The 144,179-nt window shown below is 44.2% G+C and overlaps 1 protein-coding gene and 2 pseudogenes across 1 annotated transcript; 1 reads left to right on the top strand and 2 right to left on the bottom strand.

The window, feature by feature from the left end:
• Positions 1–51,207: 51,207 nt before the first annotated feature.
• LOC144256047 (ruvB-like 1) lies at positions 51,208–73,289 on the bottom strand (annotated as a pseudogene).
• An 8,509-nt stretch (positions 73,290–81,798) lies between these two features.
• On the top strand, positions 81,799–101,940 carry LOC144256046 (mitochondrial enolase superfamily member 1-like; annotated as a pseudogene).
• Positions 101,941–103,236: 1,296 nt separating this feature from the next.
• Positions 103,237–112,964, bottom strand: LOC144256045 (thymidylate synthase-like). The gene is made up of 7 exons (XM_077801211.1): positions 112,931–112,964; positions 110,219–110,292; positions 108,787–108,961; positions 106,075–106,176; positions 105,160–105,335; positions 104,710–104,781; positions 103,237–103,371 (listed from the first exon to the last, which is right to left on the bottom strand). Exons 1-7 carry the CDS (start codon positions 112,962–112,964, stop codon positions 103,237–103,239), a joined length of 768 nt encoding a protein of 255 aa, XP_077657337.1.
• Between the last annotated feature and the right edge of the window lie 31,215 nt (positions 112,965–144,179).

The following is a 144,179-nucleotide window of genomic DNA, read 5'->3' as shown; positions in this document are numbered from 1 at the left end:
ACCGCCAGTCCTCCGCCATACGGGCTCCCCCGGGAGGCCTAGCTCTCGCCCTGGGAAAAGCGGCCCCACCCGCCCGGTTCCTAACCAGGCAGCCACAGCTACTAGGCAATAAAGGTGCCCACGTGGCGGGTGCAGAAGTTAAGTCCTGCAGACGCCAGCCGCCTTTGCAACCCGCGGGAACCCTGAGCGGCTTGGCCCGCCCCGCCCGAACCGGCGGCGGGTGCAGAAGTTAAGTCCTGCAGACGCCAACCACCTTTGCAACCCGCGGGATCCCTGAGGGGCTTGGCCCGCCCCGCCCGAACCGGCAGTCCTCCACCATACGGGCTCCCCCGGGAAGCCTAGCTCTCACCCTGGGAAAAGCGGCCACACCCGCCCGGTTCCTAACCAGGCAGCCACAGCTACTCGGCAATAAAGGTGCCCACGTGGCGGGTGCAGAAGTTAAGTCCTGCAGACGCCAACCGCCTTTGCAACCCGCGGGATCCCTGAGCTGCTTGACCCGCCCCGCCCGAACCGGCAGTCCTCCGCCATACGGGCTCCCCCGGGAGGCCTAGCTCTCGCCCTGGGAGAAGCGGCCCCACCCGCCCGGTTTCTAACCAGGTGGCCTCAGCTACTTGGGGATAAAGGTGCCCTCGTGGCGGGTGCAGAAGTTAAGTCCTGCAGACGCCAGCCACCTTTGCAACCCGAGGAATCCCTGAGTGGCTTGGCTCGCCCCGCCGGAACCGCCAGTCCTCCGCCATAAAGGCTCCACCGGGAGGACTAGCTCTCGCCCTGGGAAAAGCGGCCCCACCCGCCCGGTTCCTAACCAGGCAGCCACAGCTACTCGGCAATAAAGGTGCCCACGTGGCGGGTGCAGAAGTTAAGTCCTGCAGACGCCAGCCGCCTTTGCATCCCGCGGGAACCCTGAGCGGCTTGGCCCGCCCCGCCTGAACCGGCAGCGGTGCAGAAGTTAAGTCCTGCAGACGCCAGCCGCCTTTGCAACCCACGGGAACCCTGAGTGGCTTGGCCCGCCCCGCCCGAACCGGGGCGGGTGCAGAAGTTAAGTCCTGCAGACGCCAACCACCTTTGCAACCCGCGGGATCCCTGGGCGGCTTGGCCCGCCCCGCCCGAACCGGCAGTCCTCCACCATACGGGCTCCCCCGGGAGGCCTAGCTCTCGCCCTGGGAAAAGCGGCCCCACCCGCCCGGTTCCTAACCAGGCAGCCACAGCTACTCGGCAATAAAGGTGCCCACGTGGCGGGTGCAGAAGTTAAGTCCTGCAGACGCCAACCGCCTTTGCAACCCGCGGGATCCCTGAGCTGCTTGGCCCGCCCTGCCCGAACCGGCAGTCCTCCGCCATACGGGCTCCCCCGGGAGGCCTAGCTCTCGCCCTGGGAGAAGCGGCCCCACCCGCCCGGTTTCTAACCAGGTGGCCTCAGCTACTTGGGGATAAAGGTGCCCTCGTGGCGGGTGCAGAAGTTAAGTCCTGCAGACGCCAGCCGCCTTTGCATCCCGCGGGATCCCTGAGCGGCTTGGCTCGCCCCGCCGGAACCGCCAGTCCTCCGCCATAAAGGCTCCACCGGGAGGCCTAGCTCTCGCCCTGGGAAAAGCGGCCCCACCCGCCCGGTTCCTAACCAGGCAGCCACAGCTACTCGGCAATAAAGGTGCCCACGTGGCGGGTGCAGAAGTTAAGTCCTGCAGACGCCAGCCGCCTTTGCATCCCGCGGGATCCCTGAGCGGCTTGGCCCGCCCCACCCGAACCGGCAGTCCTCCACCATACAGGCTCCCCCGGGATGCCTAGCTCTCGCCCTGGGAAAAGCGGCCCCACCCGCCCTGTTCCTAACCAGGCAGCCACAGCTACTCGGCAATAAAGGTGCCCACGTTGTGGGTGCAGAAGTTAAATCCTGCAGACGCCAACCACCTTTGCAACCCGCGGGATCCCTGGGCGGCATGGCCCGCCCCGCCCGAACCGGCAGTCCTCCACCATACGGGCTCCCCCGGGAGGCCTAGCTCTCGCCCTGGGAAAAGCGGCCCCACCCGCCCGGTTCCTAACCAGGCAGCCACAGCTACTCGGCAATAAAGGTGCCCACGTGGCGGGTGCAGAAGTTAAGTCCTGCAGACGCCAACCGCCTTTGCAACCCGCGGGATCCCTGAGCTGCTTGGCCCGCCCCGCCCGAACCGGCAGTCCTCCGCCATACGGGCTCCCCCGGGAGGCCTAGCTCTCGCCCTGGGAGAAGCGGCCCCACCCGCCCGGTTTCTAACCAGGTGGCCTCAGCTACTTGGAGATAAAGGTGCCCTCGTGGCGGGTGCAGAAGTTAAGTCCTGCAGACGCCAGCCATCTTTGCAACCCGCGGGATCCCTGAGCGGCTTGGCCCGCCCCGCCGGAACCGCCAGTCCTCCGCCATACAGGCTCCCCCGGGAGGCCTAGCTCTCGCCCTGGGAAAAGCGGCCCCACCCGCCCGGTTCCTAACCAGGCAGCCACAGCTACTAGGCAATAAAGGTGCCCACGTGGCGGGTGCAGAAGTTAAGTCCTGCAGACGCCAGCTACCTTTGCAACCCGCAGGAACCCTGAGCGGCTTGACCCGCCCCGCCCGAACCGGCGGCAGGTGCAGAAGTTAAGTCCTGCAGACGCCAACCGCCTTTGCAACCCGCGGGATCCCTGAGGGGCTTGGCCCGCCCCGCCCGAACCGGCAGTCCTCCACCATACGGGCTCCCCCGGGAGGCCTAGCTCTCACCCTGGGAAAAGCGGCCACACCCGCCCGGTTCCTAACCAGGCAGCCACAGCTACTCGGCAATAAAGGTGCCCACGTGGCGGGTGCAGAAGTTAAGTCCTGCAGACGCCAACCGCCTTTGCAACCCGCGGGATCCCTGAGCTGCTTGACCCGCCCCGCCCGAACAGGCAGTCCTCCGCCATACGGGCTCCCCCGGGAGGCCTAGCTCTCGCCCTGGGAGAAGCGGCCCCACCCGCCCGGTTTCTAACCAGGTGGCCTCAGCTACTTGGGGATAAAGGTGCCCTCGTGGCGGGTGCAGAAGTTAAGTCCTGCAGACGCCAGCCACCTTTGCAACCCGAGGGATCCCTGAATGGCTTGGCTCGCCCCGCCGGAACCGCCAGTCCTCCGCCATAAAGGCTCCACCGGGAGGCCTAGCTCTCGCCCTGGGAAAAGCGGCCCCACCCGCCCGGATCCTAACCAGGCAGCCACAGCTACTCGGCAATAAAGGTGCCCACGTGGCGGGTGCAGAAGTTAAGTCCTGCAGACGCCAGCCGCCTTTGCATCCCGCGGGAACCCTGAGCGGCTTGGCCCGCCCCGCCTGAACCGGCAGCGGTGCAGAAGTTAAGTCCTGCAGACGCCAGCCGCCTTTGCATCCCGCGGGATCCCTGAGCGGCTTGGCCCGCCCCACCCGAACCGGCAGTCCTCCACCATACAGGCTCCCCCGGGATGCCTAGCTCTCGCCCTGGGAAAAGCGGCCCCACCCGCCCGGTTCCTAACCAGGCAGCCACAGCTTCTCGGCAATAAAGGTGCCCACGTGGTGGGTGCAGAAGTTAAATCCTGCAGACGCCAGCGGCCTTTGCAACCCGCGGGAACCCTGAGTGGCTTGGCCCGCCCCGCCCGAACCGGCGGCGGGTGCAGAAGTTAAGTCCTGCAGACGCCAACCACCTTTGCAACCCGCGGGATCCCTGGGCGGCTTGGCCCGCCCCGCCCGAACCGGCAGTCCTCCACCATACGGGCTCCCCCGGGAGGCCTAGCTCTCACCCTGGGAAAAGCGGCCACACCCGCCCGGTTCCTAACCAGGCAGCCACAGCTACTCGGCAATAAAGGTGCCCACGTGGCGGGTGCAGAAGTTAAGTCCTGCAGACGCCAACTGCCTTTGCAACCCGCGGGATCCCTGAGCTGCTTGACCCGCCCCGCCCGAACCGGCAGTCCTCCGCCATACGGGCTCCCCCGGGAGGCCTAGCTCTCGCCCTGGGAGAAGCGGCCCCACCCGCCCGGTTTCTAACCAGGTGGCCTCAGCTACTTGGGGATAAAGGTGCCCACGTGGCGGGTGCAGAAGTTAAATCCTGCAGACGCCAGCCGCCTTTGCAACCCGCGGGATCCCTGAGCGGCTTGGCCCGCCCCGCCGGAACCGCCAGTCCTCCGCCATACAGGCTCCCCCGGGAGGCCTAGCTCTCGCCCTGGGAAAAGCGGCCCCACCCGCCCGGTTCCTAACCAGGCAGCCACAGCTACTAGGCAATAAAGGTGCCCACGTGGCGGGTGCAGAAGTTAAGTCCTGCAGACGCCAGCTACCTTTGCAACCCGCAGGAACCCTGAGCGGCTTGACCCGCCCCGCCCGAACCGGCGGCAGGTGCAGAAGTTAAGTCCTGCAGACGCCAACCGCCTTTGCAACCCGCGGGATCCCTGAGGGGCTTGGCCCGCCCCGCCCGAACCGGCAGTCCTCCACCATACGGGCTCCCCCGGGAGGCCTAGCTCTCACCCTGGGAAAAGCGGCCACACCCGCCCGGTTCCTAACCAGGCAGCCACAGCTACTCGGCAATAAAGGTGCCCACGTGGCGGGTGCAGAAGTTAAGTCCTGCAGACGCCAACCGCCTTTGCAACCCGCGGGATCCCTGAGCTGCTTGACCCGCCCCGCCCGAACAGGCAGTCCTCCGCCATACGGGCTCCCCCGGGAGGCCTAGCTCTCGCCCTGGGAGAAGCGGCCCCACCCGCCCGGTTTCTAACCAGGTGGCCTCAGCTACTTGGGGATAAAGGTGCCCTCGTGGCGGGTGCAGAAGTTAAGTCCTGCAGACGCCAGCCACCTTTGCAACCCGAGGGATCCCTGAATGGCTTGGCTCGCCCCGCCGGAACCGCCAGTCCTCCGCCATAAAGGCTCCACCGGGAGGCCTAGCTCTCGCCCTGGGAAAAGCGGCCCCACCCGCCCGGATCCTAACCAGGCAGCCACAGCTACTCGGCAATAAAGGTGCCCACGTGGCGGGTGCAGAAGTTAAGTCCTGCAGACGCCAGCCGCCTTTGCATCCCGCGGGAACCCTGAGCGGCTTGGCCCGCCCCGCCTGAACCGGCAGCGGTGCAGAAGTTAAGTCCTGCAGACGCCAGCCGCCTTTGCATCCCGCGGGATCCCTGAGCGGCTTGGCCCGCCCCACCCGAACCGGCAGTCCTCCACCATACAGGCTCCCCCGGGATGCCTAGCTCTCGCCCTGGGAAAAGCGGCCCCACCCGCCCGGTTCCTAACCAGGCAGCCACAGCTTCTCGGCAATAAAGGTGCCCACGTGGTGGGTGCAGAAGTTAAATCCTGCAGACGCCAGCGGCCTTTGCAACCCGCGGGAACCCTGAGTGGCTTGGCCCGCCCCGCCCGAACCGGCGGCGGGTGCAGAAGTTAAGTCCTGCAGACGCCAACCACCTTTGCAACCCGCGGGATCCCTGGGCGGCTTGGCCCGCCCCGCCCGAACCGGCAGTCCTCCACCATACGGGCTCCCCCGGGAGGCCTAGCTCTCACCCTGGGAAAAGCGGCCACACCCGCCCGGTTCCTAACCAGGCAGCCACAGCTACTCGGCAATAAAGGTGCCCACGTGGCGGGTGCAGAAGTTAAGTCCTGCAGACGCCAACTGCCTTTGCAACCCGCGGGATCCCTGAGCTGCTTGACCCGCCCCGCCCGAACCGGCAGTCCTCCGCCATACGGGCTCCCCCGGGAGGCCTAGCTCTCGCCCTGGGAGAAGCGGCCCCACCCGCCCGGTTTCTAACCAGGTGGCCTCAGCTACTTGGGGATAAAGGTGCCCACGTGGCGGGTGCAGAAGTTAAATCCTGCAGACGCCAGCCGCCTTTGCAACCCGCGGGATCCCTGAGCTGCTTGGCCCGCCCCGCCGGAACCGCCAGTCCTCCGCCATACGGGCTCCCCCGGGAGGCCTAGCTTTCGCCCTGGGAAAAGCGGCCCCACCCGCCCGGTTCCTAACCAGGCAGCCACAGCTACTCGGCAATAAAGGTGCCCACGTGGCGGGTGCAGAAGTTAAGTCCTGCAGACGCCAACCGCCTTTGCAACCCGCGGGATCCCTGAGCTGCTTGACCCGCCCCGCCCGAACAGGCAGTCCTCCGCCATACGGGCTCCCCCGGGAGGCCTAGCTCTCGCCCTGGGAGAAGCGGCCCCACCCGCCCGGTTTCTAACCAGGTGGCCTCAGCTACTTGGGGATAAAGGTGCCCTCGTGGCGGGTGCAGAAGTTAAGTCCTGCAGACGCCAGCCACCTTTGCAACCCGAGGGATCCCTGAATGGCTTGGCTCGCCCCGCCGGAACCGCCAGTCCTCCGCCATAAAGGCTCCACCGGGAGGCCTAGCTCTCGCCCTGGGAAAAGCGGCCCCACCCGCCCGGATCCTAACCAGGCAGCCACAGCTACTCGGCAATAAAGGTGCCCACGTGGCGGGTGCAGAAGTTAAGTCCTGCAGACGCCAGCCGCCTTTGCATCCCGCGGGAACCCTGAGCGGCTTGGCCCGCCCCGCCTGAACCGGCAGCGGTGCAGAAGTTAAGTCCTGCAGACGCCAGCCGCCTTTGCATCCCGCGGGATCCCTGAGCGGCTTGGCCCGCCCCACCCGAACCGGCAGTCCTCCACCATACAGGCTCCCCCGGGATGCCTAGCTCTCGCCCTGGGAAAAGCGGCCCCACCCGCCCGGTTCCTAACCAGGCAGCCACAGCTTCTCGGCAATAAAGGTGCCCACGTGGTGGGTGCAGAAGTTAAATCCTGCAGACGCCAGCGGCCTTTGCAACCCGCGGGAACCCTGAGTGGCTTGGCCCGCCCCGCCCGAACCGGCGGCGGGTGCAGAAGTTAAGTCCTGCAGACGCCAACCACCTTTGCAACCCGCGGGATCCCTGGGCGGCTTGGCCCGCCCCGCCCGAACCGGCAGTCCTCCACCATACGGGCTCCCCCGGGAGGCCTAGCTCTCACCCTGGGAAAAGCGGCCACACCCGCCCGGTTCCTAACCAGGCAGCCACAGCTACTCGGCAATAAAGGTGCCCACGTGGCGGGTGCAGAAGTTAAGTCCTGCAGACGCCAACTGCCTTTGCAACCCGCGGGATCCCTGAGCTGCTTGACCCGCCCCGCCCGAACCGGCAGTCCTCCGCCATACGGGCTCCCCCGGGAGGCCTAGCTCTCGCCCTGGGAGAAGCGGCCCCACCCGCCCGGTTTCTAACCAGGTGGCCTCAGCTACTTGGGGATAAAGGTGCCCACGTGGCGGGTGCAGAAGTTAAATCCTGCAGACGCCAGCCGCCTTTGCAACCCGCGGGATCCCTGAGCTGCTTGGCCCGCCCCGCCGGAACCGCCAGTCCTCCGCCATACGGGCTCCCCCGGGAGGCCTAGCTTTCGCCCTGGGAAAAGCGGCCCCACCCGCCCGGTTCCTAACCAGGCAGCCACAGCTACTAGGCAATAAAGGTGCCCACGTGGCGGGTGCAGAAGTTAAGTCCTGCAGACGCCAGCCGCCTTTGCAACCCGCGGGAACCCTGAGCGGCTTGGCCCGCCCCGCCCGAACCGGCGGCGGGTGCAGAAGTTAAGTCCTGCAGACGCCAACCACCTTTGCAACCCGCGGGATCCCTGAGGGGCTTGGCCCGCCCCGCCCGAACCGGCAGTCCTCCACCATACGGGCTCCCCCGGGAAGCCTAGCTCTCACCCTGGGAAAAGCGGCCACACCCGCCCGGTTCCTAACCAGGCAGCCACAGCTACTCGGCAATAAAGGTGCCCACGTGGCGGGTGCAGAAGTTAAGTCCTGCAGACGCCAACCGCCTTTGCAACCCGCGGGATCCCTGAGCTGCTTGACCCGCCCCGCCCGAACCGGCAGTCCTCCGCCATACGGGCTCCCCCGGGAGGCCTAGCTCTCGCCCTGGGAGAAGCGGCCCCACCCGCCCGGTTTCTAACCAGGTGGCCTCAGCTACTTGGGGATAAAGGTGCCCTCGTGGCGGGTGCAGAAGTTAAGTCCTGCAGACGCCAGCCACCTTTGCAACCCGAGGGATCCCTGAGTGGCTTGGCTCGCCCCGCCGGAACCGCCAGTCCTCCGCCATAAAGGCTCCACCGGGAGGACTAGCTCTCGCCCTGGGAAAAGCGGCCCCACCCGCCCGGTTCCTAACCAGGCAGCCACAGCTACTCGGCAATAAAGGTGCCCACGTGGCGGGTGCAGAAGTTAAGTCCTGCAGACGCCAGCCGCCTTTGCATCCCGCGGGAACCCTGAGCGGCTTGGCCCGCTCCGCCTGAACCGGCAGCGGTGCAGAAGTTAAGTCCTGCAGACGCCAGCCGCCTTTGCAACCCACGGGAACCCTGAGCGGCTTGGCCCGCCCCGCCCGAACCGGCAGTCCTCCACCATACGGGCTCCCCCGGGAGGCCTAGCTCTCGCCCTGGGAAAAGCGGCCCCACCCGCCCGGTTCCTAACCAGGCAGCCACAGCTACTCGGCAATAAAGGTGCCCACGTGGCGGGTGCAGAAGTTAAGTCCTGCAGACGCCAACCGCCTTTGCAACCCGCGGGATCCCTGAGCTGCTTGGCCCGCCCCGCCCGAACCGGCAGTCCTCCACCATACAGGCTCCCCCGGGATGCCTAGCTCTCGCCCTGGGAAAAGCGGCCCCACCCGCCCGGTTCCTAACCAGGCAGCCACAGCTACTCGGCAATAAAGTTGCCCACGTGGCGGGTGCAGAAGTTAAATCCTGCAGACGCCAGCCGCCTTTGCAACCCGCGGGAACCCTGAGCGGCTTGGCCCGCCCCGCCCGAACGGGGGCGAGTGCAGAAGTTAAGTCCTGCAGACGCCAACCACCTTTGCAACCCGCGGGATCCCTGGGCGGCTTGGCCCGCCCCGCCCGAACCGGCAGTCCTCCACCATACGGGCTCCCCCGGGAGGCCTAGCTCTCGCCCTGGGAAAAGCGGCCCCACCCGCCCGGTTCCTAACCAGGCAGCCACAGCTACTCGGCAATAAAGGTGCCCACGTGGCGGGTGCAGAAGTTAAGTCCTGCAGACGCCAACCGCCTTTGCAACCCGCGGGATCCCTGAGCTGCTTGGCCCGCCCCGCCGGAACCGCCAGTCCTCCGCCATACAGGCTCCCCCGGGAGGCCTAGCTCTCGCCCTGGGAAAAGCGGCCCCACCCGCCCGGTTCCTAACCAGGCAGCCACAGCTACTAGGCAATAAAGGTGCCCACGTGGCGGGTGCAGAAGTTAAGTCCTACAGACGCCAGCCGCCTTTGCAACCCGCGGGAACCCTGAGCGGCTTGGCCCGCCCCGCCCGAACCGGCGGCGGGTGCAGAAGTTAAGTCCTGCAGACGCCAACCACCTTTGCAACCCGCGGGATCCCTGAGGGGCTTGGCCCGCCCCGCCCGAACCGGCAGTCCTCCACCATACGGGCTCCCCCGGGAAGCCTAGCTCTCACCCTGGGAAAGGCGGCCACACCCGCCCGGTTCCTAACCAGGCAGCCACAGCTACTCGGCAATAAAGGTGCCCACGTGGCGGGTGCAGAAGTTAAGTCCTGCAGACGCCAACCGCCTTTGCAACCCGCGGGATCCCTGAGCTGCTTGACCCGCCCAGCCCGAACCGGCAGTCCTCCGCCATACGGGCTCCCCCGGGAGGCCTAGCTCTCGCCCTGGGAGAAGCGGCCCCACCCGCCCGGTTTCTAACCAGGTGGCCTCAGCTACTTGGGGATAAAGGTGCCCTCGTGGCGGGTGCAGAAGTTAAGTCCTGCAGACGCCAGCCACCTTTGCAACCCGAGGGATCCCTGAGTGGCTTGGCTCGCCCCACCGGAACCGCCAGTCCTCCGCCATAAAGGCTCCACCGGGAGGACTAGCTCTCGCCCTGGGAAAAGCGGCCCCACCCGCCCGGTTCCTAACCAGGCAACCACAGCTACTCGGCAATAAAAGTGCCCACGTGGCGGGTGCAGAAGTTAAGTCCGGCAGACGCCAGCCGCCTTTGCATCCCGCGGGAACCCTGAGCGGCTTGGCCCGCCCCGCCTGAACCGGCAGCGGTGCAGAAGTTAAGTCCTGCAGACGCCAGCCGCCTTTGCAACCCACGGGAACCCTGTGCGGCTTGGCCCGCCCCGCCCGAACCGGCAGTCCTCCACCATACGGGCTCCCCCGGGAGGCCTAGCTCTCGCCCTGGGAAAAGCGGCCCCACCCGCCCGGTTCCTAACCAGGCAGCCACAGCTACTCGGCAATAAAGGTGCCCACGTGGCGGGTGCAGAAGTTAAGTCCTGCAGACGCCAACCGCCTTTGCAACCCGCGGGATCCCTGAGCTGCTTGGCCCGCCCCGCCCGAACCAGCAGTCCTCCGCCATACGGGCTCCCCCGGGAGGCCTAGCTCTCGCCCTGGGAGAAGCGGCCCCACCCGCCCGGTTTCTAACCAGGTGGCCTCAGCTACTTGGGGATAAAGGTGCCCTCGTGGCGGGTGCAGAAGTTAAGTCCTGCAGACGCCAGCCACCTTTGCAACCCGCGGGATCCCTGAGTGGCTTGGCTCGCCCCGCCGGAACCGCCAGTCCTCCGCCATAAAGGCTCCACCGGGAGGCCTAGCTCTCGCCCTGGGAAAAGCGGCCCCACCCGCCCGGTTCCTAACCAGGCAGCCACAGCTACTCGGCAATAAAGGTGCCCACGTGGCGGGTGCAGAAGTTAAGTCCTGCAGACGCCAGCCGCCTTTGCATCCCGCGGGATCCCTGAGCGGCTTGGCCCGCCCCACCCGAACCGGCAGTCCTCCACCATACAGGCTCCCCCGGGATGCCTAGCTCTCGCCCTGGGAAAAGCGGCCCCACCCGCCCGGTTCCTAACCAGGCAGCCACAGCTACTCGGCAATAAAGTTGCCCACGTGGCGGGTGCAGAAGTTAAATCCTGCAGACGCCAGCCGCCTTTGCAACCCGCGGGAACCCTGAGCGGCTTGGCCCGCCCCGCCCGAACCGGGGCGGGTGCAGAAGTTAAGTCCTGCAGACGCCAACCACCTTTGCAACCCGCGGGATCCCTGGGCGGCTTGGCCCGCCCCGCCCGAACCGGCAGTCCTCCACCATAAGGGCTCCCCCGGGAGGCCTAGCTCTCGCCCTGGGAGAAGCGGCCCCACCCGCCCAGTTCCTAACCAGGCAGCCACAGCTACTCGGCAATAAAGGTGCCCACGTGGCGGGTGCAGAAGTTAAGTCCTGCAGACGCCAACCGCCTTTGCAACCCGCGGGATCCCTGAGCTGCTTGGCCCGCCCCGCCCGAACCGGCAGTCCTCCGCCATACGGGCTCCCCCGGGAGGCCTAGCTCTCGCCCTGGGAGAAGCGGCCCCACCCGCCCGGTTTCTAACCAGGTGGCCTCAGCTACTTGGAGATAAAGGTGCCCTCGTGGCGGGTTAAGAAGTTAAGTCCTGCAGACGCCAGCCACCTTTGCAACCCGCGGGATCCCTGAGCGGCTTGGCCTGCCCCGCCGGAACCGCAAGTCCTCCGCCATACAGGCTCCCCCGGGAGGCCTAGCTCTCGCCCTGGGAAAAGCGGCCCCACCCGCCCGGTTCCTAACCAGGCAGCCACAGCTACTAGGCAATAAAGGTGCCCACGTGGCGGGTGCAGAAGTTAAGTCCTGCAGACGCCAGCCGCCTTTGCAACCCGCGGGAACCCTGAGCAGCGTGGCCCGCCCCGCCCGAACCGGCGGCAGGTGCAGAAGTTAAGTCCTGGAGACGCCAACCACCTTTGCAACCCGCGGCATCCCTGAGCTGAGTGGCCCGCCCCACCCGAACCGGCAGTCCTCCGCCATACGGGCTCCCCCGGGAGGCCTAGCTCTCGCCCTGGGAGAACTGGCCCCACCCGCCCGGTTTCTAACCAGGTGACCTCAGCTACTTGGAGATAAAGGTGCCCTCGTGGCGGGTGCAGAAGTTAAGTCCTGCAGACGCCAGCCATCTTTGCAACCCGCGGGATCCCTGAGCGGCTTGGCCCGCCCCGCCGGAACCGCCAGTCCTCCGCCATACAGGCTCCCCCGGGAGGCCTAGCTCTCGCCCTGGGAAAAGCGGCCCCACCCGCCCGGTTCCTAACCAGGCAGCCACAGCTACTAGGCAATAAAGGTGCCCACGTGGCGGGTGCAGAAGTTAAGTCCTGCAGACGCCAGCCGCCTTTGCAACCCGCAGGAACCCTGAGCGGCTTGGCCCGCCCCGCCTGAACCGGCGGCGGGTGCAGAAGTTAAGTCCTGCAGACGCCAACCGCCTTTGCAACCCGCTGGATCCCTGAGCGGCTTGGCCCGCCCCACCCGAACCGGCAGTCCTCCACCATATGGGCTCCCCCGGGAGGCCTAGCTCTCGCCCTGGGAAAAGCGGCCCCACCCGCCCGGTTCCTAACAAGGCAGCCACAGCTACTCGGCAATAAAGGTGCCCACGTGGCGGGTGCAGAAGTTAAATCCTGCAGACGCCAGCCGCCTTTGCAACCCGCGGGAACCCTGAGCGGCTTGGCCCGCCCCGCCCGAACCGGCGGCGGGTGCAGAAGTTAAGTCCTGCAGACGCCAACCGCCTTTGCAACCCGCGGGATCCCTGAGGGGCTTGGCCCGCCCCGCCCGAACCGGCAGTCCTCCACCATACGGGCTCCCCCGGGAGGCCTAGCTCTCGCCCAGGGAAAAGCGGCCCCACCCGCCCGGTTCCTAACCAGGATGCCACAGCTACTCGACAATAAAGGTGCCCACGTGGCGGGTGCAGAAGTTAAGTCCTGCAGACGCCAACCGCCTTTGCAACCAGCGGGATCCCTGAGCGGCTTGGCCCGCCCCGCCCGAACCGGCAGCGGGTGCAGAAGTTAAGTCCTGCAGACGCCAGCCACCTTTGCATCCCGCGGGATCCCTGAGCGGCTTGGCCCGCCCCGCCCGAACCGGCAGCGGGTGCAGAAGTTAAGTCCTGCAGACGCCAGCCACCTTTGCAACCCGCGGGATCCCGGAGCGGCTTGGCCCGCCCCGCCGGAACCGCCAGTCCTACGCCATCCGGGCTCTCCCGGGAGGCCCAGCTCTCGCCCTGGGAGAAGCGGCCCCACCCGCCCGGTTCCCAACCACGCGACCGCAGCTACTCGGCAATAAAGGTGCCCACGTGGCGGGTGTAGGATTTAAGTCCTGCTGATACCAGCCGCGTTTGCAAGCCGCCGGCACCCAGTGCGGCTTGGCCCGCCCCGCCTGAACCGGCAGTCGGCCTCCATCATCCGGGCTCCCCCGGGAGGCCTAGCTCTCGCTCCGGGAGCAGCCCCCTGCAAGCTAGGCGAACCTTCGACCCATCGGGAGGTTAGGCCCAGCAACCTGCGGAGTGATAGAGGTGCCCCTCGTGCCTGCTGGGTAGGCGGACCTTTGACCGACCAGCAGAGCAGACCTAGGGCCTGCCAGCGTGGTAGACGGATCACACCAATTGGAGGAGGATCACAGCCACTACATGCCCTGCAAGGGTGATTATTCAACTATACAAGAGCAATATAAATAAATAGAGGGAAAATTTCAAAACACAACAGTTTCACCAAGCAGAAAGAAACGCCAGCAGTATGAAAAGACAAGGAAAGAAAGGACCACAGGCAATGCAGGTCAACTCAACTTTAGAAGAGGTAATAGGTGCAACAGATGGAATGTCAGATAGAGAGATCAGGATATACATGCTTCAGATGATCTGGAGTCTCAAGGAAGACACGAGACAGCAAAATCAGATAATGAAAGATCACATTGACAAACAAATCCAGGAAGTAAAAGATCAATTTCACAGGGAGATAGAGGAAATAAAAAACAAACAAATAGAAATACTAGAAATGCAGGAAAAAATAAACCAACTTAAAAACTCAATTGAGAATACTACCAGCAGAGTAGATCACTTAGAAGAGAGAACATCAGACAATGACGACAAAGTATTTCAACTGGAAAAGAACATAGACAGCTCAGCAAGTCTGCTAAGAAACCATGAACAGAACATCCAAGAAATATGGGACAATATCAAAAGACCAAATTTAAGAGTCATGGGGATACAGGAAGGCACAGAGCTCCACACCAGAGGAATACACAGCCTATTCAATGAAATAATACGAGAAAACTTCCCAGACTTGAAGAATGAGACAGAATCCCAAATCCTAGAAGCCTACAGGACGCCGAATGTACAAAACCATAAGAGATCCACACCTAGACACATTATAGTGAAGATGTCCAACATACAGGATAAGGAAAGAATTTTAAAAGCTACAAGGGAAAGGAAGCAGATTACATTTAGGGGTAAACCAATCAGGATAACAGCTGATCTCTCAACACAGACTCTGAAAGCTAGAAGATCCTGGAATAACATATTTCAAACACTGAAAGTAAATGGGTTCCAACCAAGAATCGTGTATCCGGCAAAATTAAGCTTCAGGTTAGAAGATGAAATTAAAACCTTCCATGATAAACAAAAGTTAAAAGAATTCGCAGCTAGAAAACCATCTCTTCAAAAAATCCTTGGCAAAACATTGCAGGAAGAGGAAATGGAAAATAACATTGAAAACCAACAATGGGAGGTAGGACAGTAAAGGCGGGAAAGTAGTCAAAGAGGATAACAAATCAGGTTTAGTAACATCAACAAACAAATATGGATAGAAGTACAAACCATATCTCAATAATAACCCTAAATGTCAATAGCTTAAACTCACCAATTAAGAGACACAGGCTAGTAGAATGGATCACAAAACAAGACCCAACAATATGCTGTCTACAGGAGACGCATCTGATAGAAAAAGATATCCATAGACTGAAGGTGAAAGGTTGGGAAAAATCATACCACTCATATGGACAGCGGAAACAAGCAGGCGTGTCCATACTCATATCTAATAAAATAGATTTCAAGCCAAAGCTAATCAAAAGGGATAAAGAAGGACACTTCATACTGCTCAAGGGAACCATAAACCAACAAGACATAACAATCATAAATATATATGCCCCAAATAATGGTGCAGCGGTGTTCATCAAGCAAACTCTTCTCAAGTTCAAGAGTCTGATAGACCACCATACAATCATCATGGGAGACTTCAACACACCTCTCTCACCACTGGACAGATCTTCCAAACAAAAGTTAAACAAGGAAACTATAGAACTCAACAACACAATTAATAACCTAGACTTAATTGACATATATAGACTTTACCACCCAACATCAAGTAGTTACACTTTTTTTTCAGCAGCACATGGAACCTTCTCAAAAATAGACCATATATTATGTCACAGGGCAACTCTTAGACAATATAAAGGGGTAGAGATAATACCATGCATCTTATCTGATCATAATGGAATGAAACTGAAAATCAATGATAAAAGAAGAAAGGAAAAATCAAGCATCACTTGGAGAATGAACAACAGGTTGCTGAATGACATATGGGTTATTGAAGACATCAAGGAGGAAATTAAAAAATTCCTAGAGTTAAATGAAAACACGGACACAACATATCGGAATCTATGGGACACATTGAAAGCAGTCCTAAGAGGAAAATTCATTGCTTGGAGTTCATTCCTCAAAAAAAGAAAAAACCAACAAATAAATGATCTCATACTTCATCTCAAAATCCTAGAAAAAGAGGAGCAAAACAACAGCAAAAGAAGTAGAAGGCAAGAAATAATCAAAATCAGAGCTGAAATTAATGAAATTGAAACAAAAGAAACAATTGAAAAAATTGACAAAACTAAAAGCTGGTTCTTTGAAAAAATAAATAAAATTGACAGACCCTTAGCCATGCTAACGAAGAGAAGAAGAGAGAGAACCCAGATTACTAGCATACGGGATGAAAAAGGCAATATCACAACAGACACTTCAGAAATACAGAAGATAATCAGAGACTATTTTGAAGCCTTATACTCCAATAAAATAGAAGATAGTGAAGGCATAGATAAATTCCTTAAGTCTTACGATCTGCCCAGATTGAACCAGGAGGATATAGGCAACCTAAACAGACCAATAACAATAGAAGAAATAGAAGAAACCATCAAAAGACTACCAACTAAGAAAAGCCCAGGACCGGATGGGTATACAGCAGAGTTTTACAAAACCTTTAAAGAGGAACTAACACCAATACTTTTCAAGCTATTTCAGGAAATAGAAAAAGAGGGAGAACTTCCAAATTCATTCTACGAGGCCAACATCACCCTGATTCCGAAACCAGACAAAGACACTTCAAAGAAAGAAAACTACAGACCAATATCTCTAATGAACCTTGACGCAAAAATCCTCAATAAAATTCTGGCGAACCGGATTCAAGTACATATCAAAAAAATTATACACCATGATCAAGTAGGATTCATCCATGGGATGCAAGGCAGGTTCAATATACGGAAATCAATAAATGTTATCCACCATATCAATAGACTAAAAAATAAGAACCATATGATAGTCTCGATAGACGCAGAAAAAGCATTCGACAAAGTACAGCATCCCTTTATGTTTAAAACTCTAGAAAAATTAGGGATAACAGGATCATACCTCAACATTGTAAAAGCAATATATGATAAGCCACAGGCCAGCATCATTCTGAATGGAGAAAAATTGAAGGCATTCCCTCTAAGATCTGGTACAAGACAGGGATGCCCTCTCTCACCACTTCTGTTCAACATAGTCCTCGAAACACTGGCCAGAGCAATTAGACAGATGAAAGAAATTAAAGGGATAAAAATTGGAAAAGAAGAACTTAAATTATCACTATTTGCAGATGATATGATTCTATACCTAGCAGACCCAAAAGGGTCTACAGAGAAGCTATTAGAGCTAATAAATGAATTCAGCAAAGTGGCAGGATATAAGATCAACACGCATAAATCAAAGGCATTCCTGTATATCAGCGACAAATCCTCTGAAATGGAAATGAGGACAACTACTCCATTCACAATATCCCCCAAAAAAATAAAATACTTGGGAATCAACCTAACAAAAGAGGTGAAAGATTTATACAATGAAAATTACAAAACCCTAAAGAAAGACATAGAAGAAGACCTTAGAAGATGGAAAAATATACCCTGCTCATGGATAGGCAGATCCAACATCATCAAAATGGCGATATTACCAAAAGTTCTCTATAAGTTCAATGCAATGCCAATCAAAATCCCAGCTGCATTTCTTGTAGAAATAGATAAAAGAATCATGAAATTCATATGGAATAATAAAAGACCCAGAATAGCAAAAACAATACTAAGCAGGAAGTGTGAATCAGGCGGTATAGCGATACCAGACTTCAAACTATACTACAGAGCAATAGTAACGAAAACAGCATGGTACTGGTACCAAAATAGGCGGGTGGACCAATGGTACAGAATAGAGGACACAGTAACCAATCCACAAAACTACAACTATCTTATATTTGATAAAGGGGCTAAAAGCATGCAATGGAGGAAGGATAGCATCTTCAACAAATGGTGCTGGGAAAACTGGAAATCCATTTGCATCAAAATGAATCTGAATCCCTATCTCTCGCCTTGCACAAAAGTTAACTCAAAATGGATCAAGGAGCTTGATATTAAATCAGAGACACGGCATCTGATAGAAGAAAAAGTTGGTTATGATCTACATACTGTGGGAGCAGGCTCCAAATTCCTCAATAGGACACCCATAGCGCTAGAGTTAACAAATAGAATCAACAAATGGGACTTACTCAAACTAAAAAGTTTTTTCTCAGCAAAAGAAACAATAAGAGAGATAAACAGGGAGCCTACATCCTGGGAACAAATCTTTACTCCACACACTTCAGATAGAGCCCTAATAACCAGAATATATAAAGAACTCAAAAAATTAGACAATAAGACAACAAGTAACCCAATCAATAAATGGGCAAAGGACCTGAACAGACACTTCTCAGAAGAGGACATACAATCAATCAATAAGTACATGAAAAAATGCTCACCATCGCTAGCAGTCAGAGAAATGCAAATCAAAACTACCCTAAGATACCATCTCACTCCAGTAAGATTGGCAGCCATTAGGAAGTCAAACAACAATAAGTGCTGGAGAGGATGTGGGGAAAAGGGCACTCTTGTTCATTGCTGGTGGGACTGCAAATTGGTGCAGCCAATTTGGAAAGCAGTATGGAGATTTCTTGGAAAGCTGGGAATGGAACCACCATTTGACCCAGCTATTCCCCTTCTCGGTCTATTCCCTAAAGACCTAATAAGAGCATGCTACAGGGACACTGCTACATCGATGTTCATAGCAGCACAATTCACGATAGCAAGATTGTGGAATCAGCCTAGATGCCCTTCAATAGATGAATGGATTAAAAAAATGTGGCATTTATACACAATGGAGTATTACTCTGCATTTAAAAATGACAAAATCATAGAATTTGGAGGGAAATGGATGGCATTAGAGCAGATTATGCTAAGTGAAGCTAGTCAATCTTTAAAAAACAAATACCAAATGACTCCTCTGATATAAGGGGAGGAAACAAGGACAGGGTAGGGATGAAGAGCTTGAGACGAAGATTTTCATTAACAGGGTTGAGAGGTGGGAGGGAAAGGAAACGAGAAGGGGAATCGCATGGAAATGGAAGGCGATCCTCAGGGTTATACAAAATGACATATAAGAGGAAAGGAGGGGTAAGACAAGATAATTCAAATGGAAGAAGTGATTTACAGTAGAAGGGGTAGAGAGAGAAAAGGGGAGGGGAGGGGAGGGGAGGGGGGATAGTAGAGAATAATACAGACAGCAGAATACATCAGACACTAGAAAGGCAATATGTCAATCAATGGAAGGGTAACTGATGTGATACAGCAATCTGTATACGGGATAAAATTGGGAGTTCATAACTCATTTGAATCAAACTGTGAAATATGATGTATGAGGAACTATGTAATGTTTTGAACGACCAACAATAAAAAAAAAAGAATAAAAGGCAATAAAATAGCTTCAAAATTCAACTTAAAATCTTTCTGCTTTGCCCCAACACAATTTACTTAACACACTGTTATTTTTTTTATCTCTTAATCCCCCATTTGATCTGCATGCAATAAAGAAAGTAACGAGGTTAAGATTTCTATCAGTTTAAGCCAATAATGGTGCAATATCAACTGGGAGGAAACATGTAGTTGTAATAAATATTATTAGAGATAACAGCCTGAAGGGAAGGAGTGATATGTGTTTGAGATAGCATCCATCTGACCTGTTTGCTTTTTGAGTCTTTCAACCACAAAGAAATGTTCATTTCCCAAGGAGACTTACAAATCAAGATGGATTGACGGCTTTCTTTTTCAAAGTGGCAAATGTTCAAAGGTGCTCCTGTGTGGGCACAGTAAACAAGCAACATTATTAGAACATGATTCAATTTGACTTTGTCCTGTTATGTAGAAAAAGTTGCACAAAGCATATGTAGTTCCAACTTGCTCATTAAAATCCTTCATAATATAATTTTCGTATACCCAAACATTTGAATCTAACTCACTTAATGGTATCTACCTAATGTCAATCAACAAAAAATTTCAAGAATATAATATTCTCCTGAGCATTCAATCCTTACTTGAAATAAGATTTAATACCAAATACTTTTTTGACATTACATTTTATTTTAAATTTTTTAAGTTAACCCCAAATGTTTCCTTTACTTGACAATGAGAGACACACCAAACTATGTCTTATAAACAAAGTCCAATTGATAAGGTAGATTAGAAACTCACACAATACATACTAACATGTCTTTTAAAATTTTGTACTGCATATATCCAATGTAGTAACATTTTGGGGGAGAGAAAGAATTCTATGCATGTAAAACAATAAGGATACCATAAAAAATAAATGATAACAGGTAGGTTAATTGCAGTGTGTTGGGTAAGGTTTTCTATTCTATTCAACAATCTCATTATAAAAAGAGAAAAGGGGAGAAATTAAATTCTACAAGAATAGACAATTTTGCTTCAAACAGAAATAAAAATGTACTATATTGAGTTAGTGAAATTGGAAAGAAATATCATTTTTCTCTGAATATGATATATGCCATTTCTGATCTTTATTATTAATCCAAAGGACTTCTACTTTCTCACTATAGTTTTAATAATAAATTATAAAAAATGATGATAAACATTTTGAGGGAAATGTTCCTGCAGACCAATCTTGGTTAAGTCTACTCTTTGTTTACCTCTGAAGCAAAATTATAGCTTCTAAGCATCATGGAATTGTCTCCAAAGCATAGTGAGGTTAGTCACCAAAATTTTTGTTGAACACAGTTGAAGATATGCAGAAATAGCAGACAAGGGAAGACTGGAATGTGTAACAAGGCTCTCTTTACAGTGGCATGGCACTGGAGTGGAAGCTACCAGCATCTGTGTATGGCTTCCAAGCCTCTTTCTCTTCTTGGGGAAAATGTACCAGTTCTGGAGGGTGAAACAAACATAAGTCTGTCTTTTTCCTTCTAATGTAAAGTCCACCGATGACAGTCGTTTTCATTGCCAGCAAGGGTATACCCACATTTTTAGAGCCTGAAACATACAGAATTGGGGGGCCCTTTTCAGAGAACAATATTAGCAATATAAATTTAGATACAGTGGGCTTGTGTAAGTAAACTGGAAGTTTAAGCATCATTAAAATCTCAATAAATCTTTTTTTGGATAGCTAGGTCCTGAATTCTATAAATGTGTAGAATTATCAGGAGACTAGGATACCCAGAAGTGTAATAGTGTACTGGAAAACCTGAATGGGTCCCTGCTAAGCCACTGCCACATTTAGTACAAGATGGCAAGTCCGTGTTATGATAGATTAGTGGCAAATGCCATGTGATACCAGGGATACCTGGCATTTGTCCCAAAACATTCGGGTGTGTGGAACTAAAACATACATCTTCTCTATGCTCACACCTGTGTTTTATGCTTTTGTTCCCTGTCATAGCAAGAAGGAGGGGGGGCTATCCATTCCATCTGATCCACAAGCACTTAACACCAACCAGAAATCTGAGGAATCATCCAGTCACCCACACACTCACCTACTCCCATGATCTTCTGACACCTTCACCTCAAATAAAATAGCCATAGCAAGGAATATTGGCCCAGAAATTCAATGTGACATTATAACAGTGTAAAAGAAGTATATGGCTCTATTCCATTAGGTCTTGTTAACCAGCCTGGAATTAAGATTGCTCCCTGGTTCTCATCAACCCATCCCTGAAAGCAGAGGCAGATGGCCAAGCACTTCCTGCTTCACACCTGCCAGAGGAATGCTACAAAGGAAATCATGAAAATAAGAATTGAATCACCTAATGTCCATGCTGCTTTCTTCCAGTTGCCTTTTAGCATACTACAGATGAATAACTCTAGGCATGGGTTTTGTGCTGCACGGCTTTTTGGCAATATAACTAGAAACACACCAATCCAACCTCTTGTGAGGGTAAGTCCAAAAATGTAAACAAAATATAACATCTCAGAAATTGCCAACTTAGTGTTCAGTGAAAAGGAGTCACTATCCCCCCATGCAAAATCTTCAGAGGATCTGGGCTCATGCCTTGCAGTTACAAATGCATTACATTATAAGATACCATTGGGATTTTCTGCACCAGCCTTCATGGTTAGGGAAAGATGTGCCTTTCTCCAGGCATGATTAAGGGGCAAACTTCAGGCTTTACAGTTGGTTATTATTGCCTGCTGTAAACACTTCTCCACAGCTAGTTTATGGGAGCATTGCACAAGACCACCAGTCTTCAGAGGATCAGTCTTTAGACAGGTTAACATTTATCTTTCACTTTCACAGTTAATATGACAATATCACTCCAGTTTTCAAATAATTTAAATATTTTGTTTTTCAGATTTGAATTACATCTTAGTAACAAGGCACAATCTAATTTTAAAAATTTTATATGTGCACAAAAGAATTTGACTCAATTTCATGTAATTACGATGCTAGTTAGAATACATTAACCTTAATATATTAAGGTCTCATATACAATATATTTAATAGCAGTTTACATTTTATCTCCCTTTCAAACCAAAAGTGATAATCACAATGGTTGGTAGCTAAATCTGGAATTCCAGGATCTGAGGCCAAGAATGTAATGGGTACAACTAGTTGACAGTGATAATTCATAGGGATTAGAAGATCTGAAATTTTAATTACAGGGAAAAAGGTGAAGAATCAATAAGAAATCTGAAATTTAAGTCTTTAGGCTAACAAACAGGCTAAATCCTAAAGAAGTGCTTACAATACAGTATATAACCATTACATAAACATTAAACAAAACTCTGTATACTATGTTGTCAATGTGCTTACAGAGTTTCCTCAAGCATTGTCCCAAGAGTGGAGGGTAACAATCGCATGCTGAAATAAAGGGTCTGGTGTAAAATAGCATGAGGAAATCAATGTTTCATGGTGGCTGTTGTCTTTGGATAACTCTAATAGGAAAAAGAGTTCAGATGCTGTCACATGAAAAACTGGACTAAAGCATAAGCAAATCAGAGATCGCTGTGGTTTATATATGAGATGTCTCCCCAAAAGGTCAAGTGTATAACAATTCAGGAAATGTTAGAGGTGAAATAATTGGAGTATGAAAACTTTAACCTAATCAGCACATTGATCCATTCATATGGATTAATCAGGCAGTAATAGGGTGTAGACGAGGAAGGCTGGAGGAGTTGGGTGACTGGAAGTGTGTCTTTGGCATCATATTTTCTCTTGGAATGCCCAGCTCTCTTTGCATCCTGTGGTCATGTCCTGAACTGTTTTCCTCCAACATTTCATTCTTCCATGATGTTCTGTCTCATCTTGGGCCCAAAGCAATAATGTTGTTGTTCTAAGAACTGACGCCTCTGATACCATGACTCCAAATGAACCTTTTCTCTTCCCATTATTTTTGTAAGATCTTTTGGTCACAGAAATGGAAAATCTGACTAATCCAAAGAAAGATAAATTTTTTACACTTTATAAAAAACCTTTTTGGTTATCCATAGCCTCAAGGGAAGAGGGGAAGATATTTTGGGGAGGATTGGGCATATATGCCTAGATATTAGCCCTGAAAATTAAAACTATACAGTCCTTTCCCACTGAACAATTTATTTTTCTGATTTGATGTGGCAGAAGTTCATCTCCCTCCAATTTGAGATAATGTTTATTTCATATTTTAGAGAATTCCAAGTTCAACAGCCCCAACTCACTAGGATGCCCCAGCCATCAGAGTCTTAGTTCAGATGATTGTGTAAATATTACATAAGTGTGGTTAAAGGGAAGAAACAAAGCAAAAAATAAAAAAAAAAAACACAAAAAAACTCATGCACCTTTGATTCTTCATGCCTGGATTATTATTGACCTGTAATTTCTCAGATAATTTTGTGATTGTTATTTTCAAGGAGATAACCAATGAATCTAAAACCTAACATTAGCAAGGGAATACCCAAGGATAAAAAGAAAAGGGAGTACAGAATAGCAGTGTTGTAGTTCAATGACTTTAATCCCAGGGATCTAAAATTTTCATGGAACATGGTTAAAGACTTGAATTTTGGGGGGCATTTGATGTGAATCAAAAATATGGTTTTATCCACTGTCTTATTTTCTTTTGTCCTAAACAATATTTTGGAAACATCTGATTTATCAAGATGCTTTGTTGTCTTGTTTTTTAAACTGCCACAGGGTAAGGGACGGGTTGACCTTAGTGGCAGACTTCCCACCTACCATGCATGAGTCCTGGGGTTCAATGCTCACCACCACCACAAAGAACAAAAGCTACCATATACTAAATGCATACTCATAAGACCATAGTCAAATCAAGGTAAAACACAACTTCTTGCTGTCTGATGACTTTCTTAGGGAACTTAATCCCACCCTCCTTTGTTACCCATTTCTAATTGCTTGTATATTTACAACACTTGAGTTTCTCTGGATTTAGCTTTGAACCCTTAGATCTATAACACTGACCTCTATCCTACCCCTGCCTTTCTGATATTGGCAGAGTTTTTGGTGTTCCCATTTTTTCAACTTGGATTGAAAAAATGTGACTCATCCCTGCTTTTTAAAATGATTCATACATGTAGGAATAGCATTGGTTCTTCAATTTCAGAGAATGGTGTGAAAAGTGGTAAAATAAATAGTGATTTTTTAGAGGCTTAGTCTTCAAACAACCCAATGTGTTTCTATTTTATGTACTTCAAAGAGATATTAGTTTGGAAAGCATAGGTCACTTATGGGATGGAATGTTTTCTCATCTTTTAAGAAACACTCTAGTGGCTTTCAATGTCAACTTCATCATATGTCTTTGAATTCATGGCAACTTTAGCCATCCTCTTTGGTGGCAAGATATAAACATATAAACAAAATGGAAGGTCAATGACCAGCAAAGGACTTGGGAGAAGGATTACTCACTTTGGAGGCTTATAAAATAATGTCAATAAGAAAAATAGCACCATTATTTAAAATTAAATTTGCACTATTCTTCAAAGTTATTGCCCTCAAGCCTGTAGTCTTGTTTTCTTTGTATTTCCCTAGAATGAATGATTATATTCTTGTACAAATATAGAAATATATTATAAAAATTTAAGTATATGTAAATCACTTCACATAGATAAAAGAAACAAGTACTTCCACACTTTAGTTCTGTGCAATAGAATAGAAATAGATACATTTTCACAAACATCTTTTATTGCTTTGTCTCTTAATTTTTATAGATATGTTAATTATTATTTGCAAGTCTAAAATACTCTTTGAGGATAAGTACCTTGATTACTATTGTTCATATTCTTTCCATTTGTGTTTTTTTTCTTGATAGAATAAGTTGACATTTCAAATTAGATCCTCCTAACTGTGTTATATTCATTATAAAAGAAAATTCCTGGAAATAATTGTTGACCCAAATAAACCTATAAATTGCTTATAAGAAAATACTTTTCTTACAACACAGTTTTATTTGCTTTTGGAAGAAATCTGAAAAAAAATATCTTGCATGGACTTTTTGCATTTTTGTTTAAAATGGCTGAAATTAAAATTTTGTCATAAGCAAAGAACAGGTTTTTTCGTTCTGAGATATCATTCTAAGGTAATAAGGCACAGCTTGATTCATTCCCTTTAAACTGATAACATGATATAGTGGGAGTATAAGGCTTTGGTACTAGGTATAAAGACAAAAGTAGATTAATCCTACCTTACTACTCATTCTGTGACCTAGAAATCTACTCTATGGTCCTTGGTTTTCTAATCTATAAAATATGCACAATAACACCCAATACATAGAATTGTGATGCAGTGAGACACAACCACATCTTAATTTCTGTATAGTTTGTGAACTGTCCTGATTTCTATCTTACGGCAACACAAAGAAATCAACTTTTTCACTCTACAGAATTCTCATGTAAAGACTTTTGTTAATCTGTCAATTTTCCCTGCAAAACAGGTGAAGAATCTTAGGAATCAGTAGGATTTTTTTTTCTGGAAACCATCAAAGAATTAAGAAATGATTTATCTTAGTAAGTAATGATAATTCACTGGCCTCCAAAAATGAATTAACAAACTTAAAAATGCATTAAAATGCAGTGATGGCACTGATTTCCAAAACCTAAAACCTTTAACACTGAGGCCTGTATATAATTAACTTAAAAAATACCACTGATGTCAATATCTGCTCATTATCTTATGTTTTATAAAACCAATTCTGAAATTACTTATCTTTCATGCTGGTGGTAGTATTATTGCTACTCTTGATTGCATTTTTATAACTTTGTCAGAAACTGGTGCCAATTCTGTCTTTGATTGGGTATTTTTAGATTGGCTATCAAGGCATTTCAAGATATCTTCATACAAGGAAATAGACTACTCTTAAGTTTGTTACCAAATTAAGAGCTGATGGATTGAATATCTCAATTTTGGCCCCCTGCCATTTATATGAATGGAAACTATCTAAAATAATCCCACTGGGATTATTCCCTGCAAAAGCTGGAGAAAGAAGATTCATTAGAATTTACATAAAGCCTAAGGAAAATATGCAGAAGCACTTGTTTAAACAAACTGTCCAAATCCAAAGCTTTACTGGAGTTTAATACTTCAACAAACATTTACTGAGTGTTCGCCTCATACTACGCAAGATGTTAGTCAATGGAAGCTTAAAATTGGAAAGTACACATTTTTGCTATCTAAGCTCTTACTGTTTTGTGGAAAAGGCAATAAATAAATAAATAAATAAATAAACAAACAAACTCTTTTGGGCAGTGTGGTAGTTTATGTAACCATGTAGGCTTGGTGATCCACTGAAGCCAGGGAAGGCCTCCAGTTCATGGAGGACAGCAAATCAGAAAGAGTGAAGGAGTAGGAATTCACCACTGGACCACAAGGGGATAAGGGTGCATTGCAATTGGGGAAATGATTTGTAGCCTGTAGGTATGAGATAGATATGCTAAGAATGTCCTGATGCACTTTTTGGTAGAGAACAGCATCTGGAGACAGGTGTGGCTGGATGTGAGGATGATAAGGCTTGTCAAGGGTCTTTCATGATCTAATGCCATCCAAGCCAATGGCTATCCTCTCCTGTAGACAAAGCCCTACTCTTCAACATCAAGAGACTGAGCCAATCTTCCCAGCAGTTGTTAAGCTATTTTTCCCAGCAGTTCTTAAGCTAATTTTTTTTAAGATAGGGTCTTACTAAGTCGCTGAGGCTGGCTTTGAATTTATGATTCTCTTGCCTAAGCCTCCTGAGCTGCTAGGGTTACAGGCATGCACCATCAAATGTAGCTAGAAATAACTTCTTGATTTGCTATTCCAGTTAGAGTCTGAGCTGGCTTTAATAGTCACATGGATATTATTTCAGTCTCCTTTCCAGGAACAACTATTGTCCCTATCTACATATCTTGTTTTTGTTTTTTTTAATCCAGTGGAAGTGTGGGTAAAAGAGTAAAGAAAAGACTGGAAATGTCTTTTTGTTACTACTCTAGATTTGGGTTCTTTATTCTTAAACAATGAATACCCACTGAGCCTAGTTCATTTTCAAGACAGGAATAATAGTCATTTTTAGCATCTGTACAAAGCAGTACTCAGTAAAAGTCAATGCCTTCACTGTGGAACACTGGTAAATGATTGATTTACAACTGGCTCTCAGTAGGGAAAAACAAAGTGCTAGACTGAGATTTGTTATGATATCCACCATGATGTCACTAAATTTGTAACTGGAAAGAGAGTTGATGAGTAAATGGAATAATGAACATGTGAATGATTTGAATCAATAAATATATCCACAGCTCACTGGGATGGGGGAATTGAAGAACTAAAATTAAAAAGTTTAATTTAACCATTTTGCAAAAAATTCCAAATGCTACATAAATCAAAATGTTCAAAAGAAAGTTTTCATTTTGAAACTGAAAAGGTGGAATCCTTTCCCCCCAGTGTTATGGATCAGTCTCAGAGACTCTTGCTTCCCAGGCAAAAACTCTACTACTGAACTGCATCCCCACTTCCCACATCCTACCTGAAAGGTGTACACCACAGCAGACAAGTATAATTTGATGTTCTGTGACTATGGAGATGTAGGTATCTATGTGCATCCTGAGTTTTTCCTATTTTATTTCCTACTTGATTCATATATTGTTGTTCCTTAATTACCTCAATGAAAGCTAGAAAATATTATCTATCCAACACTCAACTAACATAGAACACTTAGGAATCTTTAAAGGAATTGGAGCTAATGGTACATGCCTGTATTCCTCACAGCTCAGGAGGCTCAGGCAGGAGGATAGCTAGATCAAAGCCAGCCTCAGCAATGGCAAGGCACTAAGTAATTCAGTGAGATCCTGTCTCTAAATAAAATAGGTCTAGGTATATGGTTCAGTGAGTGACTGTCCCCGAGTTCAATCCCTAGGAGCCCTCTCCTGTAAAAAAAAAAAAAAAGAGGTGAAGTTAGTTTTAGTAATATATTTATATCTCAATGAAATATTTATATTTTAACATGTAATCAATATAATTTCATCAATATTTTACATTTTTAAATTCAAATTTCAAAGTCTGATGTTAATTTTCCACTTATATCACATTCCATTATGATGCTATTTCCTTTTTAAAGGTACTTTATATATATATATTTAGATTTGTTCAAATTTGCATTTGAAAAGTTAGAGTGAGTGTTTCCAATAATGCTTAAAAATTTTCCCATAATCAAATTAAAACAAAGTTTTTCTTTATTATTTGTATAACCATTGACACACTTGGTTCATTTGGTTTAAAATAATTGATTTGACTTTGAAAATATCTTGTACTCTAAAATTCTAGTAGGCCTTGATCTTGGATGTCACAGAGATGGAGCAGCATTCATCATGAAAGAATTATTTTCTTTTCCAGCTGAAATTATTCCTTAACAAGTGTAAAGAATTCACAGCACCTATGCCAAGCGCTTGATTATTTAGTCTATAAAATGACAACATTTCTTTGTAAATTCAAAAGAACTTGGAGACAAACCACATTAATATGCAAATTTGGCATTGCCTCTTGCCTGACTCATCTAAAATTAAGTATTTTTAAATTTTTAACTTTCGAATCAATCTTTGATATGGTTAGATAGGTTTCTTATGCCATGGACAGTTGTTTGATGGCTTAATTGAAGATGCTTCAATTTTTGTAAAATATCTTTTTTAGTCTTTTCATCATAATTTCTTGAAATTTCACAAAAAATATATAGTACTTGATAACCATATTTCCACTTAAAATTGGTTTTTCTTCTTTGTGCAAGAACCCTAGTCATATTTTTCAGGGCAGAGTATAAGCTAGTGTTGTATTTTTTTTAATCTTTAAATTTGTTCACTTCTGATTTTAGAAAAGTAGTTTTAGTGATAATTTTTTAAGAAAATTATATCATTATCTATTTGCTGAAAATATCTCTTAATATTTTCTCTTTTTCAACTTTCTCCTCTTTTACTAATACTACTAGTTGCTGCATCTGCATTTTACTTTTGGCTGAGGATTATTCCCCTTCAAATGTAAATAGCTTCTTATGTTTAACCATGTGAGCAAAATTATAGGTTTACCTGAGTATACTGCTAAAAATGGCACATGCCCCAAACATGCTCTACAATGTACCAACAATACGGTGTATGATGCAACATTTGAAATGAGATGAAGTCCATGAAAAAAATAAAGTTATGTTTAACAGCAAATTTACATTGCTTTAGTACAAACACTTAAGCAAATTTAAAATTGAGTTATTGCTCAGGTGCACTAGATTCCTTCCTAGACCTCAGTTGGCTGGAGATGGCTATAATTGGGAAGCATAAATTTTAAGATGAATCACTCTATAGCACAGAGTAGATTCTAGTGGAAGAAGAAACATAAAACAGATTAACTATCCTAATTTCAAAGTGTGTTTTTAAATTTTAAAGCAATATTTTTCTGCATTTTTAAAAATGCTGGTTTACTAAAGACAGAGTTAAACAACAAAACTTGAAATGTCTGTCTATGTCTTGCCTTGGGAGAGACATTATCCTACCTCCATGGATGTGTACAGGTGCTCAAAATCCTACCAGATAAACTAAAATAATTCTTTCTAAAGAACATACCAGTCAAATGATATTTGCTGTGGCAAAGTCTGGCTTGTGCCCATTTCAAAAAGATTTAACTTGTGTCTGCAACTATTTTCCAGGATTCACAAGTTCTTTACTGTAATTTAATTTTTCTACATATTATGTTAATAAAACAATCCATTAAAAGTAATATGATATATTGAAATATCCTATCGATTATTTTTATGATTATATATATATATATATATATATATACACACACACACAACTGTTTAGAATATCTGAATAATCAGTATATAGTTTTAGTTTAATGATTTTATTTGTGTTTAGAATCATGTGGTTGACAAGTGATCTCTTGAAATAATAACCAATAACCAATTTGTCCTGACAGTTACGCCTGATGGTAGTACTTTTTTAATTCAGAGCTTTGTACAGTTTGCACAGTAATCTTCTTCTTAGCAACTCTAAGCATTATGCACATTTACTTCACTCATAGTCATAAAACCTTCTGAAACAAGAGAGCAGGGCCATGACTTATTTAAAAGATAAACTAAGGATCAATGGTGAGAGCAAGTATGTGAACAGATGTTCTTTATTCTGTTTAATGCTTATCCTCTGGACTACTTTACCCTTTGGGGAAAATAACCACTGTGACTGTTCATAACCTGAACTAGATCATAAAGCTTTGCAGAAAAGGTTCTCTCCTTTCATCTTTCATGCCTTCATCAAATTCTTCAATCCATGCTATAGCAAATAAAAAAAAATATTTCAAATGTATCACTGACTGGCAAGTATACTTCCCAGTGACCTAAGGCTGCTGTGCAGATGTAGCTTACTGTGCCATAAATTGGATCATCACGATTTTATTCACATCAATTCCCAATGGGACCAAAATCCACATGAAGATTGTCAAACATTTCAATTTGTCATCCCATCATCCAAGATCCCTTTTCCCTTAGGCTCTAAATAGCTGTGTGCAATGGGATATCAAACAAGATAAAATGGTGAAGGGGAATCTTGATACACATCAAAACACTTTGCTACATGTAACAAAATGTTATTGCCCTGAAGTAGGTAAGCTTATTAAAAGAGAAATATATAATACCAAGGAGTGAAAAATGGATTTTTATAATAAGAGAGCATCCTTCATCTGCAAATATCCCAAGGTGTTTTGTCAAGATATGCAATTTGAATTTTTTTCTCTATACTGAAATACAGGGACAGGGTTATTAATATCCTAGTAGATGGAAATATATTTATTTTAGAATGTGCAATCTTTTAAAATATTCCTGCTCTTTAAACCTCATTTTATCCTCAATATCAGTCTCTATCCCAGAGTCCATAGTTCCTCCTGTATCATTGCCTATAGGAAGTTTATTTGGGTTATTGATAACATATTTATCAATCTAACACCTGTTTCAAGATCCTTTGTTTACTGAGAGCAGAAACAGTCTCAGGTTGCAGAATGGGTAGATTTCTTTAGAGGCACATGGGAAACAACATAGGAGATGGATGTGATACTTGAAGTCAAGTAGAGAAATCATGGTAGACATGGAGCTCCTGGGAGTTGAAGCAAGAACTAAGGCTGATGAAGGAAAGTATACAGAGCAGGTGTGTGAATTTCCACTCTAATGCTCCACACTTGATATGAATCCCTCATCTTCATTGAGCCATGACTAGTTTCTCCCCATCTGAAAGATGTCTATTTTTCTACAGTCCTTGTTGAGATCTGTTGCCGGTTCAGTTATAATCACCATCTCACATCATCTGCTTGAATTGAGGAGTTTCCTTTAACTTCCCAACTTCATAAGAAAGAAAGTAACCTTGCTCCAGCTCATCTTTTTAATACAAAGCCACTGTTGCTAAATCTTTGTCACTCATTTTATCATTCATTCATTTTATCACCCTCACCATTTCCATCTCTCCTCTCTGAACCCATATATTGCAACTTCCATATCACAAGTTTGGTCTTGTATCATTGAATTGCTTTTTACAATGCTTTTCTATCTTGTAATAAAGCTCAATCTGCTCATGGAGCACATCAGTGCCCGGGGATCCCACCTTACTGCTTCTCCACGCTCATCCTCACCACTCACTACATTGAGTCCAGCTCACTGACCATATTCTTGCATCCCCTTTCCCAAGCTCCCCCTGGATTCTTGCCTTCATGCATGTGCAAGGTATTTCCTCTACCTAACCTGCCTGTCTTGCTCTTTGTACTTGAATAAATATTAACCAATTCTTGAGATTTTTATTTTTTACTTTTTGATTTTTTTGTGATTTTCTGTCTTTGCAACAATCACATTATATTTTGATTGTTTATTAAATTATCCTGTTGTCTCTCTTTTAATGACCCATTATACTCCTGAGGGCAGGGCTTTTCTGTACTGCAATGCCTAGAAATTACTTAGCAATATAAAAACCTGATAAGTGCTTATTGATATTGCTTTGAGTAACAAACCATCCTTTTATCTCTGATCCATTAGTCTGTGTCTTCTTCCAGATTCCATGGAATTGTAGAGGCTACCTGTCAATTAGAGTGACCTCTTAGACATTACATAGTTCTTGTCAACATTTACGAAGAACTAATCCTGAACTTCATTCAGGTCAGGATCAGTATCATGATTGCCAACAGCAATAGGAAATCCTCTGCAGGTAACAAGAATGCAACTTCTAGTTACAAATACTTTAAAAAGAATGTGAGAAAGGAAAGGAAAAAAGAAAGATCCTATGATAGAAGTCATTTTAAAAAAATGTATCTCAATGATAGGCTAACATTTTAGAGTACATTATTATAACATTCCTAATTGGAATGCTTTAGGGGTTCTGTATTTGGGATTGGGGTCCCTGATGACTTAATGGCTGTGGTATGCTTTCCCAGGCTGTGGTGCAAAGGCATAGGATGCCCGGTTGCTATGGTAATGCCCTACATGCTAGAGTCTTATCAGCTTCGACCTTAATCTTAGGCACATAAATCCTGGGAATAAAGAAACTTGCTTGCTTGGTAACTACAATGTTTGACCAAGCTCTAGTACTCCCAGAGCTACCCACTTAACAGTAACTTCAAACCATGGACTTTCTTGAGAACTGCACAAAACTCCTAACATTGCATATTGTAACTGTGAATTGTAACTACAAAATAAGCAACCTTACTGATACTCTAAACAATAATGCAGTTATGGTACTAATGACCTAATGGAACCTATTGGTATAAATAACTGTGGCTGCTTGGATAATGAGCCACTCTGCCACATTCCCTGTCTCTGCACCTTGTATGTCTCTCTTTATTATTATTCCTTACAGAATACTATTTAAGAAATCTTTTCATGCACTTTTATAGTCACTGGAAGATTTCAAAAACAGAGAGTCCTATGTGTCTTTTGAACATGATTTGCCCTATTTTCCAACAAAGAGAAAATCATTGTCAAAATCTGACTATGAGAAATAACAAGTTGAATCACCAGATGAAAATTCAGAGGACTCTGATAACTACAGTTTCATTTTAAAATAAAAGACATCAGCTCATTCCATCACGAAAATCCCAACATACAAGGAAGACAACATGGTTAGCTTCGAAATTTCCTATTTTGGTTTATTAAGGTCTGTAATTGAATAAATACATTCTTTCCATTCTGCAGTCATTCATACCTTTTATGTGCTGGGTAAAACAATTTACCCCTTCTTTGTTGCAGACTATATTTTTCCAAGTTTATAGCCCTGCCTTTTGTCCAAGGAGTCTGTATTGTCAAATTGTATTTCCTAATTTTTTCAAACCTGAGCTCCACTACCGCTGAGCCACTTGAAATGAGACTCCTGATCATTTCCCTGATTATAAAATTTTGTGTCCTGTGCCCTTACAACCATAGGTAAAATCAGTTAAGCAGGACTACCTTGAAAATCAATGGTTTTGGTGGTAGCTAAAAATTCACATTATTTGGATTATAACTGTGAGTGAACATGGGTATGTATTCATGGGTATTTGTTTGATGTAATTTGTGTGTGTGTGTGTGTGTGTGTGTGTGTGTGTGTGTGTGTGTGCTTGAAATTGAGATGTTAACCAGCATGGCACAGATGTTTCTTTTGTTCTTATTATAAAAAAATTAACATTTTTTCTATCAGTTAAAATTTTGTTCTTGAATCATCAGTGATGGTAATGAAATATATTAAGCAGATTTAGTGTTAGCACCACAACACCAAGACAATTTTTAAGGCCGTCCAGCAGCCAAAATGCTTTGTATTAAAATTCATTAACTTAAACCCCAGAAGATGATAATGAATAGCCAAGATTCATGTAAAACTGACACTTTCTTTTTTTCTTTAATCAATTTTAAAAAACAAATTAAAATGTGCTATTAAATATTCTGCACACAAAATGCTGTTGACTTCCTTTTTATGCAAAGCCCTTGGCTAACATTCCCCACTTTTCAATGGAAGGACATGAATATGAATACACTAGTGGCCTAATCCATGACTTGGTTTTTTATCCCAATGCCAGTTATTTTTTCCAGACTTTCAAAAACATAAATGGGAGAGAGATCATCATTCTATTAGATATTAGATACTATGAGTCATGAGTAAAACCCCTTGATTAGTAAAATTATTCATAATATGAATTAATGGTCGTATCATGGGTATGAGGATGGGAACAGTGTATTTCCTGGTCCTCTCTGATGTCACAAAATCTGTACTTATTTTACATAATACTAGCCTACAATCTCCTTATTTCCCCTAACCTATATTAGCTATGTAGTCTTTCAAAACAAAGCTACTGCTTTGTGTTGTGGTTAATTTAAAAATTCAGGGATAGGCCTGCTTTCTTAGACATATTATTTTTTAAATAATTTACATTTGTCCTCGGATTTTGCTTGTGTAACCATTTCTTGCTATCAATATTCATTATATCATATTGTCAGAAAAAAAGAGAAAAAATGTTAATAAGCAGCAGGTCAACTTTTGTTGCATATGATTTAAAGGAAATTAGACATTAGGTCTTTATAATCTCTAAGTCTCACCATGTGCTTGTTGCTGTATATCAAATTTTTCTGAAATCATAGGGAAAAAATGGCCACATAAAATACACAAGATCTGATAATTTAAAGCAATTAGGCCATTCAATCCCAAATTTTACCCAACCCCATCACATTAAGTAGGCAGAGATTGAATTAAAAATACTATATTGAACTATGTACATAAACACAAAGTTGATAATATATATGTAACAAAATTTATATAAAGCAGAGGGCAAGGGAAACTATAAAACTACTTGGCTTGCTGAAATATTCTAGTTCTAAAAGAAAGTAGCACAGGTTAAGAAAAGATGAAACAGATTAAAAATAAATCAAATAATTAAAATTAAATTTGATGAATTGGAATATGCTACTACAGGAACAAATTTTGTTTTTATCAGGAAATGTTTTTGACGTGTCACCATTAACCAACAAATATTTACTAGAAATTATGTGTATGCTCATATCTGGTGAATCTGAGCCCAGGACTGCAATGCTTAAAAAGATACAAATGATAATCTCCATGATGGGTCTTCTAATCTTCCTATGGTGCTTTCTACTATGAATCCTTGTACATTTGTGAAGAAGCCCTAAGACTTTTGCAGACTAATGAATTCTCTTTTGTTGTGTTAGAAAATATGGAAGATATAGAAAATTAGCTATTTTTAAAGACTCTTTTTTATTAATAAAAATAGGAAATACTTGAAATGTTTCACAGAGTACTTAGCATTGATATTGTACGAACTGATGTAAAATACACAAAATGTTTAATAATGCTTTTCCATTTATCAAGACTCAGTCTTTTACTATTGTTTCCCTATCTCCCTGTGTCTTCTCATTTTTCTTTCTATTTCTCTCTCCCTTTATGATTTTTTTGTAGTAAAAGACGCATTAGTAAAGAACTTTTGTGTCTCATTTTCATAAAAATGTCTTTATCTTGCCTTCAATAATGAAGGTTAACTTTGCAGAATATTCTGCCTTGATTTTTTTTTCTTTTTTAGCACTTTAAATGTATCAGTCATTGTGCTCATGCTACAATTGTTTCTGATGACAACATAGTTATTATTCCTGTCCTCTTAGTGGAATGTACAGTATTTGTTTAAACATTCATTAGACTTCTTGGATCTGTAAATTCTGTAGTTCACTAACTTTTGGAAATATTTATCACTGCTAATTTAAACATTTTTTTTATCATCTTCTTCTCTTTCTCCTCTTCGACAAACTTTATTATTAAAAGCAGCTTTAGATTCACAACAATATTGAGCAGAAGGCACAGATTTTTCTCAAGTAACTTTAGTCTCCACTCATGTATAGCTCTATTATCAATATCACCCTTCAGACTCGTATATTTTTTGAAAATGGATCAAACTATATTGCCACTTGTTATCACCCAAAGTTTGTAGTTGACACTGAGATTCACTTGTGATGTAAGTTTTATGGGTTTTAGTCAAATATATATTGCAATATTTCCATTATAATATACTGTAAATTATTTTCCCCTGCCCCAAAAAACCCTCTATGTTCACTTATTCATCCCATGCTATCTCCAATTCTGGAAACCAATATTCTTTTTACTGTATCCATTGTACTTCATTTTCCAGAATATTTTATACATGTAATTTTAAAGTATGTAGCTTTTCTTAGTAGCTTTGCATTTTTTTTCACTTAGTAATATGTGTTTAAATTCCTCCACATCTCTTTATGAATCGGGAGCTCTTTTTTTCCTTCTTTTTTTTTTTAACCAAATAATACTCCATTTTCTGGTACTACCATTTATTTATTTATTCTGTTGGCTGTATCTGTCAGGTATTTTCTTTGAAAAGACACATTCACTTTGTTCATTATTGAGAATATGTCCTCAAAATACCTAAATTTGAATAACCACACTTTTGTTAGTCATGATTTCAGATAGAATTGTTATTCTGTCAAAAATGTGGATAAGTTGTTTCATCTCAATCATATAAGTGGCTTCCCTCTTTTCTTCTTCTACTTATTTTTTTGTTTCTTGTGTGTGTGTGTGTGTGTGTGTTTGTGTGTGGTTCTAGGGATGTCACCAGGTACACAGTACCAGTGAACTACATACACCATCCATTTGTTTTTTTTTATTTAAGGCAGGCTTTCACTAAGTTGTTCATTCTCTCCTCCAACTTGTGAAACTCTTGAATCAGTGTCCCCAGTAGCTGGTAGGACAGCTATCATGTGATAGGCATGCACTATCATACCCAGTTAAGTGATTTCTCTTGAGTCAACCATTTGACTTCATTTTGCAGAATTTTATGAATCCTTGTTATTTTATTATGTGGATTATACAAAATCTTACAAAAGTATTGAGGATAATGCAATTATTCTATTTTAGTATATTCTAAAATATATATTCTAAATATATATTCTAATATTCTAAAATTAATCTTATTTATTTATTTATTTACTTACTTACTTATTGGCTTACTTACTATTTACTTACATACTGAATTGGTGCTGGAGGTTGAAACAGGGTCCTGTACATGCCAGGCAAGTAATCTACCACTAAGCTCTATCCTCAACCCTATTAATCTTATTTTGTACCCCAGTTTTCTAGCAGCAAAGGGAATAAAAAGACAACAGCCGTCATTTGGGGTGCAACCCCAGAATATATTTTTTACTATGCTTTGGCATCATCACTGAAAACGTTAACACATTGAAAATGCATACACATTGTAATAATACGATTTTGTTGTTGAATATAATTTTTAATTGAAAATACCATTTTTAAATTGAAATTTCCCTTATTTTGAAATGTTTTCAAAAGTTGTTGTTCGATTTTTGATCTCATTGATACCCTAGAAAGTCTTGGAGATCTCTAGGAGTTCATGGCTGGTATTGTGAGAATAGGGTTAACGTGCAAAATCAGTCCTCATTCCAAAGTCAGCCTCATCTGGAGGGCCTACTGTGCACAGAAATAGCCTACAGTTACAAAAGAGCTCAGTGCTCTTACTTATAACTTTACCAGCATTTTGCAACCTCCAGAACCTTCATTCATTTAACTGCTTCATAGAAGCCATATCTCATCCTGAATTTATGCATCTTTTCATTTTGGCCAAAAATGTGAGACTAATGCCCATGTCTCTTTTGGGTCTCATTCCTTGGCTGATATAAATAAAAGGAAAAGATAAAAGGTTTTTAACGGTACTTTGGGGAATAATGTGTTACGTTGGATCATGTTCTTTCCTGTGTTTCAAGGGTCACTATTTCTTCTATATCCTTATTTTGCAACTACTGCAAAATATTGAGTCATATTTCTCATTCCACAAGAAAATAACGTTTTTTCTCATCAGTTTAAGAGAAAATATATTTTCAAGTGTTCATTGAAAGTATACATTTTTAAAGTATTTTTTTAGTTGTAGATGGACACAATCCCTTTATTTATTTATTTATTTATTTATTTATTTATTTATTTATTATGTGGTGCTGATGATTGAACCCAGTGCCTCACACATGCGAGGCAAGTGCTCTACCACTGAGCCAGCAACCCCAGGCCAAAAAGTATATTTTTATTCCCAATTTTGTGTGAATACTTTTTATTTGCACCAAACTAAATATTAGATCCAAATCTGAAGAGAAAAAAAAGATACAATTTGAAACATTAACCATGCAAGAATTTAACTTCTATATTTCAACAATTATTCAAATAATGCAGTCAAGTAATGTGTTTTTTATGCATGTATTTTCCTGAAACACTGTACATCAGCTTACAACTGAATGCAAATTCTATTCTATTAATATGGCAAAGCAGAATCAATCCTGAATTACTACAGGCAGTTTACTATAAGAAATAAGCAAGGAAATATCAAGGAGCAATATCCTTCAAATAAATGAATAAAACAAAGATACTGGTACAGTGTTCATTTGCTTTTTAAAACAACAAGTGATTCCCACTGGCTCTTGAGATATTTCAAGAGAGAATTATGCCTGAATAGACATACAATATCTGAGCTAATCCAAGGCCCATGATAACCTCATGAATGAAGCAGAGCTGCTCATTAGCCCATTGCAAACCCTTCCTATAATTTTAACTTCTGTGGTACATCACTTCCTTATGAAGCAAACATGGATAATACAAGCTGGATTTTTTTTCAGACTAGCAGATTGATAGCACAAATTATTCAGTGAAAGAGAAGACTCCAGTAGCTTGAAAGTGTTTGCTGCATAAGAATGATTAAGTGCTTCTGTACAACACCACAAATCACAATAATGAATCAGATGAAAATCTCCAATAAGAAACTTAAATGCAGCAGCTGGCCTTCATCACAGAGTGATGTTACAGTGTAAAATGATGACATTCTAAATAGCCTGTGTTGGCAGCTTGTGCATACTCAGTCCCATCGTAGTGCCTTGTTTTGGCAAGCACATCAGAAAGAAAAACTGACAAATCAAAAGACATCACCCACTTTTTTAAACATTCACAAATTAAAACAAAAAATAATAAAAAGGTGATTTTTCACATTGATAATTCATAAGATGATAAAAGTACTAAAATGAAAACTTCTATAATCCTATGTAAAAATTGTTATAAACTGTTGTACTCATGTTAAATTTTACCCAGTTATATTTTTATTTGCTTTGAGGGTGCTCATTTTGAGATAAGTACATGTGAACTTTTATTTTATTTTAAAATTTTAAACTATGGAACCAATTACACTAGTTTTAGCAACATAGAAAACTATATAATACTTCAAATATATAATAGTGTGTAGAATATTTTGAAGAAAATATAAAATAATCAAGTGTATGATAAATTACAGTAAGTGTAATTAATTAAGTAGTTTGATGAAACTCTGTCTAAAAGTATATTCTTTTAACTATAGGCATTGATTTAGGTATCTGTAGAAATACATATCATTATTTCCATGATCAATACCCATGATTATTAATTATTATATCCAAAATATACTTAACATCACCACAGAACAGTTGTTAATTAGTGTATGTGGGGGGGCATCTCTTAGCTAAGCAGAAAGTAATGATTTGTTTTATTATAGGATGTTGTCATTGGAACAACATATGGTTTCTCAATGGATTCTTTTTTAATATTTATTTATTTATGCATCTTTAGTTTTAGTTTTAGGTGGACACATTATTTTGTTTTTATGTGGTGCTGAGAATTGAATCCAGTGCCTCTTGCATGCTAGGCAGGCTCTACCACTGAGTCACAACCCCCAACCCCCTCAATGGATTCTTAAAAATGATTAAATAGGGGGAGCAGAATGGCAGATTAGAGGAAGATTTTATTGGCAATTGTTCTGTGGCTTGGGATCCAAGAAGCGGCAGCACTGCCTCCCAAGGAGGTGGTTGACATAGAGAATTCACTTAAATTCTATGTGGCACAGTAAGAGAGTCATAGAGACACAGAATGTAGGACAAGAAAGAGTACACTGGTGGCATCAGTAGCTCCTGTTTGCAGCAGAGGGGACGGATGACTCAGGCAGAAAGAGAAACACAATGAACAATTGACAAAGGATAACCTATACAAATAAGAGGTAAACTGATTTTAACTGAATCTGATCTTTTAAGGCACAGTGAGCTGGTGCCTTAAAAATGCCCAGGTTTCTCAGCTGGTGAGCAGAGAGCTGAGACAGGGTCCTATTCTGAAGTGGTCACACTCTAACTTGCTGCTGTGGGAACCTGAGGGATAAGAGCAAATGTTGCCAGTCTGTCTCAGCAATTTCTTACCCTGGTGCCTAAGTTGTGTATGGCAGGACACAATTGAAATGGGCACAAAGAGAGCTGTGTGTGGTAGTGCACACCTGTAATTCCAGCAATTTTCTGGTGAAGGGAAGGCAGGAGGATCACAAGTTCAAGGCCAGCCTCAGCAACTTAGCAATACCCTGTTTCAAAATGAAAAAAAAAAATAGAAAAAAACTGGGGATATGACTCATTGGCTAAGAACTTCTGGGTTAAATCCCCAGTATAAAAATCAAAATAGAAGGAGAGAGAGAGAGAGAGAGAGAGAGAGAGAGAGAGAGAGAGAGAAGAAGGAGGCAGAGAAAGTATTGTGCTCAGGGGGATATGAATGGGAATCTGTCTTTCCCCTCCTCTGTGTCTGCAGCATGCAGGACCAGTGAGTGAGAATCCAGAAGCTAGACAGGTGGTAGTGATTGGACTGGGGTTCTGATCCTGGGAAGATCATATTTGTGGGTGATGCAGTGCATGAGACCAAAGAAGGACTAGTTATACCACCCTACAAGTGGAGTTCTCAGGAGGCCCCTGATCCCAGCAGAAATCAGCATCTAGCCAGCTCCAGGTTGTATTGATTTACTATGTCAGAAGCAGATACCAACCAACCAAATTCCAAATGGCCAATTAGAGCTCACCTGCTGGAATAACCCATTTAGACCTCTGCATTAGAGTAAAGAAACTCAAAGACAGGAAACACAGAGACAAGGTATAGAGGCAGGAAAGGTGGCTCTTTGTCTAAGCGGCCACATTTATTTATACCAATAGGTTACATTAGGTCATTAGTACCATAACCACATTATTGTTTAGAGTATCAGTAAAGTTGCTTATTCTGCAGTTACAGTTTACAGTTACAATATGCAATGTTAGGAGCTTTGTGCAGTTCTCAAGAAGGTCCACTGTCTGAAGTTACTCTTAGGTGGGCAGCTCCAGGAGTACCAGAGCTTGGTGAAACATTGTAGTTATCAAGCAAGCAAGTTCATTTATTCCCAGGAGTTATGTGCCTAAGATTAAGGTCGAAGCTGATAAGACTCTAGCATGGAGGGCATTACCATAGCAACTGGGCATCCTATGCCTTTGCACAGAAACTTTCCCAGGCACTAAGCATGCCACAGCCATGAAGTCATCAGAGACCCCAATGCCAAACACAGAACCCCTACACATTAGCTGCACCTGGAAGTACATCAATTTAGTCTATGTGAACAAAACTCCAGTAATTAGTACTTCCCATGAGGATCCTACTTGATACCATTTGGAAAAGAAACAGAGCTGTTACAAGGAGCTTTGATTCCAGGCCACCCAGCCAGCAGATTGGGGAGTATCACCAAGTGAATGGGTTTAACAACTTCTAGGCCTTATTATTTCGAAGGCATAAATAACCCAAGAAGAAACATAAAGAAGGGCAGTCTTGCACAGGTAGTGAACATCCATCCATATTGACAGTTTAATGATATAACAGAGAAAAATCCCTTCATTATCAAGAAATTGTTTCATTTTTCCCCCATTCATACATGTGTTTCATTTTCCTCTTCTATTTTCTTTACTTTTCAAAAATTTTATCACCTTTGCACTCATTTGTAAATTCACTTTGTTTTGTTTTGAGAGGAATAGGGATTTTGGTTTTGATTTTTTTGTTCTTATTGTTTTGTTTTTGCTTCTCTTGTTGTATTTTCCTTTCTTCTGCCTGTCTAGCCAAATTATCATGTTCCTCCTCTCTATTTATTAAGACTCAGTTATTTTCTCCTCCATCTTTATAGCTGTCATTTACTACCTCTCTTCTGCTTTCCCTCGGCTAATTTTTGAATGTTTTACATTTTCCTTTGCATCCTACCCCCCCTTCTTTGCTCTTAATGAACTTCAACTTTATTATTTTTAGAATTGTTTAGTTTATATAATTTATGCCTACACCATTCACGTTGTTGTAGTTATTCATCCTGTTCATGATGTAGTTTATACCTGAAGTTTACTTTAATGTTAGATCTGGTTCAGGGCTATTTATGGTTGTTGCTGTCACTGATTGCTGACCTACCATTCCTCTTTTTGTGGTAACTAGTGTTTAGATGTCATGGTATGCACTGGGCATTTATTTTCAGTTTTTTTATATTGTTTTCCCATTTTTTGAGAGGGGAAGCAAATGGGATATTATGGGTTAGCAGGATAGAGACTATGATGCTGAGCTACTCCCATAATCCAGCCAAGAAAGAGTGTACCTTGCTCCAAACAAAAAACAACACCCCTCAAACTTCAACAATATTTTAATGCATAGAGTAGGCAAGACAAAATCCCCAAACTGAAGACCAGGCCCCAAATAGAAATGTCTGGGGAGACCCTCAGGATCTACTCCAAGACATCTGCTAGAGTAAATATAAGAAAGCTTCCAATACAGAGGAATTAACAGTGTTGCAGCAGTTCTGTAAGAGTGACTTAAATCCACAGTTCTAAAACAGCAAACTGAAAGGCTCTGACAGTTAAAATTAATACTGGGGGCTGGGGTGCTGGCTCAGGGGTAGAGATCTCACCTAGCATGCATGAGGCACTGGGTTTGATCCTCGACACCACATAAAAACAAACTAACTAATGTATCCACCTAAAACTAAAGATAGAGAAATAAATAAATATTAAAAAAATAAATTAATACTGAGCCTACATGTCAAAGCTAAGAAATACCAATGACACAAGTCTTATAACAAAAGAGATAACTACACAAACAAGGATCCCCTCATAAAAGAGGGAGAAGAATCTATTATCAACAATAAGTCCAAGTCCTCTGAAAATATTAGGAAACAGATAAGCCTTCCTCTCAAATTTATAATCCCTTAACTAAGAAACCCACAGATATTTAAGAAAAGTAAATTCTATAGAAAGACTACAAAAATTGATTGTTAAAATAATTCCAGAGCTAAAAGAAGATAGAAGAGTTGAATTAAGAGAATAAAGGAGATGAAAGTCTATTTCAATGAAGTGATCAAGATTCTAAAAAGAAACTAATCACAACTCCTGGAAATGAAAGAAAAATTAATTAAAGAGAAATTTAGTTAAAAGTATCACCAACTGATCAAGTTATGTCAAAAACAGAACTTCAGCCTCTAAGACAGGGATATGAACTTGAACTCTCACTGTGTGAAAAAAAAAAAAAGACCATGATTAGGATATACAAGAACTTTGGGACAATATTGAGAGAACAGGATTGAAGTCTTCTAGGCATGGAGACATGTGCTAATACAAATTAGAATCTTTTCAATAAAATGATAGCAGAAAAATGAGATAAACAGCCACATATAGCAATCATATAGAACACCAAATAGAAGAAAGATCAAATAATATATTTTCCATGACTCATCATAATCAATATCCCAAATAAAAATATAATATAAATAAACATAAAAAATCGATAATGATAGAGAATTAAAAGACTCAAGAGAAAAATTCTAGGTAATAACATTCTGAATTAAACATATAAGGCTAATTTTGGATTTCTCAATGTAGAATCTAAAATCCAAAAAGACTTATTTTCTGCCTTGTGCATGACCACTTTGTGATCCCCTCCATGAAAACATCAATAGTCCAAAGTGATCAGATTTTGGGCTAAAATATGCAGAATATTAGGGATCAGTTACACAACAAGAAAGCTATAAAAATTGGGCTTCATTTAAGGGTGAAAAGAAAATCTATAGATTTCACTAGTTAAAATAAAGGATCCAAAATTTATGAGTGTCAATGATTTGAATTATACCTGTGAGTCACTTTTTTGGGGAGAAAGGATATGGGGACATTGCTAATGAGTTTAAAGCTCATACTGTTTTTTATGAGACAGAGAACAGAGAAGTTGAAAAAAATTAAAGAAATTGTGATATCATTTTTATAAATATAAATATAGACATATTTATTCACAAATTGCTTTAACCTTATAAACAGTTATGAATGTCAATGCATTTCCTTCTGGGATAGGTCCTAGTATTGGAAGAAAACTTTGCCTTAAAATAACGGCATTCACAGACCCTCAAATAATAATAATAATAATAATAATAATAATAATAATAATAGAAGTGGGGGTGATTTCAGGGTTGTGAAGCATACCTGTAATATAAGTTACTTGAAAAGCCATCACGGGGAATTTTATACACTGTCTGAATACATATATGTATAAATTATATCTAAAAAGTGTTTGAGTTCTGTAGTGAGGGTTCACAAGTCCAATACACAGTCTTTATTTTTTCTTGAATATTTTTTGTTGTAGATGTACACAATACCATTAGTAGTTTGTTTGTTGGTTGGCTTTTTAATGTGGTGCTGGGTGTTCAACCCAGTACCTCACGCATGCTTGGGAAGCACTCTGCCACTGATCTATACCCCTAGTCCCCAAAGTCCTTTACTTTATTTTTTGGCAGGAGTGTATGTGTGTAGTGCAGGGGGATTGAATCCATGGTCTTATATAAGCAAAACAAGCACTCTACTGGCTAAGCTATATTCTGAAGCCTGATCTGTAGTCTTTTAAAAATGACAATGGAGCAGCCTGCCATTTAGACTTTGATTCTGCATCCACTTTACTCAGGTTGGAGGCAGGACCTGAAGCCTTGACTAATCAGTATCTTAGGTGAGAATTGTCCAATCCTCACACAGCTGGTGATGAGGGGGAGGGCTTCCACAATCTTCACTTCCCTTCCTGTCTGGAGCCTGCCATTTTTTCAATCTTTTGTAGGCTTTCTGTCCTGGATCTGGAGCCCAGGTGTCTGTGCTATGCAGAATCTGTAAACAAATCACAGAGAGAATGCTGAGAACCCTGAAAACCAGAAAATGGTAAGTGTGCCTTGCTATCTTGAGATGGGGTAGGAAGGTGGCTTAAAGCTGACAGGAGTGGCAATGGTGGAAACTGGCAGTCATGGCTATGGTCCTCTCCAGAATCTTGTGGCCAGAGGATCTCTGTTGGGCAGCTTAGCCTTCACTTGCCTCTGACTTCTTTACTGAGGCTTAGATCGGCAGTTGAAAACCTGGGCATTTTTTCCATAATTGTATGGTGTTTTCAGCTTCTTTCTAAAGCCCTTTGTGGGCTTCCATGTGCCATGAGTCCAACATGTCTCCAGATTGCATAGTGAAGACTGAGATAATTATCAGGAGAGAACCACAAATCCATTTGTTGTACTCATGCATGAGATAGGCTGTTGATTTTAGGTCTTGTTACTCATGAGTGTTTGTTTGTTTGTTTTATTGTGTGTGTGTGTGTGTGTGTGTGTGTGTGTGTGTGTTGTTTTCTTTTTTGGTACCAGAAATTCAACCCAGAGGCATTAATCCACTGATTCACATTCCCACCCCTTTTTTTATATTTATATTTAGATACAGGGTCTCTTTGAATTTCTAACAAATTTGATGATGCTGGCTTTTAACTCATTCTCTTCATGAGTCCTGAGATTTTTGAATGTAGCAGAAGCAGTATCTCAATTCCAGAACAAAAAATCTGAAATCCAGAACTTCAGTTTAGCTCTCCATAGGTCTCAGAATAAACCCCTAGTTTTCTAGCTCTCTGTTCACATATCCAAAACTAGGGTTTTCTTTTCACAGTGAATAAGTATAAAATAGAATAGATAGTATAATGACCATGTAATCAGGATAATGGGCCTCACTCAACCACACCTGGCAACTAACTGAAAGATATGTTAATGAGCACCATTAAAGCCTATTTCAAATGTAAAAGACCTTGAAGCCCATTTGTGGGAACACCTTTAACAAAGTCCTTTGTCCAGGGGTGATTCCTGATTGAATTTGAAGAAAAAAGGATTGGTCACCAAAAGAATAAAAGTGAACCCATATGGTAGTCAGGATTTCTTTTCCAAAGCCTATTCTAAATGCATTATGCTCCCTGTTCTGACCAACAACGTTAGTAAACTTCTAAGATGGCACACAAAAAAATGAGTTGTTGGTTTTCTTTTTCTGGTATCATTCCTCATACCACATGGTGGGAGTTCTATTTCTTAAATACAACTGCCACTATCCTAAAAATTCACATTGATTTGACACACAGTCCCTTCTTACACAGCATGAGGACTTCTTGGTGCTGGCTGTCTTCAAGAGCTCAACAACGGAAGGGGTCAGATTCCAAATTTTCTGTCTCCCACCTTAAGCAGTTTTTCACCTGCCCCTAGGGTCCTAACAAAACTGTCTGACCCCAGGGTGGTCAGGGAAGCAGTGGGTCTCACTTGATCGGCACCAATGCTCCATGGTTCATAGTTCACTCTCAGAGGTCCTGACAGGTGTGCAAAGCTGACTCTCTAGTGAGCATTTGGTCCAAACAGCACAGCCTTGTTCAGAGAAGGCCATCTCTCCTGCTTCCTGCTCCTATTTTCTTGGAATCTGTACCTGGCAGAGGAGCAGAACCTCACACCACTCACTTCTTCTTGCCCTGGCCAACTGCCCCATCCAGCCAACATGTCACCTGTGTGTGCAGCAGTAGGAGTCACAGTTCTGTCCTGCCCAGCAGATGCCTTGTTCCACTGCCCCTCCAGTGCAGCCACCCACTGCACAGTGACCAAGGCCTAGCTGTCTGCAAGGTGAATCCAGGCCAGGCACCTGTGGCCATGTTCTCCTAATGGGCAGATTCACCTGGAACTCTTTTTGGTGGCCCTGGTTGGTCACATACCCCTACCTAGTTTTGCTCCTTGTGTGGAGGGGGTGTGGAACTCACAGCTCTGCAGAAACACCCTTGGGATTTCCCCACCATCCCCAAAGTACTCAAGTGTCTGATTCATGAATATCCCCAGTGGGAGTGTCTTGGGAAAAAAACAGCTTCTGGTATAAAGAGAGAGGGACCTTGATAGTGAAGAAACAAATAAAAAGGAAAGCCACAAATTAATTTCTTACCCCTCTTTATGAAAAATAATAAGGCCAGAGACTCATGAGGCTGAGGTTGGAGGATCACAATTATAAAGCCAGCCTCAGCAACTTGGCAAGAGCTTGAGTAACTTAGTGAGACCCTGTCTCAAAATTCAAAAAAAAATTAAAAAGGCTGGGATGTGTCTAAGGGTTTAGGCACCTCTGGGTTCAATTCTCAGTAGCCACTCCCCCCTCAAAAAAAAAGAAAGAAAATCTGAAGGATTTGTAACTAATCTACTTACCATAAAAAGAAGTTGAAAAGAGGAAGCAGAGGGGAAGAGGAAGGGAGGCAGCCAGCCTCTGGACCTTTCTTGCATCTTATAGAGGGGCCTGGGGAGCAGGGCGGGGCTGCATTCCCAGCCCTTGCCCATGTGCACCTGTGCTTCACATCTCCCACAACTACAGTCACTGTGTATGGGGTGGCCAGGTAAAAAGGCTCCAGCCTGAGCAGCTGCATCCACTTCAGAACTCAGGCCAAATTGATTCCTCCTGGCCCAGGGAGAAGCCACCTGCACTGACACATCATGACCCCTGCCCTGTGGTTCCAACTCCCTCCAATGTGCAGTAGAGACTCTTGAACACAGAGCCTTTCCTCCTAGTTGGGAGGCACAGATGAAACAGAAACAATTACTCATATCTGATGGCACAGCTCAGTGAGCTGGACAAATGCATACCTCTGGAATACCCTAGTGAGAAACAGGTCTCCTGCCTTTCTCTTACACCCCTGTGTGCTTTGCTTCATTTTGTAAGAATACTTAACCTGAGAGCTAAAGGGCAAAATGCCACATTTACCACATTCTGAACTATGGGCAGTTCAGATGCAGGAGATCTCTAGGTCTCACTCACATGGCACACATGTGAGCATGTAGCTTTGACCAACACCTATTCCTCACCACTCCCCACCTGGTGACCATCATTTCTCAGCCTCTGTAAGTTCACATTTTTGGATTTTCTATGTAAGTGAGGTCATGCCGGATTTCTCTGTGTCAGGCTTATGGAATTCAGCACAACATCCTCTAGGTCCATCCAAGTTTTTGCAAGTGTCAGCATCGCCTTCCTTTTCAGGTTAAATAATATTTCAGTATAAAACCACCGATTTGCTTATCCATCCATCCAGAGGACATTAAAATGGATTCTGTCCCTAGCTATTTTGAAGGGTATTCAGCAAACCCATGAGGACACATATCTCATCCACATGCTGATTTTATTTCTTTTGAATATATGCAGAAGAGGGCTTGCTGGGCCATATGGTCATTCTATTTTTATTCTTCCAAGGAACCTCCACACTGCTCTCCATGGTGTCTCCACTTGCACATTTGCAAATCCTCAGTGAGTAATGCTTCATGGAAATTGAGGAGAGGGCAGGCTGGGGAGTCAGTCACAGCTGCCAACCAGAGGAGTTGTTAGGGGAATGGGCGTGTCACCTTGAAACCCAATGAAAATAAGCTCAGTGGCCTTGGAAAATGGCATTGACATGCACAAATCTTTTGGAAGGTGAAGCTTATGGCAGAACACACAGCACGTGTGCTTTGTGAGACCTCAGGCTAGAGGTCTGATGCTGGCTCTGCCCATCCACCTGATGGTCTCTTAGTGGTAAGTGATGTTTCACTACCCTCCTGTTCTCCCTAGTGGTATCAGTCTACAGCCCTGAAATGGTTTTTCTGGTGACATCTGAAAAACCTGATGTCAGCTGGAAACAGTGCCTCATCCTCTTACCCACTGCTTCCCACACTGGCAGTGCCAGCCTCCCCATGTCCACTGGACCTGCCAGCTGCCTTGCAGCCCATTTATGCAGATCAATGCTTAAGAGGGACTGAATCCAGAAGACCCAGGCAGGCTGCTCCACTTCCATCCAGGATGCAGTTAGAACACATCCAGGGCTTGATTACTCCCTGAGAAAAAATTCTTTTTTTTTTTTTTTAGATTTAAACCCAGAGTGAACTGCCTGCCTCTGTGAGAGAAGAGCCTGTCTGACAATGGGGAATGCACAGCAGAAGGCAAGAAATTAAATGTAAGGTAAACTATATCCTGATGAACCCCTGGATGCTACTGGACCTGCATTCCACTTTTCCCCTGAGTACTTTAGGTACACAATGTTGCTCTTTGTTTTTCATTTAAACCTATTTTAATTGGATTTTCTGTGATTTGCAAAAGGAAGATAACAATCTGATATATTTCATAGACTCAGGAAAATTTATCTTGCAATTTTTGGTTTTTCAACTATGTAGAACAGCATCTGTTTCCGTGAAAATAAGAAGGAAGGAAGGGAAGGAGGGAGGGAAGAAGAAAGAAAGGGAGGAAGAAAAAGAGAGAGTGAGTATTGGGTGGAACGCTTGGCTGAGCACTCAGCCTAAAAATAGAAGGGCAGACACGGTTGTACTCACTGTCTCCACAAAGAATGGCTGCTAGTGCTCCAGGTGGGATCACTCATGAAATAAAGTTGGCTATTAGGCTTATCTGTCTCTCCCACAACACTTTCATTAAATAATCACATTTAAAAATGTTACTATCTTGAAAGAAATTTCTTTAAGTAATTTTAGTTAAATGGGAAATTAGAAGGACCAGTGGTCTTTGATAAAAAAAAAGGCTGTTACAAACTGACTCCCCAGAAAGCCCTTTCTAAAATGATTTACAGTGCCTGAGATTCCACGACTCAGGCCTCAACTGTGGTTCAGGATGGGGGTGCTGCCACCTAAGCAAGGAGAAGTCCCTAGCCATTAGGAGACTAAACCTGAAGGCAAGGGCTATGGTTACAACTTACCCTGAAAACTGGGCTTTCTGAGGGTTTGGACACAGAAAAAATCCAAATTAGGTCCACTGCCAGATCTTGCTTCTTCTGGGAAATGTACAATAGTTGCAGATGCAGAGACAACCCCCCAAATTAGAAGCAAAGTAGCACAGTTCAAAGCTCAAGCCCCTCAGGTTCACAGAGGAAGCCCTGGTGGCCTGTAGGACCTCATCTGTCTACCACAGAGGAGAAAGCAGAGAGCGCACAGAACGGGAGGGTGGAACTCTTTTATTTATTTATTTTTAATCTGAATTGTTTAAGCATCCTTTGCTTTTGAAAAGGTCAATATTTAGAATCACAGATCTGGAAATGTGATGAAGAAAGCAATTTCTAAATATGAACATATGCAGCTTCCTATTAAAGGTTGAAAAACCCACTACAAAAAAACTATAAATTACACAAGTAGAGGAGGGGGCAGGGCAAGAGGATCGAGTAAGGGGGAGGCAAGGGGGACTGCAGTGGAGAGAACAATCTTCCTTGCTTGTGGGATTATTTCAAAACCAAGTCCACTGTTGTGTTCAACTCTAATGCACTAATTAAAAAATTAAAAATTGAAATTTGAAACCTCAAAGCAAAACCCAAACCATGTCCTTCCTTGATTTCCACCTGCATTTCTCACAGGGATCTGCAAACCTGGAAGTGCCACAGCCACTGTGGCAGGTGCTAGGGGATTCCTCAAAGGCCAACCCATGCAGCATATGTGTGCAGGAAAAGAGACCCCAAGAACATTGCTGCAGATTGTCCTGAATCTGCTGAATTAAACTCTTGCCCAGGCAGAAGTCTTGCATGCCAAATGTATGGGCAGAGAAGACAAAGGACAAAGACACAGTGATAAGTTCCCGAAGGCCTCATTATGACCTCGCACCTCCCTGCCTCCTTAACCAGGCTTTCCCAAGATTCCCAGTCACAACTGGGCACCACTCATCAGGTCTAGCTGAGGGCATTTTTTGTTTGCTTTGTTTTCATTTAAAAAAAATTATAGTTTTAGATGGACAGCATACATTTATTTTATTTATTTCTATGTGGTGCTGAGGATGGAACCCAGTGCCTCACACATCCTAGGCAAGTGCTCTGCCACAGAGCTACAGTCCCAACCCCCTGAAAGTGGATTTTATGATGGCGTCAGGTAATCATTTAAGAACTTTAGCAGCTTCAATGTTCACGCAGGTGATTTTTGTAAAGGTGCACTTCAGGGTCCAGCCCCTGGGTGGCCACACCTTCAGCTTTGGCCAGCCTGGGCATCTGCAAATGGCCACACTGGAAGCCTCTGCTCCCCATGCTAGAGTGATGTTGAACATCCTGGGTGGCTTAAAGACCTATACTTTGTGGCCTGGAGGCCAAAATACTGAGCCAGTTCCCAGGCCATGATTTAGGTCACCTCCAGTTGCCTTCCTGTGCCCTCCCAGCTTCAGTGATCCCCGGAAACCTCAAAGACTTTTGCCTCCCAGCTGCCTGGCTCCAGCTTCCTCTTCTGTCATAACAGGGCCCCTGTGTGTCCTCTTCACTCAGTCAGCCCCTCATAAAGACATGGTCACCCTGCATAGGGGCACTCCCTGCGGCAATGTGACCTCATCTTGAGTAACTCTGCAACAACACGATTGATTTTAAATCTGTTTGTATCCTGTCCTCAGGGACAGGGTGTCTACCTACCTTTTGGCAAAGATAAGAATCACAGAACTCCACCCCTGGACCAAGAATGCACGTCCTTTCCAGGTCCACATCCAGGCCCATCACCCTCATAGTGCCATTCAGCCTTGCACTTGATAAGTCTCAAAGTCAATGTCAGACAGACACCTTCATCTGGTTTGGGGATCTCCAGAGAGGAGGCCTAGGGAGCTTTTGGTAAGGGACCAGAGGCCAAGGGTGGGCACCTCGGGGCAACTTCCACTGAGAACCCCTTCTGTGTCTTCCTGGATTGTGGTCCCAGGGACTGAACCCAGGGGTGCCTACCCACTGACCATCCCAGCCATTTAGAGACAGGGCCTCGTTGAGTTGCTGAGGCTGGCCTCCACCTGGCAAGCCTCCTGCCTCAGCCTCCTGAGGCACTGGGATGACAGACACACCTCACCACATCATGCTCCTTCGGACTTTCCAAGCCATCCCCCTCCCCTGTGCCAGCAAACACCTACCACAAGCGTTGCCTTCTTAGATGGCTCCCCGACGGGCGCCTTCCCATGCTCTGCTCCTCTTCTGATAGGAAGCTGGCAGCAAAGGAGCTGAGCAATCATGGCCACGCCTCAGGGGCGGGGAGTGGGCAGCGCAGGAGTGGGGGGGCGGAAGTGGCCACAACCCAGGGGCAGAGGAGTGAGCGGTGCATGAATTGGGGGCGTGGCTATGCCTCTGGGGAGAGGCATGGGCAGGGCGTGGGCGGAGCCAGGACCCTGCTGTGCAATTGCATCTGTGTGGGGACGCTGCAGCCTCCCTGTTGCTGGCCACAATTTGCTTTGAGGCCACTGCATAGCCCCCAGGAACCAGGAGGAGGCGACGACGCATCTCCGCTGTGGGTTTCCTGAGGCCCAGACGACCTAGCCAAAGTCCACACCTAGTCCCCGCTGGCAGCTGGGCTCCTCTAGAGAGGGCGCGGCTGTCCCCCTGCCCAGTGGCTGGCGCTGCCACTGCGGGACGCCCCCGACCTCAGTGGCCCCATGCTGGTCCCGCTGGGCTGGGGACCACCGCGGAGCCTCTGGTTTGCAGGGACGCTGCCCAGAGGACAGGTCACCTCAGGGGTCTCCCTGGTCACCTGCAGGAATGCATCCGAGTTGGGTGGGGTGCGCAGAAGCCCCGGGACCCTGGCAGCTTGTTGCCACCGCCACTGCGTCCTGAGTGCAACAAGTTCCCGGTTAGCGTGAAGAGTGCAGGTGGCCTGCGGCCAGAGCTGCCCCTAGGCTACTGAGCACTGGTGTCCTGGGTTTGGGATTCGCCCCTGGGATTGGGACAAATCTCAACCCAGGGGCGCTGGCCACTGCTCCACTTCCCAGTCCTTTGACTTTTAAGACAGCGTCTTCTTGCTAAGTTCAGAGGCCGGCCTCAAATTTGCCATCCTCCAGCCTCAGCCTCCAGCATGGAATGACAGGCGCCTGGCTCAGATCTGGGCTTCTCCAATGGCTGGGAAAGTCGGAAAGGGGTCCGCAAGGGACAATGTTGGTGGCCCTAGAGGCTGAGTCTGTTGCAGGCAGGGGTGGGTTCGGGAAGCCTGCTTGGTTGTAACTGTGCTCCTGCCCCCACCCCTGCTGAAGTCCCTCTGGTCCTTGGGTGAGCCTGGTGCAGGAGCCGAGCCCTAGTGGTCCCCTTGCGCATCCCCAGTGCCACATCTGCCCTACATCCCCTATGTTCCACATGGCGTCCTTCGATGTCCTTCCCCAGGGCTGCTGGTATTCCCATTAATCACATGAGGCTGACAGTGCAGACTTGCAGGCTGGCACATGACGGTGGCGGTGACAGCAGGTGATGGAGAGGACAATCTGTGGGCGCCCATTGGCCCATCTTACCGCACCACCTGTTGATTATCGCCTATGGCGGTGTAGAGGGCAACAGAGGCCTCCTACACCAGGCTGCAGGCCCGCTGTCTTCCAAGTTGGAGGTGGCAGTTTGGTGAATCGCCCTGGGGAGGGGAGAAGGCACAGTGCTGACCGATGGGTAAGCAGGGAGAAGGGTGGCCACTGCCTTCCTTCCCTGGCTCTGCTTCCCTCAAGGCCTGGGACCAAGGGAGGCCACTGCTCCATTCCCTCAGTGCAGCCCTGGGACAGCAGTCCTGGATCTTTCTCCCAGTGGGGACACTGGGTGAAGCAAGTAACTTCACCTGGTCTGATCCTATGGGCTCTGAGGCCCTCTGCAGACCTTGGGTTCTTATCCCCCAAAAGGAGATTTTTCTTCTAAGCCCAGCATCTGGGAGGGCATGGTGGAACTGGCAGGGGGGTGGGGTTGTCTCCTTGTTGACAGACTGCCAAGTACTCTTCCTGGAGGGACTCAGATAGGGGGCGCCTCTCAATCTGGGCTGCTTGGGTGGCTGATCAAACATCACCTCCCAGGTCCATGGGATATGGTCACACACCTCCAGCGATAGGAGACGGAGGTCCATCTTACAGATGGGGAAATTGAGGTTCAAGAACAGAAAGGAACATGGCTTGGTAACAAATACCTGTCGTTCCAGCATTTTGGGAGGCTGAGGGGGGAGTATTGAAAGTTGGAGGCCAGCCTCAGCAACTTAGAGAGGTCCTGATCAACTCAGAGAGACCCTGGCTCTAAATAAAATAAATAATGGGTTGGGGACGTGGTCGGTGGGTAAGGGACCCAGGGTTCAGTCCGTGATGCTAAAAAAACAGCCCTTCCTGTCCTGGGTTCTCACTCCCACAGGGGCCCATGGGAGCTGGCAGGAAACTGGGATTGATGGGCCACCCAATCCTGCACTGGGAGGCACCCCAGAGCCTGGGCCCAGCTATGACCAATTCAAACATTTCAGGGTCCATCCCCCCCTCTTCACCTAAACATCACAACCATTTTTCAGGCTGGAGCTGAAATAGTGCAAAAAATGGGGGTGCTGTCATGGTCGCTAGATGGCGTATCAGCGCAATAAGATGTGACAAATACCCTGCTCCACCTGGGCTGTGTCCCTTTCATAATGGAGGGAGAGACTTTCCCCCATTGGCGAGGGTTGCTTGGAAAAACTGTCTCTGGGAGATGAATGTGACCATCAGGCCCAGAGGCTGGGGAGTCAGAGGAGATCCAGGCCACCCAACCTGCCCACCCAGTGCCATCTCTGACCAGAGCCAGCTGGCCACCTGAGAAGCAGGAACAGAGAATATACACCCCTCTGCTCACCAGGGCACCTCTGTCACTGCCACCTTTCGTCTGTTCCTGGGAAAGGTTGGAGCCTGGGTCAGAAGAGGGGCCAGGCCAAAACCTGCCCTTAGAGTTCAGATCTGAAGACACGCAGCGACCTATAAATACCCAGGACTCAAGTGAGACCAGTTCCACGCACCAAGGGAGGGGGTGCAGCCCAGGGTGCTCAGGGCTCTCATGGCCAGTCGGCTTCCATATTTTTGGGGGGGTATCAGGGATTGAGCCCAGGGTCACTCAACCCTGAGCACCATCCCCAGCCCTATTTTATATAATATTTAGAGACAAGGTCTCGCTGAGTTGCTTAGGGCCTGGCTAAATTGTTGAGGCTCGCCTCCAATTGCCATCCTCCTGCCTCAGCCTCCGGAGCTGCTGGGATGGCAGGCCAGCCCCACTGCGCACACCTTCTTGGAACTTTGACGACCATGTGAGGCCCTGGGTTCGACGCCCAGTGCCACAAGGGGGGAACATAGAATTTTAGAACAGTTTTAGATTTGCAGAGCAGTGTTACGGTGGCAGTGCGTTACTGTGTGTCACCCATCATCCTTTGTAGTTGGCACCTAGTCACCACCTGCACCAACCACCTTCTGTTTTATCTGATGCCCCTTTTTGTGTCCTAATATCCCAGCCAGGGACCTTGTTGTCCCATCTCTAGAGGCTTCTCTGGGCTGTGACCTTTTCTTCAATGGCCCTTGTTCTTGGTGACCTCAATAGTTTGGGGGAGGACTGGTCAGGTGCTGTGCTCATGTCCCTAAGCTGAGCTCATGGCCTGACCGGGACCCTGGGTATGGGGAGTCCACCGTACCCTTGTGTCTGCCGAGGGGCTTGCTGTGGATGCGTCCAGTTGGCGTTGAGTGCCAACTCCTGGCTGGGTCGAGGGGACGCTTCAGACCCACCCGGTCCCTCCTCTCCTGTCCACTTGTGAAGGGTGGTGTCCTGGGCTCAATGGCTGCACATTTACCTCAGTGAGTTGGAACCCGCAGGTGGCCAAGCCCAGTCCCCTGTGTTGACCAAGTTCCTCTGACATCAGCATGACTCGAGAATGTCACTGCGCACTGGGTGAAAACCCAGAATGACTCTCTCTGGTTGCTCAGGCTGGACCAACTGGGCAGTTGAGAGCCTTCTGTTGGCTCCTGGGTCCCTTCAGAGTTTCCCCATCAATGAGCACCTCAATGTTAGAGGGCCACTGAGTGTGTGGGAGGGGGAAGCACCTGACAGCTGGCCATTCCAAAAGGTTCCTCCCCAATAGGCTGAGCATAGTGTGCACGGGCAGGACATCAGCTGTCAGGGTATAGGGACATGGGCCGGAGTGGACCAGGAGATGGTGGGCAGAGGTGGAGGAAGAGAATAGAATTTCATTTGACGAGACAAATGGAAGGGAGAGCCGGGACTGGGAGACAGGGAAATGAGTGGACGTCACTTTCCCATGTTCACATAGGAACACACGACCAGGGACACCCCACAGAAGGGCCAGCTACAGGAATGAAAGTTACACCCCATGTAAGTGACATGGCAGGTTGCACACTGCTGTCATGGGGAGCTAAGAAGAACAAAATCAGAGACAAACCTGTGTTCCCACCTATGACAAGGGACAAGGTGCAATTTCATTCAGTATCCTCATTAAAGATGAAGTGGGCTCTTCTGGCCTCTGGGAGCCAGTGTGAGGGAGCTGACACTCAGGTCACCAGAGCAGCCCCACCTCCTCAGGCCTTTGCTCCCCACAGGAACAACGAGCCTCAGAGGCCAGTGGAAACCCTGCCCATCAGGGACAGGGTAGCTGTGGCCTTCAGTCACTCTGCTGTTTCCTCCCAGGGGCAACATGCACTCCCTTAGTCCCATCCTGAGTTATGACATCATGGGTGGTAACAGAGCCAGGGAGAAGGGACAGCTGGCAGCACCTACCTGATAACACAGTTGCCTCGGTTGGAGGCAAAAATCACTATGGGGGCAATGGAAGATTCCAGAGCTCAGTGAGCAAGATAAAGCACTCTATGTCCAGCATGTACACCTTGTCCATGAACAGCAACTGGGGACCAGCTCAGCCATGCCCTGGTTGATGTACTTGTTCACCACCTAGTTGATCTCACCTCGGCCAGGGTCCCTGCCAGGGGAGAAATGTCAGCTGCTCTCTTCTCCCCACCTCAATTCCCTCCAGACCCAACCCTGCAGCCTGGTTCTCCTACTAGCTCTCTGACACCAGGCTGGGTACAGGACCCATTCCAAGTTTGGTGTCATAATTTGAAAACAAGAATCATGCCAGGTATGGTGGTACATGCCTATAACTCCAGCATCCTAGGAGGCTGAGACAAGAGGATCACAAATTGGAGGCCAGCCTTAGCAACTTAGTAAGGCCCTGAGCAACTCAGTTGAGACCTTGTTTCTGAATAAAATACAGAATAGGACTAGGGACAGGGCTTATTGGGTAAGAACCCCTGAGTTGAATACCTGTACCCTCATCTAAAAAAAAAGAAAGCAGGCATCATCGCCCCAATGTGCCACAAAAAGACTTTTGTGGAACTGTGTGGGGTGCAGTATCCAGGAACTGCCACAAAGAGCCCCGAGCCTGATGCTGAGACTCCCCACTTGGAAGCCCCAGGGAGATGGTTTTCATATACGAATTGTCCTCTGCTTCACTCAGTCAAGGAGCCCTTTTGGGGGCCCTGCGTGACAATGCTCAGGTTCATTAACTTTCCATCAAGTGCAGTTAGAATCCTCTCCCCAGGAAACCTGAGCAAAGAGGGTCAGAGTAGGCCCAGCCTCGGCCCCAGAACCATTAGCCCCTGCAGAACGGCAGACCTGCCTCAGGTCGCAGCCCTCACTTTCCAAACCAGAGCCTCCTATGACCAGGATGGAGCTGTTCCCAAAGAACCAGGATCTGAAGCCTGTCTTCGCCAAGAGCCATGATGCAGGGCTGTCAAAACCAAGTTCAGAGATGGATCTGCTCTTGGCCACTCATGGAGGAGCTTAGGCTGCTGCGAGGCCTCAAGGTAATAGTGGATTCATGTTGAACTTATGTTTTCAGGGAGTAAACAGGTAATTGGCCAGATAAGGACATAAAATTGAGGAAGAGCCAGGCGCATGCCTCTCATCCCAGCAGACCGGGAGGCTGAGGCAGGAGTATCACAAGTTGAAGGCAAGCCTCAGCAACCTAGCAATGGCCTAAGAAACTAAGCCAGACCCTGTCTCTAAATAAAAAAATAAAAGTGCTGAGACGGGGCTCAGTGGTTGAGGGCCCCTGAGTTAAATCACCGGCATCAAAAAAAAAAAAAAAAAAACAATAAGTTCACAAAGGAGCAAGGGAGACCCAGTGCCTGGTGTCAAAGTCGGCACCTTTCTGGGACCTCAAAGGAAGCAGATGCTGACCTCAGTGGGGCAAGAGAATACAGTGTGGCCACTGGTTCTAAATGGAGTAAAGACTCAGAGCAGCGCAGTGGGGAGCGCTCAGAACCAGGAGCATGTCAGAGGCAGGGCCTCAACTCGGCTCTGGGCTCAGGTTTCACCACTTGTCCTCCCTGTGATCTCTGTCTTCTTTGGCTTCATCAACTAGCCCATCATGGACATGATGTCTTTCCCCCCTGTTGGAGAAAGGACTTTCTAAGGCTGCTACCAAGGCCCATGCTCCTGCCTCCTGCGGGTCCCTGATGTCACTCAACTTGAAAGCCTAAGGTGGAAATGCTCAGCACAGCTACCCTGGGAAGGATGAGGGGCTCCTGAACTCAGAGGGATCCCCTCGAGGTTTTCCCTGACCTGCAAGAATCAAGCAGAGTCCTCCATGGTGGCACATGTCTTTAAAAATCCTGGCAATTTGGGAGGCTGACACAGGAGGACTGCAAATTGGAGGCCAGCCTCAGAAACTTAGTGAGGTCCTGAGCAACTCAGCAAGACCCTGTCTCTAAATAAAATGTAAAAAGGGCTGCAGATGGGGCTCCATGGGTAAGCACCCCTGGGGTTTAAGCTTCAGTTCAAAAAAAAAAAACCTCTGGCAAGGTAGGAAGAAACTCCAATCCCAAGAGTCTCTGGTCTCTCCTGGGCATAGCTCCAAGGGAAAAAAAGCAAAACCAGATTCCCAGCAGAAAATCCGTTCCTGGTGGGGAGGAGGAGGCCCCCTTCAAGATGAAGAGCAAACCTGACTCTGTCCAGTGGGGCTCAGAGCAGCACCAGGTGGGAGCTGGAGGACTTGGGGCTCGGGCTCTGCAGCAGCTGGAGCCTCCGTGAGGCTGTCTGAAGCGCTGTGAAGGCTCCCACAAGGAATCCCCAGCCAGAGTTGGAGAGCATCCCCCAGCAGGCTGGCAGGCAGCCAGGGGCAGACAATGCCCAGAGATCAGCTGTGACAGCATCTGGACATTGGGACAAAGGGGCCAAAGCTCATGTCCTGCTCATTGCTGAGCATCCCAGAGGGCCTCTAGGAGGACAGCATGGCCCTGGCCACTGGTTCCCAGAGCCTTGGTCATGTGCTGGACCAGCAGGGCCTGTCCCTGGTGCGTGGCGTGGGCCACTTCCAGGTCATGCAATGTCCCATCCTAGATGACCTTCTTCTTCTTGTTCACATCACCCTAGGGCAGGGCATGTCCTCCTTGGCCTCCAGGGCAATCTCCATGGCCTAGGAACTCCCTGCCTCTGCCAGCAGACCACTGGGCACTAGGACCATACAGAGCTCAGTGACAGAAATGCACCTACTGCCCACTGAGGGCCCCCAAGGGTGCTCTCCACCTGCACCCTGGGGCCTGGTGCCACACTGGGTTCCCATACTCACCCGAGCAACACCTGAGACTTTCTGGAAGATTCTCTCCCCTTTCTTTTCACTCCTGTTAAAGGAGCATCCATGGGACTCACTGGAGCCGGGGGCCCTGGCTCTTCTAGGTGGTGATTTATGGGTGACACGAGGCCTGAGGCTCATCCATCAACCTTGGAGGTGCAGCCACCACAGGACACAGCAGCAGATAGAGGAGGAGCCACCTGGTGCAGTCCCCAGGCTCAGGACTCAAGGACGGACATAGGGAGACAAGGGAAGATGGAAGATGCCACCTGGTGCAACGGGAAGGGACAAAGGCTGTCTGGTCCCTGTCCCCCACAGGGTTTGGGTCTTGAACACTCTGCCTGCTTTAAGTCACCAGGAGAGAAAGAGAAAAGCCAAGTTGAGTTAGGTAAAGGGACAGCTGTTAACCTTCCCACACCCAAACCCGCTGAGCAATATGACGCCCTGGTCACCCAGGTCTCCCTCTGGCAGACCCTCAGGTGTGGCACTGTCCCCCGGGTAGCATACCTTCACAGCCTCACTGTTGGCCTCCATGTAGATGACGTCCCTGGCCTTAACTCGCTTCTTCTGCAGACTTTCAAAAATGCTGGGGTCCACCTAAAACCAAACCAAACGAGACAAAGGGGGACTCAGACAACCATGATGCATGTTCCAGTTCCTTCTGACCCCAAGGGAAGGCTCCTTTCTGTAACAGACCTGGGGGGCCAGGAACAGTGTTGCACACCTGTCATCCCAGGGACTCAGGAGGCTGAAGCAGAAGGATCACCAATTTGGAGGCCAGCCTCAGCAACTTAGCAAGGGGAGACTCTCTCTCAAAACAATACAAAGAAAAATAAAAAGGGCAGGCTTCTGGCTCCTTGCTTAAGCACTTCGGGTTCAGTTCACAGGGCTAAACATGAGAGAGAGATAGACAGACAGACACCTGAGGTAGCCAGCGACCCTAGGAGTGGGTGGTATGAGCATATGTGGCAGGGCACAAGAGCCTGGAGTGGGGGCTAAGCACACCAGGAGATGAACCTGAGGATGACCATGTCTGCCTCCAGGAGACAAGAGAACGTCACCATTACTCTTCCTTGCCTTGACTTAAGGGGTTTCAAAGTGGTAGGAGCATTCTCACAGGGACCTGTCTACTATTAGAGGGGGACATGTGTCCTTGGCCATGCCCCATGGCACCCTCCAGGATCACCACTACAGCTCCAGTCCTTGGGTTAGGGACACCAGAGCTTCTTGCTTAGTGACCTGAGGCTGCATTTGATGAGGCCCGTGATTCCAACTCTCTGGGCCTCGGTCTCCTCCTCTATGTGACAGCACCTAGAAGAACCCACAGAGGAGTCCAGAAGGGGAAACGTAAGTTGGAATCCCCACAAACTTTCTGGGTCAGAAGGCTGAGGAAGGAGGATCACCAAGGTGGAGGCCAGTCTAGACCACATAGCTAGGCCGTAGGGCTGGGGTACAGCTAAGTGGCAGAGCGCTAGTTCACTATGGCCAGGGCCCTGGGTTTGAGCCCCAGGACCACAAAAAAGCAAATCCTAGCACCCTCTGGCCCCTGGGGCTGTGCACACAAATCTTGGGGTGACAGTGCTTTACGGGGCCTTGCTCTTCCCCAGGGGTGTGCACTGGGAAAGGACAGCAGCCTCTGCAGAACCCGGCTGGCAGACAGGCCCTCAGGCTGAGCTTCCAGGGCAGCTTCTACAGAAGGCCACCCTGTGGAAACACACCTGAGCTCTGTTCCAGACAGAGCCCTGAGTCAACACCCACTGCAGGCTCTCTCAGGGGGAGGGGACACCCAAAAGGCTAATCCAGAAACAAAGTAGGTATGTGGTGGCCAAAGGCCAGGGGGAGGGAGAGCAGGTGGCCATTCTTGGGAATGAGGTCCCTTGGAAGGTAATGATAATGTTCTAGAATTAAGATGGGGAGTGTAAACTATGTCATGCATCAAAATCCTGTGGGCCACACACACTTAAAATGGGTGGATCATGTTTCCAAATGCACCCCAAAAGAGCTGCCAGAAGCTCACCAGGGTCCAGCCTCTCTGGCCTCCTTGGGGCTCTGTGCAAACAGGACCAGGGCTGGGGAGTCCCCAGGCCAAGATTCATAAATCTCCTTCAATCTCAGACACTTCACAACTCCACACAATGCACCTGAGGTCCTTCTGTCCCAATATCTCATCCATGAGGGAAAACTGCCCAGAAGGACTTGGGTTTTGGGGGACTGGTGGTACCAGTGATTGGAATCAGGGGTCCTTGACCACCAACCTATCCCCAACCCTGTTTGGCATTTTATTTAGAGTCAGGGTAACCCTGAGTTGCTTAGTTCCTTGCTTTGGCTGAGGCTGGCTTTCAACTCACGATCTTTGTGCTTCAGCCTCCTGAGCTGCTGGGATCAGAGGTGGGTACCACCTTTGTATTGGAAGACAATTTTCCTCTTCTCCATTAGGCTATTTTCTTCTAGAAGCTGGATGATGAAGACCGATGGATGTATCAAATTTCCACTGTGTTCCTGTGTCCTCTCTCCCACGTGGAAGAGGACAAATTTTCTCTTTTTATCTCAGGCACTTTCATATGGTTGATTTTTCAGATGAACTGGCTCAAGGTGTCATTCCTGAGAAGGGGCCACCTTCTCAGAACTTCATTAATCCAGGGTGAACAGGATGTGGTGAGGGATTAGAGAGGGAGAGAGAGAGAGAGAGAGAGAGAGAGAGAGAGAGAGAGAGAGAGAGAGGTTTGCTGAGCTAAGGTCCTGAGATTAAGGCCCCTTTAGGAAACAGAAAAATAGCCCTTGGAAGAAGTGACATTTTCATGATCTCCATAAAGCATTGACCCAGAAACCACCTCAGAGAATCAAAGAACCATCAAATTATAAAAGGGGGAAAGATGGAGAGATTCTATGGTGAACGGAGAGTGGTCTAGAGATGAGAAACTGAGCCACATAGAGCTCAGAGGACTCACAAGGGTCACGCAGCAAAAAGGGACTCACAGTCACCCTGCCCCTCAGCAAGCACTGGATGCAGGATGACTGTGGAGCCTATTTCTGAGCCTGAGGCCTTGATCTGGAAAACAGGGAAATGAGATTCATGGCACCTGCACACACAGGCACAAAGCTGAGAGGAGCCACAGGTAAAATACTTCCCAAAGCCCGCAGCAGGGGACCTGGCTATGCAGCAGGGGACAGATACAGAGCTAGTGTGAGTCAATCATAACAACAGTGGATGAGTAAAAATATTATGAAAAAGAAAGAAAAAAGAAAACAAAATTATGTCCACTTTGACTTTTTGGGGAGGTGGGGGGGCAGTACTGGGAACTGAACCCAGTGGTGACTTACCCCTGAGCCCCGTCCCCAGCCCCATTTTTTATTTTATTTGGAGACAGGCTCTCCCTGAGCTTCTCAGGGCCTTGACTAAATTGATGAGGCTGGCATCACATTGTGATCCTCCTGCCTCAGCCTCCTGAGTGGCTGGGATGACAGGTGTGCTCCACTGTGACTGGCTGGCCAATAGTCATCATGTGGCAGACGAGATGGCAGAAAAAATTTCTTGACTTAATCACACAAATCCCAGGAGTATTAAAAAAAGAAAGAGCTACCTCATGAAGGGAACTACGTCCATGCCCTCTACGAGGTGACCCTTTGTACTACACGATGTTATCCTGAGTGTCCCATATGGCATCGACAATGCAGAGGCCAAGGAAAGAGGGACACAGAGGTCACACCACCTGCCACGTGCCACAGTGCTGAGGACAGGGCTCAGGACAGACTCCCCTTGATCTGCTTGATGCTCTTGGCTGTCTTGAGCCCTATGATCACATGGCTGATGGTCTTGCCGTAGCCGCCCATGGGGTTCTCGGTCCCATATGGCGTCATCTCGGTCACCTCCCCCTCATAGACCTCTTTGGCCTCCTTTATACACAGCTCTGGGAGGGATGGCCAATGGGGACATGGTGAGAAATGGGACCATCCTTCTCTCCACATCCATCTCCTTTCCACCAACAACCTTCTTACCTAAAACTGCCACAGCACAAGAACTGACAAGTCACCTTACAGTACAACCCAGTGACACCATCATGGCTGGAGAGCAACACTGCAGGGAGTAGTGGCCAATGGCTGTCATCTCAGCTCGGGAGGGCGAGGCAGGAGGGCAAGCTGGAGGCCAGCCTCAGCAACCCAGTGAGGCCCTGATAAACTCAATGAGACCCTGTCTCCAAATAAATTCAAAACAGGGCTGAGAGGTGGCTCCGTGGTTAGGTGCCCCAGGTTCAATCCCTGGTGCCCCTCCTCAAAAAAAAAAAAAAAATAGAAGAGCTGAGGGTCGCTGCTCTCCTGACAAATGGGGAGGTCACAGAGGACTTCTGCTTGCAGGCAGCCATCGGGCTCCTTGTGAGCTGATATGGAAATGTCCCAAAGGAAGAGACACATGGCCACAGGATCAGACACTCAGGCCACTTCCCACTGTTCAAGGGGGGGGCATTATCTTATCACACCATCCCTTGCCTTCTCTTCTCCAGAAACCCAACAAGGACAGGGACATTCAAGACTGGAAGCTAAGGGTCAGCTCTCCTCTGCCTGTGATCCACCTGAGAGCCTGTAAGTGGGGCTTTTGGAAAACACACAAAAGAGAAGCCTCATTTTGTGTTTGATGAACCAAATTTCCATCTCCTGAACCCCAAGACAAACTTCTCAAACAATGTCTGGAGAAGCTGTGCACACCCCAAGTCCCAGCAGCTCTGGAGGCTGAGGCAGGCAGATCATTGGTTAGAAGCCACCCTCTACAACACTGAGGCCCTGAGCAACTCAGGGAGACTCTGTCTCTAAATCAAATGCAAAATAGGGCTAGGGATGGGGCTCAGAGTTCGAGGGCCCTTGGATTCAATCCCTGGTACAAAAAAAAAAAAAAAAAGAAATTTCCCAGACAACATGAAGGTATCAGAAAACTCTGTCCTGCTTGGAAAATTCTGGGCTTTCAAGTCTACTTTTATTGTTTTTATAGAACCTTTTCTATTCTGCAAAGAGGAAATTCCTCCAAATGGAATGTCTGCCCATATTCATTGTGAGGGGACAGTGACATGAAATTCCCCCAGGAGGGGAAGAATGGCTTCCCTGTCTCTCAGCCACTCATATTTGTCCAGAAGTTTCATGGTGGTGACCAGCAGACAGGGGAAGGCCCCACGGACAGTGGGCCCAGCTGTGGGCCAGGGGGTGGACTGAGGGTGGTGTCTCTAGCCACAACAGCACAAAGGACATGGGTTTCATCTGCTGGTTCAGGTTTTAAGTCCCTGACAGGGACCTTTATCATGTCAAGGGAGCGACACAGACGAGGACAGATGACCCTCTCTTCCTCCCTCTTCAGCTTCGCAGGAAGTCAAAGGTGCAGGGACAGCAGGCTCATGTTTGAGGGGAAGTCACGGCCTGCCTTTTCATTCTGTGGCAGAATCTAGAAATTTCTCTTCAGTTGCTGCCCTCAAAAGCCCCTGTTGTGTTTTCCTTCCCCACCCAACCCCAGGGTCCAATCCCAACAAAGGACCCTGGTGACCTCTACTTTTTCAAATTTTAAAGCATTTTCGTTCCTGCTGAGCAATTGCAACACAAGCAACTGTGTAAAGGCCAGTTTTATCAGGTTTCAGTCTCACAAAAAATGTTTTTTTTAATTATTTTTTTAAGTTGTAGATGGGCACGATACATTTATTTTATTTTTTATTCTTATTTTTATGTGGTGCTAAGGATTGAACACAGGGCCCCACACATGCTAGGTGGGTGCTCTACCACTGAGCCCATGCCCCAGCCCAGAAAAAAATGGTGTTTTTTTTTTTAATTTAGGATCTTAAAAATAATGATATTCAGGAATTTGAAAGGTTGTCCTATCTTACTGGTCACACTTTTTTTTTTGTTCTTTTTGGTACCAGGAATGGAATTCAGGAGCCCTCAAACCCTGAGCTCCATCCCCAGCCCTTTTTATATTTTATTTAGAGACGAGGTCTCACTGAGTTGCTCAGGGTCTGGCTAAGTTGCTGAGGCTGGCCTCCAACTTGTGATCCTCCTGCCTCAGCCTCCTGAGCTGCTGGAATATTGTTCATATGTTTAATTAATGAGTCAAATAAAATCACTGGCACATGTTTAAATAAGGAAACGTAAGCCAGGCATAATAGCACACATCTGTAGCCATAGTTACACAGCATACTGAGGTAAGAGAATGGTTTGAACCCAGGAGTTCCAGGACTGCCTGGGAAACATAGTGAGACCCTGAAAATAGGAAATAAAAAGGGAAAAGGAGAAATGAAGGAAAAACAATGGAGAGAAAAATTTTAAACATAAAACCCAGGTGTGGTTGTACAAGGTCTCGGCAACTTGGTGAGACTTTGTCTCTAAAGAAAATATAAAAAGGGCTGAGGACAGGGCTCAGGAGTTAAATGCCTCTGGGTGCTATATCTGGTACCAAAAATTAAAAATAAAAAGCCTAAGTTCAATGTGACACAAAGCTTAGCTTATGGACACAGTTCAGAATTAGAACACTTCAGCTCAGCATTAGTGTCATACAGGGGCTGGGGGTGGCTCAGCAGCCATGGACCCAAAAGAGAGAGAGACAGAGACAGAGAGAGAGAGAGAGACAGGGGGAGAGAGAGAGAAAGCAAGAGCCCCATAGTTGAGTGCTTACGGGGACCTGCTGGGGAAGAGCAAGGGGTAGAGTCAGTCCCCCAGAGAGGCACTGCAGGAAGAAAGAGTGCCAGCCACAAGAAAATCAGATGGCTGTGTGGGGAGAAACAGGGTCCCATGACATCTCCCCACTTCCAAATGCTGCACACTTCCACTGCATTCTCTTCCCTTCAGCATTAAATCAAAAGCTCCCCAAGTAGAATTTTTTTATCTTTTTATGTATGTATGTATGTATGTATGTATGTATGTATGTATGTATGTATGTATTTGGGTACCAGGGGCCCTTGACCACCAAGCCCCATCCCCAGCCATTTTTATATATTATTTAGAGACAGAGTCTCGCTGAGTTGCTCAGGGCCTCACTAAGTTACTGAGGCTGGTCTCCAACTTCTGATCCTCCTACCTTAGCCTCCCAAGCTGATGGAATGGCTGGCTGCTCTTGCCTGTCTTGTCATCAGCACCGAAAGAACAGGAGCAGTACAATCAATACACCACAGAAGCATTTTTTAAGATGAAAGGATTCAAAGCACTGGAGAAGCAACAGCCATTTGTCACTCCAACGTGACACTCACGATGGCCCTGTGGAAGTACTCCATCAGCACCTCTGTGTTCTTGATCTCCATGGAGTAAACTTTGCTCCCCACCATGGGGCAGAAAGGCAACTTACTCCCAAGCTCCTGAGCAATTGCAAGGGCCAGGGCTGTCTACAGAGGCAAGAAAGGAAAGGTTTTCATTTTATAGTCTTGAAAACATAATTCAAAGCCATCTATAAAAAATTTATTCAAGAGGCTGAACATGGTGTCACACACTTGTGATCCCTGAGACTCAGGACACTGAGGCAGAAGGATGGCAAGGTGGAGCCAGCCTCAGCCACTTAGAAAGGCCCTGAGCAACTCAGTGAGACCTTGTCTCTAAATAAAATATAAAAGGATTGGGGATGGGTCTTAGGGGTTAAGTGCCCCTGAGATCAATCCCTGGGACCAAATAAATAAATAACACTAACAGATCAGGAAGGATTTATTACATGACCCTCATTTAATGTTAAAAGGCCAGCAAATGGTGGATGATAAGTGAGGCCAAATCTGGAAGTGGTGGGTTGGTCTGCACAAGCTCCTCATGACCGTGCCCTGTGGTCAACTATAAATTGATGCTCAGTACCCTAACTTCGGTTGACAGATGCTAAAGAGACCAGATGGAACAGACATCTCGTCAAATAGCAAGTTATGGAAAGCAAATGCTCTCACGTGGGTCCAGGATTGGGAAATGCCATAGACTCTGAGTGCCATTTCATCCTTCCTCATCTCTGAAACTAGAATGAGCTCAGACCCCCAATGTGCGGGTCCCGCAGAGCCTCCTGAGTTTCTGAGGGCCACACTAAGTTGCCGAGGCTGGCCTCCAACTTTTGATCCTCCTACCTCAGCCTCCCAAGCTGCTGGAACAAGGCAAAGTGGAGCTATTTCTTCTAAGATGGCCCAGATTTTCTTTTCAATACCATTTTGGTTTCACCTCTGAGCAGCCGACCTGGGGGATGATCAGTGAACACTATTGGGCAAAATCCACTAGCCTGTGGGGCAGAGGATGGTTCTAGTTTTGATATTCTCCGTGTTTTCCAGTGTAGTCTTGAGCACACAGTAGTGCTAATGCTGGATGGCCTCATCTGGCAAATTAAAATACTGCCTAGATTACAAGGAGACAACAAGCTGCCCACAGGATGGTTTGGTTGGGACCACATAGTCTTAGATGTGCCTTTAAACTTGGCTTTTATTGTGGGGGAATTGAACCCAGGGGCCCTCAAACCCTGAGCCCCCATCCCTAGCCCTATTGGGTATTTTATTTAGAGACAGGTCTCCCTGAATTGCTGAGGGCCTCACTTTTGTTGAGGCTGGCCTCAAACTTACTATCCTCTTGTCTCAGCCTCCCGAGCCAGCCACTGGGATTAAAGGCATGTGCCACTGTGCCCGGCTCTTGCCATTTTTTGACTAGGAACTTTCCTGTAGAAATCCAACTATTTGGCTTCTTTTGAGAAACCAGGTCTGGACCCAGTGGCCCTCTTTAAGTGAAAAAGCACCACATCCTTGGGCTTGAGCCAGTCACTTTGCTTACCTCACTGCCTGAATGTTTAGGGACCTGAGTTGGCAAGCCCAAAGCATGTTTTCTAATAGCAAAGGGAAAATGTCCAGAACAGAACACAGAGGGATGGGATTCCAACACCACATGGACCAGGGGAGGCCATAGGCAGCTCTTCCCACCTGTTTTATTTTGCTGGTTCTGGGAATGGAACCCAGAGCCTTGTATGTGCCAGGCAGCTGCTCCACCACTGAGCCTCAGGCCCAGCATATTACAGAGTCTCACTGAGCTGCTGAGGCTGGCCTCCACCTTGAGATCCTCATGCCTCAGCCTCCCGAGTTGCTGGGCTTATAGTTGTGAGCTACTGTGCCTGGTTTTTATGTCCACCTACTACCCAGAATGTCTCTTCCCTGTTCTTTCCCAGCCCCCAACCCCCATTATCAGTTTCCAGTGTCAAAACAGTGACCATGTCCCACTGAACAGCATCCCTGCCTCACTTGACTTAATACTGAAGGGGTAACCATTACCCTTCCATTCAAATAGTACCAATACTTGATTAAGAATAGCTCCATGGCTGTCCAGCTTTCTCCAATTAAAAGCTCATGGAAGGGGCTGGGCTGGGACTGGGTCTCAGTGGTGGAGCACTCACCTAGCATGTTCATGGCCCTGGGTTCCATCCTCAGCGCCACATAATAATAAATAAATAAAACAAAGGTATTGCATACAGCTACAACTAAAAAAAATATAATATTATAAAAAAACTCATGGAAGAAAGGCACATATACCTACCCTTTCCTATGGAGCTGTATATATATCACTGATCCTTCCATAGCCTATTATCTTGAAAGTCTAACTTGTATCTTTTTTATATGTTAATATTATCAGGCCTCCCAACTGATCAATCAATACCCACCAAGATGCATCGCAGACTTTTATGTTGTTTTTTAAACAGGGTTACACTATTTATATTTATTTTTAATTTTTTTTTCTTCAAAACAAGTTTAATTTTTTATTTTTTATTTTTTTTTTTAATTTTTTTCTTCAAAACAAGCCCTAAATTAGGGGAAGAATTTAAATATTAATAAAAATGCTCAAAAATCAAGCCATTATAAAGTTAAGCTCCCCTCCCCATAGGAATAAATACTGAACTGATATAGGTGACTGAACTGATATAACTGATTTAGGTGTAGATGGACACAACACAATGCCTTTATCTTTATGTGGTTCTGAGGATCAAACCGGGTCCTGCCTATGCTAGGCGAGCACTCTACCGCTGAGCCACAATCCCAGCCCGCTAACTTGTATGGATTAAGAAACTGAGAGCTGGGTGTTGGGGTGCATGCCTATAATCCCAGCAGCTTGGGATGCTGAGGTGGGAGGATGGCTAGTTGGAGGCCAGCCTCAGCAACTTAGCAACGCCCTAAGCAACTCAGCAAGACCCTGTCTCTAAATAAAATACAAAAAGGGCTGAAGACGGGCCTCAGGGGTTAACCACCCCTGAGTTTGATCCCTGGTATCCCCTCCCCCCCAACAAAAAAAGAATTTCTCATTCTTTCCTCTGTTTTTTGGGGACAGCCTTGCAGTGCAGGTTCTTTGGCAGCATTGCTGGCCTCTAACACTGGAGTCCCCCCATCATGTTTTGAAAACCACAAGAGACGACTCTCCAGATACTGGCAAAGATCTTCTGGAGGGCAAAACCAGCCCAGTTTGAAAATCACTGCAGAGCTAATCTCACCTAGCTGGACTTCCAGAAAGACCACACAGAGAACGGGAACAGGTCACCACTCAGGGGTTCAGAGCTGGCGACTGTCCACACCAATGACACCAAACAGTGAGACTCAGAAAGCTCTGTGGACATTAAGAAAGGAAAATCAGGGGAGGGTGCCCTATCCAAAAGTACCTCCAAAACATCCAGAAACAAAGGTTCCAACCCTGAAAATCAGACTTCTTAAAAGCAACACTGGAAGACAAAAAGTACCAAATAACACTGAGAGAAATAGCAATGAATGAAACAGCTATCATGTTGGTGCTGTGGTACAGGCCTGTTATCCCAGCAGCTCAGGAGGCTGAGGCAGGAGGATCATGAGTTGGAGGCCAGCATCAGCAAAAGCGAAGCCCTAAGCAACTAAATTAGACCATGTCTCTAAATAAAATGTAAAAAGGACTGAGGATGGGGCTCAGGAGTTGAGAGCTTCTGGGTTCAATTCTTGGGGTTCAATTCTTGGTAAATCCCCCCTCCAGAAAAAAATGGAAGACGACTTGGACAAGCTAATGTTCCTGTAAGTGCACACTGTATGGCATTGCAGCCTCACAAAATTTCCCCTAGACACAGAACTTCTTCATCTACCATCAGACACCACACAACACACCCTAGCAACTCCATATGTAGAACTTCAAAATAAGAATTCAAGCTTTGACTTCACAGCTGATTGTGTTTCTGCTTCTGAAAGGTCAGGAGCCTGCCCCAGGCCTCCCAGCTGATCAGTCAATACCCATCAAGATGCATCTCAGACCTTTATGTTGTTTATTTCTGAACAGGGTCACATTAAGTCACTTAGAGCCTGGTGAAACTGCTGAGGCTAGCCTCCCACATGTGATCCTCCTGTCTCAGCCTCCAGAGTGTATTGAGATGACAGGCAGGGGCCACCATCCCTGGTAAGAGCCCACTTCTTTACATACAAGAGCGTAGGCTCCTACTCTCTGATGCCAAGAGGCCCTTCCAGAGAACAAGCCACGCCCAGACCAGGAGCTCTGGGAAGCCTGAGGATCTGGCCAATCCCCTTGCAAATCCCAACAAGCTCCACCAGGTGTCCTCCTTTGTCCCCTGGAAAGCCCAACTCTGAAGAGGAATTATCAAACTCTCTGCCCAATTCCAGCATTTGAAATCAGCAGTTTGAAGCTCAGCACTCAACTGAGCCATTTTGTGCCATCAGGAGACTTCCTGGTTCTCTGTCTGGAAAACACTAGAAGCCCCTTGAAGATCAAAAGGGCGTTTCCATTATTTTTCAATCATGCATGTAGCCAAAATAGTGGTGGGCAAAGTTCGCATTCAAAAAAATACTGGATGACTCAATTTTCCTTCTCCAATAATGTGCCACAGAAGATTTTTAAATATTTTTTCAATTGTGCATGGGCACAATATCTTTCTTTTATTTTTTTAATATTTATTTGTTAGTTGTAGTTGGACACAATACATTTATTTTACTTATTTATTTTTACGTGGTGCTGAGGATCGAACCCAGGGTCCTGCACATGTGAGGTGAGTGGTCTACCACTGAGCTACAGCCTGTCACAAATTTTTTCAAGGCCCTCGACCAACAGAAACAGATTTTTAGCTGGGCGTGTGGTGCATGCCTATAATCCTACTGCTCAGGAGGTTGAGCCAGGAGGATCATGAGTTGGAGGCCACCTCAGCAACTTAGCAAGGCCCTTAGCAACTTTAGCAAGACCTTTAGCAAAAACAGATGTGGCTCAGTGGTTGAGTGCCCCCAAGTTAAATCACTGGTTAAAAATAAAAAGAAAAGAAAAGAAAAGATAAAAGAGATGCATTTCCCAAGCAAAAGAGACTTGAAAGAGTTCAAGGACAACCCCAGTGACCAGACCCCTCTCAGGACTTTCCCTTCCCTCTGGCAAGTATGATTTTCATTCTAGAAGTATGAGTTTGAGATCAGATTCTTTTCTTAAACACACATATGACCATGTCACTAAACAAAGACAAGTTAAAATGTATATTCCATTTGGCTTTGACCTGAGGTTCATCCTCTTGGGCATCAGAAATCAATGAGAACACAAGGACCTTTCCAATTCCCAGAGGTCCGGCCCACAGCATGGCTCTTCCTGCCCTCTTCTTGCTTTTGATTAACTCTTCTATGATGTCACATCCCTGGTCACTATTACTGTGTTTCAGTGGGGAATAAAATGCAGTCCCTGGTCCAAATGATTCACAGACACGTCCAACCAACCCTGGGTGCCAGCGCCCTCCAGGCACTGCTCTGGATGCCCCGTCAGTGGAGGTGAGAGAGAAAAGACTGGATTGCGGGGCACAGTGGCCCACACCTGTGATCCCAGGGACACAGAATGCTGAGGCAGGAGGATGTCAGTTCAAATCCAGCTTCAGCCAAAGTGAGGCCCTGAGCAACACAGAGAGACCCTGTCTCTAAATAAAATGCAAAATAGAGCTGGGGAGGGGCTCAGGGGTCGAGGGCTCCCAGAGTTCAATCCCTGGCACCCCCACCCTCCAAAATGAGACAAAGACAAGAAACCAGAGACTTTTCTTTGGCACTTTCTGTAATAGGAGGCTTTGAGGCCACAGTCCCAAGCTCATATAAATTGCAGGTTTCTGTAGCTGCTCAACCTCCAGGGAGACCACAGGCCATGACTCTAGAGTCCAGCAGCTTAGAGGCAATGGAGTGCAAACCCCCAGCTGTCATTTCTAAACTGGTTGGCCAATGTATGTGCCATTTTTTCTGCAATAATAATAATAATAATAATAATCATTACCATAAATGCTGGGACTTGGTAGAGTTTCCACTTAACAAAAGCAGACCTAACTGGTAAAAGGATGCTTGGTCTGGGCGCGGTGGTGCAGGTCTGTCATCCCAGGGCGCCTGGAGGCTGAGGCAGGAGGACTGCAAGGTGGAGACCATCTCAGCAGCTCAGCCAAACCCTGTTTCAGAATAAACACAAAAAGGGCCTCAGTATGGCTTCGTGGACAGCACCCCAGGGTCAACTCTGAGAACCAAAGTGACACTGAGTTGGTGCAAACACCAGGATAGTCTCCACGCCCCCATGCTCCCGAACCCCATCCCCGCCCACCGCCCCTCTCGCGTGTTCTCCTGGCCAAGGAGCCCCATGGTCGCCTGCTTGGCCAGGGCACTCTCGTCAAGCCCCAGCCCATTCTCGTGGCTGTGTGAGGGAATATGGGGCATCTTCGTCATGCCCTCCACCTCCTCAATTTTCAAGGAGCAAGCTGGAGCCCAACCCACGCAGAAATCACTACCCTGCCTCAGCCCAGGGGTTACCAAGCAGCCATTACTAGGGAAGCTCACAAGAGCCCGCCTCCATTGGTGCCCCATTGGAAGATATTGGAACACCGCCACTCTCCATTGGCTCAGGCATGTGCTCATCGAAGCTGCTGGTAGAGCTCCGCCCACACACTTCCCACTGTGTCTCTGAATTGACTTCCCTGGCAACAGTACTTCTGGCGCTCTGGGGTGTGAATGCAGAAAGATGGAGCCCTGGAGTTTTGCTCCCTGGCTGAGGAGCTGAGCCCAGGCGGTGGGTGGCCCTGATGAGCATTATTCTGGGTGTTTGTTTGGTACCCAGGATTGAAACTAGGGGCTCTAAATCACTGAGCCCCAGCCCCAGCCCATTTTTGTATTTTATTTAGAGATCGGGTCACACTAAGTGTCTTAGGGCCTTCCTAAGTTGCTAAGGCTGGCCTCAAACTTGCAATCCTCCTGCCTGAGCCACCAAAGCCACTGGAATTAGAGTTGTGTGCCACCATGCCTGGCACATACTCAGAATCTTAATAAATGACTGAGACTTTGTCAGAAGCAAATGGAATTCTACCATTTTGCAGATGAAGAAAAGGCATCCAGAGGAAAACAGAACTTTCAGAGATAAGGGAGCTCACAGGAGGGTGAAGACATGCCTGAGGTCCAATCCAGCTGCTGGGATTGCTGATGCCCATGTAATTTCTTTGTCCTCTCCAGTCTGACTTTTAAATCTAATTATTTTATTCTGATCATTGACATCATTATTGAGTCCATGTTTGCCTCTTTCCTTCTATTGCTTTACATTATGAATGTGGAGAACACATATTTCCCATTTTAGTTTTAATTTTGGAACATGGTACACAGTCTACAAACCAGTTTCTAGATAAGACTTTTTATGAATTCAAAGAAGGTTCTAGAAACACCTTCCCCCCTGCACACTCACACACACTGTTGAATCCATGCTCTTTATTTTTATACTATGTGTTGAACCCAGGGGAACTTTACCACTGAGCCCCATCCCCACTTGTTTTTATATTTTATTTACAGACAAGGTCTCACTGAGTTGCTTAGGGCCTCACTAAGTTGCTGAGGCTGGCCTCCAGCTGGCTATCCTCTTGCCTCAGCCTCCGAAGTCACCAGGATAACAGGTATATGCCATTGTGCCTGGCTTCAATTATATTTTTATCCACTAATAGGTACTAAAATGCCAGATCAATGCAATGAAACATACACCAATAATCCTATGACGAACTACCTTCCAGAACCATGCACTGGACAATCCCATCTCTGCCGCCTCTCAGTTTCTCAGTCCCAGCAACTTTCACCTTAAGTCCTTCCACCTCTCTTCTCTCCAGCCCAAGACAAATGCCCTCAGTCACTTGGTTCCCAACTTTTCTGCTCCCAGCCTGTCTTGACCTCTGTTGCACCTGACCTTTGAACCCCCAAGCCTGGGGTCAAGCCTGCCTTTTCTTCCGTACTGGTGCTCAGGAGGAGAAAATCACCCAGGGTTCCCCAGGAGTCTTTGGGTCATCATGGCCCCCAACCTCAGCTGAACACTCACAACTGTGCAAGTGATTATCTAATGTTGTATTAGTTAGAATGTTAGTATAACTGCATTAACAGAGAGACTCAAAACAATGGTGGATAAAGCAAAATAGAAATTATTTATTTTTCTCAGTTGGGCACATTGGCACATGCTTGTAATCACAGAGCTCAGGAGGCTGAGGCAGGGGATGTCCAGTTGGAGGCCAGCCTCAGTAACTTAGTGAGACCTAGTATCAAAATAAAACATTAAAAGGGCTGGAGATGTGGATCTGTAGTTAAGCACACCTGGGTTCAAGCTCCAGTAACAAAAACAACAAAAAAGTTATGGCTAGCTGCAAGGGATTTCCAAAAAAGAAAACCAAAGCTCAGGAGCCAGTGGCTTGACTCGATTGTGAATTCTATGATATATTTAAGGAATAAACACCAGCCAGGCAAGATGGTGTACTCCTGTCATCCCAGCAGCTAGGGAGGCTGAGGCAAGAGGATTACAAATTAGAGGCCAGCCTCAGCAAAATCGAGGGCCTAAGCAACTCAGTGAGGCCCTGTCTTTCAATAAAATATAAAAAAGTGCTAGAAATGGGGCTCTGTGGATAAGCGCCCCTGGGTTCAAATCCCAGTGCCAAAACAAAGAATGAAACCAAATGCATCTCAAACTCTTACTAAATTAATTAATTAATTAATTAATTAATTAATAAAGAAGAAAAAATGTTTTCTAATATGTTCCCATGAAGCAAGTATCATACTGGTAATAGCATCAAGTAAAGATTCTACAAGGAAAAACAAAACAAAACAAAAACCCAGGTCAATATCCCCATGAACATAGACACAAAATTTCTCACAAAAATCTGGTATTAGTAAACCATATTCAGCGGCAGGTTTGCTCATTGATTGTGGTCCTAGGGAGGGAACCCAGGGATGCTCTACCATTGCACTGTATCCCTCATTCTTTTGGTGTTTTTATTTTGAGTCACTGTCTTACTAAGTGTGAAGGCTGGCCTCCAACATGCTTGCCATCCTCCTCCCTCAGCCTTCTGAGCCAACTGGATGACAGATGAGCACCATTGTGCCCTGCTTGAATGAGATTCTGCCACTGCATCAGACTTCTTCCACCTCTGATTCAGTGTGGCATTAGCAGATCTGTTCAGTTCTGAGGGTGACAGGGAGCTCAGCTGGAGGCCTGACAGTCTGCTCTGAGGTTGGTGTATGACCCACTAATGAACACACAGCGTTAATGGCAATTGCTGGCAAGGTAGAAAAGAGAAAAGAGAAATTTCTATTATACTCCTGAAAGCATCTTTAAAACACAAATTACAATCAAAGGGGAAAGTCTAATAACTTCCTCTTGGCAAATTTATAATGAATCCAGGATTAATTGGCCTTAATGAAGTTGAATTCATGACTGGCTGTTTGTAAAGAACTCTGAACCACCTCGGTTTCAAAATGGCATTGAAGACACAGAAATAAGCCAGCATCCTATGACCATGAAGAACATATTCCAAATCATCCAGTTCTGTGGGCATTTTTCCACCAGTCATGTCCCCAGGGACTGTGACCAGTGGGTGGGACTGAAGGGGACCTAGGGAGTGTGCTGTAGAGGAAAATGCCTATATAGGCTAGTGTTCTGGGGGTGAGTCCTACTAAAGTTGGGGTCATGCTATATTTACAGGTGTCCATGCAGACTCAGAGCTGGGTAGCGCATTTTGTCATCTCAACGGTTCAGGAGGCTAAGGCAGGAGGTTCAAAAGTTGGAGGCCAGCCTCAGCAACTTAATGAGGCCCTGAGTAACTCAGCGAGACCCTGTCTCTAAATAAAATACAAAATTGGGCTGAAGATGGGGCTTAGGGGTGAAGCATCCCTGGGTTTAGTACCCAGTACACAGAAAAAAAGAAAAAAAAATACAGGAAAGAAGACCAGCAGCCCTCAGGACATGGGTGGCCTCAGGAGGGCTGACCTGTGTTCTAGCCTCCATACTCAGTCCCGAGGCTGGCTTTGAACTCAGGCATGTGGCCGCTGTGGAGGTACATGGGGCCAAGGAGAGTCTTGGGCACATCTGTACTACAGATGGCTGTAGGGATATCCTTACTAGCCTGGTATCTCCAAATGACAAGATGATGGAGAATTGTCTCCAACTCCATGTCAACACTTCAACAAGCTGGGAACCATAAATGGTGGGCCTTAGTTTCTAAATCTGTGAACTACAGCCAAGGTCAGGAGCAGCCCTGCCTACAGACAGGTCTGTTAGGTGAATTACAGACTAGAAAGTATGGAAATACTCATGAAGCTTTAAAGGACCATTCAAAGTTGATGACAGGGAGAGATTCAAAAATGTCTGCCGGGTTTTGCTACAGGTGATACTTTAGATGTGTGGGTGCTGTGAGTGAAAGAGGATAATAAATTTTTTCATCTGAGTCAGAGAAGTCTATTCAGTTTTGCTGCCCACCATATTCTGTTGAGATAGGTGCAGAGTCTCACACTCATTACTCATGAAAATAAAACAAGTTTTCTGAGCATGGGAGGAACCTATCCAAATTTCCACAGCTCCTCTGTAATGAAAATGATGGCACATTGCACTCTGCCATTTGGGCTCTTGTAGGATTTGGTACAAAATCCTCTCTAAAGAGTCAGATTGACAAAGCTGGGTTAGGAGCAGTCTGGGTGTGATGTCACATGCCAGGAGCTTTGGCTTTAAGTGGATTATTGCCAGTTTCTGAGACTTGAGTGTCTCCTTTTCCCTTTCCTGTTTACCTGAGATGTATTTGTGTCTTCAGAGCAACATTCTGTGCTCTGCCTTCTCTGCTATTTGGCAACGCTGTCCTTGAATCAGGAATTTCCTCCAGGAAGAAGCCAGGTGGTTACATGGTGCAAAAAATGAAATCTGACTTTAGGGCCAAATAGATGCTGTTGGATTCCCAGCTGGATTCCCAGGTTCACCTTTTCTTAATCTGGGAAATTGCACAAGCCATGGTTTCTGAGCCTCAGTTTCCTCATCTGAACTGACTCCTCTGAGGCTCTGAGATGCTTTGAAAATTTAATGAATTAACAAACCCAAATGAAAGAGCCCAGCCTGGGGCCCAGGACTGAGCCAATGCTCAAATAGAGGGGGCACCTTTGTGTTTCCCCCTCCACGGAAGAAGTTACATGAAAATATAAGATCAGTGTGTCCCAGGGAGAAGCCAGGCAAGGCTAGTTCTGGCCACCAGGAACCTGAAAAAAAGCAAAGATTCAGTGAGACGAGTCCAGTGAAGGTGGTGTGGAAAAGTTCAGAAACATGTTGCTAAGATTTACCTGGGAGAAGAAGGGAAAGTTGCTTATTGAAAAAAATCTATGACAAGAAAAAAATCCAGGGAATGTTAGGAACAAACACTATTATGTGCAGAGTTGATAGGGCCTTGAGGATCATCTTATCCAGCTCCTTTGACCCATGTGGAAACTGAGGCACAAAAAGAAGAGGTTAGTATTGGGGTCATAGAAGGCATTCATGGAAGACTTCCAACTCCCTGTAATGTTTATGACACCTCCAATGCAGCCTGGGTGGAACTGGAAGAGGGCCTACCTCTGTCATGGAAAGGGACTTTGAACCTGCTTCTATCTTTTGGTGGTCAGAAGAGGAACAGGAAAGAAGGTGGGTCCATTGGCAGCATCCAAAGCCTGGACCCCAACTTTTCTGTCCATGCCTGGTGGCCTTGCAACAACTCTGATCTGCCAGTGGAAGCTGGCTGGCCAGCCCTAACTGTCTAGAATTCTTCCTGGCCCATCCTGCCAAGAAGTAATTCTGCACTCAAAGTGGGTGCTGGGGCAGGCAGGATGTCCTTGGAGGTCCTCAACACCTTGGAAGTCTTCACACAGGGTCTCTGGAAAAAATAAGAGGTCATGTCCCTAAAGAAGAACCATTAGAAACTTCTGTGTGATGGTGACACAAACCATTTCTTCTTCTATAATCATCCTTGCTGTAGCCCTGGCTCAGGTCAGACAGCCTGCAATGCATGCACTCTATTTTAAAATACCTCTTGCTTTATCTATATCTATATCTATATCTATCTATCTATCTATCTATCTATATATATATATATTTATGTATCAATCTCCCTATATATCTATCTACCTATCCACCTACCTATTTCTCTCTCTCTCTCTCTCTCTCTCATATATATATATATATATATATATATATATATATATATATATCATCTATCCATCCCTGTGAATTCCTGAACTCCCAGTCAGAAGAAAGCACTCAATTCTGTCTTTGAGTGTGCTGATGGTGATGTGATTTTTCAGACAGAACCCTCTGAGCTCTTCAGCAGAAACAAGCCCTCTCCTGATGTAATTTAAAAGAATAGCCTCCCAATTTTCTCATTTATTTGCTGGATACACCTTATACAAGGAGAGGATAAGCCAATGTTTGGTTAAATAGTTCAGAAGTTAATTCTCAACACATGTGAGAACATTTTTCTTACATTCCTCCACTCTTAGAGGGAATCTGGTCAGCTCTTCTTGCTGGATTCACAAGGCTACTGTAAGGGTCAGGTGGAGCGTCAGAGAAAGAGACCACACAAGAGACTGGCTCCATGCAATTGGCAAAAGGGGATTTATTGGGGATCCATTCCAGCGCGCTGGGGCTCCGTGCTCACTCAAGAAGGGATAGCAGCCCAGAGCCCAGAGCAGAGGTCAAGCAGAGCTTAAGTACACTTTCTGGAGAGGGCGGTGGGCTTTGCATACATCGGAACAAATCATCATGAGGCGCAGGAAAATTGAACAACAACTCTGAGACGTGGTTAGCGCATTCCTTGGCAGGAACAGGTCGGGCGGGGGTGATTGGTCATTCCTAAGCAGGTTACACATTCAAACTGATTGGTTTGGGCCCTGTGACAAACTGCACAGGGCCCTAGGCTAAATGGCCAGTAGGGCATTGTCTTAACTATCTCAGGAATCTGGGAGTAGCAGAGGAACTTTGCCATGCCTGGGTCTTTTACATTTTAATTTTGCAGTTTAGAATCAGCTTAGAAATTTTACCCTTATACTACCTTTACCCTTACACATGTGCCTCACTCTTCAGGCCTTCCCACCTACATTCCATCACTGAAAGATAACAGAACAAAGGACAGGAACACTGACATAAACGCAGGAAAGATAAAAGAAAACCTTAGGGCTGGGGATGTGGCTCAAGCAGTAGCACGCTCGCCTAGCATGCGTGCGGCCCCAGTTCCATCCTCAGCACCACATACAAAACGAAGATGTTGTGTCCGCCGAGAACTAAGAAAAAAATAAATAAATATTAAAATTCTTTCTCTCTCTCTGTCCCCCTCTCTCTCTCACTCTCTCTTTAAAAAAAAAAAAAAAAACCTTAGCTATAAAAAGAGGAAGACATCGCCCTTCCATGGATACCATCTCTTGGGTCCCCTTCTTCCTCTGGGAGAAGTCTTTTCTGCTGTCCTTTAATAAACTTCTACTTTTCACTCTGACCTCACCTCAGCATGCTTCTCTAGTGTTATACTTCAACATTAGAGAAGCAAGGACTTGTCACTGGTAAACAACGATAACACTGGTGTCCGAAGAAGTGAAGATTTATGTCTTTTTTTGTGTTCTAGGCTTCCTTTGTTCTCCTGCCTTTTCTTCTTATTTTTCTCCTTCCTGAATCCTTGACTAGGCCCAGAACTAGGACAAGAAATTTTTGGTGGGGCGGCCCAAAAGGTGGAACACAGGTGAGCTGAAGGGGGGAGGGCAGTGAAGAGAGCCAAAGACAAATGAACCACCTTAAAGCTTCCTGTAAAGAGGGGCAATTATTGGGACAGATTACCTTGGTTACAGGTGGAGGTGTGAGGTTCTTGAAAAGGGTCAAAGAAGCACTCTGAGAGAATTAAAATTCTTCCCTTATGGGACAGTCTCCAAATGGTTGGAATCACTCAAAATTGATCTTCTTCATCTTGCCTGACTCAAGTTATCTATCTGTACTGACTGCCTGTCTAATTCTGGCTTCATGAACACATTTGCTTTTCAATTTTCAGTATTTTTTTTCTATAATTTAACCCTGAAAAAAAAAACAAAGAAAAAAAGAACCATCAAATCATCAAGGAAAACAATTAATGGAATGCACTTTGGCCCCTTCCCCTCAGTCTCAGGACACTCCCTCAGCATTCCTGCTTTGTTTCTGCCGGGGTCACAGAAATCACCTGGGGTCACTGTGTTAAGATGATGAGAGTCACAGCCTCAAGAAAGAGTGCTTTTGTAAAGTGATCCTGAAAAATAGTGAGGGAGAGAGCAGGGCTCAAATCTAGGTTCTCCTAAGCCCTCAGGCACAGGATATGCCCAGTATTCATTTCTATTTTTTTTTTAATCTTCATACAGATTTCCAGATTTGTATTAATTTGCAGATCCACTGAAAGACCCAAGCAACCTCACTCTACTTGTGACCTCATTTTGCTCTGAAACTTAACCTTTGACCTACTATAGTCATAAAGTCAGGAAAAATATCACAGAAAAGCTATGTGGAAACAGTTCTAAAAAAGCCACAGATGGTGATCCCTGAAGATAGGCCAAGATATTGAAATATCTGAAATTCCAGGTGCTCCCACCTAGGTGTGGAGGCTAATATCTAAACTAGAGGCCCTGCACGTGCCCCCCCCTTACCACACCCTCGTGGTTTAAACCAATCATTTTTAATTGCATCAACCCCTTGAACTAACCAAGAATCCTTTCCCTATTCTCTCCCGCCACTTAATCCACTAATCGTGTTTTAGAGTTGTTGTTGGATTTTCCACGGTGTGTGATGATTTGCTAAGAGATGCTGTGATGGATGTGGGATGCCTGCCTTCCCCAAACAGTGTATAAACTTCTGCAGGCTCTGGGCTGGGGCCTCTCAGCGACCCCAGGTGCTGTGCATGGAGGACCAAGCTAGCTCTCAATAAATGCCTCTTTGCTGCTCACATTGATCTGGGTCTCTGGGGGTCTTTCTGGGGCCCCAAATTAAGGCATGACAGCACCTGGGTTTTAATCCTTCCATGTCAAGAGGGTTGGTGGAGAAGATTCCAGGAAGGGGATATGGATAAAAGGTCCTGATAATAGCTAGTCCTGAACCCAGGCTCAGGCTCGGTGACAGAGCAGTCTACTGTCCCTGGGGTGAGGGCAGGGGAGTGCAGAGAGGAGTGAAATCTCGCGAGTACTGGCCATGGCAGGCCGATAAGTGAGCGGCGGGGGTGGGGGGTGTTAGGGGTGTCTGGTGGGGGCTAAGGAGGTTGAGAGTGGCAGAGACCAAGGCCGCAAAGGGAATGGGTCAGGTGGGTGGCCCGCATCTTCAGAGGCAGCCCAACATATCCCGAGGCTGCAGCAGCGCTGCCCAGTCCCTGCTATTTGGGGACCTGGCACAGGGCGAGGCGCCAGGCGCCATGGGCCAGTCAGTCCCCAGACTCCGGTGTGACCCTGGGGCCAGATAAGGTTCTGCCTACCGTCTTACTACATATCAGAATGACTCCAGGGGCTGGGGATGTGGCTCAGTGGTAGCGCGCTCGCCTGGCATGCGTGCGGCCCGGGTTCGATCCTCAGCACCACATACCAACAAAGATGTTGTGTCCGCCGAAAACTAAAAAATAAATATTAAAAAATTCTCTCTCTCTCTCTCTCTCTCTCTCTCTCTCTCTCTCTCTCTCCTCTCTCACTCTCTCTTTAAAAAAAAAAGTGTTGGGTGCAGAGCAGGCTGAACTGTGTTGTCTGCAGGGCAGGCTGAACAGATGTTGGCTGCAAGATAGCCAGCTCATGCACTCAAACCCCCCTCTATCTGGTCCTTTATCACCTGTTTGTGTCAAGTCCCACTCAAGGCTGAGCACTCAACCCCCCTTGGGCCAACAAGGCAGCTTGCAGACCCAGAGGCCCCATTAGATTTGGGCTATAAAAACTCCCTCCTGCCAGGTCCCCCTCTCTCTTGCTCTTTCTCTCTTGCTCTCTCTCTCTCTTGCTCTTTATCTTTCTTGCGTGCACTCTCTGTCTCTCTCTTGCTCTTGCTCTCTCCCTGTTCATCTCTTCTCTTCTTTCTCTCTCTCTCTCTCTCTCTCTCTCTCTCTCTCTCTCTCTCTCTCTTTCTCTCTCTCTCTTTCCTTCCTTCTTTTCTCTTTGTTGCACTGCTGCAATAAAGATCTTTTGGTCACTCCGAGTGTTGTGGTCACTTTCCTTTCATTGGTGCCGAAACCCGAGAGAGGGTTAAAACCCACTTTTGGGTCCCTCTTCCTTCGGAAGTGCCACTCACCGGATGGCCTGAACCCAGGCCTGAACCCATTTTCTCGACTGCCAGAACTCCATCCACCACCGACCTTCGATTGGTGAGTTTCCCCTTCCTGGAGTCCTAAACCCAAAGGTGGTGTCAGGAGGATTTGACCATTGATTGTCCGGCAAACCTCTTTGCCCACCTGCGGGGAGGAAAACACCCCACCACAGCCTTCAAGGCCACGGTGGCCCTCAGGGACTCCTTCCTAGGGCAGAATAGACTCCTGGGTTCAAAATTATTCCCTTCCCCTCCCAGCTGGTAGTTTACCAGCATAGGCTTTTGTAGGTCTCCCTCAAAGGACTGTGTAACCTCCGGGGACACAAAACAGAAAACTGAACATCACACCCCACCCAGACCTTCATGGCCTCAGTGGCTCTCCTAAAATCCTAGTCCTCACACCTTCAAGACTCGGCTGCCAGAGAGATGCTTACCCTCCCCTTCCTCCCTCTTCCCCTGTCTCTTTCTTTCCCCTCTTTCCGGCCCTGCGGCCCTGCGAGTCTCCGGCCTCTCCAGGAGGGGTTCGGAAAAGAAAAGCCTTGGCCAAGGTCTCCCACTGCTATGGCTCCGTCCAGGACGAGAGCCTCGACTGTCAGGATTCGGTGACGACCAATCTCTGCAGCTCGAACCTGCCACTAAGGCACTCCTGATTTTTGGCTCTAGCGGGGACGCCCCTTTTGCCAATAAATCAGTTTCCTCCTTCTCTGTTATACTACAGTTGCGTCTCCTTCCTTCTCCTCTATACCGAGTTTGCGTCCCCTTTCCTCCTCCTTATACTACTTTGCGACATGGGTAATGTGTCCTCTCTGCCAGTCGACTCTCCCCTACAATGCCTCTTGGATAACCTCAAAACTCTCTCCTTGACACCAGACATCAATACCCCAAAATTGATCAAATATAGCACCCAGGCCTGGCCCACTTATCCCTTAGACAACCAAAGCAGATGGCCTCCCTTTTGGGTCACTGGATCCCTCCATTCTAAGGGATCTCTACAATTACTGTGAGCATTCTAAAAAATGGGTAAAGAGCTGCTATATCAAAGCTTTCTTCTTGCTTGTGCTCTCTGCACCTCTTGCAGACCTCTGCAAATTTTTCTAGCTTGCAAACCAACACCCACAACCACTGATCCCCAATCTTCTCCTCCTCCAGACTCATTCACTACTTTTGACCCTACTGATGAATTTCCACCCTATCACCTGGCTCAAATAGGTCCTCACCCTCAACCTTCTGCCCCAGCCCCTCCACTGTCTCCCCCACCTGAACAACCTGACTTCTCCTCTCCACTCACTAGATCAAAAACTAAACAACTGCCTTTCCTCAAACCACTGCCTCTTTTCTGAGGTAGCAGGTACTGAAGGAATCCCTTCACCCACTCACTCCTCTCTTCTTCTGTCAGTGCCCACACCAGGTCCCACCAGGTCCTCTTACCAGCTAACTCAAAGCTCAAACAAGCTGAAGAGAGCCCTTGGACCCCTATCAGAGATCTGGTAAAAATGGCCTTTAAAGTTGCTTTGTCATCACTGAAAACAGGTTACTAAGAATTGTCCCTTACAGGCTTTTTGGGATATTCACTCCCATCCTTCCCTCTGCTCTACCTGTTCTACTGCTCAAGTTTTCCTTGATAGGGAAAATTCTATTCTTTTACATCATTCCTTCCTCATTCTCAGATCCACCAAGCTGCTCTCAGCCCCGCCTTCCCGTCTTCCCCCTCCCTACCCAGGCCCACAGAAAAGGCTTAACTGATCTTCTCCAGAAATCTTCACCATGGCTGATTTTAGGACTTTCAGCAAAAGAATCTCTACAAAAAAGTTTAATGTAGATAAACTTCCTATTTTCCCGTTGCCCTGTTTTACTTGGTCACTGAAAAAATCAGCACTCAAAAAGCTAGACACCCCGTACTAGTTTTTCACAAAATATGTAAAACAAGGCCTCTGGCTTTGAGCTGGTGCTTCACAGAGAAGGCTACATGTCTGAGATAAGGAGGTTACCAACTGGGCTCTATGATAACAGCCGGCAGGGGTGGGGAGGGTGGAAGGAAGAGGAGAGAAAGGGAAGAAAAGCTCTCCCCCTTCCAAGTGTCCTTGAAGGGTTAACTTGACCAGAACAGAGGAAAAAAAAAACTGCTTTTTGTGAACTTCTGCAGACTGTGAACTTCTGAGCCCCTTCCCTTACATGTTGGGTACAAAATTCTGAAACAACCTAAACTTGGGTTTCAGGAGATTAATTGATTACAACAGAAGCAATGTCCTCTGAATCCGGTTGCAACCAAATAGGACTATTTCCCTATCTTCGGTGCTATCTTAGGTGCCTTGCCTTGTCTGTCCCTACAATTCTATATACCTAAACATTTTCATGTTTTCATGAGATGGTCAACAGATGTGATTAATTGTGTGTTGCAAATAACAAAATATCTCTTGTTAAAATGGAATAATTTGCCTAAATTCAGAAATTTACAAGGATTGTTTCAAAGTGTGAATAAAAAAGAGTTAACAGATAGAAAAGAGAAATTAGAAGGTTCTAAGTATGGATTTAATACAAGGAAAATGTGTTTCTGGATAAGAGAGTCTATTAAGTAAATAAGAGGGTTTAAGCAAGTGATAAAGCAGGTCTGTGTATGTTGGCTATATAGGTTTAAGTAAGTGCTAAAGAAGGTCTGTGTATACAACTATGGTTAAACAACAACTGTTATTTTGCAATATTGTAATATGTTATTTCTTTAAAAGCTAGACTTGATTAATATAAAAACATCAATAGTAATTGTGGTACTATTACTCTTCTTTGTATATTAAATGCATTCATATTTTCCAGGTATATGTCATTAAGATAGAAGCTTTAAAAACTATATCAAGCTGGTGTTCTCCAAAAGGTTGCATGGTTATTTTAGGCTTATAAAAATAACTTATTGGAGATTTATTTATATCATTTAATGTTTTATAACTGGACCTGTTATCAATAAGATTAATATAAAGTTCTATACACTGGGTACAATTTAAATGTAATATACTGTGTTACCTAGTATTCATGTGACATCAAGCAACAACATATATGTAAACTTTATAAAATAATATTTTAAAAAAAAAGATCAGCTTCAATACTAGAACACTTTACCTAAGATTTAAAGAGCCCTGGCTTACCTGAGATAAGGCTATGCCTCCCATCTTACTACATGTCAGAATGACTCCAAAGTAGGTCAGACTTCAGCTAAAGCCCAATACTCTTAATTTAGGGTGAAACTGACTTTGCTGGATGTTTATGATCAAGATTTAAAGTTAAATTAAAATGGCCAAGAAAACCAATATTTGGCTCTGGCCTTCTGAGTCAGTCTGAATCCAGGGAACAGGGAACTTCTCTAAAGAGCTTTGCAACTCTGGGCCACATAACCTCCTGATCAGGGAGATTAATGAGACCACTGGAGAATGGAAAGCCAATCAGTGCATTTGCTGTGAATAGGAGGGTCATTGGAGACAGGAGATATCCCTGATGCTTCCAAGGGAAGCCACATGGTCAAGCAAGACCTGGACCCATCCTAGCGCAAAAGCACTAGCAGAACTGAGAAGCTGCTCTCAAGTTCCCCCACGAGTGACCCCTATGGGGACTCGGCTGACTCTTAACAATAGATAGAAACAAAGTCAATTTTGACCAACTTGATCTTAAACACCTACCAAAACCAGTTAAGCAAAAACACAGTCATTCCTGGGAGTAATGAAGGACAAGAACAGCTAGAAAAGAGGAGACAGCAACTAGCCAACAGGCTCCATGGGGAATGTTCAGTCAAGTATGGCCTTGGCTCCTCCCCCTCACAGGACCCCTATTAGTCCTCTCTATGTTTCTCCTAATAGGACCATGTCTATTAAATTGCCTACAGAAGTTCCTGCAAGATCAGATACACAAATTCACCCACAAGTCAGTCAATCAACTACTTCTTTAAGACTACCAGCCCTGATGCCCAAGATGGAGACCTACGACTCATGACAAACTCCTCTGGCTCCAGAGACTCTGTGCCCATCTAAAACCCTCTTCTTCTTTTACTAATCATTATTCTCTCTCAAGTTTTTATCTCAAACTACAGATACTGCTTCTACATCAATGTGACTTGACACCAGGATGACACCACCCACTCTCAGTTTATAGGTCAAGGCGATTGCCCTTCCACTGGCTACAATCAGGCTGTCACCCTGAACATTACTGGATTCAACCAAGCCACCTCCAATACTTCCTAGAGTCCCTGCTACAGGACCAGTGGCTGACACCAAGAATCTCCTCCATCCAGGACTGGTTTGATGCCATCAAGGACTTGTGGTTTCAAGGAACTTTTATGGACTTTACCCCTACCATGGTAGTTGTCTGTAGCCACTGAGTGTTATTTCTGGCTGCCCTGGTGTTCTCAGACCTGTCCCCCGAACATTCCTCCACTTCCCCTTCTAGGTCTAACGCCGTCCACCATTAAGCAGGAAGAAGTCAGAGGACTTTACGCCGTCCCCCATGTCACTTAGAAAAACAAAAAGGGAGGAATGTTGGGTGCAGAGCAGGCTGAACAGATGTTGGCTGCAAGATAGCCCATGCACTCAAACCCCCCTCTATCTGGTCCTTTATCACCTGTTTGTGTCAAGTCCCGCTCAAGGCTGAGCACTCAACCCCCCTTGGGCCAACAAGGCAGCTTGCAGACCCAGAGGCCCCATTAGATTTGGGCTATAAAAACTCCCTCCTGCCAGGTCCCCCTCTCTCTTGCTCTCTTTCTCTTGCTCTTTCTCTCTTGCTCTCTCTCTCTCTTGCTCTTTATCTTTCTTGCGTGCACTCTCTGTCTCTCTCTTGCTCTTGCTCTCTCCCTGTTCATCTCTTCTCTTCTTTCTCTCTCTCTCTCTCTCTCTCTCTCTCTCTCTCTCTCTCTCTCTTTCCTTCCTTCTTTTCTCTTTGTTGCACTGCTGCAATAAAGATCTTTTGGTCACTCCGAGTGTTGTGGTCACTTTCCTTTCACTTATATATGAATGAAAGTCAAGCCATTCACTTTGCGGACCCTGGGACTCTGACATAATCATCCCAGCTCAAATTCTAGAAGGTGAGAGACTAATATTGATAATAGAGGCTAATAGAACCATGTACCATTGTGCAGGTGACTTACCCATTGCTGAGCCTCAGTTTTCTCACTGTGAAACAGGGAAAATAACAGCCTGTGTCCCAGTGGGGCAGTTTTGAGGAAAGCTGTAGGTTAGCATCCGATGGCTGACGTGTGGTATACAGATAGCACATTATTCATTTATTACTCTTTTGTTTTTTAAAAGATGGACACAATATATTTTATTTATTTATTTATTACGTAGTGCTGAGGACGGAACCAGTACCTCACAAGTGCGAGTCAAACGCTCCACTGCTGAGCTACAACCCAGCCCCTACTCTTTCTTATTACATTGTACTCACCTAGAGTCGAGAGAGAGAGAAAGAGACAGAGCCTGCTTTTGTTTGTTGCTCTTTTTATCCATTAGTTCAATGGCCATCACAGAAAATCCTGGCTAAAAAGAGGGTCATTCATACTATATTCCCCTTCCGGGATTGCTGTGACAGTTTGAGAAATAGTTCCCGTAGAGACAAGGATCACTACCACTAGAAAGAATGATGCTCTGTTGGCCAAACTGCATCTCCTTTTAATTTTAACAATACATAATTGTTTTTCTGATTTATGCTGTGACTGTTATGTTTATGAAACTCAGATCAGAAATGACTGAGGTGCCTAATGTCAGGCAAGGGGAGCTCAGTACCTTATTCCATCCCAACTAACTTTCTGCCACTGGTCTTGGTTCTTTTTTTTTTAATATTTATTTTTTTAGTTGTAGTTGGACACAACACCTTTATTTCACTTGTTTATTTTTGTATGTGGTGCTGGCAATCGAACCCAGGGTCTCGCACGTGCCAGGTGAGCACTGTACTGCTGAGCCACAACCCAGCCCAGGTCCTGGTTCTTCATGGCATTTCCAGGAGCCAGTACCAACAGGTACTCCTCTTTCCCCATAGCTCTGTGCAGCAGCGCTGAAGGACGGCTGGACCAGGTAAGTTATTTGTGTGGTAGTGGAGTTGACCTTCTCATCAGCAGGAAGAGACTCATTGGAGAAGAGCCAGGGACTAAACAGCACCAACTAGGCTAAAAGCAATATGGCACATAGGCACACCAAAGCTCCAATGTAGACCAGGCTCATTCTCCAAAGATAAGTCCCAGTTAGAATGTTAGAACATCACATGAATAAAATAGAACTTGGAGACTGTCCACTTTAAGCAGCTATTGAGAATAGAAATCCATTCTATTAGATGAATCACAAGACTTGATTCAGCATTTCTGGACAGCTCCCAAGGCAGTCAGTTTAACTTTACAAAGCACTTTTCCATTGCTTGAGGCCATTAAGTATTAGAAAGGTCTTGAATATTGGCAACCCTTCACTTCCAACTAACTTTCTACCACTGGTACTGGTTCTTCAAGGAGTTTCCAGGAGCCAGGCTTCTCCTCTTCCACTGGAGTGACAACCCTCCCTTCCCCAGACTGCCTCCTGATCAGATGGAACACCTGCACTTCTCCCTCCTTCATATATGACTATGGACCCCTGAGACTCCTACTATCTTCCTCTGAATGAATTGTGGTTGTCAATAACTCCAAATCCTTACATAGAGTAGGAAGCAGAGACTGTCTTCCCTCTTTATCCAGCCACTATAAGCCCATGAGTGTAGATCAAGGTGGCACCTTTTACCTGGCTTGTGATTGATCTGGCTACCAACTCTGCAGATTCTCAAAGTGTGGTTCATGGAGCATCAGCACCTGGGAGCTTGGGAGCTTGTCAGAAATGCAGAGTCCCGGCCTCTCCCCAGTCCTGCTACATTGAAAATGCATTATAACAAGATCCCTAAGTGATTGATGTGCACACTAATGTGGATTCTTTTTAACTTCTCAGCTAAAGATATAAAGGAGTCAGCATAAAGCAATAGAAAAAGACTTTGGCATATGATAGAACTGGAATCAAATCTTGCCTTTCCCCCTCATTCCCTACAAACCTGTGTGATTCTGAGCAAATTGCTTACTCTTGCTCCACTGCATTTTCTCTCTGTATAAAATGGAAATAATATTAATTGATGGTTCTCAAAGTTGCCATATGTGACAAGGACCAGCATAAGGTAGATTCAGAGCAGGTGCTCAATGCAGGCTTCCTGCCCTCCTCCAGACTCAGGAGTCCAGAGCAGTGAATCTGGTGAGTCGGCCAGGCTCCAGGAAAATTTCATGGGCCTCCCAACACAAGAAGCCTGACATGCAGAGGCTGTGGCCAGCAGCCCTCTCTCAAACACCACAGATCATGTAGTCAAGCTCCAATGTGTGTAGAAATGTCTTTAGAGAGTATAGTACGGCGCTCAGGAAGAAAAGGGCAATAAGTGCCTTGGGTGCGTGTGAGCTGGGGATTTTTGTAGGCACTTAGGGAAGCAGAGGAAGGAGCTTGGGCAGTCCAGGCTCGGTCTGGAGCAACATCCAGCAGCCATTGCTGGCTCTAAGTGCAGCCTTGATGCCAGGATTGCACAGGAAGCAGAGGCTGATAAGCGAGAGAGCTTGCCAGTGGCCTGGCAATGTGTCCCCTCCTCCACATGACAGTGCCCACATTCCGGTCAATGACACTCTCCTGACAGCAAAGTCATAGGGAACAAATGTAGAGGCTTTTATTTCAAGAGCATAATTGAACCTCAAGACAGATTAGGGAGCTCCCTGCAAATGTCAGATGTGGTGTGAAGGAGATCTCTGCAGGGAGCCTGCGGCCACACTCTGCTGCTCCTCAGTGCTGTGGCCTTGTCCTTTTTCCCCTCTGGGGCTTAGGCCCCTGCACCAGAGGGAACAGACTAGCCCCAAAGCCTTCCTCTCTTAAGATAAGACCCTCTGTGGGAAGGGCTAAGCAAATGTAGGTGCTTTATAAATCAGACTCTTGATTTGTGATTTCTCAGGGTGGTTGTCTTAGCAAACCATATCAGCCCCACTGTCCTCTTCAATTCCGACTGTGACATTTTGTAGTTTTAGGGGAAGGGTTGAAAGTGAAAGTGAGGCTGGGTAGGTCAGGAGGTGTGGTGTTGGATCAACAAGGTAGCGGGGAGGAGGGAAGTAGTAGTGGCGGTAAAGTTAGGGAGTGGAATGAGAGAGTGGGGCTGGGGCTGGGGCCTGGCCTTTAGCACATACACACACCCAATTTTGTTCCTTTTTGCTCTTAATTTCTTTTCATGACACAGTAAAAACTCAGTTAATTATATTAGAGATTTAACTTCTCTCTCCAGTTCCTTAACTGCAGGTAACTGAAAATCATTGCCCTGATCCTGGGTACTGAGAGATGCAGTTTGCAGTTTTATTTTCAAGCCGCTTGTCTAAAGTTTGACTAGAAAATACCAAGAGGTTACTGGAAAATGTGGTCTGTGGATTATTGACATAGAGAGTCACTTCTGTAGAAAATCCAGGAGCTTTTGCCAAGTCAGAAGACAGATCCAAACTACCCAACCAAATGTATTTATAGGTTTAAAGTAAAGGTTGGGGCTGATCTCCAGGATGACATGCGAAGATGCCGCCTCATCAGAGACATGATTGGACCAGAGAAGACTTTGGTAAATATCCTCTTACACCACTAAGAAGTGGCCACCTTGCCACTTTGTTCAGGGCCAAAACACATTTCAAGCAAGAACTCGTTTCAAGCAAGAATTAAAAACAGTGGGAATTTTAAAACTTACTGTCAGAGGAATTATGATTTTGTGGCCTTGTAGTAGGTGAACTCTTTTTAAAAAATGGAGGCTGATACTTTTTAGTTTTTGAATTCTGCAGAACAAGCTAAATAATACCAGGGTGATAGATTGGTCATCTTGCTAATATGAATAAACTCAAGCAAATGGGTCTCCCATTGGCTCCCTGATGTGTCAGTCATTAATTCCCTACATAGCTCATCAGCTAGGCAGCTCTCAGGGAAGTAGTGTGACTAGTGTGAAGAAGTATTGAAACTCTGGCAGAAATAAATGTGAGGATTGGTCATTCCGGACTGCTTATTGTTACGAAACAGTTATCATGTGTAAAATATTTTCATGAAAGGAGGTCACCATTGAATCTCTTTTTAATTTTTTTTTTTAGTTATACATGGACACAGTATCTTTATTTTGTTTATTTACTTTATATGGTGCTGAGGATCAAACCCAGTGCCTCACACATGGGAGGCAAGCGCTCTTCCACTGAGCCACTCCCCAGCCACCTCGAATCTTTTTTTTATAAAGTTAAAAGGCTTGTTTCATACATTAAAATTGAAGTTTGGATTCCTTGAAGTGGCAGCAGAATCAGAAGTCCCATTATTTATACATGAGTTAATTTAGCTGCTTTTGTTTCATGAGGTCATCCTCGTCCAAATAATTTATGATGAAAATTGATCCTGAGTGTACTGTCTTCTGCTTCTCACCGTCTTGTGAGGGAGCTCACACACTTAGCATGTTCTATAGATAGATTTCCTTTTCTGTCTTCTCCAAGCATGGGAAGGCTGGTGGTAGTCGGAGTGGAAGGGTCTTGCTCAAGTGCTGCACACCCAGCCCCTGGCTTCCAGTCAGGGTGGCAGCACACACTACAGAGATCCAAGGCTGGGAAAGTGAGGCCTGGATCTGAATTCACCCTTGACTTACCTTACTGTTCTTGAGTAAGTTACTTCTCTGCATTTCAGTTCTCTATTTATAATAGGTTAATATGAACTGCCTTGTAGGGTTTTTATAAGGATTGAATGAAACAAAATCCATGAAGTGCCCAGGGAAGCAGGTATTTCATTAAATAGTTATTTATTAATGTGCCAGACACATGGTCGGTAGTAGTCAATAAATAACTCTTGAGCAAACTCAATATTAACTGTGCATATGATTCAGAATGATAAAATGGTTCCAACAATCTAACCAACACTGCAAAACACACCTATTTGTGGGGGTGTGGGGGCATCTCAATGTAAACTGGGCCTGAGCTTCAGGGTCTAGCAAGCACTTCTTGTGACCCAGCCCAGGGCACTTTCAGACATTCCAGGGTCTTCATAAACAATTTGCATCTCCTCAAAAAAGACAGTATCTAGAGCCAGAGTTCTAATTTCAGTGGCTACTCTTTGGTTCTTTTTGTTTGGGCTGCATGTGCTTGTCCTCAAAAAAGGAAATGTCAGGTGAATCTTCCTCAGCAGTTGGTGGTACTGAGTGACAATGTCTCCTTGTTGGGAGTCATCCCTGCAGCAGAGTTAAGGCCCTTTCCTTACAGATGATGGATGCCAACCAGCGCTGGGATGTGCCTGAGGCAATGGAGTGGATGTCGAAGCTGGCTTAGTTCAAGCCATTGTGGATTGAAGAGCCAACGTCCCCTGATGACATCCTGGGGCACACAGCCATTTCCAAGGTGGGTAAACTGATGCTTCTGCTGCATTGGCCTTTTATTTTTTTGTTTAGTTTTCCAGAAGGGTCATGGAAGATGCCAAAATTTCTTTGCATTTTCCCTTTTACATTCCCTCATGGAATATTTGAAATAATTGTAACATGTGACAAATAAGTATGGGAGCTGCAGACTGTACTTCCATTTGTTTGAGAAAGAAAGTTGCTGAAAGTTGAAAGGCTACCAGCCATCTGAAGATTAATAGACATGGTTCTCATACTTTATAAATATAGAAATATGACTGATACTTAGATATAGATGGTAATTGATTTAAAATGGCTCAACATATGATTTCCCCACTTTATGATGGTGCAAAAGTGATAGGCATTTAGCAGAAACTAGACTTCAAGTTTTGAATTTGCATCCTTTCCCAGGGTTCCAATATGCAGTACAATACTCCTGCGATGCTGAGCAGGAGCAAGCAGAATCAAGTAGCAGCTCCCACTCATCCACACGATCACTAGGGGAAATAACCAGTGCTCTGCAGTGTGCCGAGCTGCCAAGCTAGTATGTTCCATGGGTGGTGTTTGATGAGTTTTCTACTTAGTATCCTCTCCACTTACAATGGGGTTTATCATTATCCTTATTGTAAGTGAGGAGCATCCTCACTCATTCACCCAGAATGAAACAAAAAGTGTAGACTTCTCTGGATGTCTCAGAAGGAAAGGTGTGCTTTGTTAATGTCAATGTCAAGCCTCCCTGAGAAGGTTTCCTGTGTTTTCCAAGAGCCCCTGAGAGAAATCCACTCTAATTGGGAGCCAGCCCCACTCCCTTTCAGGTTCTGAAAGAACCTCATATATTAAAAGAAAAGAAAGAAACAACAACTCATACGTAAGGATATCCGAGAAGTTTTGTCTGTTTTGGAGGGCTTGCTCAGATTTATAGCATTGACCTTTGCGAGAATGCCAGTTGGTTAATTCATAAAGAGAACTAGAACTTCTAGGTTTTTCATCCTCAAACCAGCACAAACTCTGTCAGAAGCTGTATTAAGCCAGAGCTGCAGGATGAGTATGGAATACTGGCTAGGACTGGCTGTGGAATATGTAGATGTGCTGGCTTCAGACCACAATGGCCCAGCATGGCTATCACCAAGCTGATATACTTGCTTCTGGCAGCAGAGACATTGAGACTCAAGCCTTGTCTCTCCCCCTGGGAACATTTGCCTCTGACTTGTGTTTTCATCGGATAACCCTTTTCCCCTGCACCCTGTGCTATTGAGTTATTACATTCATTTGGTTTCCAGCCAAGTCTTGCCCCTTTAGGAATCATTTTCTCCCTGAGGTGACTTTGCATAACTCTGCTCTCCCCTATTAGGATTTGATCATTAAAAGTTAATTCTGAGCCAGGTGCAGTGGCGCACACATGTAATCTCAGTGGTTCGGGAGGCTGAGGCAGGAGGATCACAAATTCAAAGCAACTTAGTGAGACCCTCTCTCTAAATAAAATACAAAAATAGGGCTGGAGGTGTAGCTCAGTAGTCTAGTGCCCCCTGTGTTCAATCCCCAGTAACCTCTGCCCCCTGCAAAAAAGTTAACTGTGATGGAGCAGTCTTAGTTCCAGGTTCTGGGAGGAACACTTCAATGCATCCTACCTAAACTCACAGGTCTTACAAGTGTATGAAGTCAGAGGCTCAGAGACCCATTCTTCCAGTTTTCTCACTAAATCAGCATATGATCTACTTTAGGTGGGACACTCATCAGAAACTTGTTTCAGGAATTCTCTCCTTTCCTTACTTATAGCCTCATGAAAGAGAAAAACCTGAGACATGAAGTAAAGTTGGATGAGATCCTGGGCCGAGTGCAGTAGAAAGAAGTGGGAGAAGGATGATGAGTGTGGTCTTATGTGAAAGAGGAAAAAAGAAAATCAACTTACCAGCTGGGGTGGATAGCAGAAGTGATAATGTAGGGAACACCACACTACAGGGGAGGGAATGAGAGCAAGAGTCATGGAGCAACTGGGGCCTCTTTATTTAAAGAAAACCTGAACTTTCCAAGGAATAGTTCTGAAATGGGCAGCTCTGGATGAGAGGTCATGGGACAGCAAGACTTTTCACCTGAGTCCCACTTGCCTTTGCTTCTTAGAGTTCTTTAAGGGTTGCTGCACCCTAATGTATGCTGTACACCCCAGCCCTCCCACCCCCACCTCTGCCCACCTAGAGGGTCTCCTTAGAAGCTCTTCTGGAATTTGATCCTCCCAGGTTTTGCCTACACAGGTGTGGGGATGTCATTTCCTCAGTAGGCATCAGAGGAAGGGGGCAAATGAGCCAGCTACAAGGGAGGGGTGGTATGGAGATACCTAAGGGAATGCAGGATGCATGCTGGGGAGGTACTGGGAAGGCAGTAGCTGGGGCCAGACAATGGGGTCCATTGCTCAGAGAATGCAGCCAGAGGGAGCCACTGGAGGATCTCGGTGATGGCACGGTGATGGCTGGAGGAAAGGGCGAGTAGACTGGTATGGCAACAGAAGTGAATTGGGGGTGGGTTTGTGGAAGGCGAAGGATGGGCAGAAGGAAATAGGATGGGAACTGGGAGGCTCTTGCTACATCCAGGGGAGATGCAGAGTAGGGCAGGTTGAAGAGAGCAGACTCAGGAATTAGTGACAAGGAGGTACAAAAACTTGGTACATAGTCAGTGCCACACATAGACGGCCTTAGAGTGGTAGAATGAGTAACTCAAATGGTTTTCTCTCCTTACCTTTCCTTTTCTCCCTCTCTTCTAAGATAAAAGAACCAAGCAATCTTAAATTAGAAACTTCAGGAAGCATAAAATATTGTGTGAAAAGGCGCTTGAGAACCCATCTGTTGAAACTGAGACCTGCTGCAATTAGGAAGCCAAGGCTTCAGGTGACTTGTGCATAACTTGGCCAAGTTCACACACTCTGCTTAAGGCAGGACAAGTGCTAGAGTAAGGGACACTGCCTTCTAAAATAAGGGCTATTTCTTCTGAGAAGTTGGCTTAATCTAGTGATTCACACATAAAGTAAAGTTGGGTGAGATCTCAGGCCAAATGCAGTAGAAAGAGCCTCCTCTGGCTCTGGAATTGGCCTAAAGTTCAAACCAGCTGTATCCTTCTAGTTTTGTGATGGGGGCACAGTTCTTACCTTGTACCTCTTTTTCTTCACCTGTAAAATGGGGCTACTGATGGCTCCTCTCCCGCTGGGTTGTGACTAGGAGTGATTGATGTCAGTATTTTACATGGTGCCTGACAGGCAGTAAGAGCTCAGAAAGTGTGGGCTCTGGGTGTCAGTGATCAAGAAATGGGACCAGACAGGAGCCAAAGATGTCTGAGGTGGGCAACTGTAGAATCTTAGTTCAGTGCAGAGGAGCAGCTTAGGGCCCGGTGGCTGGTGAGTGAGGTAGCTTTCCAGGGCCAGGCAAGAGGATAGAGTAGCAGCATCATGTCTTGGAAGATTCCAGCAACTCATCAAGTGAAGAGTTCGCAGGTGAGCAATGGTCTCAGCCTTATCTGTGAAGTAGGATCTCAGTCATCCACATACCTGGAAGGGAGAGGATTTTGGAATTGACAGCGGCACATGAGGGTTCTAGAATAACCACTGAGAAAAAAGAAGAAAGGGAGAGGTAACCTGCAGGAAGCAGAGGTTGGACCCTGTGTGTCCATGAAGAGCCACTGCTGAGTGACCAGGGCTTCTCCCAGTTCCACACCACAGCACAGGCCTTGGAGCAGGAGAGCCAGGAAGGGAACTGATAGCAACTGTGAGCAGCGCTTGCCTTTGCTCTCTGGACATGCATTGGTCCCTCCACACACACATTCCCCTGGATATCTTCCTACCAGTCTTTAAACTTCCCATGGTCCAACCCCAAGGATGTCTCCTTCTTCAGCTATAAATATTTTAAACACAAGGAGTTGTTTCAAATCTTATGAAAATGACACAAGACTGGCTTCTCTTGTAGGCACTGGTTCCATTAGGAATTGGCGTCGCCACTGGAGAGCAGGTGAGTGACATGTCCTTGACCACGGACTGAGGACCCCATTGTTCATTAGGCTGCCATACCTGTTGCATTGTGAGCTGGGAATTTTTGTTATCTTAAAAATCAGCAGTTCCTTAGTGTCTGCAGTCAGATGTAGTCAAAAGGTTGCAGCTTTTTCTATAATTCATGGGACTCAGGTCATTGATTTTTTTCCACATCAGAATGGACAAGGCAGCAATTTAAAGTTATGATCACAAGGGCAAACAATGGCTTCAAGAAAGCCAGCTTCCAAATTGAAGAAACATGATGGTATTTGCTTTCTGTGCTTATAAACTAAGCTCAAGTGCCTGCCAACACCTGCTGCAGCCAGCCCATGAGCCAAGCAGTGTGAGGAACAGATTCTCAGTTTTTCCAGCAAAGGAGCAATACTGCTCTGCCATGGTTCCGTTTTGTCATTGTGCCACCTGCTCATCGCTATTACTGTACTTCATCCTGATGCTCCACTTCACTCCTACTTGCCAATCGACACAGCAGTTATTCCTTAATAAATGGTGGGCTGATGCGATCTGTACCTGACTCACACTGTCACATTCGCAGATTTGTAAAGAAGTGAGCCCAAAGTCCCTGCCTGCACTGTCAGGGCCACCACATGCCAAGTGAGAATAATACAGCCCAGGCTTGCTGAAGACCTCTGATGAGTCACAGCTGGCATGGAATCACCACGTTGCCAGGCTTAGGGATCCTGAGGGTTAAGGCTGACTCTTTGTGTTATTTTTAATTCTATTTCCAGTGCCACAATAGAGTGATATTTAAGCAACTCCTACAAGCGAATGCCCTGCAGTTTCTCCAGATTGATAGCTGCAGACTGGGAAGTGTCAATGAAAACCTCTCAGTATTACTGATGGCCAAGAAGTTTGGAAGTAAGGGCCCTGCAGAGGCTGCAGGCCAGACCTGTTTCTCCTGCCATCAGACCCCATGGTTCCCTTGGGGGTCTTTGCAATTCACATAAGCCTGTAGTTTGCCTTGTTGGTTTCTTTCTAACTCTTCATTTAGCCCTAATCAAGGAATCTTGATTTTCATCCTGGAATTTCATTCAGTATTAATGAATGGTTTAATCACCTTTGGGTATTAATAAAAATCACAGGGTTCTCTTTCATTTCTTCCTTTCTCTGTGCTACCTTTGGCATTAAATAGAAATTTCTTCTAGTTCCTGTTTGCCCCCATGTGGGTGGAGTTGGCCTCTGTGAACTGGTGCAGCACCTGATTATATTTGACTACATATCAGTCTCTGCAAGCATTAAAAACAGGTCAGTAATGTGCCATTAACTCACTTTGCCCCTGAGTAGTGCCCCTTGGTTCAAGCAACATCTTCTATGATTCTGCTCTCAAGACCAGAAATACTCAGAACCTGGTGCAGTGTTACAAGGGCCTAAAATGGCTTTTAAGAAAGCCAGCTTCCAAAGTGAATAAACATAGTAGCATTTACTTTTTGTGTTCATAAACTGAACACAAACTATAACACAAAGACTTTTAGTCTTGCTTGACTTTCCACTTGGGGCAATAACAATGGAGACCCACTGGAGCAGAGTCATTGTTCCTTCTTGAAAGGTAAGCTCTTGGTAGCTGACTCATTTTGGTAAGTGTGTTGGGGGTGGAGTTTGAATCCAGACCTCCTCTCTCAAAACCAGCTCCTTTTTCTGAAGCCAGCTCTCAGCACATATGCACTCTCCACTTCCATCCAGTCTCCTCTTCTGACCCTGGAGTCCTGTACCACCTGGCTGCAGCTTTGTGTAGTTAGTTCATCTTCTTGGCATGCCCAGGGGAACTTTATCATCTTGCCATGCTGAGTATCAAACCCCAAGCTTTGCACATGCCAGACAAGTGCTCCACTGTAACCTCAGCCCCCAGGTGAAACTGGGATGGGATGCTTCCAGTCACTGCATCCATAAAGCTTTGCTTACTGTGCTTTTTGGTCTCCTAGAGTTAAAGGTGTCTTAAGAAAGCTCAATTAACATGATGCACAGAGAGGGCATGAAAACAGGCATTGGAAAGGTAAACACCAAAATGGAGCCAGCACAGTAGTGCACGCCTGTAATCCCAGCAGCTCAGGAGGCTGAGGCAGGAGGTTCAGAGTTTCAAAGCCACCCTCAGTAATGGCGAGGCACTAAGCAACTCAGTGAGACCCCGACTCATTTAAATAAAATACAAAATAGGGCTGGGGATGTGGCTCAGCGGCACCCAATCCTCAGTAACCCTCCCAGCCAAATAAAGGGATCTATCTGGACACATAGCAGGGGTCCTTTATAATTGTAATGGTTTCTTTCTTTAATATTTAGAGTGAGTTCCAAAGGTTTTGTCAGTTATATTTTTAGGCCAATACCCAGGTGAAAATTGTTTTTTTCTTAAGAAAAAGGAACTAGGTCAAAAAAATCAGTTACTGTTCATTAGCTTTTAAATAAGTTTCCATTGGCAGATATAACTGTGCTGTTTGTTTTAGTGGTCACATTTTGTTGACTGAGGGAGCACAAAATGCTGAGCAAAGAAAGTGGGAATTTATATACGTATATACTCATCCCCGCCCACCTGCCCAGAACCCTTCCCTAAACACTGGAGCATGTCCTCTCTACTCCAACATGGCATCACACAGAGGGCCTGTCTGTCATATAGGAATGCTCCACACATCAACCTTTATCAAGATAGTACCAAGCTTAAAAATGGATACTAGATATCATTCTTACCTGAATTTTCAGTGGCTCAGTGTGACTCAGGTAAGCTCTTGGTAGCTGACTTGGGACACCTCAGTACCCCTCAGTGCATTTCCCAAAGAAATAAGTAATAAAGTAATGAGTACACAGGTACTTCCTATTAATATGCCTAAACAATTTTATACTAAACCCATCTGTTCATCTGGAAGATGGAGGTTGACATCAGGTCATCCCCACTCCAATGAATAGGCTGATTCTAGCATGCAGAAAAACCACCTTCCTAGGTTATGTTGCTTTTGCTGCTCTCATTTCAGTTCCTGCCCTTGGGAACAAGGGTGGTCCAGACCAACCTTGAGAAGTCCCAGGGGTCTTGAGGGATAGAATGAGTGCCACCAGTGCCTCAGTGCAGGAAGTTCCTGGTGCAATACTGGCAGTGCTGGAGGGAATGCCCGTACACCACCACATGGACAGTGCACGCCAACCCCACATGCTTTGTCCTTCTTTGCAGGGAACAACTATTCCCTGCTTATCTTTCAAGGCCCAACTGTGCTGTCTCATGTGGCTGTCTTCCTCCACAACCTGTTCTTAACACATGACACAGCACAGTCAGTGGCTTAGTGCCTGTGTCCACCAAAACCATGAGACTCATTTGCTAATTTCTTTATGCAGTCCCAGCACCAGGCTGCGCACTGCCTGCCTGCCACAGCTATTAATGATCAGGAGACTAAAGCAGCTTAGGTTACCTGTCCCCCTCTACCCCAAACATAAACACATCCCACCCTCCCACCACAAAACTAGAAAGTGGCTGACAGACTGACCTAAACTTATACTCTTCTAAACTAGTTACATAGCTGGAAAGAGACTCACTTGGTGATTTAATCTATTCATCTAACTTTGGGATATAGGCACCCAGGTGATTCCAGATACTTCATGGAATCTAAACTGATGCTTTTAGGGCATCACAGAACTTTTAGTTAGCAGGGGCTTTGTGATTCACCTCAGCCCCCACATTTTACAGATAAAAAGCTGTTTTACAGATAAAAAGCATCCAGGGCACAGAAGGGCTTTGCATAGAAGCCTTTGAAATCAGCTAAGCCATGATGGAGTCCATTTTTTAAGGGCAGTCCCCCCTCTGCCTTAAGAAAAGCATTATATGGGGCTGGGGATGTAGCTCAAGCAGTATCGAGCTCACCTGGCATGCATGCAGCCCGGGTTCGATCCTCAGCACCACATACCAACAAAGATATTGTGTCTGCCGAGAACTAAAAACTAAATATTAAAAAATTCTCCTCTCTCTCCTCTCTCACTCTCTCTTTAAAAAAAAAAAAGAAAAGAAAAGCATTATCTGATTTCGGGCATTATTGTCCCAATTTGATTCCCTCTTCTAGGATGTGTGAATATGTGGACCATCTGCATGAACATTTCAAGTATCCTGTGGTAATCAAGCAGGCTTCCTACATGCCTCCTAAGGTAAGCTGGGACTTGGGACACCTTAGATGCTGCTAGCCACTAATGTGCCCATGAACATAGGGCACAAAGCTCTAACTCCCCAGAGTTTATTTTCATATCTAGAAACAAATGGCTCCTTAAGAGGTCAGAATCAAATTCCTAAGACCGGAAGGTCAGCATGGAGGTTAAATAGCTTGACAAGGATTCTTTAAAAAAAACAAAAATTGGTACCATCTACAAGTTAGTGACCTAAAAGTTTCTGACTACGACGGTATTACCTGGGCCATTTGTCCTGGTCAGGTTCAGACTGTGGCTTATTTTCACCAATAGGGGTTGTGCTATCAAAGGAAATTTGATTAGTTTCTGTAACTAATTCTGAGTACCCAATAAAGTATGCCCCCCAACCCCCAGTCTGAAAACTTTTTAAAATATTGAATTGCTTCTGACTTACTGGCACTATTAGGAACAGTAGGAATAAGTAACATACATATTTTTGTTCCTGGTGGTTATCCACACAAGTGACTCTGTCGTCTTTGCTAGGACGCTGGCTACTCAACAGAAATGAAAGAGGACTCTGTAAGGAAACACCAATATCCAGATGGCGATGTCTGGAAGGAGCTCCTCGCTGCTCAAGAAAACTAAGTGTTCATTTAGCCCTAACACCATTTTTTCTTAAGTGAAAAGACTTAAAATTTCCTGGGTAGTTTATAAAAATAGAGAAGAAAAAAAATCTTATCCTATTAATCAAGACAAATTCCACTCAAGAATTAGTCCAGTCATCATTTCAATTTGATTATTTTAACAAGCCAATATATATTCTATTTAATCCTTAAGTAGATTTAGATTTACCTAACCCAAAGCCCAGGAAGATATTCTTACCAAAATTTCCATCAAGCGCCAGTCTGCAGACATTAAATCATACTTTGAAAATAAGCAACACATTGCATAATTTGTTGAAACAATCCCTTATTTGTTCTAACACTTGTCATAAACTAGCAGAATAAAAATAGTTCTCCAGGACTCCAGGGGATCTGTTAGTGCATCAAAGGAAAAACTATTAGCCCTGATGTGATCTAGCCTTTTCCTGATCAGTAAACATATTAGAGAATCCATACCGCACTAACATAAATGGGGGCAAAATGATATTTCATGAATTATTTTTGTAATCCTTAAAAAAAAAAAACACCTCTGTCCTAAGTGGTGTTTATCTTTTTATTTATTTATTTTGGACAACATGCCTTTATTTGTTATGTGATGTCAAACACTCTGCCACTGAGTTACAGCCCCAGCCCCCTAAGTGGTAATTATCTTTTAATGTAAAATGTGTCTAGGATGAGATGAATCATGAAAAAAAGGGGCAAAATATAGTTTAGTCAGAATTTCTAATATATATTCTCACCCTCTAAGCAGCATTTAAACCAGAATCCAGTACACACTTGCTTGGCTTAGGTGGGTTTGTTTGGGTGAATCTCTTTTAGGCGGGCACTGAGCAGATAAATGACAATACAGAATGAAAAAAAAATGGACAAATGCAAACAGTTCTTTATTATAGAAACATAAAACAAATAAGCATTCATAATGCACATATATTATGATGGATGGGTTACTTCAAAATTGAAGGGAATAAATAGCTTGTACAAACAATGAAATTCACAAGTCTTAATGAAGCCAAGAGACTGAAATGCTATGTATTTTTGCTAAAAGTATATAAACTCCCACTTTCTTTGCTCAGCATTTTGTGCTCCCTCAGTCAACAAAATGTGACTGCTAAAACATACAGCACAGTTATATCTGCCAATGGAAACATACTTGGAAGCTAATGGATAGTAACTGATTTTTTGACCTAGTTTCTTTTTCTTTAGAAAAAAACAATTTTCACCTGAGCATTCAGCCTACCCCTACAAGTGACAAAACCTTTCCAACTCCTTTGAAAGCACTCTAAACAGCCATTTCCATTTTAATAGTTGGATGTGGATTGTACCCCTCAATCTGAAAGTCATCTTTGAAGTCAACGATTTTCTCAACCTTTCGAAGGATTTTGAGCTTTGGGAAAGGTCTTGGTTCTCGCTGAAGCTAAAAAAAATCAGATCATTATTTTGCCAATATTTGTGCAACCTGCTTTTAATTCTGCTTCCCATGGAACAAGAACACAGTATTTGGGATGGGATTGTGGCTCAGCGGTAGAGCGCTTGTCTAGCATGTGCGAGGCCCTGGGTTCGATCCTCAGCACCACATAAAATAAATAAATAAAATAAAGATATTGTGTCCAACTACAACTAAAAAAATAAATAAATACTTTAATTACTGTGGTTTTTTTTTAATCAACAAAGTATTATTTTACAAGTGTCTAGTACTGTGGGTGCCCTAACCCTGGTTATATACTACTACTGCAACATACCCAATTGTTTCTCTTGCACAGATCAAGTGTAAAGGGTATCTTGTACCAATACAAAGCACCAGGTGCCTGGTAGCCCATCAGGTGTGAGTTATGGTAATTCATGGTAATTATTAACACTATGACACAGTCTTTTATTTTACTTTTCCATCTATACCTCATAGTAACATGCAGTATAGTTTCTTGAGTTCCACTGTCCCTAACCCAAATGTCCCTGGCAGAAAGGGGAACAAAAGATGGCATCTCTTGACAAGTTACAGAAAAAGGCAAGCCCGGACTCCAGTATGAGTACTTGTGGCAGTGAGGATGTAGAGGTCATGACCTTTTGTATCTGTGTCCAACACAAGTGCAGACAGCAGAGAGAAGCAGCTGAATAAACCTGTGGTCACCCTCTATTTAGGCCAAGATCCAAAAAAGGAGTAACTTACAATCTAATCTAGAATAGGATAAGAGTAAAAGTTTTTGGTTCTAAAATTATTTTTTTCTTGGGGCTCATGAAGGTGCAGTCATATTTTTATTCCTTTTCAAGTCATCTGTTGGTCAGTAATAGGGATTTGAACAGACTAGGCTTTTGAGAGTTCAGACCTAAGCATTATATTTAGCATAAAATAAAGAGAAAACATGCACTTCAATTCCCCTTCAAGTAAAAATGAATTGGGGAGGCTGGGATTGTGGCTCAGTGTACAACACTTGCCTAGCATGTGTGAAGCACTGGGTTCGAGTCTCAGCATTGCATATAAATAAATAAAATAAAGGTCCATTGACAACTAAAAAAATGAGTTAGGAAGGCCCCAAATTCCCTGCCGAGAGTGTGGCTCTTCCTTTCTGTTACAGGTGCTTAGTGCCTCACAGCTCCTATCACATCAAGTATCACATCATCCCTGCCCACCTAAACACTGGAGCATGTCCTCTTTACTCCAGCATGACATCACACAGAGGGCCTGTCATATAGGAATGCTCCACAAATGAACCTTTGAGTACCAAGTTTTGAAAAGTATACTAGATATCATTCTTACCTGAATTTTCAGTGGCTCAATGTGATTCAGGTAAATATGTGCATCTCCCAAAGTATGTACAAAGTCACCTGGCTAAATAAATCCCACAGAACAATCAATGTTTTCGTTTCAATTCCTTTAAACACATCACTTAAAAACACATTATAGAATATGTAGCTATCCCAAGGCTTTTGAGAAAAATAAAGAATTTAACCAGTACAGCTTTTGAGAAAAGTTAATTTAGGAAAGTGACATTATAGACAACCTGCGTGAACTTAAGTTTACATAGACAACAAAGGCAGGAAAGCCCGATGAAGGCTCATGAGGCAAGCCAGTTTATATCTGTCTTACGTATATCAGATTTTAATACTAATCAGAGACTGAATTCTCCTGCTAGTTTTTCCAAATTAAAGAATCAAAGAGCTCAGTGCAATAGGCTGGCTATAAGAGCGCTTTCCTAGGGCAGCTCACCTGCAGGCCCGTGATGTGTGCAATCATGTAGGTAAGCAGGGAATAGCTGGTGATGTTGAAGGGCACGCCCAGGCCCATGTCACCTGACCTCTGGTACAGCTGGCAGGACAGCTCCCCATTCACCACGTAGAACTGGCAGAGGGCATGGCATGGAGGCAGTGCCATCAGAGGAAGATCTGAGGAACCAGCGCAGAGAAGAACAAGGAGGGGTATATGGTTTTAAAGAGCACAGCTAAAAGCACAGTAAACCATTGGAGATCATGAAAAAAGCCATCAGGCCCCAGGGAAGTCTGCAACCCAGACCTTTTCATCATACAAAAATCAGACCATTGTCCCACCCCTTGCAGCAGTGGCCTGAAGCTGAAGATTTGTGCAGATTTATCTATGCTGAAGCAATGTTCTCCTATTCGAGCTGAAATTAAGGATCTATGCTATTTTTGTGGCACCAGACTGCAAATACAGGAGGAATGAGTTACTTCATTTGCAGGGACCACAGGATATTGGTGCCTTCAGCAGACCCTACTGTCTTCATTATAGATCCAAAATCCCATTCTTGGTAGACTTTATTTTTAACAATTGTGTTGTAAAATTATTAGTGAGAGTGGAGTAGTGGTGACCGGAAATGTTATCTGCTCCAAATAAAACGTTAAGATTTTATGTGTATTTTCATAGGCAATTTAAAACTCTTTTTTGAAAAAAGTACAAGTATTAATGCACAAATTAAGATGCTCTGCTTTCAACCTGATGATCCGAGAATGAAAATGAATTGTGATTTGCTGAGGTTAACAACAAACCCCATGGCTGGGACGAGCTCCCAGGGTCCCACCTCCCCGTGGTGCCTCAGCAGTGTCACATGGCTTTGTTTTGTGCTGACCATACACTTAACATAAAAGAGGATGACCAGGATGGTTTCACTTTTTGGGTTCCAGGCACACATGATGATCCTTCTGTCATCAGGGTTGGTTTTGATGGTGTCAATCACTTTTTGCAGTTGGTCTACTCCTGGACCAGAATAATCTATAGAATTGTTAAAGACACATACATACACAAATTAATCAGAGCCTCTCATGGGATGGCCCTGCCATCATCTATTACACCCTTCATTCAATGTCCCTTCTTGACACATGGTGACAGAACTCTGTGCAAATTTCTCATCTCTCTCTGGGTTGAGTTTGAGGTCTTAAGCTTCTAGTCCTCTGGAGTCATAGTAAAGTCTGTTTTCTATACATGAATTCCTTAAAGATTTGTCCTATCACAGTGTCACCTCCTCCTCCTCCTCCCTTCCCCCACTGCTAAGTGCTATGGTTTGGACATGGTTTGAGTGTGTCACTCAAAGGTTCCTGTGTTGGGCTGGGGATGTGGCTCAAGCGGTGGCGAGCTCACCGGGCATTCGCGGAGCGCTGGGTTTGATCCTCAGTACCACGTAAAAAATAAAGATGTGTCCACCGAAAACTAAAATGTCACAGGGCACAGTCCCCACGATTAAATCTTGGTGGCTTATTTTATAAGAGGGAGAGCAACCAAAAGGGACACGTATGTGCTCTTCTCATCTCTTGCCATGCAATTCCCAGCTACCTCAGAACTCGGACTGTATGAAGGCCATCACCAGATTTGGGTCCTTGAGCCTCCAGGACCAGGAGCTAAATAAACCTTTATAATATTATCCATTTTCGGGTGTGTTGTTCATAGTTAAAACAAAAACAAACAAACAAAACCCCCACAGACTTATACACTTATCTCAGTAATCTTAGATTTTTCCAATGTTTCCCATGGACTCAGCTTCTAACCCACCAACCCTTCTTGTCACACTTCAACTGACACAACCTAGTTTATCCTTGTCCCACAGAACATATTGAGTCTGAAGAAGAATATAGCATTGCATACACATTCCAACTAAAAAGGGACTGTGGATTCCTTTCCACGACCTTGACACTAACTTACCCACATTTCTACCCCAAACTATACTCGAGACTGAGCAGCTAAACAGGTATTTCCTATAAATATAGGAAAACTCTATAATGATTACATCATCTTTCTTTTCTCCCAATCCTGTTTTCTGGAGTTTGATTCCCTGCTTTCCTTCTGAGATGGAACTGGAAGCTGAGAAGTGATTTGTTAATGGAAACAGAGAGCTTTGGACTGTCCTCTAGTTAAAATTCCAACTGATGAGAAATGTTCCAGACCAACAGTTCTCACATCTTGTGGGATAAAGGCCTCTAACTGATCAACTCTGGATTGTACTAATGTTAATTTAAGTAAGAGTATTAACAGCAGCTATCACTATGGGCGGGGACAGGGTGAAGGGTACAGAGGAATTCTCTCTACCTTTTTTTTCAAATTTCCTGTGAATCTAATTATTTCAAAATGAAAACTCAGAATCAAAGATGACAAACTCCTCTGCTGACATCTAGCAGCCTGTACTCATCCAACTAAGTCAATATTTTATGACTTGGCCCCTTAAGCAACAAGAAACACCAGGCAGGATGTAAAGCCCCTAGTCAGGGGAGAAGCCTGACATCTTCAGGAAGGAGCCGTAGGTCAGCAATCACATACCAAGAAGCCACTGACCATTCACCTGCAGAAAGTCTGGCCTTGCGCATGCTAGACAAGCCCTTGTTGTAACGATTTTTAAGTATGCAATTCATCAGCATTAAGTAATTCCTATTGTTGTACAATCACACAGTATCCACTTCTAGAACATTTTCATCTTTCCAAACTAAAATTGCGTCCCCAAACACTAACTTCCCATTTTCCCCACAACCCAAGCCACCATTCTACCTTCTCCCTCTTCAAATTCACCCATTCCTAGTCCTCCAGCGTTTTTTTTTTTTTTTTAATTCTTGAAACCGCCAACATTAAAAAAGGCCTTATGACTGCACATAAATGCAGACTTAGTCTTTCACTGAGGAATTAACACCAGGCCCAAATCCCTCCAGCCAGGAAATTGTTACTCCTGCATGTGTGCACACACACACACAAATACACCCTGAGGTGGTGTTTGCTTTGGCAACCCCTATCCTAAGTACAGGTGAGCTAGAAAGAAAGAGCCAAAGGCAGGAGTGGGAGGGGGTTGGGCTCTGTGACTCAAGAAAATGGTGCCACTAACAGGACAGGAAATCCTGGAGTGAAATGTTTCATCCTTCCTCTATTCCATCAGAGTGTGGGGGAGGGGGACCCCAATGCTATGCTGGATCACACCAACACCACCTACTGCATGCTAGAGGTTTAGTCTCTAGCTGAAGAAACAAGCTCCCACAGATGAACTTTCTTCCTACCCTATTCCCCAACATGGACAACAATCCTGCAGCTATCTGCCAACAAATGACACAGGATGGCACAGATAAGGAAAATTCCAAGAATTCATAAGAACCCCGTAAATGCAAATCACCAAGAGTGTGATCTGACCTTCATGGGGCACTGTCTCTCAAAATGTCAAAGTTCTATATCAGCTCCTGGGACAGAACCCAGGACCTCACACATGCTAGGCAAGCACTCTACCACAGAGCTACACCCCGGCCCCGACACTGGCGCTGATTCATTATGCCCTAGACTTTATCCAAAACAATGGAGCAAACTCACGCTAGGAAAAACATTTGGGAAATCTGAGGAATTGCTCTGTCGCCTCACCTGAATCCATATCTTTGTATTCTGCCCCAAAATGTCTCCACTGGAAGCCATAGACTGGGCCCAGGTCCCCTTCTTGTCTGGTGGAGAATCCCAGGCCATCCAAAAAGCCTCGAGATCCATTGGCATCCCAGATTTTCACTCCCTTGGAAGATAGTTCTTTCGCATTTGTGGATCCCTAAAGAGATGAGAGTATAACAGGCACACAAGTGAATTCTGAGCCATCTGGGTTGAGGCCCCCAAAGTCACCCACTGCTCAGCCTCTAGCCCATGCTGATACGCTGGAGGGTGGGCACTTGACCCTGTCCACGTGGAGCCTGAATTATATGTAAGCAGACTGGACCCAGTCCTAACTTTTGGAGGGTGGTGATAGGGTGGTCTGACCCCTTCTTTGGATCCATCTCTCCAATCTTTTCCTATAGGGCTGGGGGTGTTGTTCAGTGGTAGAGTGCCCCTGAGTTCAATTCCGGTACTGTTTTTAAAAAAAAAAAAAAAAGACCTGAGATTTCTGAAGATGCCTTTTAGAAGTTCACTGTCATTTAAAAACCAACACAGAACCCACCCCAAGAACACAGAACTGAGAAAGACTGAACTGAAGTCAAATGTCAACACTTTCTAGGTCTGCCTGGATGGCCCAAGATCATATAAGCCACATCAAGAGCTTTATAGATGGGATCCAAATGTCTAGCTTGTCCTAGAACCAAGCCCATCTCTTCAGAGGGTTCTGGTCAGTACTAGACAGAACATCACTGGTTCTGGACCAGGACACTATACAAGGAGGAGCCTGGTGTCACTGCCACCCATCTCATGGCTCTCGAGCTCTTTTCCAAACTACCTACTCCCTTTTGCTCTCTTCAGCATTCAAAACATGTTGAGTGACTAGCACATGGCAGTCTATGCTCCAGGCCCCGGGGGAACAACAGCAAAAAAGTGACTAATTCTTTGCTCTTGTGGAGCTTATTTATTTGTCTGTTATCCCCCTACCCACAATGGGGGCAGGGTGGAGAGGAAAGACTGTGGCATTACACATCAGATGTTCCCTCTCAAGAAAAATACAGGAGTCAGGGGAGAATTATAGTCTTTGACTGGGAGGCTGAGACTCACTGAGCAAAGACTTAAGGAGGTGAAGGAGTCACACTCCACGGGGGTGGAGGAGAAGGTTCTAGAGAGTGGGAAGCAAGTCCAGAGGCCTCTGTGGGAATGTCCTAGTGTGCTCAAAGATAAGCAAGAGGGTTAGGATGGATGGTACAGAGATGCAGATTTCCCAGAGCTGGAAGGCGCTCTGATAAGGACTCTGCTTTTTACTGAGTAAAATGAGAACTACTAGGGATAATGTCTAAGGGCTGTGGGCCGAGGAGTTACATGATCGGACTCTTAAAAACCCTCTCTATGTTGAAAACAGACCATCAACTTTCAACAGAAGCAGCTTCTTTACCTTGATAAACCACAGCAACTCCTCCAAAACACCCTTCCAGAACACACGTTTGGTTGTCAGCAGAGGAAATTCATCTGAAAAACAGTTTGCCGTACAGTTTGAACATGGGAACAGAGAACACATCTTCCAACCTTTCCTGTGCAGGAAAACTGTCCTGGGACGTAAATTCCTAGAGTGACCTTAGGAACATCCAGAAAACTGCAACTCCTGGGATCAGGGAGGAGCTCCAGGCTGCAAGGCAAGTCAGTGACACAAGTCACACAGGCACAGCCCCTCCTGAGCCCTGGCGACTACCGGACACAGCAGTTCCACACAAAGACATGGAGGATGCCCCTGTGGAAAAGGGAAAGAGCTATCACCCACTACCCAGTCCTTGTGAATCCTGTCACACAGGTGTGAAGGCAACACTCAAAATGTTTCCCAGGACACAAGCAATTCCACCACTGTCAAGAATAAACTTAACTCAGTGCAGGGGAACAGATGTCACACTGGTGAAAACTTCAGAATAGTTTTTCAATATTTGTAAAGCAAATCAATATCAATTATTTTAGTGTACCAAAGCCAGCAACTGTTCACAGAATGGGTGTCAGGAGCAGCATCCCACAGCAATAATAACCTAGAACTCCAGTGAGACTCAGGTGGACGAGGAATAGAGAGCTGCTTGGCCTCATCTGCTTTTCTCCACCAAAGTTGACCACATTTAAAGCTGTCCTGGAGGAGCAGGCCAGTCCTGGACAGAGGTGGCTGCCAGGCATCCCCAGAAGGGAAGCTGCCCTAAATCAAAAAGTGAGGTTGGGCCAGGTGTGCTGGTGCAGGCCTGGAATCCCAGCTACTCAGGAGGCTGAGGCAGAAGGATCACAAGTTTGAGGCCAGCCTGCGCAATTTAGAAAGCCCCTTACTGAAATGTTATTAAAAATCACATTTTAGGGCTGGGGTTGTGGTTCAGTGGTAGAGTGCTTGTCTAGCAAACATGAGGCACTGGGTTCGTTCCCAGCACCAGAAAAAAAATACTAAATACTAAATATTGTCCTTCTACAACTAAGAAAAAGTTTTTAAAAATAGCATTTTTAAAAAGGGGGTGTGGATGTAACTCAGTCTAACATGTGTATGGCTCTGGGTTCCACCCCCAGTATAAAAAATAATAATAATAACTGAGGTTGGGGTTTATCTAGGGCTTTGGGGTCCAACTCCTGGGTATGCACCTTGGTTGTGCATCACTGGAAGAGTGACTTAACTTCTCTATGCTTCAACTCACCACCTATAAAGTAGGGATAGAGAAAGTTCCTACATCACGGATTGTGGGTGGGATTTTATAAGGAATGGTTAACACACTTGGGTTAGCATTAGCCACCAGCAGGACGACTCTCAGGCTGTCACATGCAGGGCTAGGCTCAGGGATGAAAGTGGCTCACGCGTCACCAGAGACCTGACGGCCGATTGCTCTTAACCCAGCCTCTGGCTCCTCTCTGCTTCCCTCCTCCTCAGTTCCCAGAGAACCCCACACCCTTCACATGAGTTATATCCCTGGTTCCAGGTTGGGAGTGTTTGTAGCTCCCATGTAAGATGGCTTTCCATCAGCTTGACCTGGGGAGCCACCCAAGTGCAGCCAACTCATGCCATGTCCCCCTTACCTCTGAATGCTGACGATGACCCTTAGGAGCCAGAGGATGCTCGGTATCAAGACAATATCCAGGATCTGCTGACTGTTGTATTTTCTTGCTGGTAAGAGACACAACCCTTTAATAATGCGCTTCCTCAGTCTCTGCCCTGGGGGGACTGGGACTGTGGGTCCCTGGGCAGTGATGCAACTTCCTGTCAAGATGGGAAAGTGGGCTGGGAGTGGGGCTTAGTGGTGAGCACTTGCCTAGCATGTGGGTGGCCCTGGCTTCGAGGCCCAGCACTGAAAAGAGAAGAGAGCAAAGGTCTGAGCACCAACGAAGAAGTGCTGCCTTGAATCCGCAACCATCCCTACAAGTCAGAGCCAAGGTGAGTGTGGAGGCCAGGCTTCCCTGTCCCCAGCCCCCAGCCCCCAGCCCCAGAGCTGTGAGAGCAAATACGGACTGTCCTCGGGAAGTGGCTCCAGTTCTACAGAGCACATTGCAAGCGAGCCTTCCTCCCCCAGAATTCTTTTCATCAAGCTCCCTTAAGAAGTCTTAAATAATCCCACACAGGGTGGAGGTAGGTGTGGTAGGAAGAGGTGGGGGCAGGGTCGGTGCAGGCTCCTGCTGTGGGGAGGACTTGGGTGGGAGGCCAAGGCAGGCAGGAGATGGAAGGGTAGAGGGCAGCCCCGAGACACGGCCCAGTGTTGGAGAGATGACCAGGTAAGAATCTGGTGTGATGAACTCCTACACGCGAAATCCCTAAAATACTGCATGGCTAGACACACACAAAGGCACCATTCCTCTCAAGAGCATTGGATATAAGTGTGTGTGTGTGTGTGTGTGTGTGTGTGTGTGTGTGTGTGTGTGTGTATGTGTGTACACATAGGGACATATATTTCCTCCCAGTGTTGGGGATTGAACCCAGGGCTCCACACACCAGATTAGTGCTCTGTCACTGAACCACACCTCCAACCTGAATACAGAACACTTTTAATAATTTTCTGATATCCCCCCTCCTGGCCCCCAAATCTCCACAGTGCAGGGTGGATTTTCAACAGAGAACTGAGTGAGCACCTGATCCTCTGTGAAGCCTAGAGCTGGAGGCACTGACCTGACTGAATGGTGGCATCAGCCACCGTGGCCATCAGGCTGCGATGATGATCAGCATGTCAAACCTAATGGCAAAAGCAAAGTCCATTAAGAATCAAGTGAGAGGCATGTCAAGCTCAGGCTCTGAAGGGTCCCCAGAAAACTGAACCAACAGCTTATGTGAGATAACTAGCCAGTCCTGAAATTCATTTCTGGAACTTTTAGGTCACTGCATGGGAAGCAAGAAACACTAGGCTTGAACCATCCCATGATCATCCATTGGCTGCTCTGAGTCACCCGCAGAGATGCAGGAATCACTAACCCACATCACTTCGCCTTCCACAAAAGTCTATACTGGTGAAGAACATTTTTATTTTTCTATTTTTTGGTCACCAGAAATTGAACCAGGGGGTGCTTTACCACTGAGCCACATCCTCAGCCTTTTTTTTTTCTCCATATTTTATTCAGAGACAGGGTCTCGCTGAGTTTCTTAGGGCCTTGCTAAGTTGCTGAGGTTGGCTATGAACTCACCATCCTCCTGCCTTGGCTTCCTAAGACACTGGGACCACAGGCGTGCACAACTGTGCTCATCTGGTGAAGAATACTTGCAGATTGCACAGTAGGACTTTCCTGGTATTAATTTTACTATGTGCATTATGACTTAATGGAAGTAGAATTCATCATGCCATGACTTTTCTGACAGTGGTGCTAAAGGAGAAGAAAACACAGACCAGGTGCCCCCCAGCCACGTGCACTTCGGGAGAAGTTTCCTGGCACTAAGAGCAGTGGTCACAGGGGTCAGACCCCGCCTAGCTGTGCACCACCAAAGTCAGCCTGTGGCTTGCATCTCTGTGCCTTGCAGGGCTCGACACACAGCAGCTCAAGATGCACTGCCTGGCACACAGCACCAGGGCCGAGGGTGGAGACCAGTGGCCTGGATAAGGGAAGGCTCGTGGGAGACACGTCCACCACCCAGGGGAGGGCTGGCGAACACCCCACTGGCCAGCCACACAGGCTGAGTTTCTGACAGTGAGGTTAGGGAGCGGGCCAAGGAAGCTGCCAAAGGAATTGCCTCCTTGGCCATGATGTTCTAGGATGCCTGGCCTTCATCCCTCGTCTCATGACCTGAACGCCTAAGAGCCCTGCCCCTCAGGATGGGGATGTGAATCGACAGGGGAACCTACCAGGGGATCAGAGAGCTAGAACTTCCAGCCCCACCCCCATCCCTGCCCCCTACCTCTGGGAAGGGCAGAGGGGCTGAAGATTGGGTTGATGACCAATGGCCAATGTGTAATCCATCATGCACAGATAACGAAGCCTCCACAAAAAAACAATAGTGTTAGGGGAGCTTCTGGGTTACTGAGGGGCAGGGAAGGGCTCACCTGGAGAGGGTATGGGAGCTGTGCACTCCTTTTCCTGCACCCTGCACCTCTCAGTCTGGCTGACCTGAGCTGTACCCTTGTACAACAACCAGAAATCTAGTAACCAAAGTGTTTTTCTGGTCACCTCTGATTTATAGGTGATCAGTCAGCAGCACAGGTGTTAATCTGGACATGCAGTTGGTGTCTGGAGAGAGGACAGTCTTGGGGACTGTCCTCAGTCTTGGCTCAGCCCTCAACCTGTGGTATTTGATGCTAACTGTGGATAAATTGTGTCCAAATTTAATTGAATTGCAGGACACAAAATTGACGACCAGAGAGTTGGACAGTTGGTAGGTGTGAGAAAAAATAACACACACTTGGTGTCAGAAGTATTGTGAGTGACCATAGGTGGGATGGGGTGGATCACCAGGTTGGACAGGGCAGAGTCGGGGGAAGGGAGGAGCTGGGAATGGGAAAGACAGTAGAAGGAATCGGATGTAACTTTCCTAAGTTCATATATGAATACACGACCAGTGGAACTCCATACCACCAAGTTCAACCACAAGAATGGGAGATTATGCTCCATGTATGTATGATAGGTCCAAATACACTGTACTGTCATTCATAACTAAAAAGAACAAAAATATTTTTTTTTAAAAAAAGAAGTATTGTGAGAAAGTAGAGAAAAACATTGGGCTTCCTTCTTTTAAAGATCCTTCCCAACTCCAAGATGTCAAGGTCTGTGGTTCTCATTTTAATTAGACAGTTCAAATTGACTTTGGGAAGTTCGGCCTTTACCCACGCAGAGGGTTCCCCTCCAAGAGCTCATTATAAGATGCCTCTACACAGGTGGATCTTGGAGACCTGCAGCCCTGTCTCTGAACTGTGACAGGAAGTCCCCTGTCCCCTCCCTAGGACACACACTCACCAGTTCCAGAACTGCTTCCTTTCAAAATAGGCTCTGGGCTCATGCGTGTAGAACTTCAGGAGGATCTCAAGAACTACAGAGAAAGGAAAAGCCACTCGTAGGAGATGAAGGGATTCTTCTCATCCAGGGCAATTAACATGCCGTTGATTAGAATGACGACATCATAAACCCAGACAAAGATCCTGCCTTGGGGGGAGAGAGAGACCCTATCACCCCGCATTTCAGCAAAATGAGTACAATCCTCTTTAGGGCCCTACCAGAGAGACTCTATTTCTCAGCATCCCCAACACACACCACTCCTCACCCAGGAAGGTTCTAGCAGAGCTGGTATTCATCTGCCTCTGCTGACCCTGGTGCAGCCTTCCTTTCCCAAGAGGAACCAAGAAGGAGGGAGAGAAGTGCAGCTTCCCCAGGCTCCCCTAGGGGGCAGCACCTGGGTCAAATGAAAGCTGAGGCAGAATCAGGGGGCAGGGAGGTGGTTAGGGTTCGGTCTAGGATGTCCCCAGGAAAAATCACAGCCTTAAATAATAGAGCTTCAGAAAACCTACTCCCCATGCACAGCTTCCAGGTCTAGCTTCCTAAGTTTGGAGACAAAGTGGGTGAACAAGGCAGCCTGCCAGCCCCGCTTCAGCTCCCCCTTCCAGCTCCTGCACAGCTGCCCCAGGTGTTCAGGTGCCCCAGGGAGCCTGCCATAAGCACAGGTAGGGGACAGCATGGAGAGGCCACCCTAGTGTCCTCCCCTGTGAGGAGCACTTCTGTGACTCAAGATTGGAATTGACAGAAAAGAGTCTCAGTGTAAAGATCTTTGATAAATTCCAAATTCAGGCAGCTAACAGGGACATTCACCTGTCTCAGGGGCTTCAGAGCCATTTGCTTTTATGAAACATTAAATGTAAAGAAAACAAGAGGCCACTATGGCTGAGAATAGGCCGCACACATTAATAGTAAGGCCTTAAACCAGGATAAATGGCTCTTTCCAGAAGCCATCGGCTAGAAAATTTAGGGATACACAGTCCTCCTTTAGCAGTTATCCCAACAAAGCTGACTCATCAGTCCTGACCATAATTCACAGAATCAAAGTGCCAGATTTGTGTCAACTTCGTGATTATGCTGGTGGGGCCAGGACCTCCTGAATTCAGAGAGGGGTCAGCTTCCCTGGCTCAGGGAGCACACCTCTCCATGGTCCTTGAGTGTCCTGGGAGACATCACCGGAAGAAGCATATTCTAGAAGCCTATTCTCCCAGGAGAGCCCACACAGTGTGTCCTGACCCCTTTCCAGGCCTCCCTGAGAAGCCAAACCAGTGACAAGCTGTAGGTTTGTCCTTTCAGCAATGCGGCACGCTCAGCGCAGGTGCTGTGGGCAGGGTCTTCTGTTAAAGCAAAACTGTCCCTGTGTCACTCACCTTGCCAGACCATCCTCTGGACCAAGAGGCTTGCAAACGACTGGTACACCCATGGCACCCAGGCTTCTAGCAGATGTCTTCTGATGTTGACGGTGACCACCTCGACATTGAGGAGGTCAGCCAAGCGGAGAAAGTTCGTTTTGTGTGCAACAGAAAAATGACGCCAAATCCGTGTTTCACTAAGGTCCAGGGTGAAGTCAATTTGGTGTACACTCTGAGCTCTGCATTTCACAGAGGAAGACCTGAAGCCCCCACAAGGGGGAGCCCGAGGGCAAGAAGCCATACTGCTGTCCCCTAGTGTCCCACCTGCCTGCCCTTGTTCAGACCCTCCACCCACTTAAGGCAGCAGGACAGTATTCTGCTCATTTGCATGTTACCCACTCACTCAGCGCCCTTCACTCTGCCCTCAGGCCATCCCCTGACCTGTCAGGGGCTAGAAGGAAATTCTCCTTCAAAGAATAGCCTGACATTTACAAGAAACAGCCCCCTTGGAGACATCCTGTCTGGAAGACATCCTGCAGTTACCTATCTCCCTGGAACAACCTGTGGTTATCAGGATCATCAGACATCTTGCAGCTGGCAGTTTTACCACCCACATCCAGCAATTGCTGGTTAGAGAGCTTCCCCATCCCCAGCATATAAATACCCCTGTGTGAACAATAAAAGTTTGCAGCTTGATCAGAACTCCTGTCTTGCTGTCATCCCTCCTGTCTCTTGTCCCTTCATTCCTCCCCACCTAGGTTCGCTGCCCACATTGATGTGTCCTGCCAGTCCTTCTCCCCACCTCCAAAGCGTATGAAGCCCATATACTTCTTTTTTTAGTACCAGGGATTGAACCCAGGGGCACTTAAGCACTGATCCACATCCCCAGCCCTTTTTATTTTTTTTATTTTGAGACAGGGTCTTGCTAAGTTGCTTAAGGCCTCGCTAAATTGCGGAGGCTGGCCTTAACCTTTCGATCTTCTGCCTCAGCCTCCTGAGTGCTGGGATTACAGGCATGAACCATGGCAGCTGGTGAAACCCATGTACTTCTACCTGGGCCCCGACCTTCTTCTCCACCCACCTGACTGCCTTGTCCTTTCCCACGAACTCTCAAACCCATGGCCTCGTCACGCTCACCCTCCAGCCCAGGCCGAAATGCAGGTGTGCTTTCCCAAACCACTTGGACCCACTTGACTGATGAGCCAATGGTCCCAAGAGCTGCTGAATGCCTGGGGTCCTATGTCCCCACCACCCTGTCACCTCTCTCCCACTTGGCCAGTTCCCAAAGCAGTTAAAGAATGAATGTCCAGTGATAGCATATAACTTAAAGAAATGTCATCAGTGGATGGAATTGAATGTGTATGTGTTAATCCAGAAGATTCAGCAGATAAGAAAGACCAAAGAAAATCAAGACCGTAGTAATTTTTTGTTAAGAAGGAATTTGTACCCATCTACCATGTAATGTCATAGTTTAGGCATCAGCAAGCTCTCATTAAAAGGTTCAATAGTAACTACATTAGGCTTTTCAGGCCATCATCTCTGTCAGAACTACTTGATTCTGCCATTAGGGCATGAAAGAGGCCATAGAAAGCACATGAATTGATGCGCATGGCTGTGTTCCAATAGAACTTCATTTATAAAAACAGGGAGCCCCACTTGGCCAGTGGACTGTGGCTGGCCCATCCTTACTGTAGACCACACTGCCTGCCTCATATTCTATTTATTAACAAGTGTAAGACATTACACAATGTACACATGTGTCAAAACATCACAGGGTACCCCATAAATATACACAATTTTATGTTATTATGTATCAGTTAAAAAGTAAAGATTAAGCCGGCTGAGGGTGTGGCTCAGAGGTAGAGCGTATGCATGAGGCACTGGGTCGGATCCTCAGCACCACATGAAAATAAAATAAAGGTACTGTATCCACCTATAACTAAAAAAATCATTTTTTTTAAAAAGGAAAGATTAAAAAAACATTTGAGACCACAAAAAGTAGATATCACTAAGGAAAAAAAAATTATACTTCTACTCCACCTGTTTTTTTCTGCCCTTATATTTTATGCTTCTCTATTTAACACTGGATTCAAGTTCCAACACTCTGGGTGCTAACAGGATTCCTGTGTCAGCCTTGGAATCCACAAGTACTCACATCTGCTGAACCAGTGGGGACGTGGGACGCTCCACAGCACCCTTTCCCTCCTTCACCTCTTCCGAGGTGAGACTGCATGAAGTGTTTAATTGACGACCTGTATTATTAAAACTGTCTTTTGAAAGTAGCACTTAAGGAAGGAGCCACCAGTCAGCAGAAAGCTCTGCTGTATCTCTGTAATCAACCACCCGCAAGCCAGCAAATTTGACTGGTTATCTTCCTCAAAAACAGGTTGGCCCAGGAGTGGTGTTTAAATTGAGGCAGCTGTTTGTTAAAGGCAAAATACTGGGGAGTCTGTTCAACCCAGCGGCTTGCTGGCATCTTCTCCTCACCACATGGATGGATCTTTATAAAAAAGGCCATGACTAATTCCTTTTGCAAATCAGATGAACCTTGGTCTCATTTAACTTATAATCATGATTCAAGTGACAAAATAGAGCTGGCTAACTCCTGAGGACCTGTCTTGCCGACTCACACCTGTGATCCCAGTTACTCAGGAGGATCACAAGGCCGAGGCCAGAGTCAGCATCATGGTGAAGCTCCAGCAACTCTGCCAATCTCATCTTTAAATAAAAAAGATAAAGGGCTGAGGATGTGGCTCAGTGATTAAGTACCCCAGGGTTCAATCCTCACTACCATTTTTTTTATAAAATTTTTTAATTAAAATAACAGTCATCCCTCTGTCTTGTGGGTTCCACATTCCCAGACTCAACCAACCTCAAGTCAAAAATATTCAGGGAAAAAAATATGTCTGCACTGAACACGTGCAGACTTTTTCTCCTGTCACTACTAGTGTAACAAGGATTTTCGCAGCATTAACTACTAGAAGAAATCTAGAGATGATCTGAGGGTACAGGAAGATGTGTTGGGTTCTGTGCAGTTGCTCTGCCATACCCCCCATGGGGCTTGACTTCCTGGGATCTGGTGTCTACAAGGATCCTGGGACCAACACCTCAGATCCTGAGTGACTGCACAGCGCTGCTGCTTTTCCTATCGCTTTTTTAATTTTATTTTTTAAGTTGTAGATGGACACAATACCCCTATTTTATTTATTTATTTTTATGTGGTGCTGAGACTCGAACCCAGCGTCTCTCCCACACTCACCAGGCGCTCGACCACTGAGCCACATCCCCAGTTTCCCATCGCTTTGGGAAGCACAGTGAAGAGGGCCATCAGAGGTGATGGCTCCTTACCCATGTATCCCTCTGTCCCTCGTCTGAGGTCCTCAGAAGTAGCTCCAGGTGGGAGGTGCTGATGTCAGGCACCACCACCTTCACCAGCTGCTTCCACGCAGCCTCCTTCAGCGCAACCTTGGTGCCCACCTTGACCTTCAGAAGGCGGAATGCCTCCAGCACCTGGGGACTTTTCAGGGAGGCCAGTTTTTGAACCCAGTTCTTAGAAAGGCAGAGTTGGGTATTCTAAGAGAAGATTCAAGAAGATGTCTGTTTCTTCCACACCAAACACGTGGAAGTCAAGGAGGAGTTCAGGGAGAGTCACTGACGGGTCAGCCAATGAGCAGGACGTCACCTTCCCTGCTCCACGTCAATTTTGCTGACCACGCCTGCGGTCACAGACTCATCTTACCAAGTGTCAATGAGGGAACCCGTGGAGGACAATCTGTGGTGAGAAACAGACCAACAGCAGAAGGCTCCAGACTCCACTCCGCCCCAGAGGAAGGATTCCAGAAAGGAAGAGGCTGGGACAACACTGAGGGGAGAGAGACACAGGGAGAGGGACACAGGGCTCCATTAAGACAGCCAGAGAGACGAGGAGACAGCTGAGGCTGCCTGCTGCCCCCTCCCCTGACTCAGGCAATGGCAAGGCCCTACTGAGGTGGATGGCGCCAGGCGTCCATCCTCTGGAGGAGCACAGTATGTTTCTGGGAATGGGCTGGTTTGTTTTTGTATTCCTTTAATAAGTCTAGTTGCGACTTCTCATATGACCATTAAGTATGAAGGAAAAAGCATGAATTTCCCAATTAATGCAACGACTTCTAAAGAACACATCTGTTTGCTCTAAAAGCAATGATTCAACTGTGGAACGTAAATTGTTAATGTTTAATGAGAAACCCCCTGTAGGAAAAACAGTCGAGGAAGTTTTTGAGAAATTAAATTAAAATCTAAAGAAGAAGAATTAATGTTAAGAAGACAGATTAGTGCTTAGTACTGGGCAACTTGTTCTTGTTCCTGTGCACAATGGTTTGTGCTCTTGCTCTTGTTTGATTAAAATTAGTAGCCTCTCTTTCAAAGTTAACCGCTTACCATAACAGTGGCACCAATTCTAGTCAAGAAAGAATAGTCAAGGTGTAGGCCAGTAGTCTGGGACATTTCTAACTATTATTAAAAACTAAGTGGAAACAGCTCAAAGCAAAGTGAACTGAAAGTAAAAATGCTTGCTTATGCATAAGCCAAGATACATTCTTCTATTCTAATTGTAGCTATGTAATACTTTGTTTCTTTGAATAATGATTTTTGTTTTGTAACCACAAAGTACTGTGAGCCTGCCAAAATGAAAAGTATATATGATTAACTTCACAAGTAAAGATTGGGTTCAGCACCTTCATCTTGGTGTCTGCGTTGTCTCTCCACAAAATCTGTGGAACTATCTCAAATAAAGACACTTAAACTGACTAGGGGGAGCAGATTCTGAAGGGAATGGTGAATAAGATCATTAGCAATAATGCACACATTCATTTATTCATTCAACAAATATTTGATGAACACTTACTGAATTTGAGAGACTGTTATCAATACCTGAAATACAAATATGAGAAAGGCCCAATTCTTGCTCTCAAGGAAATGATAATCTATTAAGAAAATGGGTAAAAGTAAATAGTGGTTGTACTAAGAAGCATGAGGAATGAAACAACAGTAAGATGTTCAAGCTACTAAGCAGACCCAAACGAGGGAAAAATCAAAGCTAACTTGGTAAGTAAGGACATGCTTTACATGGCACTGTCTTGAAGAATGCATCATTCCTTCCAACTAGAAACTTCTAAGTCAGCTGATCTATATTCATATTTCCTGTCCAACCTAGAACATGTTTTCAACATTGTTTCTTTAAAAAGAGGCATTGAGTAAAGAAAATAAACAAGATTACTATAGTGGATATTATAACTATAGGGTATTTATTGAATCTGGCAGACTCTGTACATGTCCTTTTAGCACTCCCACTTTTCTCCATGATTTTCTATTTACACACACCTGAAATATTTCTCTGATAGGTTTGCCAGTGTTGGGAGGGATAGAGATTCTAGAATACTGAAATCCTCATATGGCATCCTTTGGCTAATGACAGATGAGAAATGGATGTCAAAATCTCCAAAGATTGGGGCTGAGGTTGTGGCTCAGTGGTAGAGTGCTTTTCTAGCATGTGTGAGGCACTAGGTTTGATTCGCAGCACCACATATAAGTAAATGGATAAAATAAAGGTCTATATATCTAAAAAATATTTTTAAAACTCCAAAGATTTATCCCTCAAATATGACCATTTCCAGAGGTCCCACTGTCATTGAGACCCCTATAAGTTGTGCTTATAGTCATAAATAGGCTTATTAATATATCCTATATTGACATTTCTCTGTCCTCTATCTTACCTTCTATTTCCCTATTGATTCTCCCTGTGAACACCATCTCAACAAATTCCATGGACTCAAATTCTATTTTAAATCTGATCCTGGAAAACCCAATATAAGACGTTAGGCAATTGACTGGCTATTGAGAGAGGAGACTCAAGAGGCTCCCATATTGCTGGTTTGGGAAACAGATGGATAGTAGCACCAGTTAGTGAATATGCCTTTCAGTGCCTAGGGGATGTTTTGCTCAGTAAAGATCTTCCCTGCCAAGCCCTGAAGAGTTCATGAATATTTTTAGATTCTTTTTAGCTATATACAACACCAGGATACACTCTAACACATTCACAAAATCATGGAACACAACCTACTCCAATTCAGTCCCCAGTACTTCCCCACCCCTGGTCCCCTGCTCCCCTCCCTCCACCCCACAGATCCCTTTTCAATCCATTTACAGTTCACATTTTCTTGGCTCCCAGCCTGACCCATGACCATGAAAATGATCATGAATATTATCATAATCTCAATTGCTTGTGAGGTTAGGAGCCTGTATAATAATAGGTTGTGTTGGCTTTAGTACCCTAATTTTGATAGCTTGTTAGAATCTCCATGTGCATCTCTAAGACCTTGGCCACTCTTCAATATTTCCCACTTGAATTTGCATCATTGTCCCTGCATAATATCTGTCACTCAAGCAATTTCAAGTTTGGACTGATGCTCAACTCCCTTAGCTCTGCTGTTGGTGGCTTCTCCCAGGGCCTTTCACATCTTTATCAGCTACATTATTAATACTGTCCTAAAGACAGATGTTTGCCTCCACAGGTACTACAGTTCGACATTGTGTCCTGGGCCACCACTAATCTCCTCGGTGTTGGTGTTGCTGCTTGGTACTTCCATTGTTCATAATACCACAACTGCAACTCATATCCATGAACTAGCAAGGGGAAACTCCCTATGGTTGTGTCATACTCTTATAAGGGAGGCACAGTAGAGTTGCTGGGCCCTGAAGAATGACAGTTTTAATAATAATAAAAAAAAAGTTCCTGTAAGTGTACATATAGATCTTATATTCCAGGACACACATTTGACAGCAAAGGTACTGAATCAGTTATGGTTCAGGTAACATCCATCAAGGTGAATTTTAACTCCTCCTCTAATAAAACACTTAGGCCAAATTATTATGTAATTTGTTGTTTCCACATCTACAAGGCAAATTTTGCCCTAGAAGACTAGACTTGCCCCTTGAAATTGTACTTTTTGGAGCTCCTCAAATTTGATGGGCGTGAATACACAAAGGTTATCTCATCACTGAGTTCTAATTAATCTCTTAATTTTGTTTTTAATCAGGAAATCTTTAGATTCCTGTGTATATTAGATATAAATAGATACTGAATCTTAAGGCTACCATTTAACTTCTTTTACCAAATATAGCTGAACTGTTGCTTTGGCCAAAGTGGAATACAATTTACACTGAATCTGAAATACTTTAACAGTGATTCAATATCAGTTTTGTTGCCAAAATATAAATTATTGTTATTCATGTTTGTATGCTTTCCAGAAAGTTAAATAGACTATTTTCTTACATTAGCTTCCTGAATACTTCACTGAAGATTATAAACTAACAACAAAAATTTAATACTGTCTTTTAGGCCTAGACAAAGTATAATGACCAAAGGATATGATTACTTAGAAGCTAGATAAAGAAAAGGGAAGAGCTTAAGATATTTATACTTAGGGAAACATATATTGTCATTAATGTATTACAAATGTACATGATCCATTAATTTTTGGGGGGTGGGTACTGGGATTGAACTCAGGGGCACTTGACCACTGAGCCACATCCCCAGTCCTATTTTGTACATTATTTATAGACAGGGTCTCACTGAGTCGCTTAGTGCCTTGTTTTGCTGAGTCTGGCTTTGAACTTGCAATTCTCTTGCCTCAGCCTCCTGAGACGCTGGAATTACAGGCTTGCATAACCATGCCCTCTGATTCATTACTCTTTTTCACTGTGGACAATTTCAAACATTTAACAGTAGAAAAATTACATGACAAAATCTATATGCTTCTCATTTAGCTGCACCAATCATCATCATTACCAACTTGTTTCCTTTCTACATTTATCCAGTTCTCATATTCTAATTTTTATGAAGCAAATTCCAGAAAATATATCACTTTTACTCTAAACATTTATGCTTATATCCCTAAAATAACTATTATAAACATGCCCACAATGCTGCTCATATACCCAGAAAAATAATATTTTCTTAACATAAAGATGTGTTCATGTTTTCCAGATTATTGAAGACGACCCCCTTACTTCTCTTTCCTCTTTATTCCTTTCTCTTCCTTCTTCACCTCCAGAAAAAGAACCTTTTATCTAGATTGTATTGATTGCATAATATGGTTTTGTTTAACCTGTTTCTCCATCATCTGTAGTTCTGATAAATTTACAGATAGAACTAGAGCACTGCTTATAGTCAGGTTTCTTTCTTTCTTTCTTTCTTTCTTTTTTTTTTCAAGGTGACTTTATAGATACTATTATATACTTTCATACAAAGGTGCCTAGCACTTTTTATTAAAAGACATTCATGAATATCATTTTACTTATTTCATGATGAGTTGTATACTAGTGATATTCTATTATTTCTTCTTCATTTATTGGCTGGAATAGTTCTAAACAGAATCACCTATTTTGTTGTACAATTCATATAGGAAAAGCAAACAAAACAAAACAAAACAAAAAAGCTTCAATTTCTTTCCAAAGACAACAATTTTCAAGGTTCCATGAACTTGTCCAAAAGTTACCAGTGATGATTTTTACTTATTTATTATTACTTGCTTGTTAATATGCTTGGGGTTAAAAATGTTTAAATCAAATAATGCATTACAGTGTTTTCTTTCTTTTTTTTTCTTGTACTTGGGATTGAACCTAGAGGTGCTTGACTGCTGAGCTTCATCCCCAGCCCATTTATTATTTATTTTGAGACAGGGTCTCACTGAGTTACTTAGGGCCTTGCTAAATTGCTGAAGCTTATCTCAAACTTGCAATCCTCCTGCCTCAGCTTCCTCAGTCACTGTGATTACAGGCATACACCACCACACCAATAGAAATGCATTATTTTGCTGTTATACTTAGTGAGCCTAACATTTTTTCTGTCTTTATGCAAAGGAAGCCTTTTGAATGGCTCTTGAGTTTTTGATGTGACATTAATAAATTTTGTTACTCTACATAGAACTTTTGATTGTAGTTCACTAAAAGGCATTCCTGAGGTATGGATCTAACTTTTTTCTCTGGATTATTTACCCACTCAGGACATTTACTTAGTGACTGACATTTACTAGGAGTTAACAAGGAAGTAGTGAAGCTACAAACTTTCCTCATTTCTGTATGTGGGCTTGTACAGTCAATCAAAACAATAGTTATTGATGATTTATTATGTGGTTAGCACACTCAAAATGCTGTGCAGAAAATAAAAAAAACACCAAGAGACATTAAATCCCATCCTAAATCTAAACAAATTTTCAATCTGAACAGAGATTTTGATTCTGCAAATTTAGACAGGGCTGGCATTATCCACACTTTTACAACTATTGAATGATCAAATATAAAATAGAACATTATATGCAAACTTAACCTAGCCTCTTGTAATTTAGGTTGTACTAACCTGTTTACTTCATTTCAGAATAAAGAAGATAGAATCATATCCATTGTATTATGTTATCATCATTCATTGTTGTATGTTTTTTTAACCTCTTCCTGTTTCTGTATTTTATAATATTACATTGATTTTTATGTGTGCACTTTCTAAAATATTAAGTTTTATTATTAGATTTATGTTGTAGTATACACATATGCATGCATATTTGTATATGTACCGTGTGTGTGTGTGTGTGTGTGTGTGTTTACAAAGTTCATACAATAGAGTGTTATCATTGTCTTTGACCTCCTAGATGGTGATATATGAACACATGTTCTAGGACTCCTGATTCTTTTTGCAGGCAGGAGGCACTTGCAGAAATGCTACAGACCTATGAAGGACAGCTCTTGGGTCACAGACCATGTTATCACTGTTTCCTTCTTGCTCCTATCTTATAGTAGTACCCCTCAGGGTATTGTATAAAAGTTTCATTGCTTCTAATTCATTTGTCCTCTGGTGCTACTTTTCATGCTAACTCAACCATAGTAGAACCGACGCCCTGGCTTATACTGCAGTAATATTGCCTTCAAGCTTATCAAACACAGGAATTTAATTCCTATTTATTATTAAGCCCGATCAGTAGCCTCTGTCCAACAACACTCTGAGACATATTTTGTTTTAATGAAATGATGACATTTCAAATTCTTCAACCTTCCTATACTAGTGTAGAAATATGTGAATGTGCATATTAATATACCCTACTTCTCCTGAATAGTGTTTTCCTACAAAGAACCAACTTCAACTTCCCCTAGTATTAAAGCATTTAACTCGATGTCTATTACAGCATCATGTTATTGAAACTTGAGTAATAGACTGGCTAATTTAAAAGAAATTTATAAAAATTATCATATCAATCAGTGTTGATTAATATTATTTTAATTAAAATGTATTTACATAAGCACAAATACAAAACAAAGGACAAAATCTTTATGGATAAAGGGCATATAGATGTATTACTCCAAAATATTTTTTCCAATTAAATAAAATACAAGTACAAAAAGTAAAATTCAAATGCATAATCTTAAGGTTGTCTGATAAAAGTTGCTTTGGATAAATTAACTTATATTTTATAATGTGAATATAGTACTAGGTGTGAATATAGTACTAGGTGTGAATATAGTACAAGTTTTTGTTTTTAATTCTCATCATGCCTTTTCCTCTATGTATGTTGTAAAGACTCAATTATTGCTCTATTTTCCCCACTAAAACCACTCATTTTTACATTGTAACCATACTTTTGACATCATGTCATCTTATACTTTTGTCGTCATCAGCTTCTTCCCATTACAAAAGTATAGTATTCTGTTGTACTACGTTATTTTCATTATCCTACAACCAAAGCACAAACTATGAAATTAGGAAACTGAAGTTTCAAACTAAAAAAATGTGCATATAAAATTATCCCTAAGGGAAAAAAGTTGTTCTCTTATAACTGGGAAAAGAATTTAACACAAATACAATATGCATGCCACTAGAATGACTGTTTTTATTATTTTACAAGAGGCCACATGACAATCAGGCATGAATTTTCAGCTGAGGAAATTTTAGACAAAGATGGAAATGAGCATGGAAATTACCCAGCAGTGAAGGTATATGTCTTGGGCTATTTTGTGTTGGTATTAAAAAATACTGGGTAATGTACAAAGAAAATAATTTGGCTTATAATTTAAGTGTCTGGGAAGTCCAAACTTCATCAGACCTGTATCTGGCAAGGGCTTCCTGGCTGTGTCACAACATAGTACATGGCATTACATGGTAGAAAAGAGGGAGAGGGACAAGAGGTGCAGGGTTAGAGGAAAGTGCCACATGATGAGACATGGAAGGGGCCAGGTTTACTCTTTTATAATAACTCACTTTCACAAAAATATAATTAATTCCTATGAGATCTGAGAGAACAGCATTAGTCCCTTCTTGGGGTCAGCTATTATCCAATCACTTCCCACTAGAGTCCACCTCTTAAAGGTCCCACCACTTCACCTTTTGGCATATGAACTTTGGTAATCATATCCAAATAATACAAACTAATTGAAAAGCAGTTTATAATAACTGCTTGAGATTATCTCAGTGATTAATTTAATATAACTATTTCCTTTTTATGAGAAACGAAAACAAAATATTTATTTTTTATCATATGCTCATTAATATACATGGAGAATTATGAAAGAAAATATTAATAAAATGCAGTTATTTTCACTAGTTGGATTATGGATATTAATTATTTCATTAATATTTCATTCAATATTTAATGAAGATTTATAGAGTTTCTATGAGATGAGCATTATCCTAATAGCTTTATCTTACAAGAATTTTCTAATGTGTTTACAATGACTGTATATTCTAAAACAAAATACATTATGCATGCTTTAAAAATAGCATTAGGCATAATTAGATACTGAAGTTGAATAGAATGGGTGAATAAACCATACAATAGAAAACATTTATTAAGTAGTTGTACTCAAGCCATTCTTTCATACTTCAATCTTTTTTTCTTTTTTTGTACTAGGAATTGAACCCAGCAGTGCTTAACCACTGAGCCAGATCCCCAGCCCTTTTTATTTTATTTTGAGATACCATCTCATTAAGTTGCTTAGGGCCTTGCTAAGTTGCCGAGGCCAGCCTTAAACTTGTGATCCTCCTGTCTCATCTCCTGAGCTCTGGTATTATAGACATGCACCACCATATGCAGCTTAAATCTTTCTTTAATGGAGGAAAAACAGAAAGAAAAAAAATGAATGACTGTCTTCCTATATAGAAAAAATAAAGCAATAACAACAAAAGTCAGAAACCAAGCCAAACCAAAACAAAACAAACAACGGAGGTGAAATACCTAATCCTTTGGATATTCTCAAAATGTCAGGCAATATGTATTTTACTCTCCTGAGTTATATAGTTTCAAAAATTCCTATGCTCAAAACGTGTCTTTTTATGAGAAAAATAGATTATACTATTTAACAAATGCTTTAAATTCAGTCATGCAGTACCACTGATCTTAACACACATAAACACACACACACACACACACACAGATACATGGACATATGCATGTACATTTTCCTACACATAAACACACAAACATTTTAAAAAGTTTTTTTTCCTTCTTGGTATGTTAATTGATCTTTGTATCCAGCATATCATCTATACATTATGACACTTTGAGGCCAAGCAATAGACAGTTAGATATAGATAAAAAAGAAAGATTCAGATGTATTCTAATGGGAATCTTCTGGTCTCTGACTGAGATCTTTAATGAACTCAGAATAAGAATCTATAAATACATTAGTCTAACCTAAGGGGAACCTGTGAAAAACTGCCTATACAGTAAAATAAATGAAAAAGATTTGCATGGAGGTACAGGGCCAAAGGTTAGGTTAAAAGATTTATGAATGAGACAGTCAAAATGGAGAAAGGGTAATTGAGTCTTAATCCCATTATTTCAAAAGCAATCTGTATATTAGAGCCTCTCTGACTTGTTCTGTGGGAACAGCACGTAGAATGAAAGCAAGATCAAAACAATCTGGAGGTTCTGAATGTGTTTCATAAACAAAATATTCTATATTTATAATCAGGACATATAAATATTGTTCTGCTTTTCATTCTCATTACCATTCTCTAAATTGTCTAAAATATTAACATTTAAGAGAAGTCACTAGCTGAATGTGATGTGGATTTAAGAAAAGTATCTTTGGAATAAATAGTACAAGAAAAAAGAAAACAACCTTGTTGCTTGCTTATAATAGTCATGTGGTTCATCTTTCTAGGTTGCTAATGGTTTGCTCTTGCAACTTGTAGCATTATTTCCATCCCTTATCTAATATAAGAGAACAAAGCTGGTTTTGATATTCCAAAAAAAGGTGATTACTAAAAATACTTTTTGCCAGAAAAGACAAATAGATAAATTGGTTATAGCTTCTCTCCTGGAGAACTCTTTATCTAAAAATCACATGATATTGATAAATTCTAACCAAACAAAACAATTAACCACATAACTTTCAAAGAAAACAAGGCATAACATTGGTTTAAATGATAAAGGCAGATTTATTTTATTTTATTTTATTTTATTTTATTTTATTTTATTTTATTTTTGTACCGTGGATTGAACTCAGAGGCACTTGGCCATTAAGCCACATCCCCAGCCCTATTTTGTATTTTATTTAGAGATGAGGTCTCACTGAGTTGCTTAGCACATCAATGTTGCTGAGGCTGACTTTGAACTCATGATCCTCCTGTCTCAGCATCCTGAGCTGCTGGGACTACAGGCATGAACCACCACGCCCAGCCTAAGGGCAGATTTTAATCAGTCAAAATTTAAAAAAACAAAGAATCCAATATGAATTGAACTGCATTTCTATTTATACAGAGGTGACTGGGCATTTTAAAAGGAGAATGAGAATATGGGAATGAGTGGAGACTCATTTGTGTTAGGGGAGTGAAAATTTACAATAAAATGGGAAGTAGGGTTTGATTTATATAAAACCCATCCAGGTAGAGTAACAGGTGTTCATGGAAATAAAGATCCTGTGCTCCAACAGAGACTGCAAAATAAGCCTCACCTTCAGATTTTGGGTGGAAGAATAGTAAATTCTTTCTGCAGCCTTATGTTTGCTCAAGCTTCCACTTTTGTGAGGGTTGGATCTTCCTAAGAATGTGGCCTTGAGCTGTTAAAACTCTTGTTACTATTTTGTTTGTCTTTATAGATCAATGTTGAGCCTAGTTAACAAGAGGCTCACAGGAGACTGACTCAAGTTTTGTTAAAGTCTTTGAAGTTCCCCTCTCTTGTCAAGAAAGAAGGCACATTTTTCTTTCTTCTGAAAAATATTAGTCCATTTGTCATTCAGTTGCCTTTTGTTTATGAAGCACTGCATGAACCACTGGTTGAGACTTGGTAGTGGAGGACATTTGCTGGATACGGCAAGAGATCAGGCATTTAATCAGGAGTATCTCTGTGGAAACAAAAAATAAAATAAAATGATTGGAGAAGAATGTAAATCTAGTTTGAGTCCTGAGAGGAGTATGTTGAGAAGATTTTTAAACATTAGAGTTCTAAGCATTTTCAGGTGGTAGAGTAAGGACAGAAGTGACAGTATGATTGATTTTTCTGGTTTATAGTTTGAATGTTTGTGCTGATGGCATAGACATCAATTTCCCCATCATGGTTGTCTCCCACAGCAGAACTTGGATGATGCAGGGGTTCTGCTAGACTTTGTGAATGACCCCTGAAGCAGCCGCCCTAGGCACAAAGGTTGCCTATTACATGAGTCCTTGTATTGCTGTCCTTTGAAGTTTATACCAAGTCCTCTGGCTTCAGTGTGCAGGTTTTGTTTGTTGTTTTGTTTTTGTTTTTATATCCAGAGGAAGAAGGGCAGCTTCAAGAAAACCCGAGTCCCAGTAGGAATCTGGGCAGTCATATTTTAGTTTTCAGTGATGCCAAGTCTAGAAGCAAGGAGACAAATTGGAAATGTCCATTTGGAGAGTCATAGCAAGGTGTTTAAGGACATTATAAGAATTACATATTTGGCAACAACTGAAAAAATGTGTAAGATGTAGGATCCTGTTTAATTAAAAAATTTAGCTCCAATGTAAAGAATGAGACTGGAATCTGATAACCAAGATGGTGGGTTTTACTTTTAATAACACAGAATAAAACTGATTGGATCAAACTATTTCCCTATTTCGTATATCTAGGGGCACCAGAATGTAGTTATTAAGATTTCAGCTCTGGGAGTAGATTGCTTTCAGTTTGAATAAGATTCCTGCTACTTTATGCATTCCATGCTCTCAGATGAGTCATTTACCTTCTCAATACCTCAGTTTCCTCCTCTGAAAAAGGGATATTAAGAGTATATACCTAATAGAATTGTTTTTAAAATTAAATGAGTAAATTACTTTGTGTTTGGCACATTGCTATAAACTGTAACCTCACTGATATACTTTTATAACTAATATACTTTCTTGTTTTATTATTAAGAAAAAATTTAAAAGTCATTAAATGTATGTATTCAGAATAAGTTATTATAGGTACTATGTATATTTCATTAAATAGGGTGCTTTTTGACATATTAAAAACACACCGACCCCCATCCCCCCAAATCTTTTGCATAACTGCTTTAAAACATCTTCAAACTGGGTTAAAGATGCATTTGTAATAGTTAAAAATGTTAAATTATCTTAAATAGCAGATTTATAATCATATAGATTACAGTTGTAGTAATGGAAATTCTGATTAAAAAGAAATTTTTCCAAGTAGCATACAGAAATTAAGTTAATGAAGTAATAAATTAACTAATAATACTATGTCTCTGTTTGGATAAAACCTCCTCTAGGCTGGATTCATATTTTGCACATGTATGAATAAAAGAAGAAAAATAACAAACACCATTTGTAGCCCCAACATTAATAAACATTAGATGAATTTTGTAATCAACTGGGATTTCTTGAAGACTCAGGGAATTTCAATACAGATAAGGTTATTTTTGAGAACTTAAAGGAAATGAAATTTGCAATAGTGATTGATAAGCACCATTTATTGAACAAAAAATTCCCTTTATATTTGCCCTTTGATTTTCTTGAACTCTTGCTATACATTGTATTTTAATTTTTCATTAAGAAATTTTGTTTTTGACGCATATTATAAAGCAGAAAAATACATGAGCCACGAATATGAATAACCTTCACTTTATTTGCCACTTGGATCAAGAAATAGGAATTAATATATTTGATTTTTACTGCAATCTCTTTCTTCTTGCACTGAAAATCTAGGTTCCTAATACATTAATGTAAAACTTAGGTGGTTTCTCTGACTTTATATAATGGTTCTAAAATAATAGTTCTGAAAGTATTTTTATAAAACATAATTAATACTTAGAAATTAATAGTGCTTTCTGTTTATTTTATAGATTTATATATTAACTATAATTGGCTAATCATATATATGTATCATTATGTATGATATATATGTATTATTAATTAATATCCATAAATATGTCTGCATCTCTATACATGTATTTTATATATAATTGATATATGAATGTATGTAATACATATATATTTATAAGTGTACATATTTATAGATATTGATTAATGTTTCTGATTATTAGAATTCTCTAGTTCACCTGTCTGAAGACAACCTTATTCTGCAGTTGTGTGTTTCTTATTCTATCCAGACCCAGAGCCATCAGACATTATACCTGCCAAATTTTTTCCTCTCTGGCAAATCAGTTTTCCTTGTGAATTGCTTGTTCATCATTTTGGTTGATCATGTGAATCTTTCATTTGTTCTTCATTTGAGGTTGTACCCTAGCTTTAATTTTTTTTCACTTTCTTTCTGCTTTCAAATTTTTCTCCTCTGTTCTTCAGACTTAAATAACAATATCTTCCAAATTTCCAGATGGAAGAGTCAAGACTCAAAAGAGTCATTAAACTATTACCATAGGTGATAGGTGATACTATTCATTCACCTTGGCCTTATGGAACTATCTCTGGAATCAAATAAAAACTTATGTATGTCTGCTTGATATATATATATATATATATATATATATATATATATATATATATATATCAAGGAAATGTGATCTAAATGAGACATTGAAAAACTGGAACCAATCTAGCAAGCAACTGATAATGTTAGGGATGGATAAGCTATCTTCAAACTTTCAAAAAGCTGTTCAGGGAAAAAGAGATGAAGTATGTTCTTATTAGGATGAGGAGAAAGGAAAGGGAACCAGGTGTCCACCTAAGATTTAACTAAATAACTGACTTGTTTACAGTTTGAGATGGACAGAAATAGAAAAAGCTTCAATTGGAAGTACTCAGTTCTCTTACATTGGAGTATGAGGTAGAGGCTCAAAATCTGTTTGGGAATGCTGTGAGGAGATTTGGGCATAAACTAGGAACTGGAGAATATCAGAGAATTTTATAGTATTTCATCAGGGCCTTAGTGGTGGCTGGGAGTGTTTCAGGGACCATCTCCAGGATGAGGAAGACTGCCAGCTCACCTACCACCACCATCAGTGGCCCTTTAATTGAATTGCTCACTTGTCGCATGTTTTGTTTTGGACTTTTGTGTCATGATCCTTTTGAAGAAACATTCCATTTAACCCTGAGATTGTTGTTTCTGATGTACTTCTCAATAGCCCTTATAGACGTTTTACTTGTATTTATGGTGATTGAATGTATTAGGATAAAAGGAATCTGTTGTGTGCAGAACTGATTCTCTATTAAAACTACATAAAGATCTTAAGTATTTTATTAATAAATGCCTTCACATATTGGCATTATTCTGTACCTATTTTCTAGCAGGTTAGTGCAGAGTTGAGGTAGCCAAAAGAAAAAACAACAGGGAAAGAATAAGAAAAAAAAAAGATGATATGTGGTTAGCCATATGAATCTGCTTTTGTGTATAACAAACAGATGGGACATTTTGAACAGTGCACTGTGCATTGACAAGAATTTCTTAGCCAACTGATAGTTCACTATTAACCAAAAAATAAATCAATGTGAGGAAACAGATATCTTCCTATGTTTTTGTATATTTCCTACCCCCATCCCAAAATGCTTTGATACATTCATTATAACTTCTCCCTGGCAATAAATTCAGGTTATAGCTTCTTCCTAGTTTTCACATGTGGTTTTTGTTTTGTCTTTGAAAATCCCATCTATTTGATAATTTGGATGATTCCATCAAGGCACCATAAACTATTTTTATTCAATTGTGTCCCAGGCCGTTAGGTTTAATGATCTATGTGAATGTTTTTATATTGATTCATATTTTTATTTTTTTTTCTCCTTAAGGTCCTTGTGAATGGTGGCTAGCATATATCTTAATTTTCTGAACTATTTTAAAACATCAATTTCAACAACTCAAGTTAAATTTAAGTTTTATATACCAATGATAAAATCATATATCTATGGGGCTGGGGTTGTGGCTTAGTAGTAGAGCATTCACCCAGCAGGTTTGAGGCACTGGGTTTGATCCTCACCACCTCATAATAAGAAAATAAATAAAATAAAGTTATTGTGTCTGTCTGCAACTAAAAATATTAAAAACTTATATCTAACAGATATTGAATATCAATGTTAATATTTTAAAGTCTTGAACTTTCATCATGTTTCATAGGGATGGAAATAAACCTAAGCACTATGGTGATGTATGTTTTACTTGGTAATTATTTGCTGAATAAATGGAAAACAGAAGTGAATAGTTTTGCTTCTTGCTCATATTATATATTTATTAAAATGTTTATTTTGAATTTTATTTGTACTCTTTTTTTAGTAAAAAATTTCACCTTTAACATATACAAATGACCTTTTGGTTCTAAAGAGTTTCTCACGTCTTAAAGTGAAATTTAAATTTAGATTGGGAAGCCTTACTAATGTAGTAATGTGTACTTTCAAAATTATTAGAGGGCTGCGGTTGTGGCTCAGTGGTATAGTGCTCGCCTAGCATGTATGAGGCACTGGGTTTGATCTCAGCATCACATAAAAATAAAATAAAGATAGTGTGTCCACCTAAAACTAAAAAAAATAAATATTTTAAAAAATCATTAGAAAGGTTATTAATTTGAAATTGAACATAAGATTAAATAAATAAAGTACTAAGACCTCAGTGGGAGCTAGACTCCATGGCCTAAAATGTAGGTAATTTCACTTCCAAATTTTTGTTTTTAAATTCGAATGTCTAAATTTTGGAAAATGGGTGGCAAATGGATTCCTGATATATTGCACATGTAACAATGGAAAAATGTATCATGGGTTGTGAAAGATATCCCAGCCTTCTATGATACCAAGACTTTTAGAATGAGCATATGATATAATGAATCTCAACTCTATCTCTGATACTGGAAACATGTGGCAACCCATGTTTACTCTGAAGTAAGCTGAAGAAGCAGAACAAATGCTGACATTCACAAGTAACTGAAGAGGTACACCTTCTTCATTTAGGAGAATGTGTATTATTGAGAATCCAGACTGAGAGAACACCCTGTCCACAGTAAAGTGGCTTGGGAAAATGTTTTATCCTAGCACAACTTGAAATTTCTACTTAAGGGTATTCTACATGAATATTTGAAAAAAGGATATGTCAAATATAAATGCATGAGAGGCCCTGAGGGCTTAGTGTCTTTATTTGCATTAAGGTTTTTCATAAATAATTCTATTTTGGGATACAGGCTCTGGTATATATGTAATAAATGTGACCCTTTTTAATATCAGAGTTACCCTTAGGATAGTAAGTGCACTTATATCAAAGAAATATAAAAGTAAAATGAATAAAATATTTTGGATACCTCTGATCATTGCAAATGAGTCATCAAGTCTCTCTCAGTTTTTCTTGGATTATAAGAATAATGCCTTGGGATAGAGTGAAACTCACCGAAGTATATTGCTGAGGAATGAGGGTAAGAAAGGTTTCATCTGGATGAGTATTGTCAGAAGGAGCTATGACTCCTTTACATGTACACTCGGAACTATATAATTAGAGGTACCTATAAGAAGTGTTCTCTCCTTCACCTACACCAAAGGCTGATGTTCCTGGGAATGCTGATCATACAGAGAAGCAAAGGAAACAAATAAGGTCAATGCTTATGTAGCTTAAGCTATGAAACTTTCCCCTGTAGGAACAAGCTACAGAGTGTTACCTTCCAACCAGCCTCCACTAGACTCTCCCAGTTAGTAAGTCAGTAAGTTTAAATAAACACTGTGTCTCATATACTGACCAAAGGTGCTTTCTTTGGTATCCTTTAAATGAACCCCACTGCCCTAGAACAGTAAGGTTATGGACAGGACACTAACCTTAACCAAATGAAAAAAACAAACCTCAATAAATACTAAATGTGCCAAAGAGGAAAAACAATGTACGAATGTCCAAGATATGTAAAGAGACGAGGAAAGCTTTGGAATTTACGTTAGTCTTTATATAGGTCAGGACTTTTGCACAGATAAAATTTTATCTGATTCTTTTTAATTAATTTACTTATTTATTTATGGTACTGGGGATTGAACCTGAACCTAGGGGTTAACACTGAGCTACATCTCCAGCATGCCCCCTTTCTAAAAATTTTGAGATCAGCTCTTGCTTAGTTGTTTAGGGACTCACTAAATTACTGAGGCTGAACTTCAAGCTGCAACCATCCTGCCTGAGCCCCCTTTGTCACTGAGATCACATTCTTGCATGAATTTTAATGGCATTAAAGATGGTGGCAAAAGAATTATTATTCTTATTTCACAACTAACAAAAGTGCCTTGTTCAACTGTCAATGATATGGCCAAGGTCTTCTGACTCCTGGTATAGTTTTCTTTATGGATTTATTGCCATCAAACTATCAACTTTATTCATTCTAAGATTACTCTAACTTGAAGTTGGCTGAGTTTATCTCTGTTGTCACTTAATATTTCTACTTAATTTTATGCAAGTTACCACTGTAAGAGTACAATTCTGGTTAAAAACTTACAGCCTCAATTTGCCCAGAGAAGCCCTAAGCTGTCCTCAGACTTTGAATGCAAGATAAAAGACATAAACCTCTAAAAAGACCATTAACAGCATATATTGAATAATGCATCATTCCTCTACCCAACAATAACAAAACACTAGACTTTAGAGAATATGGGTTGTAATGAGTTCCTACAAGTCATATAGCATCTTTGCTTCCAATAGGTACATGGGATTAGGTGGGAGGGAATGTTAAAAATGGTGACTCAAACATTCAAAACAATGTGGTGAACCTCAGGGAAGTCATAGAGTATGACATCTATTTATGATTTATTCTTGCATTTCAGTATCTTTTTGAAGTCAATATCTTGTTATTTATAGAATTATGTGTACAGAACCAGAGAGAAGGATTTGAGGCTTGCAAGGGATGTCTCTGTTCTATAGTAATTACATCTATACCTTCTGTCACTATGCTTTATATACTCATTCATCAAAAATTTGTTGAGCAACAATTTGTGTCATGATATATTCTTGAGATGTGTAACAAAAACAACATAATCCTTGCCTTGAAGGAATTCCCAATCTCAGAGGGCAGTCAGAGGAAGTGTACGTTGTCATTATTAAAGTTGCTGAGCATAGTGGAATTTCTCCCCCACTCAGTTCCAACAAAAATCTCTCAACTTCAACTCCTTACACTTTGAAATATCAGTAATAAGGAGAGTAAGCATTTGCTTAGTGCCTACTATTTGACAGACAAGATGCAATGTGCTTTCAGCATATTATTATATGTAATCCTATCAATAGTCCTAACTAAAAGTTATATAATTATTCCCATTTTGTAGCTAAGGAAATTGAGAGATGAAATAATTTCCTCATGGTCATTTTGCTAACAAGTGGCAGGACCAGCTGAGACCAAGCAATCAGAACTCCAAGTCTGTGAACTGGAGTAGTGCATATCAGCATGAGAACTATTGGTGCTGGAAAGCAAAGGGTCCCAGTGGTCAGAGATTTCTTTGGCATTAGAGTAAAAGTGTCCTTCCTTTACAGAGAAAGCCCCTTGCATTTGCTACTTCAGGTCCATTCCACCCTCCAGGTACCACAACAGAAATGCAGGGAGGATCCTTGAACTTCCAATTCATACAGGAGATGCTCTAAGTGTTCAATAATCATAAAAATTCAACATTTTTAGCATTTAGAGAAATATAAAATGAAATTCAATCATAGACAAAATTAAATAGTATTGATGAAAATACTAAACAAATGAATACTTGTAAACTCAAGAGCAGTTTATGTGATTATTATCTATTTGTGGAAACTGTATTTCTTTTGAAGATACATGACACTCCCCATCAATGAGACTTACTTCTCAAATCACAGCATATGTGACCATGAAAACATGAAATACCACAACAGTACTCATCCAAACTCTTGAAAGAGATAAGCAATAATCTGTGGGGTAAATGAACACTAGGTGCCGGTCTCATTTTTGGTTATAGTATATCCAGTTTAAAAATAGTGTAAAACACTATGTTTAAGGTTTCTATAGGTATAATATTCATGTGGTAATTCACATGTACACAAGTTTAGAAAAAAATATTTAGGAATTGTGAGAAAATAAAAATTATCAGAAACACATAAAAGACTCGATTACACATTCCGTATGTAGATGATAAAACTCATCATTATAAAGATGAGAATTTTCCCCAAATTAACCTACAATATATTACCACCAAAACTGCTTTGTACATATATGAATATATCACAGGCAATTGTATCTATAAAGCAGTAATTATTTAAAATTATAAATAAATGGAAAAGAGGAAAAGTAGAAGAGTGAAAGGGGAATTACTGGTAATGAAGTGGAGCAAATTATATTCCATTCTTATATGATTATGTCAAAATGAACTCAAATAATATGTAACTTTATGCAATAATTTTAAAAATCAACATGCTTTTCTTTTAATAAAATAAATAACCAAAGCATACATTCTTAAATTCATATATGTATATATATATGTATATATATATATGTATATATATATATATATATATATATATATATATAATTAGATAAGAAATTTTTCAATTGTAAGAGCAAAAGAAATACTTATCATCACCTGACATTCATGTATATTATGAAATTATGCTATTACAATAATCACCGAGGAATCAGTATATGAATCCACTTATAAGTAAAAATTACATACTTAATTGCAATTGAAAAGTCTAGATAAATCCAATCTTAACAAGACCAATCTCAGCAAATTAGCTAGACTCTATATCAAAATAAAAATTAAAAGTTCAAGGTGTATAGCTCAGTGGTAAGTATCCCTTGGTTCAATTCCCAGTAATGTTTAAGAAAGTAAAAATGAAAACTAGCTAGCTGAGGAACAAGCAAGGTGCTATAGACCACAGGTCCTCTCCTGAAGGAAAAGGGCTTGTAAAGATTTGATTATTATAATCATTGCACCTGTCTATAACCAGTATCTGGCAAGAGCCTAGGTTGCAGGTGCACTCCTGCTAGATAGTATTTCAGAAAGGGACTGAGGATGCCCTGCAAGGTTAAGGAAGGCTGTGAGAGGTCTCTGCCATTCATGTGCTCCCCACCTGGATGAGCCAGTAGGATTGGGGGTGTACTGCCCCAGTGGAGTGCTTAGGACTACAATCTACAGAGACTGCCTGGAGTCCCAGTTTGCCAGCACCTGTTCCTGCCACAATGAGGCCCGTCTCCCTTCCCCAGCTTCCAAAAGTCTCCCTTCCCCAGCTTCCCTCCTCAGACTCATGATTTCATAGCACACTAACCATTTCCTTGTGCTTAGGAGCCAGGCCTGCTCCATAGGGATCTCCACCACCTGTACATCAGAGCAACCTGGGACTCCCAAGCATGAGAGTGAAGCCTGGAGTTGAATGCAGACATGGCAGACTCAAGAGAAAAGGACCAGGTTTCAGATTCATGTATATTATGAAATTATAATTATGTATATAATGAATATTATGTATATTTACCAAATCATAATTTGATTTATAATTTGCTCCTGGGATGCATGCAGGATTGGATAGTTCTCACTAAGTGTTCTTGATTGGAATAGGGCTTCACACTGTTCCCTACCAGTCTGAGACCAGTGAGCCTTCTTTTTGAGTGACAGGGAATTGTATCCATTTCATGCATGTATAAGGCCAGTTTTAAACGTTCTTGGTTGCAGCTTTTTTTTTTTTTTGAGGTCTCAGATTGCACACCAGAGCCTCAAGCTGCTGCTATTTTGGGGGACAGGATATCTGAGATGGAACTCAAGGGCACTCAACCACTGAGCCATGTCTCCGGCCCTATTTTGTATTTTATTTAGAGACAGGGTCTCACTGGGTTTCTTGGCAGTTATCTTTTGCTGAGAGTGGCTTTGAACTCATGATTCTTCTGTCCCAGATTCCCAAGATGCTGGGATTATAGGCATGCATCATGCGTGCCTAGTCAGGCTGCTGCTATTTTATGGCAAGATGTCCTTCCAGAAGTTGGGTCTAGCCCAACAAGTAGAATAAACCTTGTATAATAAGTAATTTCAGTTTATGGATTATATATGCTACATATTATTCATGAAGGAAAATAATATAATGACAATTATTACAAAAGTTCACTTAACTCTTGTGCCCTCTCTTCTTCTTAGGACACAGATTTCATGTTGAACTAGGAAGCAACCACCTGAAGCAACAATGTCCAATGCAAAACACATAAGGCACAGAGTAATTTAAATATTTCTAGTATTTCATTAACAAAATAAAAAGAAACAGTTGAAAGTAGTGTTAATAACATAACTATCCTACCCAGAATATTATCTTTCTGTGACAGATAAAATACTGCTAATGAAGTATGTGTGTTTTGGGAACTACAACCTGGAGTTTGACTTTCTCTGTCATCTCAGTTCACAGGAACCACATTCCAGATTTTAGAGCTAGGGGTCCCTTAACATCAGGAACAAATAAGGACCTGATCATCTCTTTACATGATAGAGTTGAGGGATAGAGTTCCCTACTAATATTTCTCCTCATGCCCCAAAATTAGGAGAAACAATGTCCTGATTGGGAGCAGGAAGCTCCAATCAGTAAGTGTCCAAAAGGAGATTATTTTTCCCACTTCATACTGATTACAAGTTCTTTCCCATTGCAGACGTCAGGTGGAAAAAAGATGGGGTTCCAGGAGGTTAGGAACACATCACTTGCAGTCTTCCACAGCCTTGATTCTATTGTTTAAATACATGAAATACAAACATTTTGGGAAATTTGGGCTTAGACCAAATGGCCAGGCTGTAATATCTGTTTTCTCCTGTGGACAAATTCTCACAACTCATATGCAGGTGGAATGGGACTAAAGATGAGCTGTGTCTGACTCCAAATCCAAAACACCTGCACAATATAACAAGACTCTTACAATATCCCTTATGCTTATCACACTTGGGAAGTAACAATTATTTTAAAACGCAGGAATTGTAGTGTATGCATATAAAATCCAGCCCTATCTATTACATAGTATAACACAAACAGAATATGCTCATGTATCTGTGTCATCTCAGGGTTTCCATTTCAGGATCCAAGGAACCTTGTTTCAGTTTACATCAAAAGCAAACACCAGCTAGAATTTAACTCTACACTCCTTTCCCTATTAATATACAGGTTGATATTGAATATGTGGTAAGTTTAATCAGGGGTTACTGATTATGAAACAGGCTGATCTACAGGGATGTTAAGGACCACCAAGTCCTATGCTTTTAAAACAAAGAGGGACATGGACTATAGAGGTATGCAGCACAAGTTTGTTTTAATTGAGGCCAAGATAGGACATATAATTATTGGCAGTACCATGAAACATCAGAGAATTGGAATGTGGATTTCAAACAAGGAAGTGTTCACATATTATATTTGGGTGTGTGGATGGCCTGAGTGCCAATGATGAAAACTGTTAAAAGGTTATAAGCTTCTGAAAGAAAATTGGGCCAAAATTTTGTCTCAGTGGTAGAGTGCTTGCCTAGCATGTACGAGGCACTGAGTTCAATCACCAACTTCACCCATGCAGATGGCAACCTCACCCCAGAGTAGCAATAAAGGGTATTTTCTGAGAAGCCTTTGGCTTTGACAGGTTCACCCATGCCTCCTGGGCCTCCTTGAGCCCAGGAGGAGGCAAATCTATGATGGAAAGGAGGAAGGAAAGATATCTCAGACACAAATTTTGACCAGAGGAAGCTATCACACGGCTCTCACTGTCAGGGTCTTTGGCACCTCCAGTTATAGAGCTTCTGCCTCCTCCTATACTCTGATGCCTGCATAAAGATCCAGACAGGCCCAGAGGCCAGTCCAGCAGAACAGGAGGTACAGAAGAGTTGTGAGCTATGTCTCAGGAAACCCTTCAATCCAGCAGGACCCAAATCCAGACTACCAGAGACACAAGCACAGCTGGCCTGCGACAGGCTGGCCTCACAGGAGGGGAAGGAGAAGGACTGGGAGCTGAGAGGCCAGAGGATTGATAACCTAGGAACCTTTGCTTCCATAGAGCATACACAAGGCAGGTTGCCATTTATACAGTCACATGACTGCTATACCAGTCCCCTAAATTGCTTCCCATCTGCCCTCAAGGTCCTCCTAATCTAGCCTGAGACTTTGGCCAACACATGTAGGTACAGAAGGCTTCTTAACAGCAGAATTCACACTGTGGAAGGTGAGCTGATCCCAGGTCCCCAGAAATGAAAGGATGATACAGACACCTGACATCACCTCTTCACACAGGTGTGTGTGCACAAGGAGGCTGCCATGACTGCCCTGCCCTGCCTGAATATCAGCATGTGCACTTATGCATACCCATCAAGGTGCCACCAGATAGATGAATGTGGCCAGCAGGAGAGCCTATCGGGGTGGTTACAGAGAATTAGAAAGGCTGAGGGGAAAGCCTCTTTGGCATGGAGTGACCATACTGAGCAAGGCCCTCAGCTTCCAGGAAATTCAGTCCACCTCCTTACTTCACCACTGCCCTCACCCCCTCCCACACAGCCCCTGATGCCCATGCCTAACCCAAGATGGCTGTGCTGGCTGCTATTGTGGATGGGGCTGTAATGCAGCCGTGGGACAAATTGTAGCATCTAGGAGAAAGGAGGGGTTGTCCCAGCCTATACCAGTCCCACTCCCACTGCAGACTCCAATGCTTGGGGGTCCAACAGAAAGATTAAATGCATAGACATGGGGTAATCCAGTGAGTTATAAGGGGGGTGTGGAGGGGGAGGAGATAGAAGGAGGAGGAAGGTCAAAAGCTTATGGAAAGAACCAGTCAGGGGTCTGGGGTTGTGGTTCAGTGGGGCCTATCACATGTGGGGCCCTGGGTTTAACCCTCAGAACCACAAAAATAAATAAATAAAATGAAGTTATTTTGTCCAATTACAGCTAAAATATATTTACAAAAAGAACCAGTCAGTATTTCCTGTTGACTCCCCTTCTCTTGGGAGACGTTTATTTCTTTGTTATCTTTTGCTCTTGCAATAAACATGCTGGGTTTTGTTTAATTTTTTGTGTCCTGTTCTTCAATTCTCTGCAGAGGGGAGAAAATGGGCCCTTCAGTAACAGAGGAAGGAGGATCCTCTGAGCCTGGATTCTAGGTTCAGACTAAAGAACACAGAAACCACCATCTACCTAAAGACAAAAAAATGAATGCAGCCTTTGGATCCCATAGGCAAGCAAAGTGGTGGAAGGCCTCTGGAAAAGTGCTTCCGTA

The sequence above is a fragment of the Urocitellus parryii genome, chromosome 7, assembly GCF_045843805.1.
Source record: "Urocitellus parryii isolate mUroPar1 chromosome 7, mUroPar1.hap1, whole genome shotgun sequence".
In the NCBI taxonomy this organism is placed as follows: Eukaryota; Metazoa; Chordata; class Mammalia; order Rodentia; family Sciuridae; genus Urocitellus; species Urocitellus parryii.
The sequence above is the reverse complement of the archived record's forward strand: the minus strand, read 5'-3'. Positions and strand labels throughout refer to the sequence as shown.

Excerpts from the sequence above, each read along its gene's own strand:
- LOC144256045 (XM_077801211.1), bottom strand. The coding sequence starts at position 112,964 with ATGGCCACGGTGGCTGATGCCACCATTCAGTCAG. Across the intron at positions 106,177-108,786 it reads ATACAAAGATATGGATTCAG|ATTATTCTGGTCCAGGAGTA; the intron begins GTGAGGCGACAG and ends ACAATTCTATAG. Across the intron at positions 104,782-105,159 it reads CACACATCACGGGCCTGCAG|CCAGGTGACTTTGTACATAC; the intron begins GTGAGCTGCCCT and ends GGATTTATTTAG.